The 144,179-nt window shown below is 38.0% G+C and overlaps 2 protein-coding genes across 5 annotated transcripts; one reads left to right on the top strand and one right to left on the bottom strand.

Moving 5' to 3' along the window:
• Positions 1 to 48,058: 48,058 nt before the first annotated feature.
• Positions 48,059 to 95,661, top strand: CEP44 (centrosomal protein 44). The gene is made up of 14 exons (XM_054823451.1): positions 48,059 to 48,208; positions 52,230 to 52,320; positions 56,508 to 56,565; positions 59,295 to 59,557; positions 82,142 to 82,291; positions 82,890 to 83,037; positions 84,015 to 84,161; positions 85,107 to 85,214; positions 86,694 to 86,825; positions 87,199 to 87,408; positions 90,448 to 90,517; positions 94,235 to 94,362; positions 94,624 to 94,661; positions 95,463 to 95,661. Exons 5-14 carry the CDS (start codon positions 82,203 to 82,205, stop codon positions 95,518 to 95,520), a joined length of 1,128 nt encoding a protein of 375 aa, XP_054679426.1. The 5' UTR covers positions 48,059 to 48,208; positions 52,230 to 52,320; positions 56,508 to 56,565; positions 59,295 to 59,557; positions 82,142 to 82,202; the 3' UTR covers positions 95,521 to 95,661.
• Positions 60,219 to 79,139, bottom strand: FBXO8 (F-box protein 8). Of its 4 annotated transcripts, none has more exons than XM_054823452.1 (6): positions 78,807 to 79,139; positions 74,043 to 74,382; positions 71,615 to 71,741; positions 64,032 to 64,150; positions 62,213 to 62,409; positions 60,219 to 61,425 (listed from the first exon to the last, which is right to left on the bottom strand). In XM_054823452.1, exons 2-6 carry the CDS (start codon positions 74,369 to 74,371, stop codon positions 61,238 to 61,240), a joined length of 960 nt encoding a protein of 319 aa, XP_054679427.1. In that variant the 5' UTR covers positions 74,372 to 74,382; positions 78,807 to 79,139; the 3' UTR covers positions 60,219 to 61,237. The 4 variants fall into 4 exon arrangements, with proteins under 4 accessions (XP_054679427.1, XP_054679429.1, XP_054679431.1 ...); XM_054823454.1 differs by lacking the exon at positions 78,807 to 79,139 and adding an exon at positions 78,582 to 78,726 and having other exon boundaries at positions 74,043 to 74,379; XM_054823456.1 differs by lacking the exon at positions 78,807 to 79,139 and adding an exon at positions 78,582 to 78,721.
• Positions 95,662 to 144,179: the final 48,518 nt, after the last annotated feature.

Here is a 144,179-nt window from a genome sequence, read left to right as displayed (position 1 = left end):
TTAATTAATTCAGAATTAGTTAATTCTCTGGTTATGAGGGACCATGTTGTCAGCCTTATTATACTGACCAATGGTTTATTAAAGAATAGATCATGCATTTTTTCCCCATAAATTGATCTGATTAGCTTTATTCCTTCAAATGTTGGCTATTTTTGGGATCTTGAAACCACATTATCTCAGAAGAACATGGGTATCTTCTTTGGTCGTGGATGGAAAAACACAAACATATTTTTTGGATTTCAAAAACTGGGATCAACGCAGGTTAACATTCAGAGTGGACAGTATGGTGATGGCGTAAAGCACAGAGATGCTGTCCATCCCACTTACAATGGTCTGTTCAGATATTTTCCTTAGAGACCAATATTGCCAGTTCTTTCTTAGTTCAAGCATGAACAGATTTTCTTCTTTCAGCTGTATTTAAATCAGATGAACAGATTTTGACTGTGCGCGATTATATTATTCTTACTGTTCTGAGGATCTACTCTGTAAATAAATATTTTAACTTTGCATACCATGTAGAGTTAAGATGGGACTAATTTTTAGTTGAAAATTTAATTAGAATTACTAAACAATTGTGACACTGGGCAAAAGGAATTTTTTTTAAGCAAGCCAAGAAATGCGAAATTTGAGAATGAGAAGCTCCTCAGCCAAAGACATGAAGACAAAATATTACACTAAAATCAATTAATTATACATGAGCTTACACAGGGAGTCTGAACATAGGTTTAGAAAAACTTCTGGACACTAAGGATCCAATCCGGTAAACATTTTCTAATTTTGTATACTGCTATGATATGTAGGCCCACAACTGCTAGAGCACTGATCAAGGCAGTAAACAGCAAATGCAGCTTTTGCAGGATCTTTTGGCAGAACTGCATAGGGTTTGCAGATTTCCCATTTTTACGTCTTGAAACATTTCTGTTTGAGGTCTTTCTGTTAAGTTTCGCCAATCATATCTTAGACCTATACAAAATACTTTCCTATCCTTGATGCTGAAACTGCAACTTCATAACTTTTCAAAATTTCTTTAATTGCTAGCAAGCTATAAGGCAGAAAAAGTAAGTTGTTCTGGGGTTCTTACATCTTTAGAAATTATTTTCCCCAAATTGTGGATATTTTGCACATTTTTTTGAAAAGAAACAAAATCCAAACCTGCAGATCATTCATTTTTATTGCCCTCTGGAATAAAACAGAAACACGTAAGTGATGGAAAATGTCAAAAACAAGGTTTTCACTGAATCGTTAAAAAAAGTCCTGATATTTTGGTGAGAAAGGATTCAGGAAGAAAAAAATTCTGAATGACATGTTTCCATATTGTCATTCCATAACCAGAAGGATAAATATTTAAAACAGATAATTCCTTTTACCAAATCTAATAATGACACCCTGCTAGAGATGCTGGCTAATCAGTCAGTAACTAAATCTAGGCATAATTTATGAGACAAATGCATTAAATAAATTTTATATTGTATATTGCACAAAACCAAACTCTATAATTGTGATTAACTGCTACCTTCATCAGTTTTGGCAAGGTCAAGGATTAAGCAGGCTTCAAGAATGATCTGACTTTCCTTGCGATTCTGCTCCCACCGAAATTTTTGCTGTCAAATTCACAATAGTGGGTTTCACAGGAGAATGCCACAAAGTGTGTTTTGATGCTGTATGGTATTATCCACATCTCACTTTACCTAGCCATGAAATAGTCAGACCTTAACAGAATAGCCGTTTTGAAAAGCAATATGAAAATCATATTAACATGCAAATTTTTCCATGTTTTGGTGTTTTTTTATTATAGAATAGGAACTAAAGCTGAAAAATCAACCAAATTAAAAAGAAAAAAAGATAGAGCAAGATTAATTTTTATGTTTGTAGGAAGAAAAGGCTTGAAGTTAATATAGCAAGCTGAAAAATTCATATAAAAATTCTTTTTCTACAGAAAAATGGTTTATGATTTCAACTTTTCATGAAAATGCCCCTAAACAAAACATTTTCAGCCAAAAACTTGTCTGGTTTTGGTTACTTGGGAGGGAGGAGGTTGGGGAATAATTAAAATTAAAATTTTACAATATGGGTCTAGAAGTGCTCTTCTGCACTTGGTTATGTATATTTAAGACATATCTCCCTCCTGGCATGATTTGCAACACAATAATAGAGTAATGTTGAGAAACCCACACCATTGCTCTCTACTTAAATTCCCAGAATTGTCAATCTGGCAGCTTTCACAGTACAACATTTACATAATTTTTAAATTACAGACAATTATACAAAACCCTTCTCCATCAAAGGACCAGTTTCCTTCCCCACCCTCCCCCTGAAGTCAATAGCAAAGCGTCCTTTCTCAGCAGTGGAAACAAAAGTGTCTTGGTTATACTTAATGAAGAGCACTGTATGCTTAAAATCGTTATATTTTTGCTTTTGCCTAATACTATGGTATTTGAGAAAGTATGTTAGTAATGGGGACGCTGTAAACAGTAGCTACAAAGCTTTTGATGGGAAGCGCTGTTTGGGAAGAGGGTATATGGTGACTATTTAAAGAACGCCTAGAAATAAACAGGTAACAATGGATTTTTGGGTTTGTTAAACTGCAGATTCCTGTGACTTGAGATGAAAAGAAGTTTACCAGGAAAATTATGTATGGTTTCGGGTTTGTTGGTTTTGGTTTTTTTTTTTTTTTTGTGAGGTAAAATTGGCGTTTTCCTAAATGAATGCAAATTGTAATTGTCAACCAAAGAAACACAGTTTCCCTAGTGCCTCTTTTCTGCTGCCATCAACCCTTCAGCTCCATGAGAATTACGTTCTTTACAACTGTTAGTGTGAAACGCGGGATTGCTCTTATCTGTCACTCGTACTGTGAATGTTTTTAACCAAATCACAGACAGATGGATAGACAGATGCAAACTCGAATTACTTTCTGCTCATTTCATTTCAGACAGCAATGTAAGCATGCGTGGGTATGCGTATACAATATACAATGTTTATGTGTAGGTCCGCGTACGCACACATGTATTGTGACTGGTGTTTGGCGTGTAACTGAGAGACAAACAAGTGGGAGAGAACTTGATTGCTTTTTCTGTACTTTTCTATAATGATTCACAAAAGTGTTTAGTTATAAAAAGCTAAATCCAAATGCTTTTTCTTTTGCTAAAGCAGCTGTTCAAATGAAAAAGGAAAGCAAACAAACCCAGCGACTTTTCTTTGATTTTACTGCAGGATACATGCTCAGTTGCTCTTCTTGTGATGAATAAATAATGCCCACAGTGCCGTGTAGCAGTGGACCTTGCCCCTTTTTGTAGTTAACCAGTGAAAAAGTCTGCATCTGCTTATTCTCAGACATTAATGCAGCTAAAGGAATAAGACATCAGAGGCCTGCGAATGAGAAGGTCTTTTTAAATTTACAAAGCATTTGCTCCTGAATCCACCTCAGCCAGTTTGGGGAAAGCGCTTTTGGCACCAAGTCACCCTTCAGGGAAAGACTGATAATGATCACTAAAGACATACTACGGGCTCCTGCCTCGCTCACTTCAAAGGCCTTCTCTCTTAATCTACATTAAATCATCATTTTGCCTTGGATATAGGGACAGCTGTACACAATCTATTTGTTTTAAAACAGATTAGGAATGGTTTTTCTGCCAGAGTATAAACTGCACGATAAATGTACTTTAAAGACATAACTAGCAAAAACATTGCTCCCTTCGTTAGCTAGATCTCGATACTAGCTGAGAACACACAACATCGTTCCAGGATTGGATCCTGATTCAGTTGCTCGGCAATCCCCAAGAGCACGCAGGAAATACAAGTTAAAAAATTCAAGTATCTGTTGGTCTTAGCTGCGCATCCTGGCGAGTTGTCCGTGAACAGCAAGAGTTGTAGTAAGTAGTGTAAGATCATCTAGATCTTCTGCTTTCTTCCTCCTTTTTTGTAACCTTAGAGTTGCCCTAGTTCATCCACTGACAGTCTCACAAGGTGACAACAAAGGTCTTTTATTACCCAATTAAAAGCTGATAGTCAGATAGTTGTTAAATAATTACATAGAGGCCCTAAATTACAGGGAAAAAAGTCCCTCCTCTAGATCCATACTGGAGATATCTCTCTACAAGATGCTTTTCTTACACGATATAAATGCACTGACGTGCGCAATTTAAAAGAAAATTCTAGAAACAAGGCATATTTCCAGAATAGGATAGTATGCATTGGAAAGCGGTGGTTCCAGAAAAAGATTTGGGAATCAAAATGAGTACCCAAATGAACATCATTCCCAGTACAACTTTGTGGTGAAATAAGCTACTCAGTTTTTGTATGTGCAGAGAGAATATTGATATTGGAATACTGTAATGAGCCTTGTTGACGACTTTTTTAAAGAATAGTGAAAAATTAAAATGGGCATATAAAAATATTACAAAGACTATGTCTCACAATGAGAAACTTAGAATGTTCAATCTGTATTCCCAAAGAAAGACGACTGACAAGCGACTTGATTATAGGACACGGGTTCCTTCATGGAGAGAAAAGAGTTTGTAATCCTTTCTATGTCAGAGAAATACAAAATGTGTTTCAGAGAGTGGAAGCTGAAATGAGACACATTCAAATTAAAAATGAGGTCCAGCTTCTAAGAGATACAAGTAGAAAAATCTGTCAAAAGGAACTGGCCCTTTCTGCACTCGTTCCCTCCCTTGCTGTCTTTAAGCCAAAACCAGCCCACCTTTTGGTGGGTGTATCTAAACCAAGCGCAAGCTGCTGTAATTCAAATTGTACTCCGCTCGGAAGGAGCTGGCTGAAATGTAATGCCTTCCAAAATAAGAGAGATCTAACTAGGCAGGGTGATCTAACAGTCCCTCTTGACCTCGAGCTTTCCTCTCGTGTTGTTGGTTCAAGCGCAGGTGCCACCGCATGCCTGGCATTTTCCGTGCATAAAGCATAGACCTGTGCACGCGAATTGACACGCCTATGGATGTCGCTTGTTACACAAACAGCGTACATACAAGGGATTAGGACTGTTGCGTCTACGCAGAATGACAATCATGCCCAGCTTTTAAAAGGGTATCGTTAATTTCTAAAAATACGCACTATTTTTAAGACCCTTTTCTAAATCCAAGGAAATGAATTACTGAAAACAAAAATTCAATTTTTATGCCTCTGTAATAATTCACAGTTTTGCCCTAACCACTTAATCTCTCTTTAAATATTCATTTCAGAATAAAGAATGTCTGTTCTTGATGCCCTTATGACAAAATTCAGACTGTTCTACTAACGTATTAACATTTCTCTCATATATATATATATATATTTATATGACCATGTTATTTTGTGATAAAGATAATACAGGATGCGCCAGCTTGCCGGAAAAGTGGAACCCAGTGTAGCCAGGCAGATACTACCACTGACTTCAGTGTTCACACTGTATTTATCACATAGTGGATAAGGAGTAAATGAGAAATGCAGCTTAACTTCTTTATGTAGGTGCTGTCATAAAGGATATTAGACGTCCAAGAGGCCACTGCCAAGCATGGGAATAAAAGGAGAAGAAAAGATGACGACATTAACTTTTAGCTAACGAACAGTACAGTGGAACAGCTAAGCAAAGGGAGATCAGGGTATAAATGGAGTAAAAACTGGGTAGATTTTTGACTAAAAAAGATTAAAGATTGAGAGGAGAAAATCCTGGTACTACAGAGCAGAAGAAACTGCACCAGGTGTGAAAAATTGTATCCTAGGTAGAAAAAGGCTTCACTCGCTAGAGCGGTGCGGAAGTATTATTTTGAGTAAAGGGAGGCCAGTTCCTGGTCCTCCCAGAGAACTTCTTTCTTGGTGGCTGAGAATGCACCAGATGATCTAGCTAGCAAGCAGGATGCAAGGAAGGAAAAAGCATATAAAATTAATTGTATGCATTTGAAAAACAACAGAATGCAAATCGAGGCAACATAAATTAAAGAGTGAGGGAGAGAAAGTTACTCCAGGGGTTTTATCCCCCTCCCCCCACAGGATACAAGCTATTTCCTTTGACTTCGCAATAGTAATTTCAGAATGCTACTTCTGGCACTGTCTGAGCTGCATGTATTTTCAGCACTTGGCAAGAAGACATTTAGAAGATAGAGGTTGTTCTTTTACTTGGGAAAGGGAATTAGACTTCTTGCACTGTGACAGTAAATAATGCCTTTCTCCACTGGCGTCACCGTTACACAGACAACAGTCAATTTGGCATTTCCTAGTTTTTCACTCCTCGACTTTGCAACCTAAATAACTTTCTTCTCTTCATTAAGTAATTGTCCACATGGAGTCCATTTTTATTGTGAGTGTGTTCGTGGCTAGCTTCAGGCACAGGGAGCACGTACAGTCCAAGAATGGACTACATGTGGATAACACATTGCAAAGAAGTACAGTTCCTGAGAGGTAAATAACTCCTCACTAATGTGCAGTATTAAGAAAATTAAGATGGAGATTTCTGACCATTGCCAATGCAAATTACCGATTTTTCATAACATGCTGTAGATAGACCCAGTTCCGATTTCTCAACAAATTTTCACTACTAAGTAATTCTAAAAAGTAATTTGAGACAATAAATAATTTGATATGACTGAAGAATTGTGCCCCTTTTCAGAGTACATCAAGCTGACTAAAGATTCAAAACTTATTTCCAATAATGTACACCAGCATATTGTATTTCTAGGATAACTATATCCTATGTTATATAAAAACACTAAACAGAGCGACCAACAGTAATGGCAAGGGGAAAGGCTATGGCTTTAATTTATGAAAGCAGTTGTAGGACATAGGAATAGCCATACTGGATTAGATCAAAGCCCTGGTCTGTAACAGTGACCAGTAGCAGATGTTACGGGAATATAAGAAAGAGATGGTAGCCCCTCTATTTCTGTGCAATCAGACACTGTAAATTTATACCACCAGGCTTTCCTGCAGAGGGGCAGATATGCAATAAGGTAACAACCAGCCGATACCTTTACCTGTTTATTGACAGAATTCTCTGTTTTCCAGGATTCTCTTTCACGCTGTGAAAGATTCCACTCTCTTGACAGAAGATGAAAAGAGGATTTATATATCGCTGATATTCACTGAGCAAAGAATCTCGTCCTCTTCAGAGGAGCTGTGACACGCTGGATGCCAAGATCAAGCAAAAAATCCGAAGTGTAAATCTGAGTTCGTTCCTATTATATCTAACAAAACTGCTGAGATCACTGGTTGTCTGCCATCTTTCAGTGTCAGTATATAAAACTCACAGACCCAGCCAGCTAACTGACCCTTATTGAACTGACAAATTGTAACTTTGATATTTAGTTTTATCTAGTATTAAAGGGAAAAGTAAAACTCAATTTAAGAAAAATAAAACACTTATAATGTGTGCATTTTTAATCACTGAGTGGTGCAATTTCTTTCTTGTGGGAAGAGACACTTGAGATAGTTATACTGGGACATAAGAAATATGTTTTTAGTAGTTTATATATTTCAGGGCTTGCTTTGTCAGTAACTATAATTTTGAAAAATCGGTAAACTGAAAAGAATTCAGACCGATAGTTCTGCTTTCAAGTAGTGCCCAATGGCTGCCAACATGCAGTATCACAAAGCTCGGGAACTCAGATATGCCCCTGTCAGCTACAAAGAAGCAAAAGGGAGGAATCAAAATCATATCTAAACTGTACCTAGTCTGGATCTTGTTGCTCCTTTACAGACCTGATGAAGAGAATCTGAGCCCGCAGGTTTGTTCATAGGAAGCTATTCTGACAATTAAAATGGGAAGGTCAGAGCCTCAAACCGCAACCGAATTGCTTGAATTCATCGGTGTATCCGGCTAGTAGCCTATGGGGAATATCAGGTCTCGTGTAGAAGTAGTAGAGCAAAGCGAGCCGCTGCTCGTCTCCTTGAGCTTACATGCCTCCCTAGATGAGAAAGGGTTAAGCGTGAGTTAGGGATGCATGTGAAAATATATGGGTGAAGTAGGAAAAAAAAAAATTCTCATCTAGCTTGAGCCACTCCATCTGTTCCCTTAATTCAGTGGCAGACCTTGACTGGACCCTGGGATCTGCTAGTCCCACACTTCATACAACTTCTCTCTGTAAATTAAGTTGTTGGCCTGTGTTGCAGAGGGTTTAGGAAGGTGAGTGATGACCTTGGTTTGAGTATGTTTGTATAGAAACATGTCACTGCAGGATGATGTCTTTCCTCCAGGGACATAGGGCCCAATACTAACCATTTGTTAAGAAAATACCAAAGCTAAACATATCCAGTGTATGAAAGGATCCAACACCCTTGCCAAGTGTAACTTTCACTCATCTTTGAAACATCAATGTACGCTATATTTTAAAGGTTATTTTTAGCACTTGTCTTTTAAACTGTTTCCCATCTGATGTTAACATCTTGCAACTTTAAAACTAATATGAGTTATTTTTAATATTAAAATGGGAAATCTCTTTAATATATTGTAGTATGGCAATATGTTTAATATATGTTTTAAAAAGGAGATCTAAAATAGTATTTATTCTCAAGAATGAGGACACGTAATTCCAGAGAAGCCACACAATGCTTTCAAGTTCTATGTTTCTTTATATAGCAAAGATTAAAAATAAAATTTTAAGGAGGATATAGTTATCCTTTATTCCATCTTCCCTGCAGTATTTTCCCGGCAGTCATCTACGTTCCTGAGTTCTGGTGCATGTGTGTTGATGTTTGGAGAATTGGTTGCGGTTGCTCAGTTTGTTGGAGAAAGTTCTGTTGTTAAATGACAGGAGTTCTCCTGCAGCACTAATTTTGAAACCAGATAAGGTGTTCAGTCAGATCAGTAGCTTTCCTTAGTGAAGTCCACAAGAGAACATGAACAGATACATTCAGATTAGAACCACATTCTTCAAGCCAGGTAGTTTTAAAACTGAATTCCTAACTGTGGATTTAGATCCAAACTTTAGGCATCTGAGTCTGAAAATGTTGGCCTTGTTTAATATCCCTATTCAGGATTGATTAATGTACAGTCAGGATGTTTTTCCATACAGCCGGCCTATAAATGTTACCTTTCTAAAGTTCAGCCCATACTTACTTGGTATATCTTTAAATAATTTATCTTCCTTCCCTACACTCTTTAAATATTTCAGCCTATTTTAGGCTGTGAAACAGTTGTGAAATCGCTGATTCGGCGCTAGAGCTTCTCCCTAGGATGAGGGGTAGCTGGTGCGGGGGACAGCCTTTGTTTAAACAGGAAAGAATGAAATCTTAGCACCATCAGAGTCAGTGGGAGCTCTGCCACCAGCTTCCACGTGGCCTGGATTTTACCCAGGGAGCCACCTTTGGTCTGAAGCGGTGTAAATCAAGCGTGACTGCGCCAAAGACTGTGAGGGTGCAAGATGTAAAACTGGTATGTGAAGGGAAATCAGACCAAAGCCAGTCAGAAGAACTACGAAAAGCTGGTCAAAGGGAAGTACCTGTATTAGAGGAGGGTGTATTTTAATGTCTTCTCCTCTGCAAAATTTTCTCTAAAAATGTGGTTCAGGAAAGCCTGCCTACCATCTGCTGTGGAACCACTCCTAATGGACGCATCGTAGAAAGTAAATTATAGGAATGCTCTATGTGTTTTCTTTTTCTCTCCCACAGTGAATGGCTAAAGAAGTTACCTAAAACTGATCATGAACCATTCCTTCTACATGTAAACAATCTTTTTGTCATACCTGAACTTTTTAAATTCCCAAGTCCTGCTCACTCCAACATAAACAGAAAACCACCAACACATTTCAGTTGTTCCTCTCTTGCAAGAGTGCCCTTCAATTTCTTCTATTTAAAGAATTGTATTAGTTAGGAATGACTTAATGTAAGGAATGCACTCAAGCTCTTTAGCTGAAAATAGTTTTTATTTACAACCAGTTTTGTATAATTTTTTGGAAGCTGTCATTCCATTACTTTTCACATAAGTCAAAGCAGAAAAGAAATGTATTTCAGTAGAAGAGTGGGAACTAAAATAATTTCATTCAAGAAAAAGCATATGCTTTATTTGGGCCAGTCCTGAAGAACAGAATAAAAGATTGGACAAATATCTGGAGAAACGCTCCAAATGTTTTCTGGGTGAGAAAACACTTTTAATTTAATAAATTAAACTGTTAAATAAACAGAATAAAACGTTAAGTGCATTTTGTTTTATACTGAGCATAGAGGAGAATAACAAACCCTCTTAACGGCAGCCAGGGTATTATTCCCAAAATAACTTCAAGAGATGCAAAAGCCTGCGTGGTTAGAGGGCCACAGCTAGACGTCCTTTGCTGTAGGTAAAAAGCTCTGTGGAAGCTGGGTGCAAACCATCTATACCCCCCCCCTTCCAGAATGCAACTCCACTTTGTGACAACTATCAGACTCTAACGGAAAGAAACCAAAACCTTTAAAACCCTCTTAACACCAGAGAGGTCTCACAATTTGAGTTTTTCCATCAGGAAGAGAAGTGCACATGTGAAATCCAGAGCAGCACCCGCCAAGCTCCGGAGGTGTGTGCTGGTGCTGGTTATTAGCTTGATTTTAGTTTTAATTAATGTGGTGGGCTGAGTTGCAGCAGTTGAGGAGGTGGACTCTGCTCTGAGGAAGATTTGCTTCCAAGCAGAGAAGTGAGTGAGTGGGTGAAGCGGTCACCTCTGAAGCTGCCTCAGCTTGAGGAGTCAAACCTAGAGACCGGGGCTCTGCTCTTCCAACAGAGCAAGGCGCTTCGTTCTCTGCTGAGTTGGTCAGAGCTCAGATTTCAGTATCCCTCTCTATCTTACCCAGCATGGACTATTTTCCTTTAGCAAAAAGCTTTGTCAGTTTTTCTACTTCAGAGAAGAGCCATGCACAGAAGTGTCCCACAACCTCGAAAGCTCCTCACCCTTTGGGCTAGCAGCAAATGCCATAATCTGGCTAAAAAATTGAAAACTTCAGATGCTGAAGATGTGCCGGATCTGCAAACACTTCAGACTTTTCCTTCCTCATTTAGCAGGAACTCTCTATGTACTTGGTCACCATCCCTACACGCAGAGGGGAGGTGGTTCCCCACTTTAGATCACTCCAATTGATGCACAGGTGGAGCATCTTTGCATGGTAGCTGGAGAACGGCTGTACCTTCTGCTCCTCTATTTCTTGCTCTGTTTCCTGCTATTACCTCTTGCTGCCAGGCCTGAGGATGTGATCCTCCTGGGCCAGTGGTTAAACAGAAGACATGAAGAACTACTTGAATTTATTTCTCTTTACTCCCATTTCTCCAAGAGCTCTGGTAGAGAACAAAGGGAATGAAGCAAATGGGACAATAGGCTCTACAAAGAAGCATTTTGAAAAGAGGTGATAGTACAAAAGGTCAGGATTATCTTGCTCCTCTTCTTTCTCTCTTTGAGTTGTGCGAATCTGGCATAATTGTAACAGATTTTTAACAGTATGTTAGCTTACCTCAGTTTAACAACCAAAAGCTTCCTTTCCTTAGGTCCTGGTACCGTGTGCTCCTAGGCAGAGGAGAGGTGCATGGGCTAAACAAAGCCTGTTTATACGAGATGCTTTAAGTGAATTTACAACCCTGCTTGAACACTTAAATGAGCTCTTGTCTATAAGAGCTCCCTGTGTGGCTTGTCGTCTACTTGTCAAATATGTGTATTTTTAAACTGATTGATGCAAGTCTGAGAAAATATTGGTTTCATCTGTATCTTTATATCTCATGGGTTTTTGCCACTCTCTCCCAATAACCTAGCAGTAAAGTAACATCTCTTAAAGTCAATTTATTTTTTATTATATTCATCACCTGTATCATAACCTTGCTGAATCATTTTTTGCTTTGGTTAGTACCAGTGTCCATCAATGCTATATATTTCCATAGCCAGAAGGCCTGGGCAGCCAGGGGGACTAAAGAAAAGAGTAGTGACAGAAAGAGTATCTTAAATATCTTCTCTCTCTCTGTTTATTAATGCTGACCATAGAGAAATACAAGAAAAACAAGTTAAACCCTAAACACTTCAGATTTTATTTAAATATTTGGGATTAAATGGTATACCTATGTTTACTGCATCTTTTTACATTTTTTTTGTTATTTATGTAAAGTAGATTTATGACTTGTGCAATTATGTCACCTCCAGATCCTCACAAGAGTTAATTGTTCTGGTAAAGAATGAAAAGTGTGAGTCTCTACCACTTGCAGACAGGAAAATAAAGGTTTCAAATTTTAAACCAGATTTTCTCCAAATGTATTTTTAGTCACATTTTTGAGGGAAAGTCTGCAGATGTCAGTCAGTTTTCATGTGCATGCATATGCCTATATTTCTATTTTATTAAGAGTTTAATATTGCTTCTCAGTATTTCAAAGCTGTAGGCAAAATGTTAATGAAAAAGATATATTTCTGTGGCAAGTACGTGACATTGTAAACAGAAAACAGGCTGAGCTTACAAAATCTAGATTTGGACTTACTTTTTTCAAAAGTTGATAATTTATTCTCCTTAGCCCACTTTTAGAGGTGAAATTAGTGTGTGAAATTTTGGCACAATTGGCGTCTGAATTTATCACGCCATTTTCCCAAACTGAGGTGTTTGGATTTGTATTCTGATGGATTTGTTCTCGAACAGATTACAAGAATGTCCCTTGGCAGACTATCTGAGTTTTTCCACTGTACATTTAGGTTTTGGTGATAATTTGCTGTCTCTGTTAAGATTTAGTGAAGAAAACCCCACAGCAGCAGAGTACGTAAAACCCAGGTACCTCTCTTTTCCTTTAGAATTTAATGCAAGTTGAGTTTTGGTTTTATTACTCTTTCCATTCCCTGTCCGGCAGTCCCCTGGAGAAGAGCTGGCCTCCGGGGACGTTAGCGTGGCAACGTAACCCCAAGATCGCGTTGCTGCGCGGCAGAGGGAGGCAGAGCAGGGGGAATGAGTGAGAGCTGGGGAGGAAGGTGGTGTGGAAGGGGAGAAATCAGACCAGCCTCCTCCAAATTTCTTTTCCTCCTGGACTGCCTTGTAGCACTACGTATACAGAACCCCTCCACCACCTCTTGAAACGAGGAGAAAAAAAGTGGGCTGGGTCAGGTGCACCGGTTGCTGTTACCAAACCAAAAGCAACAGTTGGTCCTGTCGCACAGTCCTGGCGCTTTGGGGTAAAAGTCTCAATGTTCAGGAGTTGAATCATGACGATAATGGCAAGGAGTAGTTCACTGCAGGAGGTTTTGGTGTCCAAACAAAAATGAACCTTGGAAATTATGTAGAAGACCAACATTAAACAGATGTTGAAGTTGAAAAATCTAGGGTTTGAAAATGGAAACACTGAATTTATATGCTTGTATCTTTATGCAATCTGAACTCTACAATCTTAACTACGTTATAATGTGTATGTGCATTAGGTTGTGATTTTTACTTTTGCTAACTCACAGGCTGTGAAAACGAGCAGTGTGAAATTTATAGGATAGCGGTAAGTTGCATATATAAAGACAAGGAACTTTCTAGCATAGAAATACTTGTGCTAAATTTGAAACAACGATCTCTTAAATTAAGATATTTTTGGATATGTAACTTAAGATCTAACTTAAAGACTAATTTTCTTAAGTCCTCTGTAAGCGTCACTGAGATTTTAGAACTTGAGAACAAAATGCGTAATGCAATCAGAAGCTAAGTCAGTAGTAGTTTAAGTCTGTTAATGCTTTCCAAACTCAGAAAAGTAATAATTTCAGCCATCTGACTTCTGTGGTGATGGCAGAGTGCTAAATTTATTAAGCACAACAGAAATTATCACAATACTTTCCAATAATGCTGAAATAATAATTGAAAATAATTTCTCTACCGTGCGACATGTTAAATAATGATCTTGGAAGAAAATACGAAGATAAGTAAGAGAAATTAACTTAATACAATGCTAAATCAGTTGTTTCCTATTAATCTTACAGAAGATTGTACTGAAAACTTAGAAGGTTTAATGACCAATAAGAAATTTTGTTTGCTTCCTTTTGATTCAACACTTTCTTCGTTGAAATTGATAGCTATTGAATAGCAGAAATCGTGCGTGTGGCAGCAGTTTCTTTGAGGGGTTTCTATTGCCACCTAGTGGCTGCTCCCCCCCCCCCCCGCTTCCTGTGCCCTAGCTTGAGTTCTCGACAGATTTTCAGTTGTCTGGAGCAAATGAGTTTGTTTACTGACGAGTGAGGGAGTGATTCAAATGATTTAAATTTTTTTAGACATCTGGAGAACGACGGTATGAAGTTAAATTTCCTCTTTATATGGACTAAAACAGGTTCTTTGAGTAACTAATATTTCCCCCAGCTGACATAAATTAAGACCCATACGATAACTTTGTAACGAACACTACTTAGAAAAGGAGAAGCTATACAAATGTGCTTTTTGTTGTTGTTGTTCGAAGCAGATGATATGGATTTGACATAATTCTCTCTTGCCTGAGTTTTAATCTTCTGTAGTTCTCTCTGATTTCTGTTGATCCATTTTTACCCCTGGAGCAAAACCTGCTTCTACTCTTATAAAAAGAGTGAAAAGTTCATGCTGGTCTTGACAAGGTACGTTGAGATAAATCGAAAGAAATAGGAGGTTTTCGGTTCTCATGACTCTTTCCTGATAATGATAAATATAACACAATTTTCTGAGCTTTTGCCCTTGCACACTCACACCTGTGAGTCAAAACAGAAATGAGTGAGAATCTCAATACCTCTTACTTATGCCAATATAAAGTCTGAGAGTTCACTGAAGCCGGTGGTACTCATGTCTATGGAGGTAAGACTTGCTGTAAATAAAATCAGAATCAAGCCCACAAACTTGAATAAAATCCAGAAAATTTTCTTTGTACCTGGTCTCATGTGGATAGTACAGTACTGTAATATAGATTATAATACATAACACCTGCATGTAAGAGCTCCTTCTATCAGTTTCGTTTCTCCATGAAACAGTTTTTCAAAATATCCTTACTTTTGAATTAAAAACTTTCCTCTATAAAAAAACCAAAAAACTTGCAATCTTTTTTTTGTTTTGTTTCAGTATAGGCTAAAATATGAGATTTTATTTCTCAAAAGTTCTATTTTAATGACAAGAAAAAAATTGTAAGCATTAATTTTCCCTCCGCTGCTTAAACAGAAATGGTGTGTTCTGAGTGATAACCACTCCTCCTTTTAAAATAAACCACACAGTTTTGTCTTGGCAGACTTTCAGCTCTAGAAGACTTATCTGCTTGTAAAGTTTTCCTTTGCATACATGGTCACTCAGTTTAAATACATTTTTAAAGTATGGAGCAAACTACAGAATGGAAAAAAGTGTGAAAGCTTTGATATATATTCTATCTTTACTGTGTGTGCATGGAGTTAACTCTCTCTTTCCTGGTGAATGACTCCCCTAGACGTGGTATGTCTTTTCAGAGTCACAAGAACTGCCCATCTGAAACTTAGACTTCCTACAGTCGGAGGTTTTTCTGAATAATTTTAATGTGCAAATTGTCTGGGAAAAGGAGGACTGCTATGAGCCTGCATTGGACTCGCAGACATGCATTAATTTTCCGATTCGGTCAAAGCCTTCCTGTGTAAACTTGGCCAGTTCACTTAGGCTCAGGTTTTCAAAGTTATGAAAATACTTTAAGAGGTACTTTTAAAATACTCTTCCACCTCAGTTTTCCACCTATAAAACAACATACTCTGCAGTAGCGCTTCTTTTCCCTGTCTTGTGCTTATTTATGGAGAGTATTTAGGAAGAGCAAAGCACTTACCTGGCTTTTGTGTCTGCAAATCCCTCTGAAAGACTGCAAGTTCTTGGAGGTTCGGTCTGTCTTTTCACAAGAGGATCTGCCTCACTTAGGACGAGGAGGCCCCATACTGGGTTTAGACTTTGAGTCGCTGCCACATTTTTAGCGGTAAAATAAACCAGGAAACCAACGTGAATGGTCATTCTTCAAACTGAGCGTGGCTTATTCACACCGAAACTTCTAATTGCGGAATGAGCAATTACAATGATTGCACCCTGAAAAATGAACACGGCTGATGGAAGAGACAGTACGCGACGACAAGCATATGAAGGCTATCTGCCAATCCTGCACCCATGCTTGCTTGACAGCTCCGGGAGAGGGGCTAAGCTGGTGCCCCTGGGCACAGCAGTATCTCCAGTGATTCCTGATGGAGAGTAGACCTAGTGAGAACCAGCAGTGGCTTGCAATTCCAGTTTTCTTACTTAAATGCCATTGATCTATCTACCTAGATATGTGTGTATACGTGCATATGTGTATATGTATACACACACACAAACATTTGAATTGGGAAAAGGTTGTCTGAATTCCCACTTTACAGGGCAAGTTTTCAGAGTCCTCTTGCATTATTTCTTGAAGTGTTTCAACTATAGGCTTTGGTAAGCAAGTAAATTTAAAACTAGATTATTATTTTTTTTTACTACTTTTACTCTCTGCAGAGGCATTTTTGCAGCTGAATGCCCTGCCTATGCTAATGCAATAACCATCTTTGAAGCACACTTAAAGTGGTTTACCTATACCATATTCCAGATTGCATATTGTGGGGTTTTTTGCTGGGTGAATTTAAATTCTGGGGCTTTTATAATTAATTTTTTAATGGGAAACACAGCTTCCAAATGCAAGGTGTTTTCTTCAAATAGCCCCTATCAAGTTATATGTTTAAACTCATCTGTTGTGTTTCAATACAATGGCAAGTACAAATACCTTAATTTTAGGAGTGGTAGTAACCAACTGCATAATTTGCCTGTTTAAAGACAGCAGTTAATGGAAATTTGAAGTCATCTTTACAGCTCAAAAATGTGTTAAGTTTCCCACGTGCCCTGTGCTGCCAGGTTAAGCTGTGGTTTACAGGTAGCTGGTATACTGCTCCCACAGCACAGTTGCACTCCAGCCAAATGTAAACTTTCCCAGTGCGAGCATTGGGGTGGACGCGTTTAAGCTGGAGAAGCCTAAGAAAAATTTGTGTAAGGACATAACATAGAAAAAACGCGACAGCTAATTGATAGGGTGAGAAGGTCACAGGGAAATGCTGGTCACTTGGATGCCAGAGATTGTAAATATCTTTCTGAAATGTTATGGCGTTTGTATGGCTGCAGTGAGTGAGCGAAAAAAGAGAATGAGGCATGTGGGAAAAGACTGACATGGTCGAGGTACAGAGAAGTAAATGCTTCTCGTTGCTCTTCAATGGGCTTGGTGATTAATGATGGGCTTTTCTGAGCCTCCAGGTTGCCAGGGATATAGATGCTCACCACAGCAGCCCTCTGGGATGAGCTGGGGAGAGTTCAGGAGTTGTGCCGCTCTGCACAGCAAGATGACTGGATCCTGCTCAGGTCCTCACCAGAAACCCCCTGGTACCAGTACCATATTGGATACCGTAAAGATTTTCTCAATGGCTTAGGATGTTTTGGAAAAGGGGAAAGACGATTTTATTTAACAAAACTAGACACCATGCTGGAATTTCGCTTCTCTGCCGTTACTCTAGAGGTGTAAAATCAATACTACAGCAGCTTCTGAGGTGCCTGTGTTACGAGCTGGCAGCGTGCAGTTGATCTCCTAGGTAGCTCTGGGCAGCACGGTCCTCCTGCAGTTCTTGTGGGTTTAGCGCGCTTGTGAGTGCCCGGGTAGATGGGTACCTCCCTGGCCAGGTTGTGTCTGCTCCGTGTGGGATGTTCCCTGCTCCAACGAGCTATCAAGAGGAAGATGAAGATCTGTGGCTTGCTCATCATCCTTGCCATGACCCAGAGACAGGACAAAAAAGTGTTATTAGGCTTCTGGCTTCTACCTTCACGTCTTCTCTCAGTACTAATGCAGTAGCACATAAAGTCTCCGATTCGGCAAAGCGCATAATTTAAGTGAGTAGGCACGTGAGTAATCCCTTTCCTCCTCAGTGAGGCACAGCATGTGTTTAAATCCTATTAAAGCCTGTTGGACTTAAACACATACTTAAAGCTTGGTGGAGTTGAAAGGCAGACGTGGAAAATGAAATTGAAGAAACGCAATTCTGCCTGTTAGTTTAACAAAGGGCTGACTGCACTCTCACTGTGTGTGGATTCTCGCTGAAGTATTTTACTTACAAAAATGTCCTCATACAGACAGGTAACATCTATTGCTGAGGATTGCCACGCTTCACAGGTAGATGAGGATTTAGTTAGATCCTAATTGTCGTCTTTCCCCAGAAGATTTGCCAAAGTTGCATATTGGGCATAAGCATGTGTTTTTCCTCCCATGAATTTTGGGCCCAGTACAAGTATTTGACAGAGAGAGAGAAATGTCAGTCTACTCTGAAGATAGTTTGCATTTGGAATGGATATTTTCTGGAAACTCATTCTCCCAGTAAATTAACTTTCCTTTAAAAAAAAAAAAAGCTCTTGAACACTAATTTTGAGAAGGAAAATAAAGTGCAATCCCAGGCTCAAGGAAAAGATATTTAAAAAAAAAAATATTCTTAGTTTAAAAACAAACAAACAACAAACCTCAAAACAACAAACAGAAGAAAAAGAAAAAACAACATCAAAAACCCCCAAAACCAGCACCACCACTTACTTTCCACTAGTTGATGATGCTGAAACCCCCTCTGGGAACAGCAAGTCATGCTGCTGAGGTGGCGGGGGGAAAAAAGCACTGGTGCTATCAGGTCCCTTGGGTACTGTGCTGCTTTGCTCTCTGATGGCACACAGTTCATTTCCTGACCTCTGGGGAGATGGCAGGGAAAAAATGACTCTTAATGCTAAGGAACGAACATGGAGTTCAACTTGAAATATAGGGAAGACAGTCTTTCAAAAGTTGTAGCTGTATTTAGCATCAGAGTTCATGAGATCCACATGTCCCATCTTCTTTTTCTACAAATCCCAGAGGGGAAAAAAACATTTATTATGATAGCCTGAAAGGAAAAAAAATGTCTGTTCATCAATTTCCCCTTTTTTTAAGAGATAACCACTGACTCTACCCGTATGTTATCTTTATCCTGAGGCAGCAAATTTATCATAATTTATTCTGGTATATTCTAAATTTACCATGTTGATTACCACTGTATAAACAACGTCTGGCATTCGCCTCAGCCAAAGAATTGAGGCTGGCGCTGATTTGGAGTGGAGATCTGTGGAAGAGCTTCAATTTACTGAAGTGGCTGTAATATCAGTACAAACACCAGAGATAGATAGCTAAGGATACGGTGGTTTTAAAAGGAAAAAAAAATAAGGATTCTTCTCCTATGTAATGCTAATGAGCCACTTACTGAAATGTATCTGTTTGGAGACAGAAGTCCAAATGACACAAGGTTAAAAAACATTAGAAAGTGGTCTGCAAGTCCAGCCGACTGGACTCTGTCATGGAAAAGCTGCTCTTAAGACTTCTTAGGGATCAGCCAGTAAGGGTTAAGAAAATCTTTTTGTAATTACTGCATACAAATATAAGTAACATGAAAGCATTCTCATAAGGTTGGACTAAAACCAGTCCTAATCTTGGGGACTAAAAAGGATTTAAAAGGATGACCAAAAAAAGGGGAGGGAGTGCCTTAACTGGAATTAAATTTTTATTTACAAGGGGGAAAAAAAAAGGAATTATTTGATCAATTGGCCAAACTATGTATTTGATGAAAAATAACTGAGACCCCATATGAGCAAGTAGATGAAGCAAATCTTTTGTCTGTTCCCTCATGCAATTTCAAGGTGACTCCTTTCTTCACAACTCTTCTAATCGTAATTCTAATTTACATGGCGAAATCTGAAAGTCTAAATTTAGGAACAAAACTCATAAATAACATGATGAGGTTTTTTTATAAAATAGCGTATTCAGGATTTAATTACTTTTTCTTTTTCTTGATATCCTGTGTCTCCGTTGTCCTGTGCAGCATACTTATTCCAGAACACCACTTCTTCTGCATTAAGACTATAGGTGTACTGCGCCTGACTTTAATGAGGCTGGGAAAGTCTAATTGACTTCCCTGGCCAGCATTTTCCTCTGCTTCCCCCCCCCCCCCCCCGCCGTGAGACATACCCAGACAAGGTACAATGTATTTATATTAGTTTTATTAATTAAAAGTAAAAAAACTGCACTAATTACAATATTTAATAGTTTGTTCCTGGTTCAATTATATGTTTTCTATTGTATTTTAAAAAAAAAAGCTACCAACTTGCCATTTCAGAGCCCTAGCTTGTGCATTAGCTGATTAAAATGAAAAATTAGCTCCCGCTATGTGCGGAGTGCGCACTGTCATGATCTGTGTGAACATGAGAGCTTTTGGGCAAGAAGTGTGTGTACAAGCTTAGCAAATGGATCTTTGGAAGCATCTTGGAAAGTCTGTCTCTAATATTCCGTGGTTTTGTTTGGAATTTTTTTATCTTTGCTTAATAGTGTTAAGGAAATCCAGACGTGAGCTATGTTTCTGATTTTCTGAGTTAAACTAGAAAGATAATTTCAAATTGTTTTCCTCCAGCTTGGCACTTTCTAATGATTCTGCTGTACTCTGCTCTTCTTCCCTTGCAGAGAAGGCTCAAACTTGATATAAAAATATGATTCATTGTTAAACAACATTGAAGGAAATGGGTGAGATTCTTTACAGTGACATCAATAAATGTACTTTCCTCTGTTTTCAAAGACACAGCGCATCCGAAGGGGAGCGAGAATGTTAAATGTAACTTCTGCACAAGAGATGCAGTGTCAGAAATTTTATTGGCCCTTAGACCACAATCGCCGTGCAGCTCGTGCCTAACTTCAGTTACTTGAATTACACCAGTGGCTTCCTAAACTCATGACATTGGTTGCCTTGTGGATCAAGCTGCAGGACTAAGTATTTGAATGTATTTTTCATATCTCAGTACTCAGTTCTGTCATTCCAGCCTTCGTTCAGCATCTTTGATTCATGCTGCACACAGATAAGCAACACAGTGTGTCTTCCAAATAAGAACAGGAAAGCACAGGGAACTTTCTATAAATAAAATAAAATTTATCACAATTCCAAAGTGTCTTTTGAGGCTGTTACCATATGAGTAACAAACTCACAGGCTTGACCCAGCTAAGTGCAGGAGTATGTGTTGACCTTTAAGCATGTCACCTCATCTGCAACATTACATTCTTGAAGGCAGGCGCTCTATTTCAATGCTTTGCTCTCCTGGGGTGTATTAAGTATGGTGGCTTTCCACTTTAAATCCAAAGAAAGTTGTTGGTTTTGGTCTTTGCTCTTTGCAGGGTTGTATTCTGATAGGGAGCGTTCTGCGTGACGCTGCAATAATATGAAATCTGATTTTTTAATTATTTTTTTTTCTAGCACCTGTCAACCAGGAAAATGAGAAGAGCTGAAAATTGCATGTTTTTATTTACTTTGAATTATTTGCCGGTCTGCTGAAAGAAAGCTATAAAACCCTATAATTGCAGGTCAAACCAGCCTCCCACTTCTATGCATACGCAAAGTAGGAAAGAAAACAAGTACCAGCAGTGGGTGACTCCTTGGCCCCCTGTAGCCCAGATTTAAACATCTTCATGTGCAGCAGGACAGAAGACATTTGGGACAGCCAAAGGCAGCTATGGGAGGTGTTCATTAATCAGTCTGCGCAACCTTTTGTGGCAGCTTTCCTGAAGTCTGTGCGGAAACAGTACTGACCACGATCTTTAGCCTGTGTGTTTGAGGCACAGATAAAAATGAGGGTGCATCTCTGCAAAGGTAGCTTCTCTATCAAGTCAAATAAAAATCAAAGGATTTTTGCTTGAAGTGCAATACCCAGCAGATGTTGCAACATTTGATAAGCCACATACTGTGATTCTTTTGCCCTCCTTCTCCATCCCTGAATCTTAAACCCAGTGTTCTGTAAAGCCAGCAGTGACTGTGAAAAATCCTTCTGTCGGTTCTTTTCTGCGTTCTATTCTGAGTGGTTTCTTTATACAGTCTCAAATATCCACTTCTTATAATGTTAAGTATATGTTTATAGGAATTGATTTTGACGGAACAATTTGAAATGCTAAATTTCTCTTAATGCCATCACAGTCTTCTGGGACTTGAAGACAGAGACATTTGTTCCTACTCGATAGTTTCTGAATAATACTTTCTTTGAAAGTTGTATTTGGGGTAACCAAGGAAAAATACAATACCCCCTTCTAAACGGTTCGGAGGACTTTTTGGCTGGGAGAGACTAACTCTTTGCTAATGTGTTCTTTAAAGCCCGGTTTTGTGAAATACAATATTTTATTGGAAAGTTCATAACAAACACACTCTGCCAGGAAAGAAAACTGTGCTAATCCATTTTGTGGTATAGCAGTTTCTTCTGTGGCTTTAGCAGCTAAGCCTTGTTATCCATACATCAATTTGGAAAGCAGTTAGATCATTCAGAACAGTATGGTTAAAAATGATACGGTTAAAAAAATTGCAGGTATTTACATTCCATTTCATGTACTGTCATGTTCCTAGTAATGCCATTAAGAAAAGTTTGAAATCCTTTCATAAAATATAATCTAGCCTATAAATACATGTAACATTATTTTGTAATTTAGTAATAATTATAAAAATGTGCTAGCCTTCATACAAAAGAATATGGTCTCTTTCCCTTCACAGGCTGCAAGCTAGGAGACAGGCTAACAAAAGTAGAGAAAAGGGGTACGCTAGTAAATTTAAGGCATAAAATATTAATAGACCCACTGCTTTTGATAGGGCTATGTAATAACTTGTTAGAGGCACAGAGACTGGGACCTTGCTTGCCACAGACCCACATGGTGCTGGGTGAGATGCAAGTGGTGATCACTGCTGCAGGGCAGAGAGTGGGGTTTTGCAGTCTTGGTCACGGTACTTTGTGTGCGTTGCTCTTGGAGTTCGGGTAGGTGGCTCTGGCCCGACTTCTCATGCGGACTCATGGTCACCTTTAGGGGATGGCACTGTCCCCTCCCAGGAATACACCAGCCAGCATCTCAGCTGTGTGATAATGGCTCAGGGAAAAGGGTAATAAGGTGGTGGAGTCATTGTGTGTTTATTTTGATATTGTGTTGGGATTTATTCCAGGGAGGAGGGGAAGAGTGAGGAGCTGGATAGAGCAGCTCCTTGAGAATAACCAAAGCCATAGCTCAGTGAAAAGTACTGAGGAATGTGTGCCAGAATGTGTTGAATGAAATACACTGCAGAACATGATGTTACATGAACTCCCTAACATACTGTTCAACTTGGGAGAAAAATGAATGTTCAAAGATTTGCTTTCTGCATATAGAGTACAAGCCACCACGCTCTGATGCACTGTAGTGAGAATGGTAGAGGTGGTAATATCAGTGTTTTGGGGAAGCAATTGTTACCAGAAGCAGCGAACATCATCTCTGTTTGTAACTAGATTTATGAGATCAAGAGCCGAGATAAATGTCACAGCTGTCTCCTAGGAGATGCCTTTACAACATTCTAAAAAGGCATGGAGTTGATTTGGGCGTCCAAATACCACTCTGGGTACTCCTAGTACAAACGGAGCGGGGCGAAACCTGAAGATGCCATAAATAGAATTGGCAGTCAAACAGCCTACGTTTCCTGTGAAAATTGCTCTTTATGTGAAAGCTGAAGTTTCTCCACACCTGCTTTACATTGCTGACTTATTTTCTTGGAAGTTTTTCTTTAAATTTGGTCAGCTGAACTTCTCAACTGGCTTGCCAGGGCGGACACAGGCTCTTGAAGGTAAGAGTTAGGTTTCCCAGAATAATATCAGTGTATCTGTTTAGTTTTATCCATATATTGCAAGCTGTTTCCACTACGATGAGTCTAAACATAAAAAAAAGAATTATTTCAGTCTGTTTATATTTTCAGCGTTTAATTTAAACAAGATATTATAATGTCTTTGTATCTAAAGTAAACACTTGCTGCTTTGACACTGCAAAATGTGATGCTGTAAACTAACTGGATCTTTTCCAGCTCTACCTTGTGTGCCTTGGTTGGCCTAGAACCAGATTTTAACATTACTATTGGGACTACATTTTCAAAGTAATAAATAATTAAACAGTAGCAATGTGGTGGTGAGGAATTTTTTTTACTGTAAGACTTCAGCTGGCTCAGGTTTCTGTTTCCAGTGATTTTACAAGCAAACACTAAATTCCTTCTTTTATTCTTTCCTCGGATGACTTACAATCAAAACAGGGCAGGAAAAGTTCAGTATCATAATTTTATACAAGAAATTAAATTTTATTAATGATTTAATTCTGTGATTCTCTGTCGATTACACAGAAGCAGGCTTTTTTAATCAATGGTCTCTCAACTGCTATTTTTATCATACTTTCTGTTGATGGAAATATAAGACTGAGGCTACATACTGTACAAAGTCTCAGTAAACTGTAAGTTGTTTTAGTTTGATTGCAGGCAGCATAACTATGGCCTGCAATAGTCACGGAGCAAAGAATATAACAGTGAACGAGAAGAAAGCTTTGAGGGAGAGTTTATTAGGAGGATTCAGTACTGACTTTCACACTGTTATAGATGTAGAATAGGAAAATGTATATGAAAAGCTGTACCCATCCTATCGTTTTGTGCATTCTCGGAGACTTACGTTCAGGTGTGTTACACCCTTTCAACTCCTATTTTGTCTCTCCCGGATCTCAAATGGGAAGCTATATGTCCTCCAATATATTAAAATGTCTATAGGAGGGTTCTGTGTAGGTGCCACATAGTGTCTGTGCTCAAGAGGTAATATTTGGACTTGAGTCTTGTGGTGTGCTGAATTTAATGATAACTTAATCTCCAGTCCGAATAATGGATGGACTCATTAGTCAAGAGACTGCTTTAATTCAAAACTCACAAAGGACAAACATAAGAGCAAAAAGACAGAAAAGCAAATGTCATTGTACAGGGAGGAAAAACCTTACCATCTCAAAGTTATCATCCTATAGTTTGCATACACTGCCTAGTTTCAGTGGAAATATCAGACAATACCGGACAGAATGCTGGAAATCCTGAGAAGAAGTGGTTTTGCTTTGGATAGCTAATTTCTTTGCCCTGCACAGCGTCAGCAGCGTGGGCCTGGAGAAGTGCATAGCGTACCAGCGGTGCTCCCAAGCCTGTGGTACCTGGATCGCTGGCCTGAGCTGCAGAATGGGCTGAGACGGCACCTCTGCTCAGGCGGAAGTCACAGACATAGCTGCTTTCAGGTGTCCTCCCCTAGTTACAGCGTTCCTGTAAATATTACCCGGTGCTTTATTTCCTGCTCTAGCCCTTTCTTGTACTTGATCCAGTGCCATGAAATTTTAGCGAGCTTCGTTCTTGCACAGCTGTGATAAAGCAATGCATGTCCATGGAAGCTGAGATCAAGACTGTCCCAAAGGTAAAAATGATGTAAGATAATCCAGGAAGCCCCTTTCCTCCCTGCTTCTAAGTAGGGGTTTTTTTGTGCTGCTTTCCCAGACAATTTTCCAGAGCATCCAACTGTAGTGTCACAATTTAAATCCTCGTGCAGTTGATGTTCTTTCCACTGACTTTAAAGAGCTTTGGATCAGGCCCTAAATAAATAATGAGAATTTCTTCCACCTCAGTTTATGTTTAATTTCCAAACTAAGCAGTTATGTCTTTCATCTTTATTCTTTATATTTTTTTCATGACTCTGCTTGTTATTTTAAGGAAGTAGTAATATATACAGCATCTATATACACAGAGTGCTATATATATATATATATATATACTCCCTGAAGTCCAGTGGATTGTCTTGGTGAAGGGATGAATATATGACTATAAGAAACTCTTTAGAGTTCATCCAGAATACATAGTTGCTCATTACTTTGTAGCCTGGATTCAGTCAAAGGTGTATTTAATAGTAGTTTAAGGTTTTCTTTTTTTACCAGTGCAAACCATCATAAATGGTTTGGAAAAGCTGCATATTCAGGGAGGAAAAAAAGCCCTCTGTTAGGCAGCTTGCTGCCTAAGTCTGCAAAAATCAGGAAATGTTAATATATGTTCAATAACAAGTTAAAGAATAAAGCCAATTATCTCATCTACTGACCAATGCAAAGTTGTCCCCAACTGTACATTTTCTAGTGTTCAGTCCCAAAATGAAGTTCTTTTAATTCCATTCCTGTGCGTGTGTGCATTTATGTGAGTGCCTTTCAGTACAAAATCATATAACACTAGAGATATTAGCTTCTCCCTTCCAGTTTCCAAATTAACTGTTGTCTATGAATGATATCATCACTGGCATGCTGTCTGTAAGCTGTTCTCACTATGACATGAAGTGCTTTGCATCATACTGTACATTCTGTCACACACTAGCTTTCATTTTCATTTCTGAGTGGAAGGATAAATATTGCCTTTGGAAAGAGTGGCAGCAAAGGAAAGAGCACGCCACGCGTCAGAGATCGCTGTCGTGCCCTAATGAAGCATCCTGCGAGACGTTGGCCTGGATGCACCTCACCTCCCTGCAGGGATGGAAATGAAGTCCCTAAGTTAAAGTGACCTTAGCTGAGATAATGTTACCTTAACTTAACCTTAGTCATGTTGTCTTTGAGCCTCACAACCAAGAGAAAGGCTTCTCCAGAGGGGAATTTGGATTCTCAGTGCCTCTCCCCACTGCTGGTGAAGAGACTAACAGACACCCCAGTGGTGTTTTAGCAAGGTGGGCTTTATTGGAATTTCATGATACTGAGAAGGGAACAATAAAGATTTCAGGAAAAATTAGTATCTAGCCATCACCTGTGTAAATGATTGTGGCCAAGGCATATGTAGGGAAGAAATATGAGAATTAGAAGAGGGACTGTTAAGGTGGTACATAAAATCTTAAGTATATAGACCCATTGGCTGTAACTTAATGCTTTCTTTCATTTCTGTACTAACCCTAATTTTGGAACAAATTAGGACAACTTGTTAACCTTTCACCTTCTTTAAATGACATGCTGAAGTGGTACATGAGGCTCTTTTTCAGATTTTTTTTTTTCAATTCATATATATATTTTAATAACATTTCATTGAGAACTCCCAAGTATGTATTTCTGTAGTGCTAGCAAAGCAAAGAAGGATAGGACTGGAAAAGCTAGGGACCAGAGGACATGTGGAGAAATGATTGTGGGAATATGTTCTTCAGATTTGAAATATGGGTCTTTGGGAGAGGAGAGCAGTGAAGGAAGAATGTTGGCAAGTGTACCGTCTCCCTGGAAAGGAGGAAGGACCGGAACATAAGAACATGCAATGCTGCAGCTCCTGCAAATGTAAGAAACAGAGGGAAGGGGGGGTGGAGAGATCATTCTTTCTATTTATTTTAGCTTTTAACATGTAGTGTCTGTTCATGTAATCTCTTCATACAGATCCTAAGAATTCAAATTGGGTCAAAAAAGGAACAAAACAAAACAAAACAAGAAACCCACTCCCAGATTGTGAGGAAAGTGTTTAATTTTCAACAGAATCTAATGTATGATTCAAAAAAAGGAACACAGAATCTCACCAGAACAAAAAAACCCCACCTAGCTATTCTGAACCAAGTATACACAGCAGCCTTTCCCCAGATGTGCCCATATGCAGAACCAGCCTGGGAATGAACTTCATCGTAATCCTGTTCGGTAAGTTCCAGGCTGCTCTTTGATTTCAAAATTAAACCAAATTAATGGACACCTCTGCTCAAGTGCCCAATGTCTTAATGGTTCTCTTCAGATGTCACTGTGGTCTTTCTATGGGTGGGCTTTGCAGCTTTATATGTGTTTAAAGATGGTAGCGAGTTGATAGTTTCAGCTTATGTATTGATTGGCTGGGAAATACTGTTGTTGCCTATACAGCAGCTACCTGTTCTCATGATCCTGCTAAAATACAGCCTTATTTACATGTAGGTCTTGCTGCAGGCCAAAAGCGTGCTTTTGAAACAGTTCTTGCTCTGTGGCTTAAATGAGTTGCAATATTTGGTCTTCTACTGAGAGCGCTCTACTTAAATATCTGGTATAATAATCCAGTGAACATGTTGTCCACATCATGCTCTGAAGTTCTGGCTAGCTAGAACTAAACCCACAATTCTTTATGCAAAGTAATTGAAAATGGCCATGGACAGTGTCTGACCTAGTGAGAAAATCCAGGCATGAGGTTTGAACAGCAAAAGAATTTAATTGATCTGTTTCAGTGTATTTATTAATTGTGGTGGGTTGACCTTGGCTGGATGCCATTTGCCCACCAAGCTGCTCTATCACTCCCCTCCTCAGCAGGACAGGGAGGGGAGAAAAATAAGATGGGGAGAAAAACCTCATGGGTCAAGATAAAGGCAGTTTAATAAAGCAAAAGGCTGTGCACAGAAGCAGAGGAAAACCAAAAGATTTATTCTCTACTTCCCATCAGCAGGTGATGTCCGGCCACTTCCCAGGAAGCAGGGCTTCAGTACGCGTAGTGGTTGCTCCAGAAGACAAATGTCATAAATAACAAACGTCCCCACCTCCTCCTCCTTTCTCTCAGCTTTTTATTGCTGAGCAGACATCATATGCTGTGGAATATCCCTTTGGTCAGTTTGGGTCAGCTGTCCTGGCTGCGTCCCCTCCCAAGGTCTCGTCCAGCCCCAGCCTGCTGGAGGTGGCGGTAAATATTGAAGAGACAGCCTTGCTGTGTGCCAGCACTGCTCAGCAGTAGCCAAAACCCTGGTGTGTTATCAGCACCTCGCTCACTACCAACACACAGCACAGCACCGTGAGGGCTGCTATGGGGAAAATGCACTCCAGCTCAACCAGACCCGATACCTTAATCTATTTTTGTTGTTTCTGTTAACAAACCCAGAAGCTGGTCTTGCCTTCAGATTCAATATGAGTATGTCCATTGCTGGTGAAAGTAACTGCTGACACTGTAGAGCAATTATTTTACTTGAGATCCTTCTCTCTGAACACATAGTCTGTAACTTACATTTTTAGTCAATAGAGAAATAGATGTTTGAAATTATGCCCCACAATGACCATTTCTGTCATTAACTGTAAAAGACGGTGTCCTGGTTTCAGCAGGGATAGAGTTAATTTTCTTTCTGGCAGCTGGTACAGTGCTGTGTTTTGGATTTAGGATGAGAATAAGGTTGATAACACACTGATGGTTTTAGTTGTTGCCAAGCAGTGAAGGCTTTTTCAGCTTCTCATACTGCCCTGCCAACATGAAGGCTGGGGGCACCCAAGAAGCTGGGAGGAGACACAGCCAGGGCAGCTGACCCAAACTGGCCCAAGGGATATTGCATACCATACAATGTCATGTTCCATTTGCAGCCGGGGGCCTGGCGCAGCAGCTGGGCGTCTTGTGCAGCATCGACTTCAGGGTGATGGCGTTTGTCTTCCCAAGTCACGGTTACGCATGATGGAGCCCTGCTTTCCTGGGGATGGCTGAACACCTGCCTGCCCATGGGAAGCAGGGAATGATTTCCTTGTCTTGCTTCGCTTGTGCGCGGGGGCTGGGAGGCTGGGCAGCTGGGGGTCTTGTGCAGCATCGACTTCGGGTGGTAAGAAATTGTGCTGTTCATCACTATTATTATTGTTTTTGTCATTACTATTATTATTGCTATGTTTTTCCTATTAAACTGTTTTTATCTCCACCCACAAGTTTTCTTACTTTCACTCTTCCGATTGCCTCCCCCATCTCATTGCGGGGGGGAGTGAGCGAGCGGCTGCGTGCTGCTTAGCTGTCAGCTGAGGTAAAACCAAGACACCAGACAACACCTTTTGCTGTGGATGTACCTGTGAATACATAACACATATTTAAATCTCGTCAGATGATTCCCATCCTTGTAAGCTGAATTATTAAAACACAAGATACAAACATTTGCTGTTGTATCAAGGAGTTGGGGGGGGTGTTATGTGTTATTTTAAAACTGAAGAACTGCAGATGATTAGAGGTAATGAGCTCCAGTTAGAAAGTATCCTAAGTCTGTATGATAGCAAAATAGCAAAAGCTAATTTGTTCTACTCCAAGAAAAGACATCTTTGGTTTTCTGGAACATACACCAGTAGTTGCACAAGATGAATTTGGCTGATGGCTAGGGCCACTACTTAAATGTCTCCTGTACTTTTACTTGAACTGTTTCTGGGGGTGCAGGTAACTGCATGTAACTTGGGTATGGGCCAGTAAACAAGACTTAGTAATTATTTTTTACTGTCTTGTGTACAAAATCCTTTACCCAAAATAATGCCTGAGATTATATGTGTGAGGCAAAGCAACGAGAGAGAGCGTGACGATGGCAGAAAGCCCACTGTTACTCATGTACAGAGCTACAACTATACGGTCTTTCTGCATTTTATATCAAAGATAAAATGCCATGTGACTATATTACTGTGAGGGACAAATTTTTAAGCTAAAACTCCAGCCATGAGAATACCTTCATGGAAACTTGCAGACATTTCCAAATAAGAAACTCGATGTTCAGGTGCCTTTGCCCTAAAGCGTCTAGCATTCTTCAAATTAATCACAGTATCCCCAGAGCTAGTTTGACCAAGTCCAGAGACTTGGTTTTGCTTTCCTAAAGATAAAATATGTCTTAATTTTATTTTTTAAAGGAGGAGGGGCTAGACAGGATATGCTTCTTCCCTTTTCTTTTGATGCTTTCTGAAAGAAAAGAAACTGGGAGGGTGAGGGTGATGAGAACTGAAGCCAGAGAGCTGGTTGTGTGCTGCACGGCACTAATTCGCTGTGGCCCTGCTCCAAGGTGGATGAGGCTGTTGTAGCTAAGGTGACTGTCTGTAGGGATTGTGCCTTACTTATCACAGATATTGGAAAGAGATGACAAAAAAAAAATAAGGTGGCAGGAAAAAATAGGCTGATAGTGAATGCTACCTTGAGATCCCCCTTTTGGGGTTTTTTCACTCCTGTAGATGAGGGGAGCAGCAAAGTATGCAAATACTAGTGCTCTCATTCAGATATTTGCTTTGTATTCATAATTTCTTATGTTAAATAATTTGAACCACCTGTGGCCAGCTTTCCAGGGTACTGAGTCTTCATGACTTCTGCTGAAATTGTTCAGTGCTGCTTCTCAGTATCTATGTAGTTAAAGTCCAGTTTTTCACAGCACTCAGTTTGTTAACATAGTCTCGCAAATCCATAACTGCTCCTGATCTGGATTTTTGGTTTCTCTGTGAGGAAAAAAATACCAGTAATCTAATGGGTCTTAATAGTAAGGTGATGCAAAAATAAAATCTGCAAAGCACTCCATTAAACTGGGTGTGAGGGAGAAAGGTGGAAGTGGATATAAACCCATGAAGTTCACAGCTTTGTATTCAAAGCAGGGCTTGGATAACATGCCTCTGTGCAACACTTAAACATATGAGGAATGCAGAAGATACGAAAAATGCAGTATTATGTTTTCACCAAATAAGCCAGGAGTCCTGTTGAAAAGCTAATGCAAGATCATAGAATTAAAGCGGATAAAAGTGCGTTTGCACAGAGGCAGCTGATGTGGGTAGGTTGCATGAATTCAGGCAGCATTATTCTGGCATTTCAAAACTTAAATCCATCAGCCTTAATATTTGTTAAGTATCCTTGGGGGGATAAAAGTTATACAATGTTTTCCCATTTTGCTCAAAGCGTTGTGAACTGTTAGCTTTGCTGTTAAGTATAATAGTTTGGATGTTTAGATTCCGGAAAGTAAGGGTGCTTTCAGGCAGGTGCTGGAATACATGATAAGAAGCCCATCATTCCCTGGCATCCTTTGCTGTTGTGATGAACTATTTTGCAGTTCTGCCACAGATTCTCTAACACCTTAGTGCATACAATCTTTGTTGAAATGTGTGATACTATTATTAAGGCTCATAGATCAAGTCTATACACATTTGAAATATTTACCTATCCCTGTATTGTAATAGGCCAAAAATTCAAAATACGCTGTTTGGATCCCTTAAATTCCAGTTTTGCACAGAGTAAGTGCTGAATCTGAGAGATTTGATGCTGATAAGGAATAAACAGCAAAGTCTAAATCAGGAAAGCTTCTGAGCTTCTCTGAAAGTCAACTCCAACCACATCCTAGTTCCATTTGAAAGAGGGATCCTCCCAATCCCTCCTCCTTCTGTGTCCTTATTCCTATGGAGAGAAAACCTATATGCAGAATCCAGATGACAGCTACATCCTCTTCCTTCCAGTCTTCCGTTGAGGATGAACAGGGCACCTTATTGTCCTCACCCACGCACCGGTCTAGACGTAGCCAATGTATCTGTATCTTCTGTGGCTCTTGTGAAGGAAATTAAGGAAATTGTTTGTTTGTTTCCTATTCGCCAGAACGAATCACTAATATTCAGTGCGGACAGGGGAGGTGCATTGGTTTTTATTTGTATTCCTGTAATGCCTTCAAATTCTAAATGTCGGCCATGGGCTAAAGGTGTTTGTTGGTCTGGAGACACCGTGAAACAGGATACTGTGTAAAACTACAGCACCTGAGCAATAAAAATACTACGATCTTGGAAATGATGTGGGTCCTTTGAGGGTGCACGTTCGAGGGTGTTGCCTAAGTTCTTCACTATAGAAATTTTGACAATTTCTTTTGTCATTTTAGAAATATCATATCTGTGTAGAGAAAAGATTTAATTACTCTGAAATGTTCAGGGAGTGCTTTCCTGGCTGTGGTTTTGGCACTGGATGTGGGGAGTAAGTATAACGCTATGGTTCTCTTGATCCTGTGTCCTAGTGAAGCCAATATAAAGCTTTTATTGATTCCAGTGCCTCAGGACCTGGATCAGAGTTTTCAAAATTTAGCTTCAGAAAATTAAGCATATATTCTTACAAATAAAGCTTAGAGGACTGTGAATAGTAGTATCTGTGTAATTCTAGACCATGTTTCATCTCTTTCAGTTTCATTTCCATGCACAGTGTACGTAGCATATTCCTTGGTAGTTACACACATAACAACCTTTCAAATTTGCTGGTATCGTTTTGCTTTCTCATAAACACGAGTTTCCTTGTGAAAACAATTAATGAAAGTGAGATTACATTGCTGCATCTTAGCTGGTGAAGAGATAAGAAAGCTGCAAGATAGATATGTTAATATCACTCCTGAAGCAGAATGAAAATCTCAACTTCAGCAATGTCAACAAAAACATGTTTCTTTTCAGATTTAATTTCCATGAGAAACTATGTTAAATTAAAACCTTCCAGTGCAGTGTCCTTCCATTTTTTGCATTTTTACTACCAAGAGATCAAACAGTTTGACACAGCAAAAATTCTAGTGAGTTAGGAAGAAATGCTGATTGGTTTGTTGGCTGGTGGCCGGGGGAATGTTATGACCGAGTAATTATGTGTTCTGGACAGATGTATTAACCAGGCTTCGAGCTGGAGCCACTGGATATTATTTTAGTCATAAGACTAGAGGAACTGAATCATTTTCAAAGAGCTGGCTGGCTGACACTGCTTTAGTGATGCCTGTTCCAATGATTCTTTGGCAACAACTTCCAACGCTGCACTTATGACACAGTAAACAAAAACTACATTAAAGGTTTGTTTTTTAATCATAAAGAAGTTGAACATTTCCACTGAGCTTTTTTGCTATTTATCAAGAAGCACTGAAGGCAATTGTAAAGCTTCCATCCTTGTTTCTCTTACCAAAGAAGGGGAGCTGTTTAGCAAAACTGTTTTAGATCCGGTGATAGTAAGAATACTTCAGAATTCAAGGTTTTTATCAGTTCATTGACTTCTTATTGCTAAACCTGCTGTGTCATATTTGTTTATTCACTCACTCTGTGCGGTGAGAAGGAATGGGTTGGGTTTTGGGCTTTTTGGTTTGGTTTGGTTTTTTTTTTTTTGGACTGACAAGTAAAATGAGGGAGGTTATCATCTCCAAGTTAAGACAGGGTGTGATTTATCGTGTTCTGGTAAGTAATAATATTATTTTGCAAGATCCTGGAATATTATATTGATAGGTGTAGAAAAAAATTGGAAGGGATAAGAAATCTGTATTAAATGCAGTCTTTGCTGAAAAAAATGTAACTGTTACATGTAAAAGGGCATAATGTGTGCATATATTCATATTTAATCTGTTCTAAATGTGTTACTTGAGATAATTCAGTGGGCTTTGTCACCTGATAACCAGTCATTAAAAAGGCCTTTGAGCTTTGAAGAAAAGTTGTTTTATTCATTTTTTAAGCCACTTCATGCTTACAACTAATTTGCAAATGCACGTTGCCAGAGTTGGGGTTTTTTGGGGAAGGTGTTATGTGGATTTTGTAGTTCTGATTTCATCACTGGTTCTTTCCTGAGGACACAACATAGAACAAGAGCAGCCCTTCAGAATGAAGCGGGAAAGAGTCTGTTGTTTTGATTTCCCTCTGCAGTGATGGATTATGAATGTAAACTGTTATGTAAGGTCATTTTGAACATTGCCCTGGAGGCAGTATGTCAAGTGAAGCATAGCAAACAAGTCAAAGTTTCTCTTTCTTGGAATCGAAATGGATTTAAATGAAGAAGGCTCTTTTCTGCCCTCGGATTCTGAGGACATGGTATCTGACTGGAAAAATATAGATATGTACCTAGAGCATTGGCAGCTGGTTACAGGAGCCTTGAGAAGTTTTATTTTTAGGTCTCATTTGGCCGTGGTAAATGGCAGTCTCTCTCTGCTCCGGGTTCACTTTTTGTAAAACACAGGTGATAAAGTGTTGGGGCTGACAACAGCTACCATAGCACTAAATGTCTGGGGTTAGTGCTTTGTTTGCCTTGGGGGTGGTATGAATAAATGAATACTAAAAACCAAAGAGAGAAAGAGCATGCTACAGCAAAATGCAAAAGAGTGAGAACAAAACTCTTTCAGAGTTGTGCAGGGGTAAATTCTCCTGTTCCCTTGTGATCCGTGCTGTCTTTTCACCGTTCTGTGCATGTTGGAGTGCCTTATAATTTATAGACCCTGACCAATTATGAAGGAGCAATTTGGCTTGCATGTTTGCCTTCTACCCTACTGCTGCTGGCAAAAGAGGGGTTTGTCTGCAAACTTCCTCTCCATGTACCTCAGCAGCCAAAACTCCAGACTCAGCCTGCTAAGATAGTGAACAAGGGGAAAGTGAGACCCTGATTACGTATTGGCTTTTTTTTTTGGCTTTTTTTTTTTTCTTTTTTAATCAGGGTAGCCCAGTGTTTCAGAAAAACATAAGGTTTCTCTCTGAAAGAGGAAAAGGGAAAGCTATAGTAATTGGTGTCCTGTACAAATACTTATTTTACAATTGCTTTATCTTCTTAATATTTTTAATAAACTGTAACTTGTTGCGAGTGCAACATCAAATATTGCAAAGTTCTATGTATTTCCTGGCTCGATGGAAACTTAGCAAACAGCAGACAAACAGATGCCTCTCTGACAGGGAAGCACTGAAGGAAGAATCAAGGGATACCCACACGCTTCTGTTTCATTGTCCGTTCAGTAATGAACTAGGTCGCTGCTCCCATTTGGGTCTTTCAAGAATCTTTCTTGTCCAGAGAAGACTTGAAAGAAAGTAGGTTGGGGTTTGGTTTTTGGTTTTGTTTTGGTTTTTTTTTTCTTTTCAGAATCCTGTAAGGGAGTTAGAAAAGCATGCACTTAGTTTCCTAAATAAGACTTTATGCTCTACATCTTTGTGTGCATCCATGTATGCACATCTGTCTGGGTGTGTGCATAAATGATTCAGATTATAATCTAAGAGCCATTCAGTGGAAGACTAACAGACAAAAATTAAAGCCCCAAGTGGCACTTCTAAATTTGTTCCAAATTCTTGATGTGTCTAGGATTCCGGCCAAGGCAAGGTCTGAAAATGTCTTCAAGAGTTGCTTGCTTCAGTGTGCCAAAGCCAAAGCACCCCAAGTCAATAGGAGACTCTCCTTTTGCATTCGCCTGATTTGGAATGGGCCCAATGGATCCAACAGGTTGATGTGATGAGAAGCTAAGTGATCGCATATGCATAAATGAGATCCTGCTGTTGTACATGCCTGAATTATGCTCATTTAAATCCCCAGAACACATAAGAGTGCTCAACAGCCATTAATTTCTTATCCGCCATAATGAACTTAAATTGTGAGCTGAGGTCCCTGGAAGATTTACACAAGTTTCTTCTTTTCCTTAATTGGAAAAAGTTGGCCTTTTTTAATTAAAAAAAAAGTTATAATAATAAAAAATAATCCCTCTGGTTTAGTCGTGATTTCTTTTCTTCTACTTACGTTCAAGATGTTGACACTAAAGTATACAACCCAGACACTGAATTCTCATGAGGCAAATATGTTAATGGTTTATAGATTACAATAGCTATTATCCCATTTACTCTGGGAACAAGCTATGAGATATAAAAAATGAACAGTATAATGTAACGTAGACAAAAAGTTGTTTTCTAAAGATGAAAAGTGGAAGGTCATTGGACTTCAGGCTGGCACTTTTTTAATAAAGTGTGCTGTCAATTGTGTCAGGCAACTTTAATCCTTAGTCTACAACTATACGTTATCCTACAAATTGCTGTAAATGGAAATAAACAATGGTGCTCGGGGGGGCTGGCTTAGCTTACACAGAACAAAATAACCCACTGAGAGTACAAATAGTGACCATAATGTTTTTTTCCTTCATTAAATTCTTAGAAGTGTGCATATACTACTAAATCAATGAAAGCAGAATTAGAAATATATTTTGAATTGGATATACAGGTGCACATGCAGAAATGGGATGGGTAAATGCCCTCAAGCATTGGGATCAGCAATTCACGATTTTGGTGTGATTTTGAATGGTAAACGGTCCACTGACGTAATCCTAGGAGCTGGGAACCAACAGTATATTCAGAGAGCTGTCACCAAGAAGTGACATTTCGTTGCTGTTCTGGTATCTGAAAATCAGCGGGAGGTAGGAACGGCTACCTTGAAAGAAAAGAAGAAGTCCTGCTCATCTGCAGATTGGTGCCATCTTTCCTCCTTCAGCCACAGCAAATCTTGGATCCTGGCTGGCTTATAATTTTAGCTTAAAAAAAAAAGATAAACAAATACAACATTCAGTACTGTCCTTAAAAGCCAGAGCATTTTCATCTCGAGCACAGCATGCAGCTGAAGCAAAGTGCCACCTCTGCTTGCCACGCTCTGTGCGCTGGCTGCGACACACAGGTTAGCTTGGCCCTCGGCTGGTCGATTGCTTTGAGTGATTAGATTAGGTGGGGCTTAGAGGTTGATTTGCTGTGCCCTGCTGTATTGGCAGCTTTTTATTTTCATTCTGGATTTTTTTTTGTTGTTTGGTTTTTTTTCTGAGCAGAAGAACAACTAGGAGGATTATGCCACTTTTAAACACGTACACAACAGAGGCAGAGTCTGATTTACAATTTATGGAAGTATATACTGAGAATAAATCCATTATCAATATGGTGCTACTTGGGCACTGTTATCTATAAGGCCACCACACAAGCATTTCTGTTTTCTTACAAGCTAAATCACTTTTATACTGGCAAGACTCCTCATACAAGTATGGTATGGATACAAAAGAAAGCAGACGATGAATGAAGATATTTGGTTTGTTTTCAAAACAAAGAAAAAAATACAAATCCTGGTGCTAGTGGGTTAGAGATGAGGATGTTTACAGAATAATTTGAGTGGGGACTAAAACAAAAGGAACATTTTCATCCTTTCTGATTAATAGATGTTTGTACAGCACCATGAAGATGAGAGGCATGTTAAGTGTTATTAATTAATATTCTTTCAAGATATTTATAAGATATTTATAATATTTATGTATTTATGACAACAAAAATGTTTCAATATAAAAGTGAATTATCCCAGAAAAAATGCCAAGCTTTTGATCTGCTTATACATCACATCACTGCAAACCTTTTCCTTTCAACCTAGAGTTACATTCAAAAGCAGAAAGATATACAGCTGACGTTTCAAACTGAACGACACTACGATAAACTAGGGTTTCTCTAGAAGATAAAATACATCATAAATCGGTGTAACACTTACCTCATTTTAAATATTACTGTCTCCTTTTATCAGGTAACACTATATAACCTCCCCTTACCTCCTTTCTTCCCATATTTTATTTGGTATATTAATTCTGAACAATGATCACAACCAGAATTTTTTTTAATTAAAATAAAATATATGGCTTTAGAGGCTTAGGTTATCTGATAAAAATATTTTAATTAAAAAGATACCAACTCTTTTGATTCCCTGATGAATTTATAATAATTGAAATGTACAGTGTTAATTTTAATCTGCGCTCGGTTGTTTAAAGAAATAATTCTTACCCTTCTTCAAAGTCAAAAATAAATAAGTAAAAAGAAATCTCTTAAGAGGAACAGGAATCTCTGGCCCGATGGGCTTTTTTTATTGCAGGTTGTCACAAAATCACCCATTATAAGAAAAAGCTTATTACATTTAGTTATAATGCTATTTTATTTTATTTTATTTTATTTTATTTTTCTAAGCATAAGGAAATACTTGTCTGACTGCAGTAGCTGAGTTGTTTCTACCTTCTACGTCTACAGGAACATTATACCTCTTACAAAAGTACTTGCTTTACAAAATGCTGGCTCCATCATGAGCAATTGGGAAACAGGTTTCACTGAGGTGAGGATTTCCCCCGGGCCTTGCCCCGAGGATTATGCATACAACAAGGACAAATTTCAAACCGAGAAAATTATCGGTATGTCGGCAACACGGTTGTTGTGTAGCAGCTCTGCAGTGCCCCGTTAGAGAAAAGCGGTTTGAGCAGAGGATAGGAAATAACATTCTGACACTTCAAGAACAAAGCAAGAGCATAAAAACCCAGGAAAGAGAAAGTAAATGTTGATTTTTTTAAATTATTATTTATTTAGTTATTTATTAATATTGTAAGCTACTATCAGAACAACTTCTTTTTCAGGTATCTTTGAGAAATTCTGGGTCAAACTTCTATTTGAAAATTGATCTCAGTACAACCTTTTTAAGGTGGATCAGACGTTTAGCAGTGGTTAATTATTATTTTATATGGCAACTCAGTGTAACCTGAATTTGATAACTGAGACCGAAACAAAAGTATAGAACCTGACTGACAGCTACTACATAGCAGTTTCTATAATATAAGTTGGAAATATAAGATACACATGTATAAGTTACTGAAGAAGATATTTTTTTTTCCTTTTTGAGATTGTTGTACTTAATTAGATATTACTTCCATGTGGGATGTCACCTGGAATTCTTTCATTTAGAATGATTGATTTTTAAGATCTAATCTGTTTTTATAAATCACTGTATGAGCATGACTAAGTTCAGACCAGTGATTTAATTCTATTGTGACTATTCTGACCTTAAATATTAAGCAAGCATGGGATACTCAATAAAAACCATTATGGAATACTTTCTGAATAAAAGCATTTAGATTTAATTTTTTTACAGAAATTTGATATGTCTTTACTTTCCAAATCTGATGACGATTAAGGAAAATCAGCTAACTACAATCAAAATCAACTAAATTCAAATAAACTATCATGTTTGGATTTTTTTTCCATAACAATTTAAGTTAATCCACACACGCACTGTATCTAAGTCACTGATAAAATAAAAAGCTCAGAAACTGAGAGAAGCTGTGCGTGCCACTGAGTGTTATGTAAGAGTAAAAACTGTTACTGTGCTACCCACAGAAAAAATAGCACCAACTATGCACGGTAGCAGACCAAGTACACTGAAAGCACATATGCGGATGTCAGGATATGAAGTGTTATTCCCTCCCTTTAGTATGCCTTCTGCCTAAGCAAACACCTTATTTAGGCAACTTGATAAGTATCGCAATTTTCAGAAGTGCAGGACGCTTCCCGCTAGCATCGGTGGGAATTGTTGGCCAGACTTCATTAGGGGCTAAATACGATCCTCAGAGTCCAACTGTAGGCATATACCTCTAACCCTTTGGTTCAGCAGCTTTAACCTGTGCAATCTCTTAACGTATGCACAGTTGATTAATGTCACTGTTTCCCGAGCTTGCAAATATTCCTGGACTCAAGCTTACTCTTGTGAGTTCTGTAGATTGTGCCTAAATATTTTCTTGTGCATCAGTTTTCACTTTGCACATGTTTTGGCTTGATCCTGTAGCAGGGAAGGGATAGGATTTATTTATACATACTATTTATTATTTTATATGTTATTTCTGCAAAAGTTTCATAAGTTCTAATAAGATTTGCCATTTTTAATATTTTCTGAACATGTAAGTGTGTTTAGGGTACGAGAGAGAATGAAACTTGATTTGGAAAATCAATGAAATCAGGAATCAGAATTTTAGAAGCAGGTAGGCAACTGGTTTTAATTCTTTGATATTAAATCAAAATATGTCGGTGTCTGAAGTGGTGTCACTATTTCCTCATCATTTAATGTTAGAACTTGACACTTTGCCTTCCTAATATCTACCTAATTGCTATTAGGTAGTCATAGCAGCAGAACTAAAGAGGCATTCTGGATAGCGGTTTTAAATCAACTCTAATCCTTGCTGAGTAGTATTCTCTCTTTAGGGTGAAATGCATTCGTTATCGACTCCCCCAAAACATATTCCGTTGGGGTTTTTTTTTAGTCTCTTAGGTCTGTGGTGGGAAAAAATAGTTGAAGATCAGCATACAAAGCCCTTCTCCACTAGGTCAATAGCGTGGTTTAGAAGCTGGTTTGTGGCAACCAGACATCCAATGGCTTTTACTTGTCTTTCATCTCGTGTCCATACCTTTTGCTCCGTAAGACAACAGGAACAGCCAATATGAAGAAGTTTGGGCTGCTTAAAAATTATGTCAGCCTGTGCTTTTCTTGAGTATTGCTTAAAACAACATACTTCTTATCTCCTCAGGTTTTTTTTTTTTCTTTTTAATGAGCCAATCTTTTATTATCTCCCTTCACAGAAGGGCAACATTTGTTTCTTTATTTTGTATATGATGTTACTACAATAGATAACAGGATATTGCAGTCTTTGTGATGATTTAGAACCAAGGGGGGGGTTCTTTCTTTTTCCTTTTTTTAACGTGCTGTTTCTTTACCTCCTTTGCTTTTGGTTTTACTCATTTTGCATTGACCTGCACATGTGCTGTAGACAGTCTTCTGGCTTACATGCATACACGCACATGTGGCGCATATACCAACAGGATCTGCCACGAGAGTCTGCATGCATTCCTGCAAATAAAACCTCTCTCTTTTGAAAGTGTGGCTTATTGACATGTCTCTCTATGAACAAAAAAAAAAACCAACCCAAACCTCAAATTCAGCATATCCTGAGAGAGGAATGCTCAAAAGCAGTGTTTGTTAATATCTGGGAGAGAGGTCTGTGTTCATGCCTGCTTTTAGCTTCCCATGCCTTTACAGGAGAAATCCCAGTACTGTGTAGTAGCTTTGAAAAATACACACACTCCCATTGCAGTGACTGTGCCCCGAATACGTGCTCAGTGCATATTTTGATGATTAATCAATACGTGTTGTGAAGAGCATTTTTGGTTTTCTGATGATATAGAAACAGAAATAATCATATGGATCACAGAAAAATAATATTTCTAAAAATTGACATATTCACCAGTTAAAATGTCAGTGGAACGGTCTGCTAAATGAGTATACTAAATTGTTTATTCTTCATTTCTGTAAACCATTTTATTGTTTTGAAAAAAATCTTCACAAAATTTCAGAGGAAAATCACTTTAATTCCTTTGAGATAACATTTATTATTATGGTTGTATGTAGAGCAAAACTGTAAACTCATGAAGTCATGTCTGCTTACATATTTTTTTCAGAAATTAGTTGTATTAATGAAATAATCATTTTTTAAAAGCAGAAATAAAGGAAATAATAACTTTTAAAGATCACAAAAATTTCCGCCAACCTTTGCATTTTATAAGTCTCTTTAGCGTTCTTTAAATAAATTTATTCCCTCATCATAGAAAAAAAATCCAACTTCTAACTGTGCTTTACTGCTAAAGGTATGAAAAATTGTTAAAAAGGAAGTATAGGATCAATTTACTGTTAAATGTATTACAGAAGTGAAATGTTAAAATGCTGCAGTGGTATGTTGGAAGCATTTAATTTTGATAGGCATGATGTATAGCTAGGGAAGTAAGTGTACTCAAATAATTATGCTGTTTTTGAAAGACTAGGCAATTTAAAAGTAGATTATCCAATGAGACCGAAGTAGCAGTTGTCAAATTTTCAGGAAGTAATTAAACAAGCAGAGGGTCTCTCTCTTTTACTGGCCGTTTCTGGGTTACATAGGGATTATGAAGAGAGACAAGAAAAATGACAGAGCAGGCTAAACAGCACATCAAACTCCCCTTGAAGAAAGCTGCTTTTTTTTCTTCTTAGTGGCTTTCTGATTTATGAATAAACTAGGTAACACTTTGCGATATTTTTGGTGCAGGTATCTGAGAAAATGTGTTTGTTAACAGCCTGGGCATCTTTTTTGGTTGTTTGGTTTGGTTTGGGTTTTTTTTTTAAAATATCTCTCAATGAAATTTGTGTTGCCCCAAAAAGACTAGCTCCCTGTTTAGGGTTTGGGGGGTTTTTTTGCTCCTTTTTTTTTTTTTTTTCTTTCTTTCTTTCTTTCTTTCTTTCTTTCTTTCTTTCAGGGCTTTTGTTTAGACCTCAGCTCTTCTGGTCGGCTGCCATCTGGCACTCTGCCTTGTCTTTCCAAAAGTAAGTCCACGATTATTTCTCCAGCTGCTGTTGGTGCTGCCTGAGCCTTTGCACAGCTCCACACCGCTCGCGTACGCAGCCCGCCTTTCTAATGCTCTGTTTTTTTCAATCCGCACGCTGCAACACGTAATCGCTGCCTCTAGGTTTCTCGGCAAGATTGTGTCTGGTAACGAGCAGCTATTCGCTTGGGTCTTGGTTCAGCTAAGAAATTTCGTTGCCCGCCCCTCGGAGCGGAGAGCGAGGGTGTGCGGCAGGATCCTGCACTCGCGGTCCAGCGCGGGGTTGCAGTTAGGTGATCAAAAAACACCCGCTGGCCTGCGGAAACATGGAGGGCAGGGCTGTGTCTGTAACCCCACCTATTTCCACTTGCCTCACTTAGGGAATGGCCAAATTGCTCCATTTTTAATGATTCATGAGCCAAAATACTCCATGGAGAGTCAAGGTGACTCCATGCATCCTTTTGACTTCTACTCCATTTCTTAAATTTATTTTAGATACAGAAATTGTGGTTTCTCCTATTGAAAAAAAATAATAATGTTTTCAAGCGCTTATAGGTTTAAAAGGCACTGAGTCTCTATCTTCCATTTCCTGGGTGTTTGACTAAGCTGAGCAACAATATCACAACCGTGTGCCTTTCCTATGATTTAGAGAAAATACAATTGCAGTTGATAAGGAACTGAGTCCAGCGATTACCAGAAGGTATTGTGAGAAGGTGTCTTTTGGATGAAGGACCTGAGGAAATTTCTGTAGAGAAATTTATGCTTTCTGGGTCCCAGGTGGGCTCAGGGTTCAGTTGCAATTATTCAGAGTCAAATGTGAGGTACACAGGAAACTTTAAAATTAAAAAAAAACCCAACAAACCACACATTTATGGAATTTAAGTAATACAGACACAAATTAAAAGCAGAATTAAATATCTGAGTCAAAACTGTGATTCATAACTCTTAAAGCTTTTATTGTGCTTAATCCATAGTTGTGGCTTTTAGTTTTTGTCCCCATAGGCAGTTTTCAGCAACCATAAACAAGTCACACAAAATTTAGTGGTTTTGTAAATTCTTATGTAACCGTCCTAGGAATCAGCCCTTGAGTAGGTAGTGAGTGCTGTATCAAATCAAGAGATTTTCTAACTTCAGGAAGATGAGAAAAATGCTGATTTATCTACAGTATGTATCCTGGAGCATCTCTAATAGTGCAATGTACTCTGATACTTCATTGCAGGCAAAGAAATGTTCAGTGGTTCGTTCTTGTCCTCACTCCCATGCCAGGTCCTCTGGTAGCGAGGGTAAAGTGAAGCTCTCCCAGGAAAAAGAATAGCCAACTTCAGGATAGCTACGATATTTGAATACTTGGAATTAAGGCTGAGTTTTGGATTGCATAACAGGATACAGAGCCCTGAACAGTAAGTCTAGGTCAAGGCAGGCCTTTGGCACATAGACGCTTCTTTGGAAGACTGTATGTATCTCGTATCAGTCGTTTTTAAGTGAAATAGAGCTGAAACCTGAGGCCCTTCAGAATACAGATTAACTCTAATGGTGTTTATGAATTTGTAACAATGAAATATCTAGTTTTTGGCAGTAAGGAAGTACTTAAGGTGTTTTCTTAAAAAAAACCCCACAACATATACACAAAAAGAAACCCAGTTGTTTAAAAAGTAACTTTGTATTTAGCTGTGTCCTGTTTTGTTCAAATATCATCTCACGGTCAAAGATGAAGTCCTAAATTCATATACACTGAGCTGATCCTCAGGGAGAAAAATAAACAAACCTCAGCATACACTTGTGCAATTTTGTATGTGTATTACTCCTTTTCTTTCTATTCTTGACAGGCACATAGCGACTTTCCAAAATCAGCCTAGCCACAGTTTGTAAGATAGCCAAACTAATAAGTATTGCCTGCATAATAAGATGCACTGCTTCCACCACCGAGCTCACGAGCTGTTTGGCAGGGTTGTTGGCTCAGGTAAATGGAGATGCGCGGCTCCTGGATATCTGTGCTGACCGTACAAACCAGCTCACATCGCTCTGCGCCACCCTCCCAGCTCCTCTTGGTCTAGTACCAGGACAGTTCTTCAGGAGCCCTGGCTACTTATACTCTCCTTTTGGTAACACCTCACCATCCATCTCATGCCAACACCCACAGAACATATTTCCAAAGCCGGTAAAAGCAGGAGTGTAGGAATCTGATACATGAGTGTCTAGCAATGAAAATAGCTTTCATGCTTATTCTAAATTTCCCATCCCTCTTTCTCTCTATATTCCAGGAGAGCAGACGCAAGAGCAGAAATCAGTCCCGTCCCAGAAGGTGAGGGAGCAGATCAGATCGCTGCAGCAGGGTTCTCTCAGAAATGCCTCAGTAAAGGGTCATAGGCAGTAGAAAGCCCTCCTGTCCTTGCACGAGCCTTCGGGAAAGGTCCCACACTGTCCTGTGCCACGTTCACCATTGCACTGTGCAAAGCAGTAAGCAACACCTGAGACCACTTGGGGGGACTCAAGGTCCATTTGACTGGACTCTCAGAAAACCAGGAAGGGAACCTAGGTATTTTGAATAGCCAAACCAACGCTGTAATTGCCTACAAGTAGTCGTTTCTCTTTTGACTTGTTCCTGAGCTGTGACATTTCTCCTGCGAGCAAACTGCTGACCCTGCCATTTTCAGTTGCCTAAAGAGCCAATTCTCCCCCACGCCAGCCAGTGCTTCAGCCACTCTCTCACCTGGTGCTAGGACTAGCGTGGAAACTTTCCATGCTGACAACAGAGCCAGAAAAGGCTCTCTTCACTTTCTTTTTTTACCCTCTCATATGATAGACTAATGCAGGATTTCTCTCTAAGACGTAAGGATTTATAGCTGTTTACTTTACCCGTTCCCTGCTTTAAACTGTGGGATGTAGGCTCCTGATTAATGCTGCTAACTACCGAACAACAGCCGCTGTGCTCCATTAGTCACCCATGGGATCTTCTGGAGCAAAATTTCCTTTTAAAAAGACCATAGTTGTCTGTGCAGCAAATAATCCAATAACATTTCCATAACTAAACCTTAGAAGTGAACTTGTAAATTAAATGTACACTTTCATTTTAAAAGTGGGAATTTAAGAACTTGAGTGAGAAGTGGGGGGTTTTTTGGTTTTGTTGTTTGTTTTTTTTTTTAATTTTTGAAGCAATCACCTTAAATGTTTTCACTTCCACACCTCACAAAGTTACACCTTTTTTAAAAATAAATTAGCTTTACTTTTTTTTCTGACCACCTTTGTATTTCTACATGAAAACTGCCTTTTCAAAACACTATTTCTGGTGGTTGGAAAATTGAGATAGTAGGAAATCATGACAGTAGATGAAGGTGAAAGCTACTTTTCTTAAGATTTTCTGCAGTCATAGTTGCGATGGCCTGGAGTAAGGTGAGACGCCATTGCTCTTCTGCAGTTGCACCATCCGATTAGGAGTGTATGCATGACACTGGAGAGTGCTGATGACACTAAACAGGCCCTTTTCAACATCTCCATTCCTGGTAAACTCAGTTATGCACCTGCATATCAAAAATATTTTACACCAGTTGTAAAGACACGTCTGACTTCATCCACAATATACAGGAGAGGTATCAGAAAAAGAACTGATATTTGTTAGAAATATGTATATGTGCACATTAATTCAGTTTTAGGACAGGTCTGTTAACAGACTGATTTTTTTTTTTCTTAACTGAAATAGCTGAATGGAACTGGTTGTACTGTCTTTGGAGTCACCAACCTGATGGCTTTAATAGAAATGATGCTGGAATGAGTGTCCAGGGTGAGGATGACTTGTGAAGACGATGAATTGTTGCAAACTGTTTTGGGACTGGTGGGGGAAAGCTCCCCTTGATACCTGGAGAGGAGTACCTGGAAGGTCACATTTGAGAAAAGAAATGTTTGAGAGTTGTTCTGTGTATGGTAGTAACACTGAAATCTGCAAACTGCAGATCATGAGTGTATTTTCATGTGGAGAACACTATGAGACATTAAATTGAAACTGTTAATTGCAGTTCTTAATGGCTGTGGGTGTACAAGGGATTACAGGAAGCGTGCATCCAGAGCATCCTTTGGTATTATGCACCCTCCCAAGCCGAAGAGCAAGAGACTAATTCTTCAAACAAGGGTGGTGTGAATAACTTCACAGTTCCAATGAAAGGGTTTGGTTGAACGCATCATCCTCTGCATTTGAAGAATTATTGGGCATGATTATAAATGCAGGGAGAAAAACTTGTGTGTGTATATGAGAGACACCAAAAAGCCTTCTCTTGAGACTTGTTTTCAGTCCTTTATCATACTGGCTCAGAATTAGAAGGCTTCAGATTTTGCCCAAATAATTAAGATATCACTGATTTTGGGGACCCCGTTTGATCCTTTGGCTTCTATGCAGAGAAACGTGAGTACAAATACACTTGCCAAAGCACTTAGTTTAAAAACAAAACCAAAAAACCCTGTCAAAGCTTTTTTTTTTTTTTTTTTTTTAAACCCAGCTAAAAGGACGTGTTCTTTCGTTAGCCTTAAGCAGCGCAGGCTATTTGCAGATGAAAAAAAGAAGAAAAAAAGAAAAAAAAAGTGGTATTTCCTTTCATCGGCTTTTAGTTGCACCTTTTCAGCTTCATTGCACGTTTCCAGCTCGTGTTTTAGGAGCGGCCCGCTCCCACATCTCCGTACCCCCGCCGTGTCCCTCTGCGCCCTCTCAAATAAATAACCCCCGGCTCCGCACTCCCCGCAGCTGGGGAAGCTTTCCCTGCCTCTCACCCTTTCTCCCTTGTTACTGGACTCCTCCTAATACTCTTTTGGGGTTTTTTGTTGTTGGTTTTTTTTTTCCTTTCTTCTCCTTTGGAGAAGGCGTGGGGGAGACGGCTGGGCTGGAGCTGCAGGCGAAGGTAAATCTCCCGCCGACGGCACGGGCAAGGGGCGCCCCGAGCGCCCGCCGCGCCCCCGGGCTCTGGTTTTCCTCTCCCTGAAGCGCTGTGTACACAAAGGGCTCGCTTCTGCCTTTCGGTTAGGTAACCGAGATTTATTTACTTTTGCTCTTTCTCCCGTCCCTACACGTATTTAGTGTTTGTAGCTCCTGTCAGCTTTGGGTTGGTTTTGTCGTTTGTGGTTTTTTTTTTTCTCCTCCTCCCGAAGAAGTTATTTATTTGTGTTTCTCCGGAGGCAGTTTTAAATCAAATGTCCGTGTCAGGGAGGACTCCGTCCAGCCTGAGTCCTAAAATAAGCAGGCGGCTCTCCGCCGCCCCGCCTGCAGCGTGCGGGTGGCGGAGCGGGTTTTAACGGGCTGTCGGGGCAGATGGGGGCTCCGGCCGCGCTCCTAACCCCCGCCTCGGCCGGGCTGGGGCTCCCCGCGGCTCTGGGGGATGCCCGAGGAGCCCCAGCTGGGTGGGCGGCTTCTTCCCAGCACGTCGGGGGAGGGGGGGCACGCTGAGCCCAGCCTCAGTACATCCCCGCAGAAAAACAAAAACAAAACAACAAGCCCCAAACCCACCAGGGTATTGTTGGAGAAGCAGGATTTCCCCGCGTGTAAGGGTCCGGGGTGGGGTGACCCGGAGCGGCGTGGACAGTGCTTGGCACCGGCGGGTCCTCCGGGGCTTTCCCGAAGCGCCTTATATGGCGGAGGGTGGGGGGGCCGCCCCGGGCACGGCTGCGAGGCGCCGAGCCCAAGCCGTGGGGGAGCGTGTGCGTGTGGGAGCTGCTGCGTGTTACACGCGATTGTGTGTCATTCTAGGTGACAGAGGGAGCGGCTGCCGGAGGAGACGGGGGATTTTTGAGGAGAGCCCGTCCCGACAGAGGGGAGAGCAATGTTATCCCTCCCGGCCACGAAAGGTAAATCTGATCTGGCCAATATAGGTTGTTTTGTTGGTGGTGGTTTGAGTTTTTTGTCTGGGTTGTTTTGGGGTTTTGTCCGTTTGTTTGTTTTTTTTTCTCTCTTTTCCCCTCCTCTCGGCGTTTTTGGAATGGCACGGACCTGCCGGGGGCGAGGCGGCTTTGGCACCCCGGGGAGCTCGGCTGGCCCGTCCCCCGGCAGTTGTCTGTCCCACGCCGGGAAACGGAGACCGGTGGGGGACACGGAGAGGAGACGTGAAGTGCCTCCTGGTCCAGCGGACGCTGCCTGCTGTCCGCGGCGGCCACTCCGCCTCCCTTCCTCGCAGCTTCGCCCCCAGCCTTCGCTGAGCGCCAGCGGAGCTGTGGCGGGAGGGATCGCTGCCCGGCCTCGGGGCTTCTTGGCTCCCGGCCGCTGCAGGCGATATCCCGGGCCGCGGCGATGCCACGGGAGAAGGCACTTCTCCTCCTCCTCAGCTCCTCACGTTTCTTCCGTGGAAAAAAAAAAAAAAAAAAAAAAAAGGAGGGGCTGGGAGAGGTGGGAGTAAAGCCGAGGGTTTCTCTATTTTGCATTAAAAAGGGGAAAAATAAAAAATACGTGGAGCGGCCACCTGCTTCGCGGCTCCCCGCGCCCTGCCCGAGGGAGAGCCCGGCGGGGCGTCCCGCGGCCCCGAGCGGGGCGTGCGGGGGCTTTTATTGTCCATAAACTGTAAAACAGGAGCGGCCGGTAATCAGATCAGGAAAGGAGGCATTAGACAAAACAGCGCTCAGGCACCGCACGCGTAAAAGCGTGCTCTCAAAAGACACTTTCGGTCGAGCCGCAGTAAATGTTTTATTGGTAATTGAGAAGCGACTCGCACCCGCAGGTTTGGCATTAATGACCGCTTCAGTGGGTAGAAATTACACTGCCTGGTTTGTGGACGAGACCCACCGGGCAAAGGGCACCGCGCGGTAATAACAAGTAGTTACTAAAGGAGTTACTGCCAAATGAATGCCGAGATTTAGGCTTCGATTTGCAGGATAAACTTTTTAGTAACTATGAAAGCAGGCCAATAACTTTTATATAGGAAAGAAAAATATTTAAAGTCAGTAACTTCTCTAGTAGCTGAAAATTAACTTCTGACAACAAACGGGATTTTCCCTCCTCGTTGAATCAAAGAACCTTTATACCTACATTGCACCCTGAAAGATCTACTGTTTAAAAAATAACAACACCCCACAGGGCAATTTTTCAGCTTTAGAAGAACCTTTTAAACCAAACCAAACCGAAGTGTTGCCTGTGGGCAGACGTGTGCACGCAGAGCCGTTGAGAGCGGAGCATCCGCATTATTTTTGGTAGCATTTTCGCGTATGCAGGGAGCACAGAAATGTTATTCTCCCCTGCAGATCCTGAAGTTCTTCCTACGAGATTTTCTTTTTTGATCTGCTTGTTGTCAAACGAAGTAATTAGTAAAAGGAATTAGCCGCTCTGGCGCTGTGCCTTCAGGTAGCAGAGGCATTACAGCTGTAAACTTCGCATTTTCTGAATGTCTCCGACTCATCTTCCTCCGCCATCAGCATCAGACCTTTCAGGGTTCTTAAAATTTGAATTTAGTTTGATGTCCTTCAGCTATGAAGGGGTGGGTTACGTCGCCGTCTTTGCCCATTTAAAATGAATAGACTCGTTCCAGTGATTTTGGGTCTCTGGGCAGGGGCAGCGCTGCCGGCGGGCTCCTGCTCTGCCTTCCCACCGCCTCCCCGGCCGCTCCAGTCGCAGGGCCGGGACTCGCTGGGAGTCACTGGAGCTGGGAAAGTCAGATGGGGCGTCAGTAAGCGCAGCTCGCACTGTCTTTGGGAAGGCTCCCTTCTTTTGTCATTGTGAAGCTACCACGCGAAGTTCCCCGGTGGGCTCTCTTTAACGTTAACGTTATTTTTAACACTAAAAAACAAACAAGCAAAGGCGCTTGTGACTAATTAACCTTTAAACTTCTGAATTTTTACCTTTTCTCTGACATAGTTCTAAGCGCTTAATTTTATCCGTGCAAACGAAAACAGTAAAGATTGAGCTACGTGTTCATAAAGCTACATAAATGAGCACAAAGCTATAGTGTGAGTAGCGTGTGTATATACGTATAAGCAGTTTTGTCACTTGTTCAGAGCACTTTCCTTGAAAAAGAAATGAGGCTGAAGAAACGGTTATCCCTTCATCAGATTAAAATCCATCTGTTATTTTTAAATGTTTAAATCCTTTCGTCAGGATTATGACTTTATTCCAAATGATGAAGTACAGGGATTTTGCTTGTCGCAAGAAAATACTCCAAACAAACACTACCCCAAAACATTTTCTCCACCTTCCCACCTGCAAAACAACAAAACCCCAGAGCATCCGAGCATTTTTAGATTTTATTTTGCTTTCATTATTCTACGCTGAGACTTAACAAACGATTACAGGTTGGAAAACACACTTGAAAACAGTAGAGTCACGTTACGACAAAGGTCTGGCCAGCATTAATCTAGTGTTTGGAAAACAGTTGACAGTTGCGAGGGTTCCCCCCCCCCTTTTCTTCCTTTCCTTTAAGAATAAACCTCTTCAAAACGAAATCACAAACCTATCTCGGTTACTCTAGGTAGAGTCCCCTCTCCCTTTCCACTTGCAACCAGCACGAAGGGGTAAATTGAAAGATCATTTAATTATTTTCATTCTAATCGCTTTAATCCCCCTTATACTAGGAGCAAATGATGATAATGGGATCCACATGGAAAAGACCCCCGGGAGGAGGGGGTTAGGGCAGGGGGATCCTCCCGGCCCTGCGCCCTGGCAGGTGGAGCCCGGCGGGGCGGAGCACGGCTCGGCTCGGCTCGGCTCGGCTCGGCTCGGCTCGGCGCCGGGTTCGCGCCAGCGGGGATGAGGGCTTTAAGATAAATAAAGCATTAGACTAAGGCTCCCTAATCGATGGGCAGCTTTTTTATTTTATTATCTATTTTTTTCTCCAAAAGGCGCGGCTGTAAAGCGACGCGGTTGTCACCCTGTGGTGACAGGGGACCCTCCTGAAACAGGGGAGTTAAACCAAGACCCCGCTCTCCCCGCCCTCCCCCCCCCCCCCCCCCCCGCCATTCCCCGACTCCTCGGAGCCTGAGCAAGGACAAGCTGATTAATTTTCTCAGGTCGCCCTCGCAATCCCCGAGGGCCGCTTCGCTTTGCCGCGATCCGCGGCCGGCGACCGCGCAAATCCCTCCGGCTGCAGGGGCTCCGCTGGAGCCCGGGGGGGGGAGGAGGAGGAGGAAGGGCAGCTCATCGGCGGTATTAGTAATAACCACCGCCGTAGTAATGCTCCCATCCGAGGCTGCAGGAATAGAGCCAACAGCGAGATCACCGGGTTTTCTTTGGGTGTTTGCAGATCTGTACAAATACGGGACCTGCCGGTTTTTATAAACATCTTTCAGGACGCAGTCAATCAATCATACTGGCAGCCAGCAGACCAGGAGCCTAGGATATATACAAGGCATAAATATATAAATATATACATATAAACCCTGTCAACTCTGTAGTATTTACGCTTCTTTTTCCCCCCATAAGTCTTTCTAAGAGAAACTGTATCTAGAAAGATCCCGACAAAGTCAGTGAAAAAGTAGGAGGTATTGTTGTGTGTTTTAATATCAGCAAGGGAAATGTTAGAATAGAGAAAGAAAAAAAGTGTCTAAGCAAGTTGAAGACTTAAAAAAAATCCTATTATACTTACAGTCAGGGACGCAATTTCAAGAATATGTAGCTGAAAAACGTGAAACCTGGTCATTTGAAAATACGATGCAATAGATAGATCTGGAAAAGACATGAGTTTACCAGATTTTCTAGTCAGCAAAGTGTTCTTTATGTTGCAGTCATTTCTAGTCTTACTTTAATTTGAAACATATTTGTATCCGGGGATAAGTCCTTGCAAATGCACTTTTTTTTTTTTTTTTTGGTGTGTGATCTTCTGATAATATGAGCTCTGCACAGCATGGACTTTGCACCCTCTCTTCCTGACACCGAGTTTCTTGCTTGCAGAAGTACATGAACGAATAAGGAATCCATAGCACAAAGAGCACAACAGATCTGAAACATCCCAGTAATGCAGAGAGAACAGTTACATATCAAGGTAGGAGAAAATCAAGTTTTAGGACTTAAAAAAGAAAGGCAGATTCTGAGCTGGTCTAAATTAGGAGTTTCACAGAAACAGAGAAGTGGCTGGTGCTGCAGAGATGGTGGGTTGTTGTTCTTATGTTGCCATGATCTGAAACTGTGGCCCCTTCTGGCTAGTGAGCACCAAGGGAAGCCCTGGGCTGCTTTGGCCTGGTGGGAGAACGATGCTCAGGCAGCAGCAGCTGTGCTTTGGCAGAGAGTATTGAGGAGAGCTTTTCCCAACTGGTGAACCCTGCCAAACAAGCTTGTAAAATTGGGGACCAGACTGTTGGTTTTGCTCAGGAAAGACCTTGTGACTGCATTGCCTCTATGGAGCCATTGTCAAGCTTATTTTTCTTTTGTTGCAATTACTGCGTTTGTTGTACAAGTTCTCCTATCAAGAATAAACTTGATATTAAATTCACTTTTACTTGATCGTTGTCATCTGGTAAATCATATAAAGAGCCGGAGCCAAATACTACTCATGTCGGGAAAGTGGGTTTTGGTACTGCCCTTCCAAGCTGGCTCGATCTTACAGACACAAACAGTATGGAAAGTTGGTTCCATTGGCTTCTCAGAAACTTAAAACCACGTGTTTAAAGATGTGTATCGTCAGCAGTATAGGGATTGGGTTATTCATCTGCTTACATCTAAGACTCTCTCTGTAAGGACTTGTGTTTAAAATGGATTGGATCACTCACTCGCTTCCAGGCCATTTTCATTTTTATGCAACAATTTATATTTATCACAATGTAAGGGAGAGATTCCTCAGTGAAAGCTTTATTCTTGCGAACCTGATGTATTATTTTCCATAGCAATGTATTATGGAGTCCTTTCACAGAACTTCTTGTGAGCTGCGGTAGATAAGACTGATACAATGAGGGATAAAAGTATTGATCAACAATTTCCAGTTAAAACAGTACACAAAATAAATAAAAATGATTAAAATAGTAGGTGAAGATTCTGTAATTATTTAGTAACTTTGATGTGAGTGATATTTTTGTAAGCAAAGTAACACCAATTCCACATTCTAACCTTCTGGGATGGTACTTGCAAGGTGACTCTCTTCTGCCCTCAGATATTAGTTGATCAGTTCGGGCTCACATGAAGTTCATAATCTTTATTCACAAAAATTCTTGGCAACCACAGGAATGGTATTTTAATGTTATGGAAAAACTGTGAAAGCACACACACTTTTTTTACCCAGAAAGATTCACAGTCTTTTTTTTTTTTTCTTCCACCCCTCTCCCCCCACCCCCCACCCCCCCCAAGATAAATGATTGTTAAGAATGATATAAGCAAGCTTTTCTGGAAATGAAGAAAGTGAAAAAGGAGAAAAGGGGGAGAGAAGAGTATACAATATACATACCTGACAATGTCAAAACCCCACCTGCCCAACCTGGCTTTCTTCAGCCTTTGAGCATACCTTCTAAACTTGTGATATGGCAAGTGACAAATCTCCTTCTGGCAGATCTTGCTTCTAAAGATGATGCTTCCGAATCACCAAGGACTGTGAGAAATGCCAGAGCAGACACATTACTATTCATAGATTATGTGGTGCACCTGTACCCTGAGAACTGGCTACACAGGGTGAAACCAAAAGGGCACTTTCATCACCACTTGAGAAAATTAGATTATAGTTTACTAAAACTAAGATGCCTTTTCTTTTAGACCAATATTCTGCTATGCCTGTACAGGTGGGACTCTGCTATTTATTTTACAGATCTCCTATGCATCATGGGCATTGAATTTCACTATTTCTCTTTTCTCTGAGGTTAAATGCTTTTTGACTAAAGCATTACTTGTATGAAGTAACAGTATTATTTGCACTACTGGTAGTAAACATAAGGCTCCAGAGAGTCAACCTGCTTTTGTTTCTCTTCTTTATTGAGAATAGGTTATGCAAAAAGTTTTGAGAATACTGCTGTGTCACAATTGATAACACAGTGACACTGATCAGCTTAAACAATGTGCTGAGACCATGGGACTGTCGGAGGGTGAGGCATTAAAGATACTTCTAAGCTTTTGCTTCTTCCAAACTGTAATGACATCCTGACTCCAGTCCCATGAGTTACTGATTTGCTTTGGACAGTGGTGGGGCCAGAATTTTCCTAGGCTGTATCTTGTTAGGTGTGTTGTAAGGATAATGCAGATATGCCTCTCCAAGTGTTCTCTCATCTTCTATGTAAAATTCTGCTTAGTTCAGGAATGTAGCAAAGAACTTCTAAAATAGACTAAAGATCATTAATCAGCATTTGTGGAATTAATTTGAGGATGATTTTGGAATAATTATGAAATTGAAGTTATTGACATAAAGCTGTATGACTGGCAACATGGGCTTCCTTTCTATGTCTTTTGTACAATAGAACAACTGTCTGTACTTACAAAATATCGACACTCACTGAGAGTACATCTTAACCGCTAACTTCTTTTGTTTCTGTTATTTAACCAGTGTTAAGAAATTACAGAGAACACTTTATATTTTAAAAATAAGGAGATTACACACAGTCCGTTTACTAATTTGGGGGGAAGAGAAGAGCAGGCTGCAAAGGAAAACTGCTCAGCCTCACTGCGGGCAGCTGCGGAGAGGAGCGGACTTGTTGGACGGGGCGGGAAGGCTGTTACGTGATGGCAGGAAAGAGGGAGGAGGAGGTATGAATGCGGCTGGGACCAGGTATCCTCTTACAGAAACCACTAATCTCACCTCTCCAAAACTTCTGTCTTGATCTGCATTAAAACTAACAAAATTTTAGTTTTAATGAGACCTTTAATGAAAAGTCCTATCAAAGAAAATTTCTTCCTTTGGCTTTCCTCTCCATTTACTAATTTGTGTCTTTAGACCCAGACCATAAATCTTGATTTATGTTTAACAATTTAACAACATTACTAAAAATTGCTCATTTAAAAGACTTCTCAATACATTTCAGGGTCTTTATGATTTCAAATAAAATCTACTTTATGTAGGAAGCCAGCACAATGCCTATTTATGTACCATTTAAATCTTCAAATTAGGCCTTTAAGTGCTGTGATTTTCAGTATATGTTACGCAGCACAATGTACATTGTGAAAACTTAATACCAAGAAAAGGAAATAATATATCAATAAATGTATTTTTAAAAAGCTGTGCAGCACAGGCAGACATATGTTTTCTCGGAAGGGGAAGGCTGCTTTTGAAGTGAAAGTCGTCTTTTCAGTTTTTGTGTATTTCATGTGTACGGACAACTCAATGCTCAAGCTGTAGTCCAACAGAATAAATTTCCACAAGGAAAGCGAAAAAGACAAATCATAAAACATTTTCAACACCTACCTTAATTTCAAAAGAATTGCTCATTTTCTTGTGTTACGTATGAAAAGTATTGCGAACGTGTTAGGTTTTGGCTCTCAGCATACGCGCGCACACAGATGCGTCTGCCTCAAGTCCAACAGTCCCTTGGCAACTCGGCAGCCTTTGCGCGTGCGTCGGGCTCAGAGGATGAGATCCTCCTAATGTAATACAGCCCAAAAGCAGACAGGTTGCATAGACGGTCTTTCTCCACGGAAAACTTACCTGAACAAGCTTTGATTTTTTTTTTTTCTTTTAAAGAAGTTCTTATCTGCATAGATTATAGGATTTTCCATAAGGTTAATAATAAAGGCTATGCCTGCTCTGAAAACTTCAGTCTATACTGGTATCCACTGTCAAAACCAGGCTATTGGAATAACAAATGAGGTTCACTTCCTCAGAATGTGTAAATGTCCCAACTTCGAGTTAAACTGTCAACAGCTGAAAGACAATACCATTGACATGTACCTGGCGCTAGTTACTCAGGTTTATTTTTTCCTGGAAAGCTGTTTTGGGCGACAGAGTGGCGTCCGGGTTTCCCAGGTTGTTGTGCTGACAAACTGCAGTGGTGGTAAAGGCAGGGAGTCTGACAAAATCTCATTAATCATTTTAAATTAAATCCAACATTCCTCTCCAACAGTGCCAAGAAGAAAGCTAACTTTTACAAATGAATACTCTCTCTGAAAAGAACTGGTATCCTGACCATGTCGCTTTCACATAAGTATGTTTGATTTCTGTCATGTACACATACTCAATAAGTAGTATTTTTAAGCTTAAAAAATCATGCATTTGTTGGATTGCTAGAAATCTGAAAAGTGCTTTTTGCTCGTTTTCTCTATTAGGTGCCACGAGTGAACCACATATCTGAAAATTAGAGCCTCTTCATTCTTTCAGTGAATTGTAGGTTTTTTTTCTTTTTAAAATTATAAAGCAAATACAGAGAGTTCCTTTTTAATGCAAGAAAACTTCACATAGGGAATGGAAATATTCTGTGTAAATATTTTCTACTCTATCTTTTCTCTAAGTTTGTTTATATGAATAAGAAAGGAAACTGCAAATCTACTAACATCATTGTCAGCAAAAGCACTGAAGTGATGAAGGAGCAATGTGATCTCTGAAGTTTTTCACATATACATTCATTTCTGTAACTAATCCTAGCTATCTGGTTATGATTTAATTACACTCATCATATGGTAAGTCTTGATTTTTAACATCTGATAAATAATATTAGAAGATCACATAAAACTTTACCTTACTAAAATCACTATGATATGTAGATTATGTAAGTTTGTACATTATTATTTCTCTTTAAGGCAAAACGAAACCATAATGTGCCTATGGGAGACACAGGAAATCCTCTAAGTCTGTCCTTTGTCCGTTTTAATAGTGCTTCTGACACTAGAGCGGTAGATTTTACAATGGCAGAGAACAAGTCGTCAGCCTTAATGTTTATTAGTTTTGATACTTACATGAAATATGTGAAAAGAAAAAAAATCCCAATCCACTATAAGGCAAGTAAACCTGACTTTTCTAAATACTTAGTATTGTGATTTTCACATTTGAACATGATCAAGTAGGTATACCTCAATTTTGCTTAAGCACTTAATTTAATACTTGTTTTCTAAAAACAGAACTGTAACAAATATCAGACTGCACAATGACAACCTTACATAGAGAACAAAACTATTACCACTTCAAAAAAGAGCAATTCCTGTTGATAAATTTGTTTATGTAGAGAACATTAACAAACTGCAGTAAGCTGAAGAGGAAATAGTAACATTTATTTGCCCAGCCAGGCAGTTTATTTTTCTAAATCTGTATTTTGAAAGTGACTGTAATTTTTCTTGTTCCAGTGGAGGCTGGGAGGGAAAGGTTGGAGACACCAAATTGAATTTTTTTTTCCTGAATGTGAATTTCTTGCCCACTTGAAAAATTAACAAACGTGTCTCTAGCTTACAGTTGTTTGGGCTTTTGTATGTTGAAGCAGCTTTATTTTAAAAAGCCAAAGCTGTATAAATCTGTTGTTTAGAGTATGAATGGAAAGTATTCAAGAGAGAAATAAAAGAGCTTTGAGAAAATGGAGAATATCAGACACTGACTATAACTAAGCCACATGAATATGTAATATACGCCATTATTCCCTGAATAAATGCAATGAGAGTCTTGGAATTTAATACAGCCCAAAATGAGCTGTATTATGCGACACTTTATATGGACACAGGTACACTCGTTTCCCCTATGCAAACAAAGAACAGTTGTCCTTCTGTCACAGCTGTGTATACTAAAATTAGCAAAATTTCAGGCATGGCCATTCGGAACACAACTTAGGCTAAGAAGGGTTTGCAAGGGGATGGGCTGCAGGCTCCTTTCTTCCTTCGGTGTATCCACCGCACAGTAAAGCGTGAAGGCAACATCATGCGGCCAAGGTTCAAAGGACGTGGAATCACACGCTAGCTTGGGAATCACTCTGCAGTTACAGGTATGGTCATTCTCATGTAATTAGGCTTGGGATCCTCTATCTAAGTCTTCCAAAGTGCTTGATCAAGTAGCTATTTCCACATGACATCAGTGAGCGCACTTAGTGACACCTGGACCACTGAAGTATCTATTGCTATTTTCTTTTAAAATGTATGTGGAGACAGCAATAGTGCACTGAAGAAGACACTGCCCAAAACTTAGTTTTTAGAGGACTTTTGGAGGATGACTAAGAGAATTCAAACTTTATCCTTCTCATTTTGTAAGAGTATTGTTACACCTGCTGAAGATTTTTAAGACAGAAAGTTGCCTGACTTCATGAAAAGTCTAGATTCTTAAAATGCAAAAAATTACTTCTCTGCCACTCTAGAGAAAGACTCAAACTTCAAAAGAAAAAAGGACAAAAGAAATGTCTGTTGTAATTTTTTGTTTCTTGGTTACCTCTGTGGGAATTCACACTTGGCATGTTGTTTGCTGTTTTCTGTTCCACTCCGAGTTAGTAACATAACGTACAGCATGATTTGGGCGCTAACCATCTAACATCATTCAAAACCCTATTGTGAACATCAGATGCTGTTATCTGCATATGATTAGGGTTTGGGTTTGGTTTGTTTTGTTCTTTTCCCCTGGACTTGTGTCTTACAGAAACCTTAATTATAGCATCCTGTTTGTAATTAATTGTCTTGGCTCTTACACTGGCCTTGAGGCTTTCTAAACCTTGTTAATAAATGTACTTGTGTATTCCAGAAGAAACACGTTCTGTCTGCCTAGAGGCTTTGTCCTCTGTCTCTTTGGGGATGGCAACTGAGGGTAACTGCAAATTAGGAGAAATGCAGGTTAACCATTTGTACTTTCGCATCAGTGCAAAACCAAAACCAGTATCACTAATGCCAACATAAATACCAGTCAGAAGAGAATTAGCTCTCGCTTTACATTTGTGGTTGGGGAACAAAATGCTTCCTGATAAGATTAGTTGTAATTTCAAAATTCACTGAATTCTTCAAGTGTGTAACTTCTGAGGACTGTTTTCTAGAAAGCCAGATTCTGCAGCCTTCATGTAAGAGCACTTTAAGGAGTGCAGGGACACTAATTGTTGGTTTTACAAATTATGTTAAAAGTTTTCCAACTTGTCTTTTTTTTTTTTTTTTCCACAGGACCAGATATCTGTGCCTTAAACAAAGCTCCCCAACATACCCTATACTCTTTATTTGTGTTTGAGATTAATTGACCACTGTGGAATGCATCCTTGGGCTTTCTGAAATATATAAAATGACACAAGGTGAAATGAAGTTATCCTGAGAGAGGGGAGTGATATTGTAAAACCTCCCTAGAAGATAGCTGCAATACTGCTGGCTCCTGGCTTTGGCTGCATATGCTACACAGTGTAAACACAAATGGCATTTACACTTGATTAAAGGTAACGTAATTAAAAAAATACAGCTTTTTCTGGATGCACTTTTGCGTGTGGACCAGAGCTATAAACAAAATGTACTAACTACTTGAAAAAGCAGCAGTAGCTACATTTTTTTCTCCCCGTCATTTATGTAGCCCTTATGTGGACTGTCATTGTCATCACTCTTATCTAAGAGAAATGTAACACTGTCCTGGTGCCAAACGGAAAGCAGCAGTGTGGGCAAAGTGCGTGCCTATGAGGAGCATGACCTGAAGTCAATTCCCTGCTCTGCCATAGGCTTCCTACATAAAAAAAATCAGATTAATCTGTGAAACAGAACTAAGAGTATCTTCGTACCTCATGTCACAGTGTGGTAGGGAAAAAGGATAGATCTACTTGTTACCATGATGAATCCAGATGCTAGTGATAGCTAAGTATTATGTAAACAAACTTAATCAGGAACAGCTCTGATTTCAACTACATGTTAGGTCAATTTAAGAAAAGCACTGCCCTATGAGTTATCTGAAAATTGGGCAAATTCTCATTCAATTCCTGCACATGCATGGCAGTTGCACTGCTAATATTCTGTACACTTCAGAAAATGTAAGACACAACCTGACCGAAACCATTTTTGAAGTATTTTCTTAAATCTATAACTATTTAAAATCTAGATACATGACAGATTTACAAAGAGTAATTCAGTATCTGAGCCTGAAACGGCTCCCCAGTCCTGCACAGTCACTGCTCTAATCTTGCAGAGTCAGTTTTTAACAGCTTTAGCAACGAGTCATCTGGTATATATTTGCCTGGGCATTGCCGTCATTGACACTTATAGACTGAGGGAAGCAGCAACAGTTAGCCACCCCTACCACTTTCCCTGTTGAGATTTTTCCTTGCGTACCACGCAGAGGAGATGATTGCAGTTGCCCTATGTCCCCAGTAACTAGTGTCTGCAATACAGGTTAGCGCTCTCGATGTAAACTGCACCGTTTCCCTAGGCTATCCCTGTATGACATCAGGGTTCATCTAAAATAAAGGTTGTAATATTCTTTAAAATTGAGTGAATATCAGATTGGCAATATGCTAATTCAAGTTAGTCAATACGGTATTAAATATCAGCTTAGATATTTCACAAGTGTTCTGTCATCTCCTAGAATAAACTTTATTGTAGTATTCAGACCAATATTTTTCTAACTTATCTGAGGTAGTCACCATTATAAAAAAAAATGCAAAAGAAATAAGTACAACACTATTTTAAGAGAGAAAAGGAGAAATTTTAGTTAAAATATTTTACAATAAAATAATTATGATTATAAATCTCTTTAGTTAAATATATACACATTACATGGTATTCTAAAAAGAATGAACTTATTAAAGTTTCAAGCAGATCTAATGCACAAATTCACCACTTTGTCAGCTTAGACTGTAATGTCAGTTTAACATTCGTAAATGGCTGTGTCAGACTAATGGCAGTTTTGTGCAAAACTAAAAAATTATGAAGAACAAATCTCCAAATCCTTCCGTTCCCACGGTAAATAGATAGAAAAGGTAGTTTACACATACACACACTTACACACACAAACTTTGATTGCATACAGAGGTTAGAATGACCAGCACTAAAATAACCCCCATCTCTACAAAATAATTAATTTCTTGATGTAGTTTTTGAAAATTACAAATTTTAAGTGCTAGCAAATTGTGCTTTTAGGCAGCCACATGGCCAATAAGGTAGATGTTGTCATAAAGGTGCCCTACAAAATCTTCACTAATATTCTGTGCAGCTCGTCGTGTATTTCGGATGAATTCCCTCTTTGACATTTTGTTCTTCACATGAGGGCTTGTTAGATCAATGGAAAGTAGAATCAAAGAGTAACACAGTACATATACTGCATCTAGACAAGAGAGAATAAAATAAAAAAATTAAAAAGGAAACTGTGATCACTAAAAATATTGTTCCCTGTCCAAGAACCTTACAGTCTTCATCATTTGGGCTTATAATTATATTTTTAATATATATATATACACACACACACATATATAACAACTCAAAAGAGTATCCCAGTGAAATAAAATTTAATATAGCATTTTTCAAAGCAATAATGTCAGCACATTGCCAAATCAGCGTTTACAAATCTCTTAATATTTCGACATTATCCCAACGTCACTAAGGGCTTTATGCAGATTCATTTAAACAGATTCTTGAAGTTCTGGTAAACTAAGGCCAACCTCCTGCTAAAGCTTATCTTTAAATATGTAAGCAGTCCCACTGCTGAAAACTGGCTCCCCCTCAACAAATTAGAAATGCTTGTTAACTGGAGTGAGGCCCCAAATTCCCTCTCATTTCTGTGGGACTATCCACAGGGTAAAATGTTAAGTGTGTAACTCTTTGCAAGAGGGAACTTGGAGATACTAGTGAGCTTAAGCACAGATAAAAGTGAAGGAAAGATAACACAAAAATAAAACCCATTTATCAGCTAGGTCTAAGAAAAGAATCTGTATGTTATTTTTTGTTTTTTTTTCAACCCGAGTGGGATGATGCCTGTATACTGAACCCTCCCAAGCCATGTTTGTACTTTCACAAATACTTGTTTAGGTGCCTGTTTTAATACTATCATAAACAGCAGCAGCATCCAGAAATATAAAGACTGATCCACTGAATCGAAGCTCTTTTTTGCTTACCAGGGCTAAGGCCAAGCTCTCTCATCAAATCAGGGTTACAAGCACAGAATCTGTGAGAGAACTTTGTTATGAGAGTCTCAAGGTACTCCCCACGCTCCTCAGGAGCATGAATGTGTCTGAAGAACTCTCTCAGTGCATTTGGCAAGAATTGATTTCTGAAGTTGTGCAGCGTCACAAGGTCATCCAAAACATCTCGCCTGGTAGAATAAAATCCCATATAATTAGAGAAGTTTCTTTTAACTGTGTAAATATGAAAGTGTAGATTTTAAAAATAAAAACGAAAGCTTTAAAACAGTTTATGAGCTTTGTTTGTTTGCTGAAAGACGATTATCACTAACAGCACAAAAATAACATAAACACCTTCTTCAGACACAATAATAGTCAAATACTATAAAATTATACGTTAATTGGAATTCTATGTTTGTTTATATGCATATCCAATCATAGTCTATGTAGAGGACTCGCTTCCTTTAAATTGACAAAGCCATTAAAAAAGACAGTAAAGGGAATAGATTCATGTGTGTCACACATTTTGATGCCTAAGTAGAAGCTGTTACAGGAGTATCTTGTTAAAACCAGGCTTAAGTTAGATAAAATTTGCTTACAAAACCTCTTTAAAGTCTAGGTCCATCAGGGTGCGATGCTCTCAAGCATTTTCCACTGAACACAGAAACGTCTAAAGGATTCAGATTAGTCTACATGAACAGATGTGCAAAAGACATCTGAAGGAAATCTGGAAGCAAATTTGAAATGAACCAAAGAATATTCTTGTATGTTTATCCTTTCTATTAAACATTTCAGTACTAAGAGGGAGTTTCAACGTTTAGAAACCTAGTTTTTATTTTTAGTGCCTGATTAACACTCTGTTTATGAAAGGAAGATGAATGGCAGTAGGGGCTGCTAATATTAACTTGCAATCTCATCCGTTAAATGGTTTTGTAGTTTTTCTATTGCCAAAAAAAATGATGAAGTTTTACAGCACAGGACTGTCAGTGGTGATAACACTACAGAATGAGCCCTTTCACTCCTTTAGTGGTACAGGCTGAGGAGGATGAGAAGCAGGAGAGGATTCCTGCTAGAAGCGCTGCTGTCCCTCTGCTCTTCCTATTTAGGTCCAGTTATTATTCTCCTCCTCTTTCAACTTCACTTGAACGTGTTGGTGCTCCTCTTTCCTGATACTGCACTAGCCCAACCTGAAGGTATCCTGGAGGGCAAGAGAAAGCATTGTGGAGGTAGAAAAGCATGCTACAGCCCGGAGAGTGTTCCCTACTGCAGCTCATGCTGTCTCCAAGGGGATGCTCTATTGCATCTTAGGAGGTGGGTGTGACTTCCATTTGAGAAATACCAGGCCGTGCTTAGATGATTTAACGTTAGTCAAAAAGCTACCGTCACTTGGTAAAGTAATGACTGCTTTTTCTGATTAACACCCATACCAAATAGGAAAAAAAAGAAACCACAAGTAAAAAAAGCAGCAAAATATCTACAAAATCTGAATGTCATACAGCACAAAGATTATCCTGCGCAGTTTAAATGCTCGCTGTAACTTCAAAACAATTTATGCCCAGAACTGCAAAAATGCAGAAAAAGCACAGGATGTGAGATTTACTAGTTATAGGTGGTATTTTCAGGGGTTCTTATAAAATGTTACATTCACATAAATGCTCAAATTGAAAAACCGTTCAGATTTAGCAGCAGCATTACTTAGTTGCATTTCCTTGCCTTTTCACATCTTTAAAATTACATCGATACAAGCAAAATATAATTGAATGGTGCTGTACATTGAAAATGAATAGGAAATGTCTTAAGAAATTCAAATTACCTTTCATCAAGGTAGATTCTCAGCTTCTTCCAATTTAGTGTCCTTGTGCAAAAGATGAACTTAGCTATTTCTTTTGGTGAATCGTCTAGTATGCCCTTGGACATAAAGTAGTTGACTCCCTGAGATAAAATACATGTATGTATAAATATGTTTAATCTTCATAATGTGTTTAGGAACAAGTATTGTACTTGGCAATGTAGGAACATAATCCTACTAATTAGTTGGTTTGTTTTTCAGAATTATTCCTCTTCCCCTATATCAGAGTTCAACATGCAAAATACACTCTAAAATTATAAATCAAATGCAAAGAAACAATTTATTGTTATGGTTGAGACTTTGCATATACTCACAGTAGGAAATTTAAAATTATGAACCCCATAACAAGCATGTTGGTTCTTTAATAATTTCTTTACAGTGTAGACTAGTATTTTGGTTTTCATACATTTGTAATTGTATTTAAAATGCTGTGGGGAGCACAATTTTTAATTTCGTAATGTTTGTAAATAAGAAAATCTTAGCCATGATGTGTTTAGTCTTTAATATCTTTCATTAAAACATTAATGTTCTCACACGTATATGATGTATCACATTCAAATAGATGCATTAAATGCATTTGTTTAAATGTGTAATAATGCAAATAAACACAAGCACGCTGATTTGAAAGCATAGGTAAATATCAACATATATAAATATGCATACACATAAATAAGAACATTGTGCCTAAGGTAAAAAAAAAAAGGTTTAAAAAGATAGAACAATTGTGCATATTTTATATTCATATTATGATTTCCAGAATTATCCACACTTTGCCAAGGAGACATTCCTTATAGAATACACAAGCCAAATTTAATTTAAAAATATTTCAGTGATATTCTGGATTCTTTCTGTTCATTGAAATATCCCAAAGCCTAAAACTATTTTCCTTATGACCTCAGAAATCAAAATCAACCTAACAGATTTTAAAAATGTTCGCATTTTTCAACAATGAAAATCTAATCCCGAGAATAACTAACCAACTAGTTTCACTTCAGTTTGGCAGGGGCTGGGAGTGGTTCTAGGCATTTGTTACAAACAAGTGTTACAAGTACAGTATCTCTTGACTATACCAAAATGTTGGAATAATATAAAATGTGTAGGAGTGCATTTCTGTACCAAGGCCACAACCCGAATCACCTTTAAAATATTTCTGAAATCTTTTTTCCTAAGTCTGCTGATATCAGACTTCACAATATTTTGCAAGTCTGCCCTTTTAGTTCACATTACGTATATAAAGATGTAGGGGCAACCTGTCATTCAGTGTATAAACTAACTTCCTACTGCTCTTCAATTTTGCTTAAAAAAGAAATAAAGGACTGAGTACAGGTTTGGAAAGTTGTTTTATGAAGTGGATTAGTAAAGCAAAGTCTCAGTTATATCAAGCAAAAAAGAAATTAGAATATATGCTTAAGATATCGATAACACAAGTGAAAAGCCAACAAACACCTGTAATATTATCCAGCTGTTTTTATCAGTCCATAATTTTTGCTTATATATTTCCATAAAATAACAGTTACTCAGCATACTTTTTCTTGGATAAAATAATGTTTTATAAAATAAATAAATAAATAAATAATCCTAGCAATTTTAGGCCCCGATATTAAGAAGAATCTTTACTAAGGACCGTAACGAAACATGTATTGCACTACAAGCTTGCATTTATGTCCAAATTAATCATATTTAAGTTTGTCCATAATATGGATGGACAACATAAGGTTAAGTAGTTTCTTGAATTAGAGCTAAATAGGAAACTAAAATTGGGACATCAAAATGAACATCAACTGCATATTAATTCCTCAAGTATTTTGGCAATTTATACAAGACTAGCAGCAGAACATCTCCTTTACATATATCCTGACTTAATGAGACTTATGCACTTGCTTCAATAATAAGTATTTGCTTCAGGTAATACGAAGTGAAGCTGGGCAAGGAAGTCTCAATAGTATTCCTGCTGCAATTATTTAACAAACACTTCTGCAACATATCCAGAAAATACCTGGTACGTCATAGATGAGTCAGGATGAAAATAAGACCTTCTTTAAGACAGGCAATGAGTTGGTTTCTCTGTGACAGTAAACGCTGTAAGTAATTTCTTTCGTGCACTAGATTTCTACTCACTGTAGGATCTTCACCTGATAGGCTACCGTGTCTTTGCAAAGCATTTATATTCCCTCCCTCTAATTCCCTCTCTCTCCCCCTACCATACATAATGCTTGACAATATCTTTTTCTGTGAATGCAGTCTCATTATTCATTTTCCTCATCTCCTTCACAAATAAACAGGGTATAAATAAAATATACTTCAGCATATGCCATCATTTTTAGTTGCTTTTTATTTCTTCCTAAGCAACCACAAACACTTTGCAACGATTGAAACCTGATTTCTCGTTGAAGTTCTTAAATTCTGGCTCAGAGCAAATGAAATTTATTTACAAGATATACGGCATGTCATCGAATCTGCTTTTTGTAACACTGTAAACACTGCCTTGAAATCCTCTCAGAATCCATGCTTCAAATAAATCACCTTTGGTAGCTAAAATGGTCACTTGTGGTGGGTATACTAGCTCAAATAAGTATTAAAATCTATGCTAAGATTATTTATCAGCTGTCTGGTGATTCTCTTAGGAACCATTTGACTGAAGTCAGGTAGTCAGATGTGTGCCACTATCTACCAGGTCTGAAGAGGTCTTCTTAACACTTAGGAAACACTGCAGGATGAGCAGACACGGTACGTTCTTCTAATTCTGATCTAGTCAAAGAATAGTTAGGTGAACAGTACAACAGCCAAGACTTCCAGTAGCTCTGTGTCTGCCTAACTTACATGAGAAGCCTGCTTGTCACTATAATGTTCTTAGCATTAGAGAATTAGGAAAGATGCCTTAAGGATGCCTTGCCTTTGTGGCAAGAATGCTACCACCAAATTTCAGACAGCTCTGGATAAAATCTTAATGTATGAAAGTGTTGATTTAAATCATATATGCATATAACAATCATAACTATAGACTAATAATAACAGCAAAAGCCATTCTTTGTATTTCAATATGCTATTTTTTTATAGTTGCTCCTTTTTTTTCCAGTCATGTGATGTTTGTTTTACGAACCTATTCTACCTATTACAGCACTGACACTCCTAGCTTGATTTCTACCTGTTCCCAAGAGTCTTTCCATTCATATAATTATATCCATACAGGATACTGAAAATTGAAAAGTTTTCTTTTTCAGTAATGTTTTAATTTCTGCATTGATTTTATTCTCTGCTAAGAGTATTTCAGAACATTTCAGTACAGCAGTCAACATTAAAACTTTTGTAGTTGCCTTCGACATCTCTGTTTAGATATGCATGCAGAACAAATGAGATGTATTTCATGTTAACGGCATAGAAATTTTGGAATCAGTATTTTTCTCCACATATACATGACTTCTATTTTTAATATTTAAATGGAATTGTTTGCAAAGTCAGAGTTGGGAGACAACAAAGTGTTTTACCTAATGTGCTTTAAAAGTAGTGCAGGAAAATATATGACAAATATATTTGTCAATAAAGACAAATTTCACTTAATATTTGAAATTTCAAATGTCACATAAGTGGATGCAGGCATAGTCTATTTGTTTAGCTTAAACAGTTTTAAAGGGTGACTAAAGAAATCACTAGTAGCATATTAACATTTTTAGGTGATTTATAATACTGTGAGTTACATGCTTTTACATTTTCGTAGGATTACATAAGTATCAACATAAAATGCTGATTTCTTTCTAGTCTGTACTGTAATAAAAAAAGGCAATTTTGATCACCAACCAAATTAAAACATTCTTAAATAAAAGCTGAGAAAATATAGGAATTCAAGTTTAAATACTAGCTTAATTACTTACATAAATTCTTTAGGGGTAGTGACTGTCATTTTACTCTGTAGATACAGTATCTGGCACCGTAGGGCCTCAATTTCTAATTGGGGCTTCTAGGTAACATTACTAGTAAATAATTAGACATGTATGGTATTATTATTCTCATTTTTCTAGGGAAATGCAATATCTTAATATATTTCATGATGCACCTTCTGGAACAAAATGCACAGTACTGATGTTGTATTTTCTAATAGAAATTTTTAAGATTCTCTTCCTAAGTTACAAATCATTTGGTGACAAACGTGGACACAATATACAACATACATTTCAAACAGTGTCTCTTTCACTGTATGTCTTTAAAATACAGTCTCAGTGATACACACTTATGATGGCAGAAATCACAAGAATGTAGAAATATTTTGTGTTACACAGAATCCATAAATAATAATTTACAAGATTAAAGTTCTCTGACTTTAACATGGAGATTTCAAAAGGTTTCAGCTGTCTGGTCCATCCCAATGTTTTAGATAAATCACACAAAAAAACTTCTTCCCTCTACAACATACACATACTTTTAATATTATATTCCTAGGACAGATAAATCAATGTATCTCAAAGTTGGGTTGCTTAGTAGATCATTATGAAATAGGGTAAGATTTCAAAAAATTTGGTTAGAAATATACAGCACAATAAATACTCCATCATCTAGACTATCTATAATTAAAAGTCAGGTAAGGTAACAATTCATTTCTAACCAAGAAAAGGTCAGAAAACTGGTCTCCCTGGCAAAAACTAAGGGCAGTTGGTAATGAACGAGATAATCAGAAGTGTGGAAAGCCAGGCTCAGTATAAGCACTGTCTTACTGTACTTTATTGTTATTATGCTACACAAAGGAAATCCTGACCTAATTAAAGTCTGAGAGTTTTGGTACAGTTGAGATGCCAATAGATCCACACAAATAGATGCTATTAAACAGAATCAGTTAGAATTATTACCATTAAGAATGGAACAAAAATTAGATCTTTGCTGACCAAAGGATTCTCTTTTCCACCTTCAGTTCTGGTTTTAACTACATAGCATAGCTCCACATAATAAATTTAACAAAATATTTTGTAGGGAGTTAGAAACAGTATGCAAAACAGTGGGAAATAACTTCTGGTTGCTTACAAATTCTGAGTCATAAGCATATGAGATATGAAATGAGCACTGCATGAGAAACATTTCACATACACCATATACTCTTTAGAATAAAATACAGCAGAGACCATGTAGGCAGATTAAACAACATAATATTCATATTCAAGTGTTAATACTAACACTAAACCACCCCCTCTCCCCAAAGAAACTAAACCAAGTTCCAAAATCTTGGCTACAATGGTGCTGCCATATGAAAAAAAAACCAAACCAAAACAACAAACAAACAAAAAAGAGAAACCAAACATGCACTGGAGGTTGTTTTTGTTTTGTTTTGTTTTTTCCCCAGATTATGTGTAATGGTATTAGGCACATCCTTTCAGCAGAATGTGAGCACCTGCTATGAATAATGCAAGCTCATGCACACAATCAATACATTAAATTACAGCAGATATCACAACACCATGCAGACAACAATGGCTAACCAGAGAATCCTACCACAAAGTGTGTAGATGCTCTTCCCTACCCCGTGAGCCACCGCTAGCTCTGGAGCTGTTGCTGTGGAGCCTGGTTACCCATTTTCATGACATGGGCGGTGTCCTTTGGAGAATCTTGCTCCTGTGGCTGTAAGTATTCCTATTTTTATAGTAATTTGATCAGGTCTGTTATCAAATGTAAAGCAGAGTTTGGCAGGAAATTCGGAGACACAATTTGTAATAGTGGAATGTCATATCATATATTCCAGTCACAGTGTCCTTATAATAATAATTCTGCCAATATCACAGTCGTAAACAATAAAAGCAATAGTATTTGTGAATTCTCCTGAAACTCAGGCCCTGAATGATTCCTACCAGGCTATGGTGCTCCACAGGGAGAGAGGAACAGAAGCCCTTAGGACATATCCTGAGGTTCTCTTCTTTCACTAGGCCTGAAGCAGACTGTTTGTACTACTACTGTACAATATAACCATAATAAACCCAGAAGAACTAAGTGTAGCAAAATAAATTTAATACTTAATTTAGGTATACTATAAAGTAGCTCTACTTTGCAGATCTTAATTTCCTTTAAAAATAACGTATTTTTTTATTCGGTGCCTTTTGTGAAGGCTCTAAATGCTTTAAACCTTCCAAGATTACTTTAAATTAGGTTGGAATATAACAGCATATTATAAACTAAGATAGTAAGTGCAAAACTATGTGAAAACAAATTGAAAGACAAAGAAAAATTTGGGTGGACAAAGTTGTTACCAATTAAAACTTGATATATTCTTGAAAACACATTTAAGTTACCTAAATATTGTGTTTCATTTGAAAAGCTTTACATTTATTACCAAATTCACTAAAATCCTGCTGAAAATCAATGTTAATCACTGAAGTGGCAAGGTGCTGATAAGGCGTCTCAGCACTGTATATCACAGTTCAAGGCAGAGCTCTACCAGATAAATTACAAAATACTGTAATTTGTGACTAATAAAAGTAATGGGTTTCTTTATCAAGCAGAATATGAGATAAAGCAAGAACTGAAACAAAATCACATTATTGTAATGATTCATACAACTGCTTTATTTATTTCACCCCGTGGTCACAAGTTCATGTTTTCTGTATCATATCAGCAGAGTGAACTATTGGGTCCTAGAAGGTCTATCTTTCCATGTCTCTTAATTCTTTTCCTACTTTGGATTTATCCAATTACCACTTCCTTGTGTATGTATAAATATATGCAGGAAGCTAATACTACCTTTTGTTGAGTACTGTGTACCTTCATTCCCCAGGAAACATGAAGCAGGAGTCTGGTTTTGTACACAAATGACTCTGTCACTTGGGCATTAACTGCCTATCTCCCAGGCAAAAGCTGTCTACTCTCAAACTCTTCTCTTCTTTGAAAGGTGACAGAGCGAAAGTAGAAACTGACTTTTCCAGTTAGTTACATGAATTAATAAATGGAAACCTTTTAGGTTGACATTGGGTATTTTTTGAAAATAAATATATGTTTTTACATACTATAAAGAAAGATTATGTTTATGCATAACAAACATCCACAGAAATCAAATGAAACTGATCTTTAGGATAGGTCAGCACTACATCTTTTTCATAATATTTCAAGACTTCCTCCTTGATAGTGGAAATATTTACAAATCCCTTACAAGAAACCACAGAAGTAATTGGTGTTATTCTATACCTCATCCTGCTTTAACTGAAGTGGGATCGAACTCATGCTATGCAGAAGTATTTTAGCATTTTAATTTATGTAAACATATCATTATCCTTTTTAAATTCACCATTATCTCACCAGTTAGGATGTCTGCCTCATTCCTAAGTCAATATGTGGTTATGAATTTCTGGCATCCATAGGTCAGACCGCTGTACAGAGCACTTAAGAGGCAAGCCATGTAAATGATGTGCACGGGTACCATATGCAAAAAAAGATCAGGATAGGGCTGTAACTTAGTATTAACCATTCCTACAGTAAAACAAACACCTACTAAAACTTGGCTTTTAATATGGCTATAATTATAAAACAACAATCACAATTATTTTAACTGTTTATTACTGTCAGCAACATTCACTTACCTCATCGGGGTTGGCATTAAAGGTGAGACTGCCCTCATCTAGCTGCATATACAATTTTCTAAAAGAAAATCCTAGAGGCGGATTCTTATTGTATATAGAACAGTGACCCCAAGTGGATTTGCACAACCTATGAAAATAGAATTAGTCTATTATCAAAATTCTTTTCTCTATTTCATGTATTTTACAGAAGCAAAATATAATCAACACTGCAAAGCTGATACTCAAACTATAGGTGAAGTTAGAAATAGGTTGCTTGTAACAATAACTAAGTCTTTTGCATATGTGTTGCTAAAGTCTTCATTTATATGATTATTGCTTTCTTCTCAAACGGGTTTTGGTGAATTTGAGTGCAACCTCAAAACATAACCCAGTAGGTGGCGTCATAACGACATCCACACAGCTGCGACTCCTGGCACTCCCAGCATCTGAACACCAGATAACTGTGACAAGTTGTCTCCTGCAGCAGTGTGACAGTTTAAAAAACTGTGTTTCTTTTCCTGTGCCCCAGTTGTGCAGTGAGCGGGACACCAGATCTGCACAGAATTATGGCATTAACTCACTGCTTTCCCCATTTGTCCTCTTCCACCTGACTGTCCTTTTTCCAGTCTTGACCACTCCTAATTATATGACCCAACCCCATCCCTCTGTATCTTCCATCACTTCTCAGCTTCTTTCCTTCTATCCCACCCTGACTCTGTATCTCACTTTCAATGGTTTCTGTCCATCATCTCAGTCTCCTTGATGACACCATCTGAAATTCCCTTGAACTTTCACTTTCTAGACACTTCAATTATTATTTAGATTCCTTACTGAACTGGTAGTTCCGCTTCAACGTATCTGTTCTGCAAATAATTAGGCACAATGCTTAGGGCCCAGCAGGTAGCACTCGAGGACATGGGAGACACTGTTTTTAGTTCAGGAACCTGGGTCTTATTTGGACTGCGTTTGGAACTGCAGCCACAGGACTTGCCAAAGCCTAAACTCAAACACATCCAATACAGGTGGAATATTGAAGACTAAATTGTCTACAGAGATCATGCAATTTGAGATTTTTATTAATTTGCTACATCAGGCCACATTATCACTACCAAAGCATATACTTTCAACTGAGTATTATTTGGGAAGATTTCACTAAAAATGATTGAACTATTTCCCAAGATGAACTCTGTACTTTTTTCTGTACTCTATGTAATTTTTTCCCCCTGTATGTTAAGAATATATACTGCATACAATTAAGAAGCTATAGTATCTTCAAGCTTTAGTCCAGGGAATTTATTTGTATTTAGTGTGGTTTTGATACCAAGAACCAAGTACAATACAATGCATACTTACTCAACTGCCAAGCTATTTGATATACATGAACTTAGAAGCTTAGCAGGATCTTCACTAGAATTCCTGTTTCCTGCCAAGACAACAGTTCCCAACAGCAGAACAATTGTGACTAAGAAGTTATAATTGCATTACCCTATTGCTGAGTTCATAAAGCATGATAGGAAGGGAAGCTGCTTAATTCGAATGCAGAGGGGCAAAGAAATAGATGAGGAAGGAAGAGATGTAGAACACAATGAAAGGAAAAGAAATGGGACCTGAACAACAACTCAATTATGACAGTAATACTACTTACTCTCTGTTAATTTATGGGGTAAGAATACATTGTGAAAGAAGATACAAGTTCTGCTGACCATCTACTCTAAAGATAAGTATGATTTCACGAGTCTTTCCTAGTGTTGTAAACCACCACATATCAAAGAAAATATTTTTAATTACATTTTGATCTTATACTATTTTATTTGATACAACATTCCTTTATTTCCTGGACATACCAAATCTACATATGTTATATAAATGTGCTTCAACTGTTATACTGCAGAAATTCCACACATTTGCAAAACTGACCTTTTCTTTCCCCCTTCCATCACCATCTTCCAAAAAACAAACACTTAAGTTGCTCTATGACAAGTATAGTAGATGTGTTCTCATCACTTTCTACTTGGAGCTTCAGCTGAATAGGTTTGTTTACTCAAGCTAGGTACTTGTTTGAAGTTCAGGGAAGTAATAATACAAACATTTGAGACATGCTTTGAGCTAATACAAAAGTGAAAACAAGTCCTTGCTTTTTTCCCCATCATATCTCAAACAGCAGGTGTGTAGTAATACACATGTATACTTGTACCAAGCATAGTTGTGTATGTAGTAACCTCCATTAATACTTGATAGTGATTAGAAATCCAGAATAACACATTTTAAAACTATATTAATGCTTCCCCTATGTCAAACATAGGAAACCTTTGCTAAGGTTAGAATGATAAAAAACACATGTTGAAACAAATTTAAAATCTAATAATTATTTTTACTTTGTCCAGGTGATACTAGGGGGTTTTTTTTGGGTTTTGGTTTTTTTTTTTTTTTTTTTTTTTTTTTTGCTTACCCTTGCCAGAGAAGCTCATCATTAGCAAGATCTTGCCAGACACATGAAGCTAGACAGAGATCAGTTGCATTCAGGTATGACAAAATGGTAAAACTAAGCTCTGGTGGCAGCATTTCCAGGTTAATGAATCCTTCTTGCTCTTTAGATTTTCTTGTCTTCAACAGGTGGTAGATGTCAATGCCTCCTTGGGCTTGTTTGCGATGGCTTGTATTGGAAACATTGTTAGTAGCTATCCTCCTACCATGTTCTCTGGTAAGATAGCCTTGTCCACTGTATCCTTGGTGTTGCAGTTGCTGGTTCCTAGCAACTCTCCAGAGTCCCTGACCCATCTGCGAGCCTGCTGGACATAAAATCCAAATTAAATGTTGACAGCTATTTATAAATATTTGTAGCACACAAAATTAGGCTGTGACTGACATTAAGACAAAGCTTAACGACTTCAATGATAATGCATTAAGGATTCAGCTTCTTGTTTCTGAGCACCCAAAATATCTTTTCAAGCTTTCTTGCACAGTAGCATAAAAACTTCATGATAAGGCTTCTATATCTTACTTATCACTGTGTGTGTTATTTTTTGTCAAACTTTGCTGCAGATGGGAATAAAAAGAACAGATCCTGAATGTTAGTCAGTTATCAAGATTTCTGAATGCCACAACTCAAATTTTAGTAACTACTTTACCAAGAGGGCAAATTCAGTATGGTGATGTTGTCTTAACCCCATCACAAGTAGTGTATATATGGTGATTTATCTTATTTTTCAACCTTCTCTATGGTGACAGATCACTAAAGTGATCATACTAGGAATCTGCAGGTTCCTGATGCTGACTTTAAAAAAAAAAAACACTTATGGCCTGGTCTGGTAGGATCTCACATGTATTTGAAATTATTTATATTCTATTAGCATGGGGAATTAAAAATAGGGCTTTAACACTGTTAAAGGTTGGACATGAATGGAAACTGTTCTACATAAGCAGAAAGAAACAAACCATGGATACGGTAAGTGATTATGGGAGAAAAATGGAGAAATTACAGAAAAAAAAAAATCATGACCAGGTCAGAAGCAGGCAAAAGTTCAAGTGGCTGGTGAAGCAGTTATCTACATAAGCATCCATTCAGGGGAAGTTCAAGAATTCATTTCTAGATAAGGCCACAGTTGTGAAGAAACTGTAGTCACGTATTTCAATTTAGTAATATGCAAGATTTTACATAAATTCATCATTATTTGTACAGTCATATACCTGGCTTAATATTTTTATCATACAGACGTAAGTTAAACCATGATCAACTGCTATAAATTATCAGGCAAAATAATAATAAAAAAAAGTTTACCAAGTCACACCATAAATAAGATATAAAATTGGCTGCAAGAATGTATGCATAAAGAAGGTATTCTCATTTTCTTGAGACCAGCATAAAATTTTTAAAAGTCCTTAGGGCTAGTGGTAAAGTTGCTTCATGAGAAGAAGCTACACCACAATCTGCCACAGTGGCAACACAAGGATGAGCGGTCTGATGAAAGTGGGTCTTCGTAATTCATGCTGGTGTTTGCCATTAATTTATGAAACTTCTAGCTGAACAGAAAACACACTTCTGTCTTTATCTGTCATTGCCCAGCTAGATTAAAATAAGAGGTAGCTACTTTTTTTAAGAGACATTCTCAGAGCTGTAGTTGCTCAGTGCCACCTTTTTCTGTCCCAGAGCAACTAAATCTTCATCCCAAAGGAGGATCACCAAACTCTGTTACAATTACATCGAGAGCTATTAAATGAATCAGTGGTAGGTGTGCCAGAATTGGCATTTGGGACTACAAGTATAAACCCATCAAGTCGATTGCCACTCCGACTCCAGCTGCTGCTGCCCCTGCTGAGCAGGCAGAGCATACAGTGAGGTGCAGTGGAGAGTCAAGCTAAAAACCAGTGTGGGTAGGCAGTAACAGCCAAGGGCTGGAAGGAGGAGGGGACACTTTCCTAAGGGATGAAAAGAGCAGATAAGGAATATTTCTGAGCAAATACAACATTTCAAAAAGGGATACTATCACCATGCTAGAGGATTCAATTAAGATAAAGTTCCCGTTTTGCTAGGCACTGTATACGAGCTTGTTAATTCCTTAAGTACAGTACTTAGTAAATAGACATCTCTAAATATCTCGGGAGGCTTCAACCAAGTCTTGACCTTAGCCCTGTGAGTAAATTGAACACTGCCAACAAGGCATTACACTTTCAAATATCCAGATGCCAAATTTACAGGCTGTGTTCACTCTCGGAAGATATCAGATGATCTGAATGACTGAATAGTAATGATCTTTCAATTCAACGACATAAAAAATTTGGGGTTTTGAAGGAGGTAAATGTATACGTACACATGTAGATGTAACTCAAATATAATCTGCACACTTTCTCAGTGTAGCTCTTCGTGGAAAAACAAAAACAAAATCTGTCTAAAAATATAGCATTGCCTCTAAATAAAATGATAAAAGAGCCAAACTGCAGAAAAGTAGTTTCAGACACAGAGAGAACCAGGAGTGAGGTTCATTATTTCAAGTCCTTAACCACTAAAGCAAGAGAAATCAGCAAGAAAAAATATGATGACATTGCAATATTAAACCTTATATTTGACAGAAGATGAAATGGGAGAACCTATTCTGTGTAAACTGTGTATGTCAAGTACAGAGAAACAAAAGCTCTGTCAAATGCTGAAATCTGTTTGTTGAGGTAACTTTAAGACAAATTAATAATTTATTTTGCTAGTATTTTTGCCATCTTTTCTGACATTAGTTTATATCAATATAACAAAGCCACATTTCTATACACATTGGTTAACTCCCAACTGTTAAAAATCTTCCGAAAATACTAATTATTTGGGCATAGTTAAAATAAAAAGAAAAGGAGTAACAGGACATCCAAGGCTCTGAAGATCATTAGGAATCATATTGTTATAAGTTTCATAATCATAATACAACAGAAAGATGAGCAACATTATCAGAAACAGTTCACAGAAAGGCTGTGTCCAGTCAATTATCAAGTGAACTTTACGCTATCAGGTAAGCATATGGGATTTTAGAATAGCTTTCAAACCTCTTCAAAGTCAGATTGTCTTTCTGTTCTATATGCACTACATGCAAAGAATTCAGTAGTGGTCACAGAGGATCAAGTTTTCCTACTTAGCCCTTAATCAAATATCCAAATTTTAGTTGCTAGTTTAATGTCTTTATTGCAATATTCAGCTAGAAGTTCCTATTCACAAAATACGTTCTACTGAGGAATACTGAGCTAACAATAATATCAACAGTTCTTGTTAGCGCTCACAGGGTTTTTCTCCCCACAAAAAAGCTAATTGCTATACATCAACAACATGATGACTTCTAAATTATTTAATACTAGAAGTGGTGGCTCTAAGAAAGAAAAAAAATACCGTCATTCAAGAAACTAGCCCTCTTATAATGTACTCACATATTTATACAGAAAATAGCACTGCAGAAATCATTTAACAAGTGTTTTTTGACATTAAAAATGATAAAAACTAATGTATTTGCTGTTTTAAGTACTAACTGAAGAAATTTCAAAGAAGAAACAAAGACAGACACAATTTAAACCTTTCTAGAAGCAGCTGCTGGAAATCCACAAGCTTTAATGTGTGTGTAGCTATTTGGGAGCTTATATGTCATTTGTTAGATCAAATATTATTTTCCTAATCACACAACTACTTTCAGCTTTGTAGTAATGCAGGATGAATGCTTTGAGAACGCGTTTGTAAAACCAGATGTAATCTCGTTGTTATTATAAAGCCCTTTAAATAATGGTGTCCATAACTATATTTTTAAATTATTTTGAACATACATTTTCAATCTCCAGATTCAATAGGCCACTCAAATATATGTTTCCAAACCCTTATGTAACTTTATCTAATAACTGAAACCTCTTGATAGCTTGGCTGTAATAACTATCACAGCAAAAATAACATCAAGCTTGTTTATAAATTGCTGATCTCTGTTTCTCTATACCTGTAAGAGTCAGATTTCTATTTTAATCGTGTCTTCTTCATGTTACTTTGTTACTGCATAATAAATTATTTTGCAGTGTTGAAAAGCATGCTAGGATACTAAAAGTTAAATGTAAGCTACGTTAATGCTGTATTGGTACTGGCTTCTGCTTTATTAAATAAACACAACATACGCTCTTGATATAAACCCCCTCCATGCTACGGTAACCGAACCCCACAGCTGCTGCTTTGCGACCACAATTATCCTAACAGGATAAGGGTCCTTCCTTCGATGTTACCGAAGCTGAAGCTTCGTTCATCGCAGCTGCATTCGTAACCGCGGCCTGCTGATCCCCCTAACGTGAGGGCCTCTCCAACCTGACTCCAGGCGGTTATACTGGCGGTTCCAGAAACTCGGCCAGTCCCTCAGGCCCAGGCCGCCCCAGCGGACAGGAGCGCTCCGGGGCGCCCCCTCCGCTGAGGGCCGCGGCCGTCCTCCCGCCGCCCCGCGTCCCGAGGAGCTCCGCAGCCGCCCCGCTCGCCACCTCTCCGGCGCCTCACCGAGCGAGGCTTCTCCCCGCCAAGGGGTGCCGGCGCCTCAGCCGGGGCAGGCCGAGGCACGGCCGCCCCGCACTCGGCGGACACCGGCGGGCCTGTCCCCGCGGGTGCCGCTCCCGCGCGCCATTGGGCCGCCCCAACGGCCCCGGCTCTTGATTGGATGCGCCACACGTCCGTCCGCACGTCCGCCCGCCCGCCTCGCTGAAGGAAGCCCGCGGGGGCTCGTACCTGTGCGAGCTCGGGTCCCAACCGCCGCCGCGACGAGCCTGGCCCGAGTCGGTGCGTGAGCCTCGCCGGGCGGGAAGGGGCTGAGCAGCCCCCAGCGGCGAAGAGAGGCGGTGGGAGCCAGAGAAGCCCCTCCAGCACGCAAGAAGACCGCCGCCACCCCGTCTCCTGCCTGGCAGGTTTGACGTTTGCTGTTGTTGGTGGAAGTGACGTCACCGTGGAGGGACGCGCGGGAAGCGGAAGCGGCCGTTGGGTCTCGCGGCGGCAGATTCAGTCTGTGCCCGCCGCCGCTTGGGAGTAGCTGCGGGCCGGCGGACGCCTGAGGAGAGACATCGAGGCACCCGCCGTCCCGGGGCGGGCCGCCCGGCGGGGAGCGGGTGGCCGCAGCGAGGGTGGCGGTTGGCGCGGGTGAGCGTCGGCATCTCTCTCGTCAGGGCAGGGACTTGTCCCCCCTTAGGGGCTGGCGGCGAGGGACGGCTCCGAGCCCAGGGCTCTCCCTCTCCTCGGGGACAGCGGCACCCGGGGCGGAGCGGGGGAGGCCCGGTCTCCGGCTGGTCTAGGGAGAGAGAGACCCGGACCCGGTCCCGCTCTTGCACGTTCGCCTCGGCAATGCCACGGGTTTTTTTTCTGCCGATGTTTCGATAGCTCCCAGGGCAACCGGCCCGCGACGCGCAGCTCCTTGAGCGGTTCCTTCGTTTACAAGTATCCTATGTGCTTGAAGCGTGTCTCTTACAGCTGGGACGATAGAGAAGTGCAGTATTTGTCCTTGACGCTTTTGCAGCTCTGCTTAATGTTGTGGTTCCTGCCCCATGTGACAGAAAAGTGTAAATAGAATTTGAAGAAATCAGAAATCTTTTTTGCTCGACACTTCAAAGACAGTGTTTACAGTGTTAAGATACTTGGTAACTTGCATGGGTTTTTTGTGTGTGTGGGGGGGGTTGTTTTTTTTTTTATTTTTTTACGTTCATTAGTTCTTTGAATACCCTATGCAACTTTAAGAGTTGTTCTTTAAATAAGTTGTATTTCTAGGTTGTCATCTCTTAAAACTTTGTTATACCTGATTTTATTCTGGATAGCCAATGTTCTGTCATGAATTCCTACAGGCAAAAGCTATTTGCCATTTTTCACAGTGTTCACCTTCCCAAGATGAAAGTATTTTCTACTGATAAGTCTGTTATTGTTATGATTTCTTCAGCTAGTCAGTTTGTAGTGATGACAGCTGCCAGTTTTTGCATCCAGAGGTCCAGTGTAGAAAGGATTGTTGATACTTTTGCGAAACAGCCTATATGATTACCTGAATTCCCGTGAGAGTGTCTTCTATGAGTATTTGCATTGCAGATTAGAGCTTCAGTTTTATGTCAGACTCTGAGACTTGAGATCTGGTTAAATTGGCAAAACCATAGGGTGGATCACTTTGTCAGGTAATGCAGGAAGAATAGCTGCCTCAGTTTCCAAATATTTGAGGTTAAATTGTCCCTAGCCTTTAACAAGGAGTATTGTGTACTTATATTTAGCATGACTAATAACCCATAATTTAATGATTAAAGGGGAAGAACCTAATAATTAAATAGGAAGAAAATACTTTAACAAGGGCAGAACACATGTGAAGATCTTCATCTTCTTGAAGATAGCTGATTTAAACACCACTGAGGCACAAGAAGAAAACAAAAACAACCCAGACCATTGTGAGTAAAATCCTGTGTCTGGAGAATATCTCTTCATGTACAGGCTGTCAGGCAATGCCTTTTCACTGCTTGGATTGGTAGGTTTGGCAAGAAGAGAAATCCAGTGAAGACAGTGCAGGCAATTATCTCCCAGGTTCCAGCAGAAAATTGAACAGTAAATTAATATTTTAAGGCTATGTAGCTGAAATCATTACTTTTAGTGTGTATTTGAAGGGAAGTACTGTAGAGGATTAAGCCACTCACAAGCAGATCTCAAGAGTGTGAGGAAGGAGAACTTTTTGTGAGAAGTGTCAACTTTCTGTACTTCTGTACTTTTTCTTTTAACTAACTTTCCTCTTTTTATTTTTTCTTTAAACCATTCAAAAAAACACTGAGTTTGGCAGTTTGCTAATAGATTTTCTCAAGTTCTATCAGTCTGTCCAGAGTGCTAAGATGCAGGCCATTTGTTTTCAAGTGTGACTTAAGAGCTGGGCTGTCATCCAGTCTGTGCTTTTAAAGTCTTGTGTGGGAGAAGAACCAATATTGGTTGCTTACAAACAAATGGTTGCAAGATATGGTAAATAGTACTGTTGGGCTACCTCTAAATATAAATGTATTTTGAAGCAATGGAGTGAGGGCAAGGTTCTTTAAGATTAATACTGCTGTTTGAAGGTACAGCTTCAGGTGTTTCTTTTTACTATCTGCCAGCCAGGGGGCGTTGTTAGTATTTTTAGATCTTACAGCAATTTCTTTTTTTCATTTTTTTTTTTTCCTTCCCCAGTCTCCCTCCATTTGAGAATTTACTAACCAGTTCTTATTTATCCCTCTGATAGATCTGAAAACTGATTTGGATGATGGTGCTTTTGTGCTTTGCTGATTCTTCTTTTTTTTTTTTTCTTCTTTCTTGTAGTCTTCAGTTCCTTGCAGGACAGTTCTGCAGGGAGAAAGGCACCTTTTGGTAGTTCCACTGATTCCTTAAATGAGTCTCTTTCTTTTGTGAAGCAAAGCAAAATTTTAATAAATTAAAAGTGGGTTCTCAACTTGTGTGTTACAGTGTACAAGTTAAACAAGGACCTCTTGGTTATCATCTCAATAAACTTGCACCTATTTTGAAATATCTACGTAGTCTGTTACCCTTCACCCCGTCCCTGAAAAATTTGAAGTTTATTTAATGAATCATCTAAGTAGAGAAGTATTGTCTGTGATGAGTTGCTAGTCCTGCCTTCTGATGTTTATACATGCAAACATTGCTCTCCTGGCCAGTGAGCTTGGGGGCCAGGTGAAGAAAAGAATAAGTAGTATTCTGAACTGAAGAATGCAAAAGGTTTTTGCTGCTTGTGGAGCTTCTGCTCCTTTGAAACGGCGAAGAAACTTGTTTTCACTCAGTTTTAGTGGATTTAGCCAGCCCTAAATTCTTACTATGCTTTCAGATATCTTTATCTTTAAAGATCTTGATAGTTGATCGGATTGCGGATTAGTGCTTGATCCCGTTTACAATGAATGATGACGACGACTGATATTAATTGGTATCAAGCCCTAGCTCTGTGTGTTATTGTAATGCTTTGGAAACAGTAGTGTCTAGAAAAGAGGAGCAAAAACTTTTGAATTTCAGTGATAATTCTATTGCGTTTTGTAATTTTTGTGTACATAATTATATTATTTATTTTTTTTAAGGAGGAGAATGTACTATATTACATTTATTTCATAATCTGAAAGAAGAATAGCATTTGGAATAATGGCAACAGGAGACCTCAAAGGAAGTTTGAGAAAAATAGAACAAGGACTTCGCTTGTTAAATTATCCAAGAGATGTGGATTATACAGTGTAAGCGGCAGTGTGAAGAAATTTATGCTAATACATGATAGCAAGATGTGTAAACAAGATATGTATAAATATTAGCATTGCACCCAGTGATGAGTAAGCAGAGCATATGTCTGTGGGAAGTTGAGGTTTGATGTATGTGAACTGGAAGATAAAAGGATGTAGTTTTGCTGTTCTGGGCAATCCTTAGAATAATCCTGAAGTATATCACTATCTTTCTCTTTTTCTCTTCTGCTGTTTTCTCTTTTCTTTGATTAATCTCTCACCTTTATAATTTCTTTGTAAGTGCTAGCAAAACCTTCTTCAGGAAATTTCATCCTGTAAAGATTAAAAAAAAAAGAGGTGTTGAATGTTGAGATGGAAGTGCTGGTGGGCTTTAGACCTGACAACATTAAAATTATATAAGGGTCACAGAAACGTTTTGAGCGTTTTACGGATAACACTAAAGATTGTGGAATGAGAAAGAACCTTAAAATGAAGGAGATATTTGGATATAACATACTGGCTATATTAAAACACCCTTCAGGTTAAATGTTTAAATTCATGTAATGAAAAGCTTTTGTTATCTTCTGCTGTTTAAAATACTTTTGTTTCTCAATAGGTTAGTAAAGGGTGATCCAGCTGCGTTTTTACCTATCATCAGCTATTCTTTTACATCTTTTTCAACTTACATAGCAGAACTTTTGGTAAAGTGTGATGTGGAACTCACAGCAAAAAGCGACTTGCGTTTTATTGAAGCTATTTATAAGGTATCTGTCTTCATGTTCTCTGCAGAAAAGGCACAATTTTGAGTATGGACTCATAAAAATTAAACATCTAGTATGAGTTTTACTATGAAGTGAAAATTTTTGGCAATGAATATGAATTGTAATTCTGTTAGGATTTAAGATGAGTAGTAAGTCACCATGTGGCAAGTCTTTATTTAGATTTTCATGAAAATAAGGATGGATGTTGTTAGCCAGATCTCAGTTTTGAGACAATTGCAGAAACAGTAATATTATTGTTTTATGTTAGTTTTGAATAATACTGAAATATTTATTACACTTTTAGAGAAGTGACCTCAGAAGAAATCATAACCAGCAACACATCACAGCAAACTTCAATAGTTGTAATGAAAGTACAATTAAGGCATATAGCTAGTTTAAAACACCGTGCCATATTAATATATAAAGTTCAATACTTAACAGTTTATAAATTGGAATCAAAGTCTTAACTGAATGAAAATAATTTCAAACTATCCTTAAAAATATCTATAAGCACATTTTTATAAAAAGTGGCCTGATGTATTAATGAATACTAGCATATTCAGACTAGTTTTCCATCTGAGGAAGACAGACACTCCTTTACAAAGAGGCTCTGTGGGAGCCTTACTTAGCCCTCTGACGCATTTGCTGAGATTAATACAACTTCTTATTGTACATTCACTTTGGAAAGTTTTTGTTTAATTTTTTTAATATTAATGTCTACAATCATTTATTTCATGAATCTTAAGACTGTGCGTTAAACTTTACAAGAGTGATGTGAATGAAATGTTTCTGGAAGAGGTATGTTGAAAGTCTAGTTAGAAGAAACATCTGAGAATATATAAACCAAATGAGAAAATATTTAACTGCTGAAGTGCAGAATGAAAGAAAAGATTGTAGAAAAATAAGAACCCGAGCATGCCATTTCTACAACAAATTGTGTGGTGATTTTGAAAGTGAAGTAAACTCTTACTTTGTTGCAGCTTCTTCGAGATCAGTTTCAGTATAAACCGATTTTAACAAAAGAGCAGTTTCTTCAGTTTGGCTTTGCGGAAAGAAAAATGCAGATTGTTTGTGACATTATCAACTGTGTGATCAAAAAACATAAGGAATTAAGTAACTCGAATAAGGTACTGATTAAATGGTAATTTTATTATGAGATAAGTTTCTTTTGACATGCTTGGTGCTGCAGGTAGAAGCTGAAGACAGTTTATTTGAAGGTGCAGCATCACTGATAGTTAAAACGGTGAAAATTAATATGAAGTTTCATTGTAAGATTGTTGAGTGCTATCAGGTATACAAAAGACATGAAGCTGCCAATGCTTCATAGTATAAACAAAAAATACTAGAATGAAGCTAAATCTAGTTCTTGGTATCTTTATAGTAAGTGATATATTTTCTTTTACACTTCTCAACATAGTGTATGTTTGTGTAACAGTAGACTTTTCAGGTAGATTTAAAAACAAAGCAAAACCATCTGATATGTTGAAGTTCTTGTAACATTTAATTTAAACATGACACTGTGTTTGTGTTTCAGTGGTATACATCTCAAATCTGATTATTTTCAGTAATCATATTTGTTTTATATTAAGGCATTATTTTTTATCAGTGTATGCTATGTATCAATGTATGTTTTAATAAAAGGAATTTTAAGTCTTAAGTCCATATTTTACAGGATTTTGTTTCATTTGCATTTAGAACAATCTTCAGGACTTCTGTATACTTCATTTGTCACTTTTGGGGACATAACTACATTTTTTCATATTCGTTTGTCTTTCAACTCTGGTGCAAGTTGTCTTTTTATGATCAGCTTTGATGCAGCCTTGCATAGGCATTAATGAGTGTATGAATATGGCATTCACTTCCAGATCTTCTCTGTAAATTTGGGTCATGCTTAATTGCTTTTAGACATTATTGTACTGCAGCGGTTTAAATGTGTTTGTGTGTGCCGTACAATATTCCTGCCTGTTAATGATGGCAAAAAATGGAGTATGTCATCCTGTCCCCATCTGCGTGCTCTTCCTCCAGTATTCCTGTGATAGAAGCCTAATATTTTCTCCCTTTCACTTTTGAAGGTTAAATCCCAAACAAGGAGAAACCTCAGATCTTTTAAATATGAAATATGGTCAAATTGTGATAAAGTCCTTGCTGATCCTAGTGGCAGTGCTCTGAATTCCAAACAGGTATGAAAATAGATTTTATGTTGCATGTCTAAAGGTTAATCTCATTTGTAGCAAGTCAGGGTCTTTCTGGAATATGTGCTTTCATTTAGGTTTTAATGTTTGATCAGAGCAGTTTTGTGGAGGTTTTTTTGTTTGGTTTGGGTTTTTTTTTTTCCCCCCAAAGTGTGGATGACTGAAATAGTACCTGAAATTCAGAGGATATTGCTTCTCTCTTATGCTGAGTGGTTGATCTCGAAGTCTTGATAGAAATGATCTAGTACTGTTGTTTGCCATTTGAATTATATCAAATGGAGGGACAGCAATGAAAGTAAAGATGCATTTGGAAGAAGAATATATATCCTCTTTGGAGATTGAAATGTGTTTGGCCTAACATTGCAGCATTTTCAATGTAGCTTTCAAAACACTTCTTGCATTTTTGTCTGAATCTGTTCAGCAAAGATTTCTTAATGTAACATTCCTCTTGGCTTCAGTTTTACAAGAGTAACACTTGATCTTATGTGTTACGCTACTCTTGGCCTGTGGAAGAGACAGCTTTCCTAATATTTTCTGCTAAAAGGGTCCAAAGTAAAATTGTACAAAACTTTTAGGACTGTGACTGCCTGTTAAATGTTAGTGATTTCAATTTAGAAAGAAAATACCGCTTTTGGTAGCGAGGAAAACTTCAGAAAGAAAATATTTGGAATTACTTATCTGGCACTTGTGCTTGTTGAACGGTTGAACTGAATGGGAATGTATGTGAGTGTATTAAGAATCTCTTAGAAGAGAAGGGTTTCAACTTCACTAAAACATATAGGAATCTCTAAGTGTTAAGGTGCTACACAAAACTAGTAATTGTGGGTCCTTAATTATGAGGTAACTTATTTTGTTTTGTGATGGGCACTGATCATAGGACTTGATCCACCTGGAAGGAAAGGCAAAATTTGTCTCTTATTTTATTCTCTGTAAGGGAAGCATTCAAAGGGAATGCTACTAGTGTAGCTAGTAGGGCTATTTTGCTGATGGTTGTCAGGGAAAAAGAGAGTTCTGATCTTCCTGGTGAAACTTTTTTTTATTCCTGAAGGTTTCAGTGGTAGTTTTGATGTTAGAACTGTCTATACATATGTTAATACATACAGTGAGATTCATACCTTCCAATCCACACTTAGAAATCTAAGAGCCCTTACAGTAAGAGAGGACATTAATGCTTTCATGACTATTTGTGGAAGGGGGCCAAGGTACATAGGACGTATCGTAAAGTGTGTGCATATTTGTTTTACAGTTCGTTCATGTATATATGTTTTGGGGTTTGGTTTTTTTTTACATTAAACTGTCTGCTGTTGCTTTCTGTGTTTTGCACAAGTTGGGATGACATTGTCAAATTTAAATAAACAAATACTAAAAAGATAGGACTTTTGTATCAGTTACTTGGTTGATAAATTGAAATGTTCTTGTAATGAGTAACACTAGTGATTTTTTTTTTTTTTTAAACATACTCAAAAGAAGCCTCAAGTAGAACGGCACTCAGGAAACGAAGTTAGTGGTGACCTTCATCCACTACCCCTTCCAGCACAGGGAAGTAATGAAGGAGAATTGTATCTAAATCATGATGTTGTGGAAGTTAAATGTGAACAAGTAAGAACTTTTATTTTAAGATGCTGTTTGCATGTATTCTTAACTTTTCTTACAGGGCTTTTATAAAGGAATAAAGTTTTAACAAGATACCTGGATGTTCCTGAAGTATAGCTAATAGATATATAATAAATTTATTGGAAAAGTTGAAAAAAAAGTCAGTTAAATTGTCCTTTAAAGAGCCAGTTCTGTCAACAGTTTCTTTTAAAATCTCAGCTCCATAAACAGGCATATTATGGCAATTCTGAAAGAAAAATAATTTTCTAATGTAGCAGAAAGTGGTTACTGAACTTGAGGAAGACTCCACTTAATTTCATTGATCAAATGATAAATTGTTTTGAAATTAGAGGACATCTGTTCTTATCCATATTTTCAGGTCATAGAAGATAATTCTCAGATTGAGTTCTTGAAGAGTCAGCTTGCTGATTGTCAGGAAAAGCTTCATAAGCTAGATTGGATGGAAGATAAACTACATGTTTTAGAAGAGAAACTGAAAGGAAAGGTGATCATAGATGAGAAGGACTGGAATAATTTGTTGAGTCGAGTTTTGCTTCTTGAAACAGAGCTGTTGTTGCAATCCAAAAAGGTATGTTAACTTCTGTTTTTCTTCTGTAACAAAAATTGCCCAGACACAATGTTGCCGGCCTGTTTCTGCTCTTCCTATCTCCTGATACATACTTTTTCTTCACTATTTCTGAAGCCATGATCTGAATGGAAGTGCTGTTTGCGGAGTTGGTGTTATTTTTTTTTCTTAACTGTTAAGTTCTGTTGTTTTCTTATGCTCTTATTAACTAAAGCTCTCCATTGGAAATTGTTTCCTTGCAGGAACAGCAGGTATAGCTAAACCTATTTTCATTAGTAATGACTGTGTCTGTTTTTATTTCCTAGCAACCTTGTAGAAAAAAGCTTTTAAAGACTCTCAATTATGTTGTCTTTGAAAGCTTAATATTTATGTAGTTGAGAGTTTCATCATGCTACTGACACATTTAAGGGTTTCCTTATTCTGGTCTGCATTATCCTGAATTTCTTAGTGACCTGCAAATGTTGTTGCTGTTGATACAGTTGAATATCTATTTTTTTAATTCTCCAAACTCTAATCAGATACAGATATTCCCTTTGGAAGATTAAGTATTCATTCTATATAACTAATGTTGACAAAAATAGATGGCATGCTCAATGGAAAATACAAGGGTAATGGAAAAGTTAATTCTTATTTTAGTCCTACTGTTAGTTTGTGGCTCTTTGAAATTTCTAGCCTAATCGACAGTCTGTCTTCATTTTGCACCCCCCCTTTCTCCCTTCCTATTTCTTGTCTGTGATGTTGATTGCATTTTAAATACGTGGAAGTGCTACAGTTGTGATGTGGCTACATTTGATATATTTGTTAAAGCAAATCAAAGATTTTGTTGCAGTAAGACGCTGTGTTATTTTTCATGCTGTTGAAAGGTCCTTGTATGCATAGCCTGTAATTTCATATATGTACACAGGTAAGTATTTTGAGATGCAGTGAACCATAGCATCAATTTTGTGATCACATGCTTAATTTCAAAGTGTATGTGCATATGTATCTCATGTGTATTCTTCAGATACTGTTAGATGCTTTCCAGAAGCTGAAAACGCTTGTGGAAAATAGTTGATCAATGCTGCATTTTCCTCTGTAGTTGTAAAAACGTTGAATTTACTTGTAACCAGGAGCTCTGGGTGTGTTACTGACCCTCCAAATTTGAAAATGTCACTAATAGTTGTGTACAAGACATACTGTTTTTCTGCATGACTTGAAAGTGTGCTAGTTATGCAGTCTTGAAATGGACAACTGTTCAGACTGATCACTAAGTTATTTCTAAAGGCTGTAGCTCATATGATAAGGATTGACATTCTCGATCACTTTTTTTAAACACAGTTTCAGGTCAGTATTGGCTCAAGTGATTTACCATTTGAAATCAATTTCTTATGGATATTGCAATTTAATTATCAGTGGACATAACACCACCAATGATCATGTTTTCTTGTGGCAATCTCAAGAGGCCTTCAGCTGAACAGCCATAGACAGTTTTGCTCCTGTATCACGTGTATTCTCTTCAAGAGATAGCTGTTGCATTTATGATGGTAGCAGCACGGGAAAACTTGTGCTTCAGACTAGGCTTGTTCTTTTATTTCTGCAAATTTGGTTTATTGTTGCTTTAGTAACATGTTGATTGCAGTTGTTCAAAAGTTTGGAATAGTATTTGGAAACTATTTGGAAAATACTTAACATTAGTAACACTAAAAAATTTTCAGTAAGGTAATTATATTTCTGTACTGCATGTTACTGAAAGAAGACATCTGCAGAAACAAGTTTGAATGTAGCTTGTGTGTGGCATTGTTGCTTGTCTCTTTTTTCAAAGCAAAATAAGCTGGTTTTTATGTTAAAAAAAGAAAGTCTTCAAAACCCTAACTTTTTTGCAATAGACAGTTGAAAACTGCCAAGAAATAATCCTTTGGTCCAGAGAATTGCTGCTTCTTTGTTTCATGAAATTCCATCCAAGCTGAGCATCATAGATATAGACGCAATTCAGAATTAGTCCTTTCTTCTTACTCTTGCATTTTTCAGGGAACTCTTGGCATCTAGCCAACATAGCAGGAACACTAAGATCTGTTTTGCACTGCTGCCAAAGTAGCAGCAGCTGTGTATTTAGCTCTGGGAAAGTCTGAAAGCTACCAAATCCATTTCAATGAAAGGAATTGAGCAGAAGTAGTCAGTGCAGATACTTTTTTTTTTTTTTTTTTAATGTATCCACTATTACAGGTTTTTCCAGCATCTTCCCACACAATACCTACTATTTCTTTCTCATTCACTTATTTGGGTATAATATTTCCCTGTTAACTGATATAGTTACTCTAGTATATAAAGTGATTTACTTTACCAAAGGCTGAAATTTCAAATCATAACAATAACACATTGGTGGAAAAAAGTCTAGATGTTGTTTCAGTGTTAGATTTTTTTTATTTTGAAATTAGAATATTGCACTCAAAAACATTCATTGTTAGTACAACATTAATTTTGTTTCCTTGTTTATGAGCAACCTTTTCTAAGCTAGATTGAGTTAAACCAAGAACCATTTGTTAGAGAGCCCTCTCTCATTTATGAGCCTGGGAAACTAGTCTAATTTAGACTTTTGAGTTTGAAGCATTTAAGTGGAATGAATTTCAGTTCATCTCTAGGCTAATTTTTTAGAACCAAGGACCTGCATTTCTGAATATCAACTAGCAGTAGAAGACACGCTTATTTTGTTAAGGTAACGGCAGCCAATGTCAAGATGTAATTGTTAGCACAGACCAAGAACAGTCTGATTGTTCATTCTACTCATACCTTAGTTATATGCACTATATTTGTACCTGGTTTTGACCTGTTTACCAACAGCAATCTTGATATTAAAAAAGCTCCCATGAAATAGACTAGTTTTTTAATGCAATGTATGTGTGGAAATTTGGGATTTTTTGGTCTTGTAAAGACATTTGTGCAGTGCCAATATATCTGGATGGTGTAGCAAATGCATACATAATTAGTACTTAAATATATTTTTGTTCAGTCAAAAGATAATTTAAACAGGATGTATGGCTAAAATGCAATAAACTTGTATTTCAGAGAGACTTATCTACAGACTTCAGCAATATAAGTCAAGAATATACTTCTAATAGGATTCCAGTTTCTCCTGGTGAGTATTAATGATTTTCTTTTTAATTAATATCATATGCTAAACACTTCTTGCTGACCTTGACTAAAATAGTGGTTTAAGTACACAGTTACAGTTTAGTGACCTCTGAATTTAAACGCATGCTTTAAATTAGAAATCAACCTGCTAGTTATTTCATGTTTGTAATTTATTCTTTAGAAGCTTTATTTACTGAAATATTTTCATTAATGTTTTAAAAACTATATAATGTAGTAATGAATAGTTACAAATAACTAATAAAAATCTCAAAGATGCAAATGTAATTAAGGCGCTATAGCTAAAGCTGCAGAAAACAATAATGTTATCTGCACTTTAAAGCAGTTGTCATAATGTTTTTAAAATAAGCTATTCATAAGCACAAAAGGAATTATATTTGCTGCCACAGGTTTGTTATAATCAAAATAGTGTCATATTTATGATGGGTTTTTTTGCTTTTATGACAGTGCTGAGGACAAATCAGGGCTTTTTCATTCATAATCTGTGGTGTTTTTCAAATCACTGCTGAACATTATAGTTTCATCTCTTTTGAAGCAGTTAGCTATCTAACTAGCATTTTTGCTAAACTTTCTTATTTTGAAGAGCAAGACAAAATTTTTTTCTTCTGTTTCCAACTTAATTTTGGTAATGTGCAATAAGTAAATGAAGCAGCGTTAAGTGGGAAAGAAATTAAAAACGCTCCCCAGGCCATAAGTAATTCTTCTCTCTTCCTCAAAGGTAGTTCTTTAGCCCTTACCTTGCATCGTTCTCTTTATTAATTTGGCCTCTGTCCCCTATGGCAGCTGTTATTCTTACCACCAATGGTAAGAGCATATTCTATTTCCCATTCTCACTTATTAGGTGCTTTTGTCCAGTGTTGGGCTGTTGCATTGAAATTAAAAGGGAATCTCAGTAATCTGGTTTCCATGGAAACCAGGAAGGCAGTTTCTTGGTTATGACAAAAGTCGGGGGTTTTTTTGTTGTTGATGGTTGTTGTTTTTTTTAATTTTGAAGTCTCGGAAACAGGACCTTCTTTTTACAGACCTTAGAAAGCTTGCAACATTTTTACTTCCTTTCATAAGTTTAGTGGTATGTTACTGACATATGAGGACTTAGAATCATAGAATGGTTTGGGTTGAAAGGGACCTTAAAGATCATTTAGTTCGACCGCCCCCACCATGGGCAGGGATGCCCTCCAATAAACCAGATTGCCCAAAGCCCCATCCAGCCTGGCCTTGAACACTTCCAGGGAGGGGGCATCCACAATTTACAGTGAAGAACAACTTCCTAATATCTAATCTAAATCAACCTTCCTTCAGTTTAAAGACATTACCCCATGTCCTATCACTCCATGCCCTTGTAAACAGTCTCTCTCCAGCTTTCCTGTAGGCCCCCTTCAGGTACTGGAAAGCTGCTATAAGGTCTCCCCGGAGCCTTTTCATCTCCAGGCTGAACAACCCCAATTCTCTCAGCTTGTCCTCATAGGAGAGGTGCTCCAGCCCCCTGATCGTCTTTGTGGCCCTCCTCTGGACTCACTCCAACAGCTCCATGTCCTTCTTATGTTGGGGACCCCAGAGCTGGATACAGTACTCCAGGTGGGGGTCTCATAAGAGTGGAGTAGAGGGACAGAATCACCTCCCTCGACTTTCTGGTCACACTTCTTTTGATGCACCCCAGGACATGGTTGGCTTTCTGGGCTGCAAGTATGCATTGCTGGGTCATGTTGAGCTTCTCGTCCACCAACACCCCCCAAGTCCTCCTCCTCAGGGCTGCTCTCAATCCATTCTCTGTCCAGCCTCTAGCTGTGCTTGGGATTGCCCTGACCCATGTGCAGGACCTTGCGCTTGGCCTTGTTGAACTTGATGCAGTTCACACGGGCCCACCTCTCCAGTCTGTCAAGGTCCCTCTGGATTGCATCCTTTCCCTCCAGCGTGTCGACCGCACCACACAGCTTGGTGTCGTTGGCTAACTTGCTGAGGGTGGACTCAATCTCACTGTCCATGTTGCTGACAAAGATGTTAAACAGTGCCAGTCCCAATACCGACCCCTGAGGAGTGCCACTTGTCACACGTCTCCACTTGGACAGTGAGCCATTGGACACAACTCTTTGAGTGCAACCATCCAGCCAATTCCTTATCCATCGAGTGGTCCATTCGTCAAATCCATGTCTGTTGAATTTAGAGGCAAGGATGTCGCGTGGGACAGTGTCAAGTGCTTTGCACAAGTCTGGATGACATCAGTTGCTTTTTCCATTATCCACCATCACTGCAACCCTGTTGTAGAAGGCCACCAAATTTGTCAGATATGATTTGCCCTTAGTGAAGCCGTGTTGGCTGTCACCAATCACCTCCTTATTTTCCATGTGCCTGAGCATAGTTTCCAGGAGGATCTACTCCATGATTTTGCCAGGCATAGAGGTGAGACTGACTGGCCCGTAGCTTCCTGGGTCTTCCTTTTTGCCTGTTTTAAAAATGAGTTATGTTTCCCCTTTTCCAGTCAGTGGGAACTTCACCAGACTGCCACAACCTCTCAAATATGGTGGGTAGTGGCTTAGCAACTTCATCTACCAGTTCCTTCAGTACCTGCAGATGCATCTCATCATGTCCCATGGACTTGTGCTCCTTCAGGTTCCATAGATGGTCTCAAACATGGTCGTCTCCTACAGTGGGTGGTTCTTCATTCTCCCAGTCCCTGCATTTGCCTTCTGTGACTTGGGTGGCGTGGCTTGAGCACTTGCTGGTGAAGACTGAGGCAAAAAAGTCATTGAGTACCTTAGCCTTCTCCATATCCTGCATAACCAGGTCTCCCGTTTCCTTCTGAAGAGGGTCCGCACTTTCCCTAGTCTTCCTTTTATCTCTGATGTACCTATAGAAGCTTTTCTTGTTGCCCTTGATGTCCCTGGCCAGATCAGGGCTGTATCTTTCCCAACCTGATCCCTGGCTGCTCGGATAAGTGCTCTTCAGGAATCACAGCTGTACAGAAGAAACAATTTTTAATTTTAATTGATTAAAAATAATTTAATATGATTTTTAAATACAGAATTGTGTAGCTAAACAACTTGCAAAGGTATGATCCATAGATGGTGGCCTTCCTAAAAATAAGGATATGGGAACACTTTTTCTCTTTTTCTAAATGCTAAATCCTCTTCCCTGACGATAGTAATCTAAAAATGCAAAGAGTATCAAAGCCTTCCCAGTGTAAAAGAAAACTCTGTTTCTGCTGAATGGATGCTAAACCTATCCCAACAGGAGGAGAGCTAGGAAACCAGCAAGAGCTTGATACAAATTTTAAGCTAAGCAAGAAGGTGATGATTTTGTTTATGTTTCTGCTGCTTATAAGGCAGGTTACTTAGCATAAATTAAAGACATATTTCAACAGGCAGTTTACAATTAAAGTAATGTAAACTATTTGAAATTGCTATTAAATGTTTGACCCAATAATTAGACTTCCTTAAGTATTGATTTTACTGTAATCAGGATAAAGGTAACATTCCTAGTAATCTTTTTGGATTTTTTTGTCTTGTGCATATTATACATAGTATACTGCACTTGTTTTAAGAAAATGAGAAAGCTATTTTGGACCCTTACCAGTAGGTTTTCTTTTTCCCTCTCTAAACAACACATTCTCTTCTGTTATTACATACTGTAAATCAAGCTGTTTGATAGCTGACCTTGCAATAAGAGCAAAAAGGCAAAGGTGACAAACGCAAGTATTTCTCCATAGATACAGAGAGGAAAGAGGAGATGCCAGAGTGTCTTCATCAGTTGTCTGGATACAGTTCACTATTATCCACAGACCCATCTCCCAAAGCCATGACCATTAATTCTCATAATCTGACAGACATTTCAAAGGTAAGTAAAACTGGCAAATGCTTAGTTGATTTCCTTTCTGAGGTCAAGAGAACAAGTAAGCATTAGTTTTAGTTGTATATACTACTTGTGAAAAACAAGGAAACTATGCAAAACTACATCTAGGTCTGTCTCATAAAAATCCTTTTGATATGTAAACAGTGCTTAAAGTCACATTTTCTCTATGAATTTTTCAGGTTGAAAGTCCATCTGAAGAATGTTAGCTTTGAAGAGTTCACTAACTTTGTTGCTTTTAAATTGCAGGAGACAACAAGACAAAGAATGGAAAGGATAAGTAAAATGTAAGTAATAGGAAAGGGCAGCAGGAATTCATTTCCCAGGAGGGAGTTGTACTGGACTAAGGCACATAGAGAACGTACATATGTGTTCCAAACCTCAAAGGTCTCTACATCAGGTGTGGCATTTCCTTATGACTCCACTGGATAATAAATCCACTTACAGTTCTGTATTTGTGGGATGAGTCACTGTTTTGGTTTCTAAAAAGCAATAGAAAGCATTCTTAATAGTATTAACTAGAGCTTAAAGAGTGTTTAGAATCTGGTTGACAAGGAATAGGAATATTATTTATCTTCTGGATAGGAGTTCCCTGGTACTTGCAACTTTCATTCCTGAAAAATAACTACAATATTTTTATGTGTTTTATTATTTAAGGAAAAATAAAACCATTTTCAGCCAAAGCATTGTGATAACTGCATTAAGGTGTGTTTGATACTAGTCCTGAGATCTGTAATGAAATCTTTTTTTGAAAGAAAGATTTTTATTACACCTGAAGAGATGCATTACTGTATAATGTTTCTTTAGCAAGTGATTTCTGAAAGTGCCTGGCCTGAAAAAAGCTGTAGCCTTTTTTGTGATTTAATTTTATCGTGTGGGTTACTACTTTCTTTATGTATACTTAAGGTTTATTGATATGTGGTAGGAATTTAAAATACAAACCAGTTGCAGAGGAAAAGAGGGGATGAAGAGGAAACTTAAGGTTTCATGCTGCTTAGTATTTTAGATTCATTAGAAAGTTAAAGGCAAATCTGTTATTTCTTACCATATTTTAATAAATGTGTGTGCGTAAACAAATTTATTTTCAGAATTGAAGAAACCTCAGAATTGTTGAAAACATCAAGCAACACCTCTGAGAAGACCTGAAAGCACAGGTCTTCAGAGCTGGTCTCTGTAGACTTATGGTTATCAGAACTCATATGTATGTTTGTACAGCATTAAATTTTTAATATATCAATTTTGTAATGATCACCAGTGCTTTTATTCCTTTGAATAAATATTTTCTAATGCATCTGTGTATTGATTTCCCTCCCCCTGGCCACAATTTTTGGTTTTAAAAACTGTTCAAATAGCTTTCACCCTCCTGCCCCACTTTTGTAAAGTGAAGTCATTACAGCAGTGTATTTTTGTGTTGACATTTGTTAGCAGTGTGCTAAGTAATATGTTTTTTAAAGTGCAGGCTTGAGGACTGTGGTTTACATCCTGTTGGAAACATTCCAGCTGGGACTTGGATATTACACCCAAGAGGCTTTCTTACATACCATCTTACCATCTGTACTGTTGAATAAGTCTTAATGAAAACTTAAATACATAATTTCAAATATGTACCTTTTTTGCTGGTTTTTATTTTAAATATAAATTTTCATGCTGAGCTGGAGAGTACCAACACATTATGTCTTCCATTAACACTGACAAAGCGAGGGTCAGTTTGATCCTAAACACTAAAACGTGCAAGTAAGTCCACAGACTTTGACTACAAGAGATGTGTTGAGTGTTTTAGTGCTCTTACCCAACACGTTTTAAAACCAGCAGCACAGATGGAGACCATCCAGTATACAAAGATACACAACGTTTTTATGATTTGAAGCCATATTAAAACTTCTCTTCAGAGACATAAGTATAGATGTAAAACTTCAATAAGCATTATATAATCAAACCAGAGATGTGTGAGCTTTGATAAGATTTATTTATTTATTACTCATTGTGAATGGGTAGCCTATCATGTTAAGGTTTCTTTGTGCTATAATACTCACTTCACTTAAAAACATTTTTGTGGTTTGATATCACAAAACCAGTGCATTTTTTTGGCAGAGTTTGGAAATGAAGGCAAAAGCAGCTGTTTGACATTATGCTGTAAAAAATGATTTATATGTTTTAACAATAATTATGATTTTTTTCTATAACTGTATGGAATATAAATTGACTTTGTATGTTCTTCTGTTTGTATGTAAAATAGTGATCCATTATGTTATTTAGACTTTAGTTGAGGGGTTTGGGACTTTTGCAATAGAACTTACTTCTCCAGTTTAAGAAAAAAGTTTAAAAAAAAAAAAGTTAAATTGGAAAGTTAAATGATGTTAACATGTTTTCCTTCTTAATTGAAAATAGACCTTGCAAAACACTGTTCATTATCTTAACAATGAAATGAGGTTTTCTTCTAAATGTTAGACCAATTCAACAGAAAATAGGTGATATTTTCTAAAATAGGACTACAGCACCATCTTGTGGAAATCTAGTAATGGTATATGTGACAGTAAAACTTCACCAAAGCAGTGCAATGCTGGGAAATACATATCATGACTGAAAATAGCAACAGTTTTTGAATAATTACTGATGCAATTGTACTTCGGGCATTGTCACGATAGTCAAAGAGTTGACATTCTACATGTGCAAACAGTTGCATGGGTGGATCTTGCTGAGTGACAGAAAATGTTAGATAACTTCCGAAACACAAATAAATCCAGAGACTAGTCCTCGTGCTGAGCTTGCTCCAATGACTTGGGAAAAATTCCTGTTGTTCAAGATATATGTTCTATGATTATAAATAATTAATTGAACTATTGCTGTTTCTTAAAGGTACTAAATTTAATTATTTAAAAAGATGGTATTAATTTTGTTGTTCAGAATTATTTTGACAACTATTTCCTTAAACATCAATAGAATAATTCCACCTTAGATAACTGGAAGTATTTATGCATTACATGGGATAATGAAGCATAACTGCATTAAAGTAGAATGCTAAAATGGAAGCTTCCACAAAAATACACTTTTTGATTTAAGTTTTTTTAGCAAGATTCTAAATCTATTAAAACATACAGGATTCCCATTAAGTTTTGGGGTTTTTTTGGGTTTTTTGCTTTTGGTTGGTTGTTCTTGGTTTTTGTTTGTTTTTTTTTTTCCTCTGCCTTATCTAACATCAGTATGCACTTTAATTCATTTGCTGAAACTAAAACATGCTATAGAAAATATAAGAATCCTCTCACCCTGAATCTGTACTATTGAAAAGCAGTCTGATAACTTTTGAGTTATATTTTCAGTTTACGTATATACTGCTACGTGTTGTGGAATTCTAGTACTCAGAGTCATAAATACCAAGAAACTTGCTGCAGTTATGATACTAGAATATATTTTTTATGATACTTTTGATGTTTAAGACCTAATACTTAACTTGTATTGTAAATCATTCAAGTGGTGCCTATGTATGAGGCAGGCTCAGTTCAGTTATATCCTGGTGTTTATGCCAAACTTGGGATTGTTTTGCATCATCAGAAGTGTATTCAAAGCTCAAAAGCTTAATTACTAAGTGTGTCCTATTTCTTTATAAGTATATTCAATTTTGTTACGCTTATTCTTGGAGTTCTTTTATGTGTTTCTGTCCTGGTTTAGTGGCATATCCAATGTCAGGCTCAGTTCAGTTTCTAGTCCAGCAAACATGGTGCCGAAGGAACCTGGACTGAAAAGGTTTTTTTAAGTTTTACTTTCTTTTAAATTAAATAATTTTGTTGCTTTTTTTTTTCTGGTAATGTGGTATATTTATTATAGAGTTTTGAAGAAATACTTCAATGAGAAAAATACTGCATATAAATTATTATTATTATTTATTTTCAATATTATTTTAGCTTAAGCTGCTGGTGGCATGTAGTCTTGTGACTTCAATTTAGTTATACTTGATGACAGTGGCAATTTTCTTCCTGTGGAGGATCAAATAGGTGATAGTTCTTTCAAATGAGGTTTGGGGGTTTTTTTCAATTTTTTAAACAAGAGTATGTGTTGAGTTGTGGGGATAACTGTCTGGTGCCCATATGGCTTCACTGCAAATTTTATGTGTTGCTAAAGTTGCCATTACAGCCTGTGATAGAACCAGCCTATAAGCCTGTTGTTCATACTAAACCAACTTTTTTTCTAATGGCTATTTTGTTCCTTTTTTTCCGCATTTTCCCTTGCTCATTGGCTTTTTTGTTTGATCTATTTTATCTATTTATATTTTATTATAGTAATGAAAAGCTAAAATCAAGGATATGGACACACTGAAGTTTGAGAAGTGCATTCTTGTAAAGGTTAGTTTTGCTGGAGAAAGAAAAGTAAGATGATCAAAATATATGAGAAGCTACTAATATTTGCAGAATTTACTTAGTTACTTTTTATTAAAGATGCTTAAAATTATTTACTAATCAGTGAAGAGGGGTTAAAACAGTTTTTTCTATCCACTGCTTGTTTCGATGTTGGAAGTTATCCATCATTTCAAACAGTTGGAGTTGTAATATGTTCCACCTTAAAATCATTTATTTGGCATTATAGTTATCTTTCCAAACACGTTTTGCCACCGATAATTCCTTTTCAGTTTCTTTCTAGGATCTTTTTTTTAACTCTATGTGGTGAAAATCTAAGTAGCTTGCTTATAATCCTCAGACAGCAAAATAGGCTTCTTTAGGTATTAAACCTGCAAAAATGGTTTAATGGTAGTGTGTTGCTTCTGTGGTATCTAGACAGATTTCTGTGGGATAGAGGTATGTGTTGTGCTCTCTGTAGGATACTTAGGATGATGCAGTCTGTCAGCTGTCAGATGAGCAATCAATACAAGGGTACTAGTTAAACCCCTTGTGACTTGAGTGTTCCAAATGGGGAAAATAGTTCATACTAAAATCATGGTATTCCTTCACTTGAGCATCCTACAGCTTATTTAATGATGTGTAGTAAACTTAGTAGCTCTGTTTGTGCAATGCGACCTTATCTAAGAGAGAAGGATGCTATCTATATCTGTGGTTACAAAACTCGTCCTCTTTAGACGCTATCCAGAGCAGATGCTATCTGGGAGAAAACTGCTCTAATTATAGGTTAACAACAGGAAGCAGTAGTGTGGAGCACTGATGTTCTACTACAGCAGTGTGTCTTGGTGTTCCCATCCCCTTTAGCTTTCCAGTTACTGTAAAGGAAGCTTCATATGCCATAAAGCAAAATAACTTTTGATGATAGGCTTTGGAATCAGCAGAAGTATAATTTTGCCAATGTTAGGTTTATTATGATTAATTTTTAACATAAGCAATGTCAAATAATATTATCCCTCAGGGTATTTTATTCAAAGACACAATTACATTTCTAAAACAAACTGCAAGGTCTTTGTAAACTTTCATACTTGTATGTCTGTTCTCATCTTACCCGGTGTTGCTGCACTTCATTGAGTGCATGTTGAAATATGAACTGGGATTAAGAGAACTGCAGTTACAGCGCCTTGAATACTTTCCATGAATGCTGAGGATAGTTTCACAAAGCTGAAGTTTTTGGCAGCTTAAGGGATTTCCTCCCACTGTTGCTCATTCCCATCTGACTATGCTATGAGCTGCATTTTGTAACTGATATGACTTAAATATACTCTTCTGAAAATACATTGTGAGGGGGATCGGTTGGTTGGGTTGGGTTTGTTTTTTTCCCCATCCACATCAGCAATGTGATCCAGGTTATGACATTGCATACAAACATTTGTGTCTGAACTTTCAGTTGGAGCAGCATGCTGTGGTGTCAACAAGTAACTGGGCAGCAGGAGAGAGAATGGGTCAAGTTAGTGTGTTACTGCCAAAGGATTTTTTCTCTGAGCCCATAGCAAGCTAGAACTGAAGAACTTTCTATGCAAAGTCCCAGTGTACGTATTCATGAAAACTTGTTTATTGCGTGTTTGCTTAATTTATGTTTGAATTGACTGAATGAAAGGGCAAACGTGTGTCTGAAGAACATGGAAAATAGGATTAAAGGGGATCTACATTTTAGGATTGGGTCAGTGTTCAAGTGTTAAAATAGCTCTATTTATTACATGTGCCTCTGATTTTTTTTTTTTTCCCCATGGCCAATTTTTGTGGATTTAGAGGCATATTTTTAATGTCTTTAAAAAATAAAAAAAATTAAAAAAATGTACAGGCAAATGCAAAAACAATCCTCAGGGAATACATTTGGAAACCTTTTGTGTTGTATTATAAACATGTATGCACATGTAAGATATTAAAAATAATATTTCATATAGGTGATCACAATGTATTATAAAAATATGAAACAAATCCTCCTCTCAACCTTAGTTTAACTGTAAAGTGATAAGCTAGACAATATAATTAATGTAGTTTGAAGCATTTAATTACTATCAATATTAGTGAGTTTTTAATATGCAAGAAGACTCTCCAGTTGTTTTTGGCAGTGCATGTTTGTTTGTTTCATAGGTGATCAGGTTGAATGTGCTATGCCTTTCCTATCATACTGACTTATGATCTAGGATTACAGAGACCCTTTATCCCTGTATCGTTGCATAAGTCATTTATAGTAACTTCTTTATGTCTGCTTTCTCCAACTGTAAAATTAAGCGATTCCCCTTGTTTTCCTCCTGAGAGTATTATGGGGTTTGGTTCATTGTTTATGCCTATTGTAAGAATTACTTAGGAAAAAAGCTAATGGAAAAAAATGTAGTCTGGTTTTAAGAGTTCTCTTAATTGAAACCATTCCATTGGAACCTATGGAAGGAACTAAAGGGTAAGTTCATGAACTTACTTGAGCTTATGTATTAGTAGTAACTTAAGCTCTAGCTTCTTGTAGTTATAAAAGTAGTTGACAGCTGTGATAATTTCAGATAAAGTAGTTGTGCTTTTGTGTGAACTACAGAAAAATAGGTGCTGATATGGTGGGAGATTACTAGCCTGAATACTTTATCAAATTCCTTTTTAAGCTTTAACAATTTAAGACCAGTGACTCAAATTTTCTGTAGGTTTTTTCATACATCACTGTTGGAACATTTCTGTATACAATCGTTAACGTTATTTTATCATTGAAAAAAACCCACCCCACAAAACAACTGTTCTAGTGATTGGGAGGCACTGAAAGAGATTAATGTCTTTAGTTGTTTCATAGTTGATTTCACAACTTTGGCCTTGAGGGAAAGTAGTTTTGTTACAGGCATGGCTTTGATATACTTCTGGTTTTTGGTTTAGTCAGCTTTCTGATGGTCTTGCCCCCAACTTCAAAGATTCACATAAATACATACTAACTAATACCGATCTAGAACTACAAGAAGCTGTGATGATCTGTAGGCAACATGATGATTACAACTTAATCTTCAAAGCTGATGTGCGTAAAGAGAGGAGGTGGTTCAGACTTTTCAGAAGTTCAGCAAACTTTCCCCACCCAGCAACCCCTCTGAAACTGAGTGGTGAGCAGTGGTGTAAAAATAAAATGTCTGACAATTATGTTTTGTGCTTGAAAAAAGTGAGGCTGTACCCCTTTGGAGGGAGGTGATTGGGCTTGGAATCTGAATTGGTGTTTCTGTTCAAAGCCTTTTTTTGTTATTCCACTTCCAGGATTTAGGTAATCCCCTCTGCATTCTCCATGTATTCATCAGAACACTTTTAACTCTGTTGAAACAAAAATATCAAAATTTCATGCTTCAGAACATAGTCATTAAGGTCAAGGAGGAATTTTTGTCCAGTGCATGCATGATTGGTGATGTGTATCGAGGGCTTGTGGGGGATGGAATGGGGTTTTTGTTTGTCTAAAAAAAAAAAAGGGGGGTCCAGTGTTCATTGCTAATATTAACATGCTAATATTTCAGTGCAACTTTAATGCAAATTTTGACAGAAATTCTTTATTAGTATGTTTTTCCTCCTTTGCTCACAGCCATATGGATAGCTATTCAGGGTCAGGGTCCCCTCTGACTCACAGATAGAGTGTCAGAGATCTCAGGTGTTTTACTTTCTCTGCTGCATGAAGTCGATTTCTGCTTTCTAACCTTGTCTGGGCATACCTCAGCTAATCAGACAACCACCAGTGCAGAAGCTTGGTGGAGGCACATAAGTTTTGATAAGCCAAAACCAGCAGCCCTCTGCTTTCTAATGAGGTTCTGCCCTGAGCCTGTGTGTGCGCCTCTTAATGAATTGGTTTATCTATCAGGAAGCTGTGCACATGGGACAGTGTGAGCTGGGTCAGTTCAGCTGCGGGGAGACCAGATCCAAGCGAGATGCAGGCTTCAGTCAAACTGAATTGGCTAGGCACAAAGTCCAGGCAACACCAGCACAGGTTAGTTTGCCTCTTTTATGATTTATGAGGTGAGTGAATACTTTGGTACTTTGTCTCCTATTATAGTACCTCCTCAGAGAGGCTCTTCCCAACCTTCTTTAGGTCTGCTGTGGTGATTTTTGAGTGCCGTAACATTTTAGGATATATATGAGGTCAGGCCTAGTATCACAGGTATCACAGTCACCTTGAATACAATGAAAACTAAAGCATTGCTCCTTTTTTTTTTTTTTTTTTTTTTTTTTTTTTTTTTTTTTTTTTAGGAGTTGCTGGCTAGCCAGACTTGTGTGTTCTGGTATATGTCTGTACTTTTCTTTTCCTGTCTTAAGAAGACAGCCATGACTACATACATAGTTGTGTAATAATAAAATATTGTAGTAGTAAGTGTAACAATAAATACTGTCATTGTTCCTAGCTCTATAAAGCACACAAAACACTCACCTTTGATCAGTGAATTAGTAACATTCTGTCTCTTTCATTAATCTTTAAATACCTTCCAATGCTTTCTAAACTATTTCATTTTGTAATGGGGTGAAAAAGAAGAAATAAACAGATTGTTAAGGAAAACCAAACGCTGGCACAGGAAAAAGCTCACTGCTAAAATAGTGATTAGTACACAAAATGAATTTGTTTCAAGCCTCTGAAATACAGCAAAAGGAATTCCAGCCATTCCTTATTTCAGTGCTTGTGGCCGTGTGGTTGAACTGATGTAACAGATGCATACTGCTTGGAGATCCTAGTCCTTTCCCCACTGTTCACTGCAAGCTTTCAATCACTCTTCTAAGCCTTTTCTCACCTCAAGAACTGTTCCAGAGTTCCACGTTTTGTCTTTAAACGAGTGTTTTGACCCTGCAGGGGAACCCTTACAGCTGAGCACTGATGCAGGAATGGCAGGAGTTCCCTGAGAAAAGCAGCAGAACCAGGACCGGATCGGCTTACAAGATAGTCAAGCTACATCAATGCAGACTCTCAGTGAACCTGTTGTGTGTCTTCTCGTTATCAGATATCATTGTTTGTATACTTTATTCCACTCCAACCTTATCTACTGTGTAAGTCTGTTTCTGTATTTTTCTTGCAGGCTTTTAAAGTGCTACAGTTTATTTAATGTGTACTGTCCCAGTACTAGGACAGTAATATTGCTTCAGCAAATGATTTCATAGACATTAGTCAATGTGAGGATGGAATGTCACAGTCGATATCTTGACTCTTGTACAAGTCACAGACCTGTAAATGAGAGGAGACAACTTAATTTGACAGATTATTTAAAATTGCATAGATGTCAGAGACTTTTTTTGGGCTTTAGGTAATAGACCTTTCAGACCTGTGCTGACCCTCAGCAGCACACTTTAGTGAACTTTAAAGAAATCAACCTCGGTTAAGTTGTCTTGATTACTCATTTAGCTCTTTCTTCATTTGCAGTGTCTTCTGCATTTTTTCTCACAGTATGAGTCCCATCAGGTATGCCAACAGTATTTAGTTCTGTTATATCATTTATCAGGAAATTGAGTAGCTCAGGTCCTGACTTGTTACCAGGGCTATAATGTTGAGGTCAGCACAGGCTATGAGACCCAGGAAGTCTGTTGGCCAGAACACACTGATCTCTGTGTTGCTGTAACTGTGGTCTTGCTGATAACCAGGCTAGTTTGATAACTCTGGTCTTAACAACTTGGACAGCAACATATACATCATTAACTGAATGTGGGATCTAAAGTTAAATGGCATTCTCAGTAGTTCATGTTACGCAGTTGTAGTATCCCATGTATCCCACAATGATTGTTATGTGTATTTTTATGCGGTTGCCTATGGGAACTAGAGGGAAAAATATGTTTAAAAATATGAAGAGAAGGGTTCAAAACATAACTCAGTTTAATATTAGTTTTTAACAGAAATGATAAACTCAAGTAAGGAATAATCTTTGCCTACCTTTGAGTTTTTTCATAACACCTTAAAGCTAATGAGTTTTTGCTAAGCTTGAACTTACCTGAACTCAAGATTTCTATTTTAAAATAGGCTCAGTGCTTTCCTGTTAAAAACTGAAGTTGTATTTGGAGTGATTTAAGGAATAATATCCTGTTCCATGTAAAGTAAGCCCGTTATTCATGCAGAAACAGTGCTTTTAAGTCTTAACGCTAAGTCAGATAATTTACTAGAGGGTCACTTTTTTTGTTACTCCAGTGTTAGTCATTATGCAAAATAAAAAGTTGACTCTTACTACAAATAGAACATATAGCATGTTCATCTAAATAAGGCATATAAATTATGATACATGTTTTCTATTTCACTGTAGTTTATTGGCAAACGTAGACAGATGTGTCTACTATAACATAAACAGTTTAGTCTTTAAGCTACATTTTTTTCACAAAAGATTGACATTTGCTGCTTTTTCCAGATAACAGTAGCCAACATTGTCTTATCAGGAGAAAGGTTAGCTGCAGTTCTGTAAGTCATAGGGAAGATAAGAACAGCTTTGAATAATGGAGCAGTGGCATGAGTTTGCAGCAAGGACTTTGTGTTTGGGAAAAGGTTAAAGACTAAAGAACTTCCCAGTAAGCTGACAAAATCAGCCCTTTTTCCACATAAAAAAATATCAATCGCTTAGAAATGTGAACTTCAGATAAACATGTTAAATTATACAGCTTATTATAAAAAGCTCAAGTTCTTAAATTTTAAAATGATAAAGCTGTCTACAATACAGAGAATATTTCAAAATTGTGGGATTTTCTTTTTAAGGGAAATTCAATTTTATGTTCACTTTTTATTCTTCATGTGCACCCTTATCTTTAACACTGGCCCATATTGTAGATATAATTCTTATAATTTGTTGAATTTTTTCTAACATTTAAGAGAAGATACAAAAGAATATTTTTCTTAAAATCTCTATAGAAATTGCTGCTTTGCATTTCTTGCATCTCTAAATGTGTATCTTCTCCCTCAATAAGAAAGATTTTCCTGATGTCAGTGATGAATACATTATTACACATAATGGTGGATAGGCCCATTTAGTTCCAGCTCTCTTATTATTAGCAGGTATTTCACATAGTCCTTATCGTAAGTTCAGATAAAACTACTTTTGTAGCTGAAAGGGAGTTTTACTCCCCTTTCTCCTCCTTTCCTCTACATTCCTTGTACCTGGCCTGCTAATGTTTTCCTTCTTTACAAATTGAAGCTATGCTTTCTGTTTCAGAAACTGCTCCTTGCATTTAATGTCTGGAATACATATCTGGGAGAAAAGAGAAGAAAGAGAGCTCATTGCTTCTGCTACCAGTACGAAAGCTGATTCTCCTTTGTAGTTTTATCTTCATATTTCCTGTTGAAAATGAAAAAAAGAAAAAGATCAACACTACCCATATTTTAGGATAAACAGAATTTATTCTGTGATTATTTGAAAGAAAAAGAATCCAAAAGCAAGAGCATTAAGAAATGCCAGAAATACTGTTTCCAGCCATATTATTCTAGTATGGTTTTGAGCATACCTATTACTTTAAGCCCTTGCATTATCTTCTTTCTATAACATTGCACTTAAGCTGATCCATTTTTCTGTCCTTCAATAAGGAAGAAATTATTAATGATGTTTATTACTGTATCAGGTGAATATGTGAGTATTTTGCCTGCAAATACTTTCTTTTATGCCTTGCATTTCAGAAAGAGACAGCTACTACTGTGATAGGTTTTGCATTCTGGTGTATCTACAAGAAATAGAGGGAATAAATAAAAACAGGATCAGTCAAGTATCATCGCAAAGGTGCTGCTTTTGTTATCCCATCCTATTGTATTGGTAGAGATTTGACGTCACTTAAGATATTTTTCAGAAAAGGGAGACCACTGTGGACTTTCTGCAGGCTCTTGCAGAACGTGAACCATGAGAGAGGTGACGGTCTAGAAAAGGTAATGCTGGGAAATATCCCAGGGAAGCTGTAGTTGTGACTGAATTTTTATAAATTGCATGACTGGAGAGAAACATAGAGACAAAATACATAGACAATAAACTTCAAGTATGAAAACAATGCTTGCAGAACGTACACAGGTCAGCTGGAAACTAGCATGAGTATTTGCAGTGTTATTTGAAAGAGGTAAGTGTTAGTCTGAGATTCTGTATATGGCATATTCTCATCTTCTGTTTTCTATTTTCCGTTTGAGACCTGGACTCTTCATAGCAAAATATAATGTCTCAGATTTTCAAAATGGACTATTTTGCCTCTTAGCCCTGTCTGTACATCCAGTATCTCACTTTTGGATAGGGAGAACCCATCACTCAAAGAACCCATAACTGGAAAGACAGAGTTGTCATATGTCTTGTTCTATGTCTGTTAGTATTGAACTTTTGTCAGCAATTTTTTTTGCTCAGGTAGTATTTTCAGTAAATTTATTTTCAGTATTTCTCATCTTAGTAACCTGAATATTATCAGCAAAAAATATCATATCACCTCTTCCAGATAATCACCTGTTCCAGAATATTTATGAATAGATTTGGATTTGATATTTTTACTTTCTAGCAGTATGCTGCTCAGCTAAATCTGTGAAAAGGATAGTACACATTAAATCTTTTTCCTAATAGCCTTCTTGTAAGTGTACTTCAGCTTTTTGTTGTCTGTTGCACTTTGTTTCCTGCAAGATTTTCTAAGTTTTTATTGGAAAACAGTGAGCCTATTAGTATGACCCTTAACAAAATGTCACCCTAGAAATTTCAGAGAATTGTCTGAAAGAAAAATTCCAAAAGTTCAGGAATGTCTGTTATCTTCAGAACCTTTTCCAAATTACAGCCTTGTATATCCATATATTTCTGTTTCTTTACTTGTTCCCCCTGATTTATCCAGGCAAAACAATTTTATCTTGTCACTTCTTTTTTACCTTGCTTAGGTCAAACGTGGGGTTCTTTTTGGCACGTTCGCTCTGTATGAACCATGAGCCTTAATGGAGTATAGTGGAAGCATAATATTAACCAGAAATTCTCACCTAAATATCTCTTTAAAATGAAGATGCTGAAGAAGGCTTCTGCTTCTCCTTTTGAGTACTTTGAGGGCGTTGCATATCTAATGTTTATATGATGTGAAGAAAATTAGACATTTTTCACAGAAAAGTGCAAAAAGACAACATAGATAAACTTGATGGATTCTTAGGAATGTGCTTACCTCTCACATAATTGCAGAAACTGCAACTTTAAACTGAGTGCAGCAGCCTTCAAAGGGAACTTAATTTCATACTGTCAGTGGTGTAACATAACTTATTGCTTAGTACTTAATAACAACTTTAGCTTAGGGGTAATGATTTTACATTTAAACTCCCATTAAAAAGATAAACACCTTAAAACTGACCACTCAGTTCACTTAACCATGGTGTCTGCTTAGTATGAAAGTCTTTATGCATTTTTTTTTCCTCTTCCTTTTGGGTTTCTGAGGACCTCTCTGGTAATAAGCTTTAACAACTTGTGTGCTCGACACCTTAAAGCTACTCAGAAGTCTCTCTGACAGAATTGAGGAAGATTCAAGGCTACTTACTTACATAGCTAAAATTGCATCAGATGACCTGTGAGAAACAGGTACCACTGCAAATTCAAGTTACTGTTAAGATTCCTGTCAGCAAAGGCAATCATTTCAGCCCTTTCTTGTAAAGGCAACCAAATAAAGTATTACTCAAACATCTGTCAGCAGAGACTTGAGGGTCTAACCCTCAGCTAAGCTAGAAACCTGTAATGAAGGACAGCTGGTCCAAACTGCTTCTGCTTGCACGCAGCTTCAGCACTTCTTTGATGTATAGGTAGGTCACATTTGTGACAATATAATTTTCTAGAAATAATCTGTCCAACATAATTTATGCTGCCTTTTCTTCATTAGGCTACTAAGTTATTTATCTTCAGGTTCTTAAAATGCTCTGTATCTGAATGTATCATATGTTTCTATAAAACTACTCAAACTTGCGGTGCTAGTTTTTACTTGTAAAGCAATTAAGTATCTCACCATATCTGAGATAAGCAGATGCTTTCTATTCTGCTTTCCATATCCCTGTCCTGTAGCAAGCCAGCAGAACCCCCTTCCTCTCTTTTCGAAAATGGTAAATATTCCAGTATTTATCCCTAATATTCCCTGTGTCCCTGTGGCTTCTTCCTCTGTTTTACTTTAATGTGTGTACCTGCTATTCCAACCTCTTGTCAAAGGGCTGGGTTTGTTTTCCTTAGATTCACCTTCTTTTTAGGTACTTGGATGCTTCCGGAGGTTTTTTCAAAGCTCAGGGTGATCTAAAAGTTAAGAAAAATTAAGATTTCACATTGACTGGTATGGATTTCTTACACTGCAAAAAAATATTTTCTCTTTTGTAACCTTTCCGTAAGGATCTCTGATTATTTGTTCCAAACACTATCTAGAAACTGTGAGAACAGTTTAAATTGCCAATTACTTAAGGAGTGAGTGTCTCTCATGCTGTCACAAGGCAGGAAATTTTTTGGAAATTGAGTATGTACAACCAGTGTCCTTAATTTCTTTGTAGTTAGAAATCCTGGCGAAACTAGGATCAGGATTAGCTATCTTACATAAGTGTCACCTTCCTTAGGAAAGTGTGGAGAGCGCTTAGTCGGTGTGGAAAATCTTGTGTAACACAGAGTAATACCTGACCATTCCAGGGATCTTTTTTTAATGTGTATCCACACTAAGGTGTTTCTTCCATGTTTGAAGGTGAGTTGGCTACAGCAGGGTCATCATGTTCTTGGTGCTGAGGTCCTGATGGAGAAGTGACCCTAAGAATTGTTGACTGACTGTGTGTAGATAGATTATTATTACTATTTTATATTTTCAAATGCCTCCAACCCTACATTCTTTTTTTCATACCTCCAGGTGTTGTTTTAGGTTACCCTGACCCTTCTTAGCATGCGTGGTATGAGTTCTGGTAAGAACCTGATGTACACTGTATGATATATCTGAGATGGTGTTTGGGGGGGGGGTTAGTTGTTTTTTTTAACAAACTCTACAAGTGTTTTAAAAACCTGTATGGATTTTATGCAGATTTTTTGCTTTACTGTAATTTTAATTAGGTTTTCTGTACGGCTTTCATGCTTGAAAGCTACATGAGATTTTTAAACTACATGTGAATTGTACTTCTGTGTGCTGAAGGGCTTTGCAATGTTCTGCTATTGAAGTAGCTTGAACTATTCCAACCCTTACTTTAACAGTGACCTCTTCTTATACAGGGTCGTTATTCAAAATTTGCTAGTGTTTACTGACTCACTTCCTAATGACATAAGAGCTACTGCAAGTCTCCCTTATATTCAGAAAAGAAAACAGATTATAACTGTGACATGTCTGGCAAACTGCTTTTTGGAATGGCTGTTCCTGTAGACAGTGCAGTTGTATCTTTGCTGATGCAAAGTAATTTTAGTAACATGTAAGTTTTGTCATCTTCCTCACATGTGTTAATAAAGGTAAATTTTAAGCAATGGAGAAAATGTTACTTTTCAACTTAAAATGTTTTTCTTACAGAAAATGTACCACTTCTGACAATTGCTGAGGGGTGTGTAAATCCATTTCTAAATACAGAACCAATTTAAGACCCAAAATTGGCTACGGTAAACATGTTCATGTAATTATAGAATTGTTTAGGTTGGAAAAGACCTCTAAGATTATCAAGTCCAATTTTGTTACCTATTCTAATGTACGGTTTAAAAAAACCCCGAAAAACAAACCAACACAAACCACCCACAAAATTCTTTTTTTCTGTTTTTCTCCTCTGTTTTTTCCCTTCAGAAAAATAACCAGACTGGTAATAGCCAGCCAAATTACTGATGCACGGTGCTCCAACCTGTTTTCTGTCTTTAACATTTAGTGCTATTCCTACTATGTTCTCAAGAGTCTATTTTACATATTTACTGTAGATTTGGAAGACATTATCCATGTTGTGGTACACACCTGTGATTGACTCATATGAGTAACAGGTGTGAAGTGTACAGCAGGGCTTAATCTTGCTGACTAGCGTTCAGATTTGTGAAGGAAGAGGAAACTCCAGAAAGCACTGCTGCCTGTTCATGTATGCATATGCACCCCAGTCCATTTTCTAGACCTAGAAAACCTGAACTGATACAAAAATCTCAAATGCAGTAGGAAAATTGGATTATTAAATTATTTGAACTCTAGACTTGGAATTTGATAGGCTAAATGCAACATAGAACCAGTGGTAACTGACAAAAGTGCATTGGCAGATAAAATGTAAACAGTATTTCATATAATTTAAGGGAAAAAAGGTCCAAATTAGTGTTTGTTTTTAAGGACTTAAAAAAAAAAAAAGTCAAAATTGAAGAATCATTACTTTTTAGTAAAGCAAATATCATTGAATACCTACTGAGACTAAATCTAAAAGTAACTGGGCTATATACTGGCTCCAAATCTTAAACTCTCAGCATTTCTAGTGGAAATCTCCATTACCCATCTGTTGTTCTGAGGTAAATATAAAGAGAAATATGTCTCTACAAATATATAGAGAAAGCAATCCATGATCAAGGAAGGTCTTGGCTGGTGCAAAGAGTATATGAGCATTATTCAGGCAGTCTACCCCAGTACTGTGTCCGTAGAGCATTTAGGTGAATTTTCCTTCTAATTAAGTAAACCTGAAGTGTATCACTGAAACTTTACTTTCCTGGAACTGAAGCGTAGAACATAATGTGAGTGACTGAGTTGCTTGCTAATCGAAGCAATCAGTCAAGATAATGAGGGAGGATTTTCTAGTGAGTGGGAGGGAGGGATAGGGGAGACATTCAGAACCTCATGGAAAGTAGAAACATGATTAGTGGGTCCAGGCTTGGGAGGATTTGTGTTAGGGTTGGCAGTGAAGAAGTTTTGCAGTCTGTGCGCAGGAATGGTGTTTGAAAAGTTCATTGTTTATATTTGTTACGCTGAGCTGTTTTACACTCTCAATAAGCATGTTTTTCTGATATGTGACAACCACAGAATAGCTATTGACTTAAATTGGAAGAGTAACTGCAAGTGCTAATTTAAACTGAATTGTTACTTCAGGGTGGAATTTTTACTTGCTTACTGTAGTTCTTACAACTAAGTATGTGATCTGGATGGTGTTCAGCCCCCATTTATCACTTTTGCAAACCCCTTTTACAGCTGGATTTTCAAATCTGGTTTTAAAGTTCATTTAACATGCCTTCCAGAAAGTAAATATGTCAGTAAGTTTTGGTTTATTTTACATACTCAAGATAGTTTAACTTAGTACAAACCTATACTGCATTCAAACTTTATTCAGAGTTGGTCAAGACTAGTTTCATTTCAGATTATGGAAAGTGATTCAGAAACACCTGGAGCCAAGATTTATAGCCTTCCCTAAATTCTGAAAGCACTGTGTTTTTATAGCTCTTTAGAGGAAAGGCAGGAACTGCATTAACACTTGTTAGAGCAACAGTTAATGCAATGCTGACTAGAACTTCAAACCCCCAAATATTAATGTTAAAATGCTAAAAAAAAAAGGGGGGGGTGTGAGTTTAAATATTTGCTCTTTAATGTAGGAAATTACTTTTTCTCCTTTTGAAAAAGAAAAAAAATCAGTCAAGTTTTAAAGCATTTGAGGGACACTACAGTAATGTGAAAAGGCTTACTGCTTTATTTTCTGTCCATCTGGTATCAAAAGTCCTCCTGAAAGTTATTTCACTGGAATAAGTATGTGCAGAATTTAAATCCTCACAGATTATGTACACCACTCAGAGACTTGGAAACTGATTTATTTATTTCTCAAAGAATTGAAATATCTCATTCTTATTGAAAGTTACCTTGTGCTTAGCTTTTTCTTGTAGCACAGAGATTCAGGCTGAGTATGTTGGAAATAGAGGTTTCAAGTTGGAAGGATTTGAAACCATCTAACTTTGCATGCTTTTGTATAGCAATTCTATATCAGTTGGAAATTTTGTGTCTGCATAAAGCTGTCCTGATGTTTAAATCCTTCTCCAGAGATGATGAAAATTACACTGTGTGTGGCCTCAGGCCCCATAACGTACACTGTGTAATTCCCTTGCTAAAGTAGATAGTGGAAGCCGCTAGTTATAGAAATTCTGGCAGGTCTCAGCACTTCAGACTGCTTTTCCAAGCTTTAAAATAGTGCAATGATGCCATCTTTTGCTTTCTTTAGTAAGTTTCAAATAGCTGGAATTGTCATTCATCACTGACAGCACTCTATTCAGTATCCTTTCACTTGAGTTAGGGTGATAAATCATACCATGCAATTTCTCTGAAGAGTATAAAACTATTCCAGCACTACATCTGTTAAGAATATAATGCTAGTCTTTCCATGCAACAGAATGTTGAAGATTTAATCGTAGCAGCATTTGGAGGTGTCCATTAATGTATTTGGATATTTTAACTAAGAAAGATGGGTTGCTTCCTGAATGAGAAACAAATAGGTCTTGGAGTAATCTTTTCTATCCAAACTATTTTGTCTATGAAATGGGATTTTGAGATATACTTGTTTAAAATACCTTCAGGAACTTGAAAGCAACAAGTGTTTCCAGTATTTTTACAGCTGTGCAAAATGTTTTGCACATAAAAATGAAGGTGATCAATTATGGTTTCACAAAAGGGACAAGCAAATTCTATTAAGACTGTCAGCAAAAGTTGTTTTAGTAACTTTCTTGAAGAGGGTAAAACTTTTTTCTGTTAAAAATCACTACAAAATAAATGAAAAATATGTATTTGATTTTTCATTTATTTTTATAATGACATTGTGATGGATTATTTTTGTCTGCCTCCCTAAATATGTTCTGGAGAAACCCAAATTTCTTCAAGTATTGGAGGGAACTGACAAAAGTTGACAAATCTGTCTCTAATTAGACTGTACTCTCTTCTTTTCTACTGCCTAAATCCCCAGGACTAATTTATACATTCTGTTGTCTCCCCTCCCTGTATCCTTTTCTCCACTTAGTCTAGTTTGTACTATGAATGGGTCTTTGTCTTTTGCAGCCAATGTGACGTGCGTTCTCTTTTCAACTTAAAGAGCTGATATATGTTTTGAGCCTTATTTTATTCACTGAAGAAAAACTTTTTTTCTACATGCTTTTTGTAATATGTAAGACTTCAGGTAATGTTACATTTAAAAAAAAGCCCTCAGTGCTCATTTTTACCCCCTTCAGGGCATTGATGCAAAATGTATTCTTTTCTGAAAGTGCAACTGTCACACAGTAGTACCGTTTGAAGATGACACGATTTTGTATAAATATTGAATATTGGATTGCAGGATAATTAATTCTGTGCCCAATACAATTCTTTCATAGTGGCTTTTGTTTGGTCATTTGGTCTAGAATTGGAACATGTAAGATGAGTATAGATGCACTGGGCAGGGCAATTGTCAAGAAATTGAAAGTGAATGGGTTTCAGAAACTGTGTTACAGCAAGAATGAAGTCTTGTGATGAGGGGAGAGGCAGTTATTGTAAGGTTATGTCTATCTTGGTAAGCACCGCAGCACTGTAAGACTAGATCTTTAAGGTGAAACGGTTGGTAATGCGGACTGAGTATCGCCTATGGTGTGTACTTTGCATGTGCTGATTTGGGTTAGGCCTGATCTGGCCCCACAGACTGAACACCTATCAGAGGTTTGAATGGTTTAGCTGCCCCCGCCCCTCCCCCCAACAGTTGGCAAACTGCTGTTTTTGTTAAATCTGACTGATTTAACATTTCAGAGGCATCTGTACATTTGCCAAATATGTGACAAAATTGAAAACGAATCTGGTTCTTGTGACACTAGCATGCAGTTATTGGCAAATTAATTTCATATGTATACTCTATCATCTTATCATGGTTTGTACTTTTAATTTCACACCATGACTGTGGCTTGGAAAAAAAAAAAAAAAAGATGACTATCACCTAATTTGCAGGATTGCAGATTGTTATAAAACATTTTCAGAGGGAAATATTTTCTGCCATTTCTCAAAATTCTACGTTTATAGATGCCTTGCTCTTCTTGGCATATGTGTTTATTATTCATATGTATTTCAAGAACTGAATTGTTTTCACTGATTAAATTAAATCATATGTTCTCTTCCATATGATGATTATTTTTAGGAAGGCATCCATCTATCTTTTTTTTTTTTTTTCAAGGACATCAGGTGTGTCTTATCTCCTTTTTGGGATACGAACAAAGATGTTGTCTTATAAATTAGAATAACAGGAGGATTCAAAGGAGCTATTAAACTAAATTTGAAGAAAGTTGGCAACGACTTAAATTGGGATTCCTAACTACAAAGCTGTCTTTCAAAGGCCTTCAGAATTCAAAAGAAACATTAAAATAAAAATTCAGATAGTCCAGAACTCCACAGAATTGTACATCTATTTGTGTCCAGTCCTAACTAGTTCTGAGAAGCACTTCACCCAGTCAATATCCAAAACCAATCAGCTTATTTACACTAATTTTCTTGGGGCTTGGTCTGATAGGTGTCCTTGGAGCCCATTTTCTGCGCTGATCTGCTTGCAAGGTCGGTGGCAGGACTTGCCTTTTGTATTATGGCTTAGGACATGTGGTAGCTTCCTCAGCAGTGGGAATGCAAATACGTGTCTCCACTTTCAGGGACTGTGCCAACCACCAATCTGTAGAATAGCTCCCGTAAGGAGTGTGGGTTTTTTCTTTGGTGTTTTTTTCTGGTTTTTGGTTTGTTGGTTTCTTTTTTTCCCCCTGCTTCAAACTTTTCACTTGTTATTACATTATGCGTACAGTTGTAAGGTAAGCAGTCTTGCGAAAAGCAAGCAGAATGCAGACTGTCTCTCTGTGAGCTCACTGATGGCTAGACCAGAGTTTCACGGGGTTTATGTCATTGTGGCCCAGACAGTTTCCTCTGGATTACTTTATAACCATCATCACCATGTGTGTTTTAAAAGAGAAAAATCTCTCCCTTCCAATAATATGTAGGTACTTGTAATTTGGAGAGTGTTTTCATCTGTGATCCCAAATAGAGAGAGGTATCCTACTGTAGGTAAGACACCCAAGCCCCACAGATTTATTTATATTTTTTTTAAGAGTTTTCTATAATTGGCTCATTTCAGGGAGCAGCTTAAAGGAAGGAAAGAGTGGCTGAGGTCAGGGGGGAAAGGCATGGGAACATCTTAAACTGACTTTGCTGACTGAAGATAAGACAATGTATCATGTAACTATACCTTAATACAGATGTTTGGATCCCTTTGTGTCCCTTTGAGGGAGGAGCTAGTCAAGTGCTTAAGTAGTTTTGCAGCACCTCTAAACTTTTTAGATATGAAATTATAATTTATTGGACTGTGGAGTCCTTTACAATTCCTGTCAGAATTAAGTACTCTCAGCAGTACAAAGGAAATTAATTGTTATAATTTATTTTAATACTGTTGCATATAGCCCAAACATAAGGCTGCATATTGTCCTAACCACCAATTAAGGTATTAAAATAAGGTTATATGTAAAAAAACCCCAAACAAAACAACAAACCCTTTACATATAACCCAAAGATAAGAAGTACTTTGGAGATAAGTCTGTTACTTTTTCTTTTTTCTTTCTTTCTTTTCTTTCTGTTTTTCTCTTCCCTCTGGGAGTAGCTTGAAAACAAAAACATAAATTCATCACCCTTGGCCAAAGAATTCCTATTCAGGAAAGGCATTTGGTGGGGAATTAACTCATCTCCCCACCGCTATGCACTTGGATCTCAAGTGCATACCAGGTGCTTTCCTGACTTGGGACCTCTGTCAACACGTAAATACAAAGGAAAACAGGTAAGATTATAAAGTGACTTTTAAATAATATCTTAAAGTGGAAGAGTGGAAAGATGGGGAAAAAATCCTTAAGGAAGATCATTGTATGATAGATAACTACATGTGATATGTGTGTGTATTTGCTGTTATCTGTCTTTGGCAGTCCTTGCCAAGAGAGATTATTTGCATCAAATTACTTTTCCCCTGGTTTACTTTAAAATGAAATTGTTTTATTCATTTTGTCTCCAGTCAAATGGCATAGACCAAATTAAAATGTGGATGCCTTTATTTGCAGAGAGCACGCTTTGTTAATCTACTTTTCTCTGAACCGTTTCATGTTTTCTTTTTAATTTGTCTTTTTTTTAGTTGTCTTTTGAACACATGCTCACCTGCTTCAATGGATCCAAAGCTACTAATAAAAACACCCCTAAATATATAACAGATGCAGAAGTGAATATAAGTGGAAACAGTTGAATAAGGGAAGCAGACCCGGAGCTGTCATCAAGCTCTTCACAGTCACTAGATTTTTTTCACCTGCTCATGCAGTGCTTGCTCAAGACCTGTTGGCAGTGACTATGTATTTCATCTCACCATTTTCTTTCCTCCACCTCACAGGCTTTTTCTGAGAGTTTGTGACTATATTACATTCATCTTTAAATCCTGCTAAATGTGCTAAACAATGTAAAGTGGTTGCCATTAAAAAGACAAATTTACGCGCTGCCAATATTTTAACTAGGGCCTCCTTCTAAAGTTTGTCCTTGGAGACTCTCTGGAATCCTTCCAGCTCGTGAGAACCTGGTGTGGAAGGGTACATGTCAGCTTGATGAGGAGAACAGTGAAGGGCAAGGAGTTTGTTGGTTTGTTTTCCTGTATAAATAAAATGCATTTTGGGAAGAAAGGTGGAAATGCCATTTTGCAAATGTATTTTGTGCAGTGTTTTGAGTCTGAGGGGTGATACTCTAGAGACATACAAAACCTATCAAAAATACCACGGTCCTATGTGTAAACTTGAGAGCAAAAGAAATGGCATTTGTGTTTCTTCAGAAATGTTCCTGAAAGTAATTGATACTTGCTGGTCTCTGACACATACCACAGGAGAGCTGTGTTTACAGAGATTTTTCTAGATGTGTGAAGAAACTTCTGGGCAAGATGACTTTAAACAGGGTGCAGAGAAGTTTTGATTTGGTTACAAAAATAAGGACTCCAGAGATTGTAATTTTATGTGCATTCCTTTCCTTCCAGGAGTGTTCTCAGATCCTGTTAAATGCACCAGGCTTTGTTGCCTTGTGTACTTTTTGGATACAAAAAAAGAAAATAGATGCTCTCAAAACAAGCTTACAATCTAACAAGTGATTTGAGATAAAATCAGTTACATTCTTCATTGTGATCTCTATCTCCATTTGTTGGTTGTAATAATGTAGTTGGACAGAAAACTGATGGTGGAGGACCATCTCAGTGGCACACCAGCATGATTCTATTAAGTTAAAACAGAACACTTAAATGAAACCAAATTGACAAATCCCTTTTAAGTTCTGCCTGCATGTCCTACAGTGCTTTCCAGTACAATGCTGGGCAGAGAAATAACTTATAGGCATAAGCATCTTTTTAGAAGCTTTTTCAAGGGCATATGATCTGACTGTGCCTGTCAGCAGCATCCCCACACATCCCCAGTTCCCTACCAGACAGTACAGATGGAAAAACTATTTTGGTCTCTTTCCCTTTCTCTGTTCCCTTTCCCCTATCCACATGAAGTGAAATGCAGCACTCCAGCAAATAGTCACAGTTCTTTTTTTCTGCAGTCGATCGGTGCATGTTCAGAGGTGTTTGGTAGTTTGTGGTGTTGATTGAATTGATCTATCTGCGTTCAGTATGACTCTCTCATTCTGCGTTCAGTATGACTCTCTCATTCTGCGTTCAGTATGACTCTCTCATTTTCTTTCTGGGACTAAACTGTTCCTCTACTTCCTATTCCATAGACCTGTTGAAACCACACATCTATCTTTGTCGTGTAATCTAGTGATCACTCGCCTGTATAGAGACAGAGCAGGACAGTAGTGAAATTCAGTTTTGTGGTGGCTTGTGAAACTGCTGTTCTTGTTACGCTGTGCGCTTCCTTTCCCCTGCTGAATATATGCCTTCAAATATCAAGTTCCAACTAGCCCTGCTATAAAGAGACTTGTTTCTCTGCGCACAGATGCTCTGTATCAGGCATACAGACAAATTTTAAGTAGAACTCTACTCTCCTTTGTTTGCAGCCTCATTAGTTCTATATGGTTCCAAAGCTTTAAATATGCATAGAAATAACCCTGCACTAAAACATATGGATCCAAGTGCTGACCTCAGTTACATCACTGTAAATCTAGACAGTAACTGTTATCATTTGGATTTATGCTAGCGCTATTAAAGAAAGGGAGTGATTTATTAGTGATGAATGGAGTTTTTATGGCCGTGTCAGTCTTGCACAATTTTATAAGGTTGTTTAAGTACCAATACTCACAAGTTTAACTCTTTCTTTTATTATGTGTAAAAAAGTCCACGGCAGGTCATTCATTGCACCGTAAGTGAATGGTATCTAACAGTATATTAATTAAAAGTTCCGTTATTTGAGGAAATGGCTTGTTGGGTTTTCTTTAAAGTCTCAGGGCTCTTGGACAGTCCTTAATTCAACTAATTTATTTTTTTAATTTAATCTTTTTTTATATATATATATGTGCATCACTATTTGCATGAGAATATCCTTGGCTCAACGGAAGAGAATTAGCAAGGCAGTTAATGGTTTGAATATTGTAAACATTCTGTAATGTGCAAAAATGAGATTCTTGTGAGGAAACTGCAAGTAAAATAATTCAAATTTAGAAGTCACAGAAAAGGCAGGAATGACTGCTCTTACAAAGCCTGATACTGCACCACTTAAGTCTGTGGCATTACCTTCTTGGGCAGTAATCACTGACTCTCTGAATAAACTGTACAATTTCTCTTTAAAAGAGCACCACAATCAGATTTAGGAGAATTTGAAGGCTCAAGCTGTATTTATGGACCTGAGCAGAACAAAATCATAACTTTTAGGAGGAATGCTTTAAAAATAAATCCTTTAAAGATCCCTGATTTCTGCATCCTGAAAACTGTTGCATGTCCAAGACTGTAGCACTGAAGGAATTGTGAGTGTCTATCATTGTGCCATTAATATAAGCAACATGTAGAAAGTAGGATTTTTCCAGAGATACACATATGAATAAATGCAAAGTCAAGGCTCTAAAGCAGCCCAGAAATACTTAGCTCTCTTGATGCCTACAGCTTTTCAGAACAGATCCTACTTTTACTTACCTGAAAGCAGTTATTCTCATCTTGATACACATGTATAAAACTTTTATGAGTTCCCAAGAATCTATGAGAAATTATGCAAGTATACTATGGGGAAAAGGGGCACAAAATCCCCTAAAGGTGGATGTTTAAGTGATACAGAGATATTGTGAACTAATATAAAATCCTTAGCGAGCAGAGTATTTTTTTTCAGACACGCTGAGTTGATAGCTCTGAAATATTAAAGTGATTTCTGATGTCCAGCTCTAAGGCAATAAAAATATATCTTCAGATCTTTATGTATGAAAACTGGACTTATAGAATAATAATGACCATCAGGAGGATGCTGCACATTTGCAGGGTTGCCATTTTCAGTGCTGATATGCTACCCATATGTTTCTGTTTGCAGTTTTGGGTCCACTGAGGCTGCATAACAAAAGCTCTTCTTCATCTGGCCTCCAAGTAGCCTCCCTCAGTGCTGAGTACAAGCGTGGCAGTCAGGACTTGTCTCGCGGGACGCCTTCACAATCAGCTGTCGCCGTTTGCTCTTTGTGGCACAGCAACTTAACTCTGTTGTGTTCTGAATTAAAGGAAAGCATTAAAGATGTCCTGAAGTAGTTTAAAAAGTAGGAAAAAGAAGGACCTATCATAATAGGTGGTGTTATTCTTGGATATTCATTCTTTGCTTATATGTCTTTGAAAGAATGTAATATCCTAGGTAGAACTGCTCATTTTGAAAAATATTTTTTAAGAGTAGATTTCTTTAATGGTGAACCCACCTTGTTATCTCTGCATGAATGAATGATGAATGAAAAAATAATAGCATGAAAGTAGAGAAGCATTCTTTGAATTGAAGTGGTTTTGTTTGTTTTTTACTTCTTTCTTGTTATTTTATTATTATTTTCCTTCTAAAAAAGCAAGAAACAAGAAAATCTTTGAAAGACACTAGTCTTCAGTTTGCATTCATTATATAATATCAGCATTCCAGTTTATAGCCTGACAAAAATATTAGAAAATAAAAATAGCAACATGAAACTTCTCACCTACTTTTTAAAGTTAAATAAATTTTTGCAGGCAACTACAGAAGAATGTGATCCCTGAATAAAATATTTTTTATTCTCTAAAGCCAAGCAAGCTATTTGGTATTATTTAGGGCCCAAATGACTTTGCTCTATAAATTCCAATTCATGCAGTTATCCTGATAACAATGCTAGCTGAGTGAGTAGAAGGTATTATTGCAACAAGAGAGTCAAACTATCATCTCAAAATATTTCTTTGGTTGGTTCTAATTCTCTACAGTCAAACGGACATAGAGTCAATAAGTCTAAGTTGAAGCCTGAAAACATAGTTTCTGCTACTCAGTGCATCACCATTAATTTGATGTTTGAACACTAGAATTTGTCCTGTTGCTCTAGTTTTCCAGGCTACCGATTTCCTTTTTGTGACTGAGAGCTCCATATCAAAGCGATTCTGTGAGGGTGGCGAGGCACTGGCACAGGTTGCCCAGAGAGGTTGTGGCTGCCCCCTCCCTGGCAGTGTTCAAGGCCAGGTTGGATGGGGCTTTGGGCAACGTGGTCTAGTGGAGGGTGTCCCTGCCCGCAGCAGGGGGGTTGGAACTAGGTGATCTTTGAGGTCCCTTCCAACCCAAACCAGTCTGTGATTCTATGCTCATTCTATGGTGTTTGGCATTAGCATGTACAGAACAATTTTGCCAATGTATTCTATAAAGTAAGAGGCAAGTCTACGCGAATCAGCAATTGAGGGATGAGATACTGGGTTGCACTAAACAGAATGGAATACTTCCATCTGCAGTTAAATAGGTAAAATAATTTAAGACAGACAGATAGATAGTCATATTTATATGTAAAACATGGTCATCTGTAGATCAGATTATCTTTTTCCTAATAACTGCTGGTAATTTGTGTTAAATTAGTCTATCCCCCTGTGCGACACCTATATAATGCTTTCTACAGTATTCTGTGGAACTATACATACCTCCTGAGACAGGGAGATCTAACAGTAAAAACAGTTATTGTACTGGAAAAGACAGAAAAGTAACTAATTTCATGATATATAAGGAGGAAAGTCCTGTCTTCATTTAAAATCGGTTTTCCAGAGAAGTGCAGCTGTCAGGGACTTCACATATAATTAGACAGGTGGAAATGTTTTCTTAAGGTGTTCTGCTGTATTGTGATTTTAACTGCAGACTCTGCACAATTTGCCTAACAAATAAGAGAGCCCTACTGTTGGTTTGGTTGTTGTTTGTTTGATTGGTTTTCTTGCTAGGCATATGAAGTACCTCCGATATTTCATGCATGGATTTAAGTTTATGCCTGTCCCTAAGATTTGAAAGATTCCAGTCATATGCTTCTTATCAAATACATTAAGAAGCACAGTATGTATTTGTACATACAGCATACGATATATTCTGAAGGTCTTCCAAGTTGTCTGAGCTAAATTCAGGATAGAATTTCTTTGGGTTTAACTGAATTCTGAGAACAGGTTTTATTTTTCTTTGAGTTGTTTTCATTGCAACACATATAGCATTATAAAGTTCTAATTTACTTTCAGCAGGTACAGTTGATGTTTGGTCTGCTGTCAGGATATGCCAGGTGATAACTACCTTGCAGCATATTTACCATCAACACCCTGAAATCTTCCAAAATACTTCTGTATGTTCAACAACACTGAAAGAAATGACCAAATGGCCCTAAAGCCTGTGAAACTGGTTAATGCCATTTCACAAAGTCAGACATCCATTACTCCAATTAGATAGCTGTCTGTTGGTACTGAGGATTAATAGGAAATGTTTGGCAAGAATATTAATTCTGTACATATATTATGTATCTATCTGTCTAGCCATCACTACAGTAATACAGACACGCATATGCACAGTCATATTTGGGTCTGCTAAAATAATCACATTTGATAAATAAAATTAATTCAAAGAGTATGTCACCAGGTACAAATAGTTAAATGTAAATCTCTCTGTTACCAGTCTAATTGTATTGAGAATTGAGTTGATTCCCTTCTAGATTTATTAAAATTAATGCATTTTATGTTTTAGTTATTTGTCCTCGAATATCACCCAAGAGAATCTTTGTTTTTTGAACACTTTAATCCAGTCCTTCCTCCCATGATAGATACCTATTTTTCTAAAAACTGGAACTGTGACAAAAATATTAGCATGGTGTTTTATAATGTCATCATTAATCTTTGGAACAGCCTTAAAATGTCGTTTATTTTGTGATAAGACGATGAGAAAATATCATGTATGATAACATATATTTGTTTAATTTTTATCATAGAAATAAAGTTAGCTCATGACAACATTTTGCAAATGCCTGAGGTATCCCAACCTGTCCATACAGACATGATGTGCTTGCTAGAGTTATTTGACAGGCAAATATCCAATATATGTTATATCGAGTCCAGCAAACAGCAGTGTCTAGCTCTTTGCCGACCTTACTTATATTGTGCCAAGTTCTGTGTTTGAAGTGGAAATGATTTGCTGAAGATTTATTAAGGTACGCTATTAAAGCATGTTATACATTGGTCAAGACAGATACAGAGATAGCTGGCATATTAAGGTGCAGAATGTATATTTGGCCTTAGACTTCCACAGTTAATGTGTATATACAGTTTTGTATACACATTTGAAAAGATGGAATGTTTCTATTAAGTAATTATTTTCATGTTTGTTATCATCTGTTGAAATTTAATAAACAGGTGTTTTCAGAGTTTCTCACACTTTTACCTAGATTTATTCTATCTTCATTTGAAACTCCCCCAAACTCTTATTTCCCCTTCTCTTTTCTCTCTTGCACCAGGCTGTTATGAGTATTAACCCAACCTGGACAACAGTACACTCCCCAAAAGGTCTCTGAGAAAATAGCTTCACAGTTTTGAGATGCTGAAGAATATCAGATGTATTATTGTTTAATATTTATTTATTAAAAATAAAGCTATTACATACAACTTATTAATTTTGGTCTTGTTTCTCACAACTGGAACTCTGCAGCAGGTGGAGATGAGGGTTTCTGAGTTGGGCCAAGAATGTGGTGTTGGTGCTGCTGCTCTCCTTGAAGAAGAGCCTGAGGAGGCAGGAGGGGAGAAAACCAGGCTGCGTTGGGACTAATTCACATCCTTAGATAAGTACGGGTTTAAAGTTATTTCCTATAATCAGAAATATGTAGGCAACTTTGTACTTACTGTTTTTTAAAAACTTTAATATAGCATTTGTCTGTGGAAGCAGAAGTTTTACCTTTTCATTCTGTTTCAAAGCTCATTGACTTCTCCATTTTAACAGACCGTGCAAAATGAGGCAGATTTAATGGGCTATGCAAAAGATGATCTTATATTTGCAGGATAAAAACACAGCATATTTTTGACAGAACTGCGCTTCTCGCTAATGCAAGTTCCAGCTCAGCCTGGGAGCTGTGAAAGAAATTAAAGCATTGAAGTTCCCTATCCAACTAGCCACTTGCAGATGGAGAATTACCTGGAGTTTTGGTGTCTTTGTTTTTTAAACGTATGATTTCAATAAAAAATAGCTGGGTTTTGTGATTTGAAATTGAACCCCTCTCCAGGCATGTGGTCCTATATGTCATAAAGATGATTGTAACTTTATTTTTATATTCAAATCTGACTGTAAAAGCCTTGACAGCTTGTCGTTCTACTTTCAGTCAGAAAATGTGTTCTTTGTCTAATTCTGAAGCCTACCATGCTGAGGTGGACAGAATTTTATTAAGATGTCAAGGTGTCTCTATCTCTGATAATGTCTCTATAAGTATATTTTGTAAAATACTATATCATGGCAGTTAATTGTTAAGCTACATACTTCAGTTCTTGGATTATCAACATCTAGTTTCTCTTTGCTCTTCCAGTGGTAATTGGCATTTATGGTCTGGAGTAGACATAGTGGTTGTCTCAGTAGTTCATCATAACTGAGGAGCATCTCATTGTTTGTTTCAGTTTTCACTCAAGCAAAACATGTGCTGTCCTACTGTTGGTCTCCCACCCCCCCTTTGCCCAGTCATCTCCTTTGCCCCGTAGGTGGTGGACAAAGGTTGGCTTGTTTGTGTTTTGGGGGCAAACAATTCCCAAACAGCCTCTTTTGTGGCATTCAGGATCTTAGAATTCCATAGTCTTCCTGCTGGGGACAGTAAAGTAGCGCTATCTTAAGAAAATGCTGTATAATCTTCATCACCAAACTATTTTCTTAGAGCCATTTGGGGGATGTAGTGTGCACCAAGATAGATTCATACTCGTAGTGGCCTGTGGAAGTGTGGTAGGGGGGGATAAGGGAGAAGTATAAGGGAGATTAATGTGAAGATAGAGGAGGCCCAGGTGAAAGTGTGGAAGACTGGATGGCATGTTTGTTAAATATATCAAAGAGACAGCCTATAAAAAAGGCATCAGAGCGCATTTGCAAAACTTCAGACTCGATCCCAACTGTAGTTTTGCTGCAGTTATAGTTCATGCTGCGGTTTTGTACCCTGTGTTGTGCTATTTTGCTTTTTTAGTTTTTATGGGTGGTTCCTTCAGCATTATCAATCTCAATATAATGAAATTCAGGTAAATAGAAAATTAGAAAAGTTCTTATCCTTCTGCTGAGCCTACCTGGTGTAACACTAATTGTAAATGAATGTTACTGATCAGCCCTGACTGAAAAATACATACACTGTGGTTCTTAACAGGCTATAATGGGGAGGAAGTGTGTTTTAACCTGTAAAGGGTGATGGACAGCTTCTTACGCAGGTGCTTCCTTCATATCGACTGCAGAGCTGGTCCTGGTCTGGCCATGAATTCTTCTCAGCGACAGCTCCTCTGAGGGTGAGAAATGTTGTACAGGTGTTATTGGGGGCCTTACTGGAGCTGCTGAGCATGTAAAGGTTAAGTTGTAGGGGAGAGGATGTGTTTGAAAGGGGCATTTTACAGAGCTGGTTCTGAAAAAAGAGAACATGCAGCAAGTTGGTCACTGAGGTACGTTCAGCGTGATACGATTTTTCCTCTCTGATACTGGTTTTAGCTGAGTTGCACTTTAAACTGCAAGTTCAGTGCAGGATCTCTCTCATCCTTTTTATGTTACAGAGTAGGAAAATGAGTTAAACTGGTACTGTCGTGTTAAAAACCCCACGTTTACATGTCTAATAGGTAAGAGCAGCATACTAAAAGAAAAGGAAATTTCCTTTTGAAATGGTGTTTGATCCAGCAAAGTGCAATCAATGCAGAATGGTCACTTTCCACAAGGTGGCGGTGTAGGTGCATTTTTTACCTTCTCTGAGCTAAAATAAATTGTTCTGCAAAACCCCCAAAGTGTTGTGATAACAGAGCCATCTATAACTATAAAATAATTATTGAGTGTTTTATTATTGCAGTTAGTCAAATCCTGAGTGATACACAACTTCAGTAACTTCCATTACCACTGGGTTTTAGTATCATTTATTTAAAATATATATAAATGCTTTCTCGCAATGGTTAGAAACCATAAACACTCTGAGCAATCAGGTGTCTGTTTAGATAATATGTGGCGAGGGAACACCAAAGACGATGAGAAACCTTTGCGTCTTTTAGCTGAAAGGTAAAATCAGGGCTAAGATTTGCCATCCAAACAGAGTAGAAGTTTCTGTGAAGAAAGAATATTTTGGTTTGATGTTAAGAAACAAAATGCACCCTACCCTAAGTATTGTTGGCTTTTAATTGTCCCACATTTTTTCAAGCTGAGGCTGATAGTGAGTTGTGGGGCTTTTTGGAGGGGAGGTTTTTAACTACAGCCTCTGCTCAATTTAACAAGGTGCCTTTCATAAGTGTTTACATCAGTATGAATTTTGCTGCAGTGTATTTCATTCAACAGGACTGATCACTCTCTCTGGCCCATCAGGGAGTGGAATTTCATGTGCACGCACAAATCCATATTCTGATTTTTAAAACTCCTTAATCACGGCTATATAGTCCAAATCTCATAAGGAGATACTGGAAAGCCTGTACTTCATATAGCAGTGTGTCTTGGAGAATACCAAAATCACAAACCCACAGCTTTTTGTACATGTTGTTTTAGAGAGTCTCCAGCAGATGTCCCCTGAGAACTTTCCATCATTTTATACAGGAGCAACTGCTGCATCTGTAAAGGACTGGAAACCGTAGCTGGGAGGCTTTCTGGAGACGGCTGCTAGCACTGCTTTCCAGAAAGAGATGAACAGAATATCTGCTAGATTCTTTAATCTAGGAATTCCCAAAAAGGGCTTTCACAGTTCGGATAGGTATTGTTTCGAACAGAGCTGAGAGGCATCCAAAGACTTTAGTTTTCAGACCCATGTGCCTTTTTTTGATATTATACAATGTTAACAAATTTTCTGCCAGATTGCTTTTTTTTTTTCAGACTGTCCAGTACACAAAATTATGAATAAACATGTTTTTTTAAAATAAAAAAATAACCTACCTACAAACTTTTTTTGTAACACTGTATTCTCCACTTACTATGAATCTTCAGACTTTCAAAAAATGTAAATAGTGGAGAAGTTATTATTTGCACCTTTGAACGTAGAAAAGGTTTATCTGTCTGTAATGTAACATGGACTTCAAATGCAACTCTGTGAGGCTGTGAAACAAAAAGGCTATCTGAAGCTACTAGGAGAAGAAAAGGTGTTCTGGAACCACATTGAGAAAGTAAGCAAATTCAAATACCAGAGAATTACATAAGACTATTCTTAATGTGTTTAAAGCAAAAAAAGAGTATTGGCCATATCAACACAGATCCTGCATTAACTTTATTTCTTCCCTGCCCTGATCTGTGAATAATCTATTTCTGCATGGATGTTTTAGATGTGCATCATGTTGTGGTAATAAAGATCAGTATATTGGTGCCCTTTACATGAGGCAATGACTGCTGGATTGATATATTTTTCAATTAAATAGTACATTTTTAGGTCAAGAAATAACCTTTTCATCCTTGTTATTCCTTCAAGTGATTTTTTATTTTTTTACTGTGTATTCTTGTGGCCAAAGAACAGTAGTTTTGTCCACTTGTTAGTTTGTTTGTGAGATCTGGGTGTTTTCATTTGTACAAATCTGGTGCAAACATTCAACAAAAAATAAAGGACTCTGAAAGCACTTTTATTTCAAATATTTTGAAGTCTTGGAAATAACCAGTTAAAATTTAGATGCAATATCATCTTTAGGAACTTGAAAGAAATTTTCTAGCTCACTGTCTACATCAAAAAATAGTAAATTACTGTAATGAAATGTGTATTTGATACTAATAACATGCTGATGTATCTTAAAGCAGAAAAGAGAAATTATTCTTCTAGTCAAATGGAAAATTCATGAGAATATAAGGCTGCAAATTAAATGTAGTTGCATTATCCCAGTTCTTTGGAAAATGGTTAGGGAACTTCTACTAATCATAAGCGGTCAGCAACTGTGTTTATATGTCTTACAAAGGAGGAAAATGGGAAATATTATATTTTGAATATATCACTATTGGACTGATAAAGTAGAATTTTGCAAACTGGATAGTTAAAGCTTTTTGTCTGAATTGGACTCACCAAATGTTTGAAAACAGACTTTTGTAAATGATTGTAGTCAGAATTTCTGTGTATGTACACCTGTGGTTCTCTCCTTGGTTACCTGTTTATTTGTGTGTGCATACAATTCTCAGAGGGCTGATAATGCATTCAGTGCTCTACTTGTTATTAACTGCTGTCTGTATTACAAGTTTAGAAACAAGGCAGGATTATGGTCTTAAATAATAGAAACTGTGATTTACAAATATTCCATGCACATTGTTTGGGTTTTTTACTACATTTGCGGAATTAACTTGGTTCTGCCTATACAAATGGTATCATTGTAAGCGAAATAATGAAAGCGCTTCAAAACAAGGAAGGTGGAGAGGCAAAGACGCTGGAGGTTAAATGCTTGTCAAGCAATATATGTGACTGTAGAGTGCGTTTTGGGAGTGGACCTATAAATGCTCTTCTATATATGTCAGGGATCAATCAATGACAGGAAAAGTTCCCAAAGTTAAACTGGATTTGCTGATTTTTCCCTTTCTCCCCAAAAGGAGAAAAAGACCATTATCTTACAGCAATGAGCTCTTCTGACGTCTGACTTTCTGCATACTGCACGCAGTGATATCTCACTCTAATCAGTGTAATAAAGATTGCCCACTGATTTGTGCTCCAGCTGGCTTTTGCACACAGTGCTTGAGGCTTTTCAATTAAGGTAAGTGATCTTATTTCTAAAATGTGAGTTATTTCATTTTCTTGACTTTGATTAAAATGTGCTCCCCCAACTCATGTTCCCAAGAACCTGAAAAGGCAAACACAAAGCTAGAAAAGAATAAAGGTCAAACCATGATCAGTGTGTCTTGCCCAAATAGGGCAGTAAGAGCATATTGAATCTCTAGCATATTATTTTTGTTGATTTCAGTGTGTAGAATTATCATTGAAGTAGAAGTGATAGAAAATTTCTTGTGGTTTTGTTTTTGGTTTTTTTTTTTTTTTTTTTGAGGAATGGATGGGAACGAGATGATTGCTACAGAACACAATCTGAAAGTGTCACAGAAACTCAATTGTGCTTTAAAATTGCATTAATTCCTTTGTAAGCTGTTTTGCTCCAAATTGAGTGTAGCGGTAATGAAAAGCCAGAATGTGAAAACTTAGGCTTCCTACGACTTGATTTGACTGCAGCCATGGGAAAGTGGAAAAAATTGAGGGGAGCTTCAGTAAGAAGGGAACCATCCATCATCACCGAGTAAAATGTAATGGTCTATCTCTCTATCGAATACCTTGCAGTGTTGTAGCAGTGCACAAAAACTGTGCTACAGTCTTGGAGGCCTAACAAGTTTGTCTTTGTCCTTTTGGCCTATTTCTTATCTGGTTGGCACAGCCAAATCTGTACGGGTTGCAAGGAAGTGTTGAGGCTTTTAGTGTTTTACACAGGTATGTTACTGATTAGCGATACGACTGTTTTGCGTGTATATGTCTCCATAGGTGTATTGAGATATGATGGAAAGAACACCTTGCCACTGTATGGAAGATAGCCAACAAAGAATATGTTTGGTTAATCCCAAGAACCAGTGATTTGGTGCAAATATATTTACTATTTTGGTGCCCAGTAGGATTTGTGTTACGTTACCTAGGTTATCCAACAGTTTCAACATGCTGCTTAAATTTATATCAGCTTCTGAAGCTGACACAATGTTCAGGAACTTCCCTAGTTGGCTGGCAATTATTGTAGTGAAAAGTGTTTGGCAATCAGTGAAGTCATGGAAACTTACTGTACAGGTTAACTTCTGATGTTTGTTCAGTAGATTTCAGTACCTTGCTGAGGTCTCAGTCGCTGCCCTGAGGAATTTACAATCAAAGATACCTAGAGATAGCAAACCTGCATTGAGTTTACTTGGCTGCAAATAGTTAGCTGAGCCAAACATGACACATCAGGCATGACAGATATCATATACCTTGCATTCCAGTATTAGTGAGACAGTGAAAATCATTTGAGTATTTAAATTAAGTACAGGAGGAATTAAATTGGAATAAGGAGTGCAGGAATATGGTGGAAAATGAAGTAACTTGCAACGCCCAGTGAAAGCTTTGAAAGGGGTGGATTTTTATGTTCAAAAATGATATGGAAGTTGGAAATAGTTTGCTCTGAAGAATAAAAGAATCCTGTTTACATAAAAAAGTGGCCCAGAAAGGGTTGAGATTTGGTATTGTATATAAAAATCAGGGTGAGAGCAATAGGGTTTAATCCTGGAAGATTTTCAATTATTCCCCAACATTTTGAAGATGAAAGAACAGATATGAACTTTGTGTGGGAAATTACCTATCTGACTGCCTTCAGAATAGATTTCATTATTTTTTTTTCTTGAAAGCAATTTGTCTCATTTGGTTTCTTGGGTCAATGACAGCCCAGCCTTGGAGCTGAGTCACAAAGTATGTCAATTACTCGGCAAGCTCAGTGCCAGCCTGCTCTGTGCTCAGGTTGTTCTATTGCCAAACACTACTTCATCGCTTCACGGAGCATTCAAGTGCAAGCCGCATAGTTGTGTGCTAAAATAGCACACTGAATTTTAACAAAACTTAAAGCTGTCCTTTCTTATCTCATCTAACAGTGATAGCGTTGTGTTTTATCGCTTACACGAGAATCGTAGTACATAAATTGAAAGTGCTGTCAGTAAAACTATAGTTATCTATGTAGCACAATTGTTACAGATCCATTGTCAGGGTCACCACAATTCTTCCTTGGTTTTACTGAACAGATTTATCTTGACTTTGTGCAGTTAGATGGAAAAGATTAACAAAACACGAGAAATAATTTTTTTATTTAATTTCAAATTTGGAGATGGATAAAATAGATGGATTGAGTAAATCCTGATTTGCCTTAGTCAACTTCTGGGTGGTCTGGATTCTCACACCTTTTTTGCATCAGTCACAAGTTTTCTTATTTAATTTCTCTGTATGAACTGAATTTACGTTTATGTGCTACATTATTGCAAGACTTGGCTGAGTTTACATTATGTTTGCTGTTTTGTTTCATTTGGCCCTTTTTGGGGTTGTTCTACAGCATTTTGTATGTTCTCATTTGTTCAGATAGAAAAAGCTTCATCAGACAATGATAGAGAAAAATTTGAAGGGGGAAACTGTGTGCTGTTAGGAGAGAAGCAATAATCTTCCCAGTCCCTAGACCTTGTAAAAAGAATTTCAGATTAAAACCCCCAGAAGTCTGGTGTTATTGGGAGCTTTGAAGACATGAACTTACAAGGGCAAAAAGAAACAACTTAAAAACTGGTAAGTAGAAGGAAGAACCATCAGAATAGTTAATAACAGTAGGCACTGGAGCAAAATGAAGAGAAGGGAGGCTCAGAAAGCATTTTCTGAAAAAAAGCAGCTGTGATGTATGGGCAAGGGGGAAAATGAGGATAAGAGGCATATTAGAACTGTCAGAAAGGCAGATGCATTTATGGATAAGTTATAGGAACCAAAAAAGTTTTAATAATAATAATAATAATAATAATAATAATAATAGCCAAGGTCCTGCGATTTCATGAGTAGCGCTTCTTTAGAGTATGAAAATATTCTCTGCTTTGAACAGGATTTTACCTTGGTTGATTATTGTGTAAATTACTAACTTGTGAAGTAACTTAAACCCTCCTATATTGTAGTTTCTTTTTCATATGCTTTCTAAGGTGAAATTTTCTATGCAAAACCAGTTCCGACTGGATTAGCCTTTGGCAGGCTATAAAGAACATTGAACATAAATGACTGAGTGATCCAGAGCATCAGAGGGTATGCATATGGTCCTTGCACAGACCAGGACATCAGACTCAATGAAGGTTATTTCTCAGAATAAAATAAAATAAAATAAAGTCTGGTTTTGACTGTGAGAAGGAAGACGGCTGATTACTTGTAATTAGGTTTATCGTCTATGATAACTATGTTTGTCAATATTGGCTGTAATAATGCAGTGAACCATCCTGTCTGGTAATCACACTTTGTGTTAAATTCAGTACCAAATTTTTAACATTTCATTTACTAAAGGGAAGCATGAGAAGTAGGGAAAGTATCTTTTCTTAATTAAGAGTAAGAGGTCATTTGTGGGCGTCCCCTCCCTGGCAGTGTTCAAGGCCAGGTTGGATGGGGCTTTGGGCAACCTGGTCTAGTGGAGGGTGTCCCTGCCCATGGCAGGGGGGTTGGAACTAGATGATCTTTGAGGTCCCTTCCAATCCAAAATGTTTTATGATTCTATGATTTCTTCTCTCTTCTTATCCTTCCCAACTCCATGTCCAATAAAAATAGAAACTCAAACCCAAAAAACAGTTCCACTGGAGTGGGAGGCTGCTTTAGAGTAGAGGCAGTAGACCATATAATCGATTTGCTATAGAGCTGGGTAGGAATTGTGGCTGTCTTATCTGTGACCTGGATACAAACTTCGTACTGATGGGAGTCACAGCAGGGTATTTGTAACCTGAAGCTAAATAGTCCATTAAGGGATCATTCTACTGCATTGTTACTTCTACTGTCTCTGAAATCCTTAGCAAACGGGTATTTAACTAATAGGTTTAAGGAATAGCACCTTTTATTTTACATGTTTCTAGTAAAGTAGTTCTGGAGCTGTAAAGACTCGCGTGTGGAGCTCTGGCAATCCTGGATTCCTCTGGATCTTACCATTAGCACCTGTCATATGTGATAGTGGTAGGTTCGTAGCAAAATCGTTTAGTGGAAAGATTACCAGGTATGCACACATTTACAATAGGTTAAAGATGCTGAGAAACCTGAATGATGAAAATGGTCCCTAGGGGTCAGAGTGCGTTTCCCCTTTTTTTCTTGAGGCAAGAGCATGAATGAGGAAGCTCCCGATTGATGATACCCTGCCCGCAAGTGAATGATTTCCTTCTCTGTTTCCTTAGGGCTTTGTAGGGGCTCTTGTACCTTCTAATTCGATCTAAATCACTCAAGCAGCAATGTATTGTTGAGTGCTATCAAGTGCTTTGTCCAGTTGCCAATCCTTTAACAAAAAATATTTCAGATTTCCGATTATATATTTCCCTTGTCCCGTACATCTTGGGATCATACTGTGCTCACTGGCAATATGCTGTTTGGGATGAATCAGATGTGTGTTATGGCACTAGTAATATGGACTGGAGTATCTCACTGGAGTCCCCATAATAACAATAATAGTGAGTATGAGTCAGTGCAGGAGTGGCTAAGATTAACTCAGAGTTTCAGGGAGCCAAGAGATGATTCATCCTTTGAAATAAAGAGAAGCTGCTAATAAACATTAATAGACATTTTGAGTTTTGTTTGCAGCATACCAGCACTTGCTGTAGATATTGGGGAAGCACTATGAGGAACTGAGAATACCTTACCAACAGCAGCTTTGTAAGCAATGACTTAGTAGATACGCATTGACTTGCTGCTGCTGTGGCTATCAGCACTCTGTAGTGCCAAGACACAGCAACAAACTTTACTGGTTTTGCTACTGCAGCAGCTGACTTCTTTTCCAGTCCTTAGTGCTGTTGTTGTACACTTGAGATTTGCTGGGCATTTCCTTGAATTACTGTATGTTAAGTGAACTTTGTCAACAACAAATATGTTTAATTTATAGTATTTAAAGTGGCAAATGACTTGGATAATGGGAAAGCCACTCTGAAGTAGATTTGCTGGACAGGAGAATGAATTTGCTCTCCACAGAGTAGACGTGTTTGCTCTTCCAACTTACAGTAGCTTTTGCATATCTGCCAAATCTTTTTAACTGGGACCTCATGCTATGCTGTCTGCTGTGGCAGTCACTCTGAACCCCTGCTGCCTTGAAGCCATCTTCACAATTCAGTGCTGAACTGTACTCAGCTGTTGTCGCACGTGCTTCCAGCTCATGGAGAACTTGCTCGCTTCATATGAACAACAGTGTGACACTTATCTTGCTCAGCTGTCAGACAATGTCTTGGACTTCCGTGCTCGTGTGTCCACTTGTAAGAGAGCTTTTATGGTTTCTAGTTGCTGCAGATGTTTGGATTGTTATTATCTGGTCAAAGGAAAGAGAAAGGTCAGAGATAGAACAGAAAGAGAAGAGGTCATGATACTCGAGAGTGTCATGATACATTCCAATTGGTATCCAGGGTGATAAAGAGCTTTCTGCCCTCAGGGATTTTGTTCCTCCCTACACATTGCTCAAAGGAGAAGCTAGCCTGGTGTGTCACAGACTGTCATCTTTTCCTGGTATATTTAATGCACATACAACTGCTACTTTTGTTGTCTGTGCAGTGCCTCAGACCATGGTGACCATTGCTCTTCCCTTGTCCAGCCAAAATAGTTTCATTGTGTAAACTAATAGCTTTACATTGCTTTTAGAAGCAGACGGGAAAGAAAACCCCAAGGATACTTTTACTGGCCAAGTTTGTTCATGTCCTTGATTTTTTTTTTTTTTAATTATTCATTTTTTCCAGTATCAGATGTTTAAGAGGGCCAAGACCTACTTCACAAACATTTCCAGAAAAAAAACTATGTCAGGCACTTTTCTTAACACTCATACAATCCTCTCATCTGGGTCACTGTAAAATTAATGTTTTAATTAATGCTCTTAAGCTCTGTTTTTCACTCTTTTTTATCAAGGAGAAAAAGTGCTGTAATTTTCATTGCCACTCATCTTCTGCATTATTGGTTTCTCACTGACCTTGTGCCTGCTTTGAGGTCACCGGTCACCCAAGCACCAATCCAACATTTTTCTTGGCTTTCCTATTTGCTTTTTGAGCAGAATTCTCCTGTACCATGGGGAAAACACCTTTGTTTCTGTGAACTCAGAAGTACTTTTGCAATTTGTCATCTCTTTAAATGCTCAGATATCTCAAATTCAATGTGTGCACTGTTAAATGTTCACTAAATTCCTCCTCTCCAAAACCCGATTGGTTTAAAACCTTGAGAGAGCTGTTTGGTTTGTGTCTGTATATGTCTGCTTTAACAGCAAAAAATTAATTTCAAAATAAGACTGTAAAGTACACACCTGCCCTTAGCATTTGGTAATGTTTTACTTTCCTTAAGTGGATAATGTTGAGTAGATAGTGATTTCAGAGGGACTGCCTCCACCCTTTTGATTTTTTTCTCTTTTCACGGCTTACAACAACCTGGTTTATAAATTGGGCTGAGCTGACTTTGATTGCATATTTGACCTATATCTTAGTAAAGTATTTTGTTTGTTCTGATTACTTTTGGTTTTTTGTGTGTGAGTGTACTGGTTTTGGCTGGGATAGTATGGGTCTGTGTTTTGGACTTGTGACCAAACCAGTGTTGATAACGCAGAGGTGTTTTAATTATTTCTGAGCAGTGCTTACACAAAGTCAAGGCCTTTTCCATTTTTCTCACTGCCCCACCAGTGAGTAGGCTGGGGGTGCACAAGGAGCTGGGAGGGGACACAGCCGGGACAGCTGACCCCAGCTGACCAAAGGGGTATTCCATACCATATGACGTCATGGTCAGCATATAAAGCTGAGGGAAGAAGCGGGGGGGGGGGGGGCCCGCATTCAGAGTGATGGCTTTTGTCTTCCCAAGTCACCGTTAGGCGTGATGGAGCCCTGCTGTCCTGGAGATGGCTGAACACCTGCCTGCCCGTGGGAAGTGGGGAATGAATTCCTTGGTTTGCTTTGCTTGTGCGCACAGATTTTGTTTTACCTACCAAACTGTCTTTATCCCAACCCATGAGTTTTTTCTCTTTTACCCTTCCGATTCTCTCCCACATCCCACTGGGCTGGGGAGTGAGCAAGCGGCTGGGTGGGCTTGGCTGCCTACTGGGATTAAACCATGACAGTAAATTGTCTTGCTCCAGACTTTTCTTAACCACTTTCTCCTAATGAACTCGAGAGTACTGTGCTGTATGCAAAGAGTTTATTGATCTGTCCTTCTTACCTACTCAAAAGTGGATAATCCTTGGCTTCAAGTGAATAATATGCTCATATAGAAAACATTTAGATGGGTCGCTACCATGTAAGATAACACAGTGGGATTATCTAAAAGAGATGGAATTAAGAGCATATAAATATTATATATTTTTATATATATTAAAATAAATGTAAAACATTGCTTTTGTGATCAATGAAGTGATTACTATTTTTTTTAATGCATTAGTGTTGCAGATTTTGTTAAATCAATAAGGCACTGACTAATTATATCCTATCTAGAAACTCTTCTGGAAAGAGAGTTTTATTATTGTAATAACAATCTTAGTAATGTGTAATCTTAGTGAATTTCTATCCCCCATAGGCACCAGGAATCTTTCTACCCTGGAAGCTGAATTACTTTGTACAAATACTTTGTTTTTCTTTCTCACACTATCCATTTATTACATGCTACTTCTACGGCACTCAAGCAGGTTAACTTTCTTTTCCTTTCAGATTTAAGTACACACACGTAATATTTGTCTCTTTCCCAGCTAGAACGGGCAAGCATTATATAAATCAGATACTTCCTAAAACTGAATGTTACTTAAGAAAACTATACAAGTTTTCCCAAGTTGAGACATCTTTCTCCATACCTTCTTACAACAGTTGTGTCAACTGTATGTAATTAGCATTGACGTGATATCAACCGACGATTGTACAGGCTGTTCAGAGATCTTTGTGTTGCAATGCGGTGTTCCTTTTTGTTGTGGGATGACTAGATTGCTCTGCAGTGCTGGCCTCCATCATACCACATTGAAATGTAACCCATTCATGCTCTGGAAATAATGAAGTTTGCCCGGTACCACTTCTGTGTAGTGGTATAAACCTTCCTTTGCGGAAAGCTTGCAGCTTGACTACTTTAATGGGAAAAATTGTAACCATTTTAGGATTCCTGGATAAATATTTCTTAGGCAGTAGTTAGCAACATCTATATATACAACAAAGTTCACATTGTTGAACATGGAATGAGAAGAGAAGGGAAAGAAGAACAGAAAAGAGACAAGAGAGTCTGGTTGTCTTTATGCTGAAGATATTTCAAGTTCTTAGTAAGGTAATCGTCGAAAAATTACAAGACAATTTACTGTTAAGCCAAGTACCCTAAAAAAGTACTGAGCTCTCAAGCAGATGGAGTCTATTGTGTTTTTCTTCTGCTCTAAACAGTTGATTAATTTCTTCCAATTAAATGTATGTTTCAGAGTGGGAACATTCCTGTGGCCTTGTGAAAGCCAGCCAAACTTGAGGTGATTCATAGTAAGACTCTCCTTTGTGGGGATCCTGAATTAATCAAAATAATTATGGAGAAAATAATGCAGGTATCCAACATCCCAAAAGACTAAGCAGTTTTGTTCAAATTCTTTTTATATGGTCTGCTATTTTTATTAATCTAATTCTGCATGTACACTGTACATACAATGATATTGCTACATGAAAAGAATGTAAACATTATGCTCCCCTCTTTCTGTTGTGTAATAAGTTTTCACATTGTTTTTAGTTTGGAAAATTAAAGTAGATTAGTCAGTTACTAATTATTTATTAAACAGAATAGTTGGCAGTGTAAGTTATTTTGGAAGTTTGCATCTCCGCTGGCTCCCAGTGTGTCTCACACTAACTGTGAGCTATTTCCCTTTACTTTAAGAGCCCTGGGTGGCGTCTCTCTTTGATGTCCCTCTTCTTTCACACTCAGCTGTGACATGGCCTTCATCTCTGTCCTGATATTGGTTATTAGTTCAGAAAATTAGTGGAAAAACTAAGAAAAAAAGAGCAAAAATCAACTTTGTGGTTGCTTATGGTTTTGCATGTAGAGATACAAAGAGTAAGAGGAATTATTTAGTATAATCCACTGGGCTAGAAGCCAATACAACAGGATGAAATCTGTAAAATAAAATTAAGATTTGAATATGTGAAAGCTTCTTAAGAGTGAAATCGATGAAGAAAGGGACATTTGCTAGAAGTTGTGGAAATACCAACATGGTGGATTTTTATAGAACAAACTACACCAAATCCTGTCTGTAAAGAGCAGCCTATATTGAGAGATGCTGGATGATCTAATCCAGCAAGTCTGTCTAGGTTTTTGGGTTTTTTGAATGGCATAGAAGGACTGGATGCCAAAGATAAAGAAAAAAATTAACTTTGAAATCCTATACTAATGTTCTAATTATCTGATGTAATAATACCCAGCAACAAGAGGAACATAAGCTGGTATTAAGGTGAACTGCAAAATGAAAACTTACTCCAAAGTATCATCTAAATCCTTCTACTAGGTCACTTCTTTCCCACTCAATATGAGAACACATTTTCTTTGTAACTTTTCATTATCTTCTTTGAAAACTACGAGTTTTTCACAAGAAATTGGATTTATGTGACCTCAGATATCAGAGAATAACATTTTGGAAGCTTTTGATGGAGGAAGTTAAATGGTTTTACAAAGGACAAGGTTATTATAAAGCTTATATAAACTTATTTTATGCTGAATTTTCTTTGCAGTTTGCCCAATGGGAAATATTCAATACTCACATTTAAAAAGATCCTTTTTCAATTCTCTTTTTCAGTTCTTTCAGATTGCTTTGAAGAAGACAGGTACTTCTGACAGGTAAGCAAAGTACTAGAGCTGTGGAAAATAAATGAAAACGTTCTTTTGATTGGTTTCACAGTATAAAAAAATCAGACATTTTAGGAAGGTTAGAATGACTTTTCCAAATGATGTTGTCTGATGCTGAGAAGCACTAGGTTCACTAAAGGCCTGTAGATAGTCACTGATAAAGTAGAGAATATAAGGGAAACTACTTTGATATTGCTATTACCTTTCTGTAGCAACTTATGTAATCATTTATTCTGAGTTTTAATGATGACAAAACACACTGCATAATTTGAACCTTATTGCTATATCTTCAGGGTGATTGTAGAGTAGAAACTTTGTACAATTTGTTTCTGTTTGATGCCATTGGCAATCCTGCACTAGGAGTGTGCGTGTCTCAGCTGGGAAAAAGAGCGGTCTTCTGTCATTAGGCAATAGAATTGAGCAAGAGATGGGATCTTGTGCTGTGATGGAGAAATGAGATTTTTTTTTTTTTTTTTTTTTTGGAAATACATCAGAAGGTCAAGAATTTTTATGTAACATCAAAGCCAAAGGACTAAAGAACAGGCTGCTGCTTTGTAGAGGTAGCAAGGTTATTTGTATTTTTTACAGTTATTTTGAGGATAGATATCTTCTAGGCGTGAATCAGTTTCAGAGGGTGGGAACAGCGTTCCCCGTTGATAGCGATAGCTCGTTACTGTCGCCTGCTTTCTTCTGACAGTGATAGTGACTGCTGTCAGAGACAGGATGTGGAAGTTTGACAATTCCTGTGTACTCTCTGCTACATTCACTGTTTACATAAAGCAGAGGGAAGTGCTTTCACTCTGCATTGCTTTTAGTCTTAATGGAGGAAACAGATCCAAAAAGACTAAATGAAAAGCGTGTGCCGGAGGAGTGCTTAATAAAGCATGCAGGAGAAGCTGCATGCATTGCAGACATGTAACTTTTTTATTATTTTTTCTTTCCTCGCCCTATAGGCAGAAGGAACAGAAAAAACTATGCTGTCCCACTTTCTGGGCTTTAATAACAATTTTGGTCCCTATTTTACTGTTTAGATAAAAGAAAGACTGTAAACCAGCTACTGAATGTTCCCACTTATGCCATCTGCCCCGCTATAGTCAGGTCTGGGGTTCAGTATCTGCCCTGTTCACAGTGACTGAAATCGATGGATTTTCCTAGTTTATTTGATTTCTTTCTAACAGTGTAAATTCTCCTGCATCACAATCCTTTTTTTTTTTTTTTTTTTTTAATGTGGAAGTGTTTTAGGAAAATGATTAGATTAGACTAAATGAGAAGATTAGAGTAATTGCTATACAAAGTGTTCCCAAAAAGCCTAGCAAACAAAAGGAAGCCAAGATTGCGACAGATAAGGAATGTCATTACGAACATAGCTCAGGGCTATTGTGACTTGTGGCCATAAACGCAGGAAGTAATTTTCCTCCTGGATCCTTTTTAAATACAGGAGTAGAAGAAAAGTCTAGTGATTGTAGGTATGGTGCGTGGGAGATACCGACAGGTCATCTAAATGTCTGGGCAATAGGGTGGAGGCATCCCCATATTTAGGCACTACAAGAGCTTTTGGAAGGATGAATAATTTTTGTTTGCGTGTATATGAATTCATAAATCCTAACTGTTATTTTTTTTTAGGACATTACCACTAATGCACCAGCATCTGAGATGGAATTACATAACTTCTTAACAGCACTTCCTTTCTTAACAAATAATGTGGTAGGATGTCCCTGTTCTTGCGCTGTGAACAGTATGTTCACAGAATTACTCAGAAAAACTCTTCACTTCTGTCTTCAGCTACAAGTACATGCAGAAGCTTTAGGCATTTTAATAATTAACTGGAGAACTGTCTAGATTGATTAAAAACCCCAGACAAACACCATGTATATGAACCAAATTAACCCTGTTGAGATAATAAATCAAAACCATTTAATCTCCAGAACTTTACCTTCTTTTTTAGTACAGATCAAATAGTGTGTTTATCTCTGTATGTGCAGTGTATATGTTTATCTCTACATGTGTTATTTTCTATGATTAAAAGGTAATTTTCAACTTTTATTTACAGTTCAACCAACAATACTTTCACTGCTTTCTTAGGAGACTTTATTAACATTTATGTTTGTATATTATACAATCCCTCATTAAATATATTCTTTATAAGGACTTTTTTGGTGCTAAAGTTTAGCTAAGCATGTTGCTATTGGGCTTTTGACTCTACCCCATGTTTTTCATGTTGTATTTCACAATTAATTCTTGCAAATTCAAACTGGTATCTTGTTCAGAAAAAAAAAAGTTTATTGCTTATCTGACCATCTCATTTTCCAGTTGCATATTTCCTGCAGTTCACTGATTTTTTTTTCCTGAATGTTTTGAAAAATGAAATTTTATCTGCAAATATTCTTCCTTTACTACTTATTCTACATTTAAATTAATTCTTGCCCAAACTTTGTTTGTACTAAACCCCAAGGGCATACCAATTGCTTTCATTTTAGATTCAGACAAGCAGTTTCCAGAACAAACAATGAAGTTTTGGTGAGATAACCAGAGTTTGCACATGTGCTGGTTTTGGCTGGGATAGAGTTAATTTTCTTCACAGTAACTGGTATGGGGCTGTGTTTTGGATTTGTGCTGAAAACAGGGTTGCTAACACAGGGATGTTTTTGTTATTGTTGAGCAGTGCTTACGCAGAGCCAAGGCCTTTGCTGCTGCTCACCCCACCCCACCAGTGAGTAGGCTGGGGGTGCACAAGGAGCTGGGAGGGGACACAGCCGGGACACCTGACCCCGACTGACCAAAGGGATATTCCATACTGTATGACATCATGCTCAGCATATAAAGATGGGGGAAGAAGGAGGAAGAGGGGGGACATGCTTGGAGTGATGGCGTTTGTCTTCCCAAGTCACCGTTAGGCGTGATGGAGCCCTGCTTTCCTGGGGATGGCTGAACACCTGCCTGCCCATGGGAAGTGGGGAATGAATTCCTTGGTTTGCTTTGCTTGCATGCATGGCTTTTGCTTTACCTGTTAAACTGCCTTTATCTCAATCCACGAGTTTTCTCACTTTTACCCTTCTCCCACCATGGGCGAATGAGTGAGCGGTTGTGTGGAGTTTAGTTGCTGGCTGGGGTTAAACCACGACAGCACGTTACAGGAACTCTTCCTTTAAAATTCAATCTGCAAATCAAAGTTCTTAGAATATGAAATTACAACACTTGGAGTGAAATAGTCTTCTGTGGTGTAGCTGGGAATGGGGTTGGGGTTGGTGATAATCTTACAGGTTGTTTCATTTCTTAGTGTTTCCCAGAGAAAGTGTGGTTTTGTTTTCCTCCACTAATTAAATGCTTTCTAGATGGAAAGCGCAGCACTGGTTTGTATAAAAAGGACAGATGAAGTGGTTAAAGAGATACCCAGAAGTTTGTTTCCATGCCCCTGAGCCATCAAGCACCCATATGAATTTCACCAAACAAAATACTCTATTTGACAAAATTGTAAAAGGCCAAAGACTTCTCGACGGTAGGATTTAACCTTTAATGGCTCTCTGTTTCAGGTCCTCCCCTGTAGATCGTAGTCATTCTTTACTGCGTGATCAAGCATACAAAATAAAGAATGTGCTTCATTAACGTGAGAATGGGAACTGTAGTAAAACATAAGGTAGCAGTGCACAATGTGATCGCAAGACTGGGCTTTCTAGAACTTATCTAATTTTGCTTAAATGTGTCTCTGTCTGGATCCCCAGTAGGATTATGGATAGTGCAGAGAAAAAATTTTAAGTAATCAGCATTTCAGGAATCATACAGTGGACTCTGGAGGAAAGCATGCAAGCAAATTAAGTAATGCATAATTAATTTCATTACTGGTTAGAAATGATGTTGATCAGAATATAAACAAAGCTGACAACTGACAATTTTTGGCTCAATGGAAACAAAATATTTAGTTCTAAGTTAACGTATTTAAATAAAAAAAATAAACTTAGATTTGTTGAAAGGAAAAGTTTTAAAACTTACATCTGTAACTTTTCATGTCAATTTTTTTTTTCATAATTTATAAATATTTTTCCAAAGAAAAAAGCTGATAAAATCCATGCACGTTTTCCAAGCATTTTAGTGACAGTATACTGGCGTTTTACCCCTATCAAGTTCTGTGGGGAAAATTTAATTCAGGTCTCAATGTTAAAAGGAGATAAGGTAGTTTATTACACAGCATTAAGTTGAGATTGACTATTGCTAGCTATAACAATGTAAATTTAAAGTTAAGATATATCAAGGTCTTGTGAAAGCAGTGGGCAGTCTTCTAAAAAGTAGCCCAAGATGCTACCTTTTGGGAAACTTGCCATAGAACTGTAAAATCATCACTGTAATTTTCATCATGATTCTTGTGAAGACACTTGTTTTTTCTTCTAGGCTGCTTTTCCTAGAAGAGGCTCACCTACATAACCCATATTCAGCAACAGTCATATTTCTGAGAGAGGTTTTTGGTACATGTTTTGAGAAATATTTTTGGTTTTGCTGTAGTCATGTAAACATTTAGGGACTATGTCAAAACAAGAACTGAGTAAGAGATGAAAACAGAAAACATTGTGTAACGTTTCTATTGTATCTTTTTGTGTTACTTGGAATTTCAGTCGTGTTTATTATGACCTTCATTATTCACTCTTTGTTTTCTGGCTTGATTTTTAAATCCCTTTGCCAATCCCAGCTGGAAGCTGCTGGGTCTGTTAACTTTTGAAAGTTCCTCTTCTTCAGTATCGGCAGTTTGAGAAAGGTTTAGGATCAAGGTCAGTGGTTTGGTAGACCCCAGGACAGAGTAAGGGGCTCCAACAAGCTCCTGAATTGTTGTGGTTTAGCCCAGCCGGCAGCTAAAACAACCACACAGCCGTTTGCTCATTCGCTTCCCGCCCCTCGTGGGATGGGGGAGATAATTGAAAAGGAAGGAGTCAAAAAAAAAAAAAAAGACTCGTGGGTTGAGATAAAGAGAGCTTAGTAGGACAGAAAAGGAAGATTAATAATAATAATAAAAGATGATAAGCAGCACGCTTTCTCCCCACCTGAAGCTGATGCTCATACTGCCCTGCCTGCCAGTCAGTCCCCAGTTATATACTGACCATGGTGTCACATGTTATGGAATATCCCTTGGGCCAGTTTGGGTCAGCTGCCCTGGCTGTGTCCCCTCCCAGCTTCTTGGGTGCCCCCAGCCTTCATGTTGGCAGGGCAGTATGAGAAGCTGAAAAGTCCTTCACTGCTTGGCAACAACTGAAACCATCACTGTGTTATCAACATCATTCTCATCCTAAATCCAAAACACAGCACTACACCAGCTGCTAGGAAGAAAATTAACTCTGTCCCAGCTGAAACCAGGACAGTATCCACCCCTTATTCCATGCCATCTATGTCATGCCTGGGTCCCACGCTTTCCAATACATTCCAATTAATCACCACCACTTTTTCTGTCTTTTGATATATACACATAGATATCATTCCCTTAGTCAGTGG

Source organism: Grus americana, chromosome 4 (genome assembly GCF_028858705.1).
Source record: "Grus americana isolate bGruAme1 chromosome 4, bGruAme1.mat, whole genome shotgun sequence".
NCBI lineage: Eukaryota > Metazoa > Chordata > Aves > Gruiformes > Gruidae > Grus > Grus americana.
The sequence above is the reverse complement of the archived record's forward strand: the minus strand, read 5'-3'. Positions and strand labels throughout refer to the sequence as shown.

Coding starts and splice junctions, on each gene's coding strand:
- CEP44 (XM_054823451.1), top strand. CDS start 82,203: ATGGCAACAGGAGACCTCAAAGGAAGTTTGAGAAAAATAGAACAAGGA. Junction 83,038..84,014: donor TTATTGAAGCTATTTATAAG/GTATCTGTCTTC, acceptor ACTTTGTTGCAG/CTTCTTCGAGATCAGTTTCA. Junction 87,409..90,447: donor TGTTGTTGCAATCCAAAAAG/GTATGTTAACTT, acceptor CTTGTATTTCAG/AGAGACTTATCTACAGACTT.
- FBXO8 (XM_054823452.1), bottom strand. CDS start 74,371: ATGGGTCAGGGACTCTGGAGAGTTGCTAGGAACCAGCAACTGCAACAC. Junction 62,410..64,031: donor AGAATCTACCTTGATGAAAG/GTAATTTGAATT, acceptor TTATTCTACCAG/GCGAGATGTTTTGGATGACC. Junction 61,426..62,212: donor AGAGCTTGGCCTTAGCCCTG/GTAAGCAAAAAA, acceptor TCTCTTGTCTAG/ATGCAGTATATGTACTGTGT.